Source organism: Erithacus rubecula (genome assembly GCF_903797595.1).
Source record: "Erithacus rubecula genome assembly, chromosome: 10".
In the NCBI taxonomy this organism is placed as follows: Eukaryota; Metazoa; Chordata; class Aves; order Passeriformes; family Muscicapidae; genus Erithacus; species Erithacus rubecula.
Genome location: NC_136662.1, coordinates 27,676,425 through 27,792,057, shown reverse-complemented (window position 1 = coordinate 27,792,057; position 115,633 = coordinate 27,676,425). Strand labels below are relative to the sequence as shown.

The window sequence follows — 115,633 nt, the reverse complement described above, 5'->3', positions numbered from 1 at the left end:
CGGGTTCCTTCTCCAGAGCACTTAGAGCTCCCACCAGCTCTCTTTCTCTTTTTCCTTGCCTTTTTTTTTTTTTTTTTTTAAAAAAAAAGAGTGCACTGAGGGTCTGATCCTTCCTCCCACCCGCTCACTCTGGCAGGCGTGGGAGCAGGTTTGATGCGAGGTGCCCGTGGAGGTTTAGGGAGCCTGGAGTGGAAACACTGAGGATGGGGATGCTGGGCTCAGATGTGATGCTCCTGCTCTCTGGATAATGCTGATGTAGTTGCTGGTCCCCAGTGCCTGGGATAGAGCAGAATGGGAGCCCAGTGCCAAGGCCCTTGTGCTGGATGCACACTGCAAACATGAGGTGGTGCAGGGCTGAGAGAGCTCCCAGTCATCCCAGTATGAGCCAGATTGAATTCAGCTCATTCCCCCAGCCCTGGGCTGCAGAGCACACAAAACCAAAAGCATTACAAGCACCTGGTGGTAAAAAAAAAAAATCATGCAGAGCACTTTCATGGGCTGCGTGTGTGGGTCTGCCCCAGGTCCCAGGCTGGGACAGCAAACACACAATAACAGGCTGTGACCAGCAATGCCAAGCAGGGAAAAAATATCCCTGCATAATTATCACATCCATCCTGCTCGTCAGCCTGGAGGCCTGTCATTGTCCCTGAGCAGAGGGCAGAGGCTACCACACACCCCAAGCCTTGGCCAGCCTGAAAGCAACATCTGAAGGGATCCCTGTGAGCTAAGCTATGATTACTTTGGGGTTTTTCCCACAACAAAAGGAGAAGAAGACAGTTAAGAGCTGGTCCATTTGTAGATGTGTATTTTACTGTGGGAGACACATGCCTTTGGAGGAGGAACAGGCTGGGATGTGTGTGGCTCCCGAGGGTGAGTGACATAGGGAGCCAGTGGCACAGCTCACAGCACACCTCAACCTGGCACATGTCACCCCTGCTTTGGGCAGAGCTGCTCCTCTGCTTGATAAATGTCCCCTCCTGGCCCCGAGATCCTCCAGACTACCCACTGCATCTCTTCTCATCCTGCTGCTCTCCTTTTCTTTGTCTCCCTCATCACATTTTGGGAGATTTGGTCCCTGCACCAATGTCCCAGGGGGAGAACCCTCCTCTCCATCATTGCCTCCCACCATCCCCCTGCCAGGGCACAGGAGGGACCAAGAGGGACTCACTCCTGACTGAGCCTCTGCCAAGCATCCCTGTAGGGCACCACCAATCCCTGTCACAGCCAAGCAGCCCCATGCCTTGCCTGCATATGGAGCCTGGAGCTGCGTGGGTGGCAGCTGCTTGCCAAAGCCATTTCTTGGCAGAACACGAGGTTAACAGCTAAGAACTCTTTCTCTGGCCTCCAAGATGACAAAGTCCTCGCTGTGAGAACCCAAGCTGTGCTGCCAGTTTTGGGCAGGCAGCACTCTGGTGCAATGCTTTGGTCTCCATGCTTTACTCCACCTTCTTTTCCATGCTGCTACCACCTCTTGTATCTACTCTGTGTCCTGCACCCAAAGGTTCTTTTCCTGCCCTGGTGGCTCCCCAAATTCCACAGGCCTGGTGCAGAAAGCAAACCCCAGAGCACAGAGCTCTGCACTGGGCAGAGTCACCCTCCTGCCCTGCCTGGAGCACAGCAGCACTGGTGTGGGGCTCAGGCTCATCAGGCAGTGATAAGGCAGTGTGTGCCTGGGATTTCCATAAGGAATATTGATTTTTTACATGTATTGCCACACATATCACAGCACCTGGCTCGCCTTCACCCCTGCAGTGGGAGAGGGAGGAGGGGAGACAACCACTGAGTGCTGTCCCTCTCCTCTGCTTTAGCAGAGTCACAAAAAACCCTGCTCCTTCTTCCCCCTGTGTGTCCCCTCTTGGCAAGGCACAGCAAATGCACATCCTGCTCAGCATTTTTGGGAACAAATACCTGCTGTAGCATCCAGGACCCCAGAATGTGGCTGCAAGAGCTGTGCCACTCATTCCTGATTTCCATGAGATGGAAATGGAGTCACAGGCAACATAAACTTAAATTCAGTACTGGCTATGGAAGAAGTTAAACAAAGAACTGAGGTCTCTGCCCTGGCATTAGCCAGGCCCCCCTCCCATACATCACCTCCAAGGAGTTTGGCTCTGTTGCACATTTTCCCTCCATTTGTTAAAGCAGCAGGGCCATTTGTTTGTATATAATAAAGGGAGTCTGGGAGAAAAAATGTGTAATTAGCACATCCATCATATAGGTTTTCTTAGATATCAATAAAACATCGATCCCCTCCTTCCATAAATTCCTGCTCCGTGCTGAATACAAATCAGTAGGAATGCACAACCCCTCTCAGACCTGCATAAATCTGCCTTCTCCTGGCATATCATTAAACCTCTTAAACACTGGTGGAAAAGCTCCTCTGGCAGGTGCTGAGCACTGATCCCCAAGTGTGCCTGAAGCCCTGCTGGGCTGACATCAGCACCAGTGTGGTTGCAACACAGAAACTGGCCAGAGGTTCAAAGGTTGCAGCTGGAGCTGTGCAAATAGTGAATCTCTCAGTAGAGAGAGGTATCTCAGCACTAAGTCTTTTTGGTTTGGGGCAGCCAAATGAAATGTTGTGTGTATTCTGTATCTTAAATGGAAATGAAAACGAGAAATTTTGGTTTGGTTGACCTAGAGTGTTTTGTGTGAAGCAAACACAAAAATCTTTCTTTTTGTTTCATTTTATTCAGCCTCCTGTTTCTTCTATCCTATTTCCCATGTGGTTTTTTTTTGTTTTTTGTTTTTTTGGGATTTTTTTTTTTTTTTTTTTTTTTTTTTTTTTTAGCAGGAAAGTCTGTCTGTTTGACACAGAGAAAAGGAGGTTCAGGAGAGACCTTATAGCTCTCCACAACTCCCCAAGAGGAGGTTGTGGCCAGGTGGAGAACAGTCTCTGCTCCCAGGTTGCAAGAGACAGGATGAGAGGAAATGGCCTCAAGCTCTACTAGGAGAGGTTTAGTTTAGATATTAGGAAAAATTTCTTCAAGAAAAAGGTTGGAAACGCTGGAATAGGCTGCCCAGGGAGATGGTGGGCTCACCACACAACAACCACAGCAAAGCCCTTAGCTGTGAAACAAACCCCACAGTGTTATTCCCTGAAAAGAACAAAAGAGAAAGTCATTTTCTATGTGGTTTTTCACAAGGATAATGATAAAATTTAGCTCAATTTGGGTGTTTCAGTTCCTCAGAAACTGTGTGGAGAAGACAGAGCTGAGTTGTTCAGCAGGAAAGCCCAGGCAGGGCTCCCTGCATCCCTCTGGTGCCCAGCTCTCAAATTCCCTGGCATCTCAGTGGCCACTGTGGCTGCTGGCACTGCAGTGCTGACCTGCCTGGAGCACTCCAAACACCCCACAGGCAGGAGATCTACTCTGTGGTGTTGGAAAGAAGTGCCCAGCAGTGATCCTGCACCCCACCTATGGCCCTTGGGCTCATCCAGGGCCACTAGGAGGGTTTCTCCCCAGTGAGTGTTTGGACCTGTTGTTCATCCCTGAAGATAATGGGATAATCCCCTGTCCTGCCCATGGAGATGAACACCAGCTGTGAGATCTTCTTACACCCTGCATCCCTTACCAAACCCTCCTTACTGGGGGTCACCCCTCATCCTACATTCTTCCCTGGAACCCTCCTGAGCACTGCATGTGGGTGAGCAGGTCCCCTGGAGCAGGGATGCAGCTCTGGAAAAGCTGCTTCTGATGCTGGCTCCACTCTCCCCCAGAGTGCAGAGATGGAAGGGAGTGCCTGTAATTGCAGCTGTCAGGAGTAACAATCACAGTGCTGCTGTTATAAATGGCTCCAGCCTGACTTTTACTTACAGATTTCCCTCACGTGATGCCACGAGTCTTGCAGAGACGTGATAGATAAAATCTGCACCACAGAAAAGCAATTGCACCTTCCAGCTCTGTGGAGGGGGATTTATTACTAGTTTTGGCTGTAAAATAGAGCAGGCATGGCTTGGGCTGAGGGTCAGCATGTCCTGGTGGGGCAGGCTGGGGTTGTTCAGAGGCAGGGGACACCCAGTGTCCCCTCCATGTCACCCTGCAGGGGCTGAGCCCAGGAGCAGAGCTCCTGTCCATTCAGTGGTCCCTGTTAGCAAGGGAAGGGTTTTAGGCTCATTCCTGCCAGGCTTGTGAAAACCATGATGATATCTGGAGACAGAGAGGATCTGCAGCACATGGGGTGCACACTCAGCCTGGTGCATAAGTGAATGACTTGGAGATATGTGATTCCTTCTCCAGGCCAAATGAGACACTCCAGGGAGGAACAGCCAACCTAATGCTGTCTTAGGAGAGGGGAGCACAATGTCTGGCACCTACAACCCACTGGGGACATCAGCAGGAGCTGATACCCTAGGGATGCTCATGACTCAGGGCTCAAGCTAGGCAGGGTCAAGCCAGGTTTGGCAGGAGCAGCTGTTCTTTTCCTAAAACCACTGGATTATTAAGGTTGGAAAGACCTCTAATACCATTGAGTCCAGACATTTACTCAGGACTGCCTTGTTCTCCACTGAACATGTCCCTAAGCATCACATCCACACTTTTTTGAACACTTCCATGGACCTTGATTCTGTTACTGCCCTGGGAAGCCTGTTCCAGTGCTTGACCACTGTTTCAGTGAAGAAATTTTTCCTAATATGAAGTCTAAACCTCCTCTGGAGCAACCTGAGGCCATTTCCTCCAGTCCTGTCACATGGGAGAAGAGATTTAACCCCACCTGGCTATAACCTCTGACCACAGCCCTTGCAAATAGGAAGCCTGTGGCCTTTTGTGCACATTGATAAGGTCCAGAGGTTGTTAAAAACCCACAGAGCTATGTCAGGATTTCCAAAAACTCCTAGGAAGTCCAGCCAGCTTCAGAGGTCTCTGCCATAGCTATTACCACACACCTAAAGCTCTTTGGCACTCAGCTTTTTTGTTGCCACATGCTGGATATGGGACACAAATTTAGAGAACTGCAGTGACACGTCCTCCAGCTCAGTTATACCAGCTCAGGGTGTCACACACATGGGCTGTTCTTCCACTCAGGTGGCATGACCCCATTCATTGTCTGTGTGACAGGGATGGCACAGGAAAGAGGAAAGAGCACAGCTTTTAAATTGTGCTTGTGGCAGCTTGGTGCCTGCAGCATCAGTGCACTGAGAAGTGCCAGTATCTCGTTTCCAGCACAGCCTGCTGTGACTCTGGCATTGGCTGTGTGACCCAGCAGCAGCAGCAGCTCCATGGATGCTGTTTCTTGTCCCAGGTCACCTCCCTTCCTGCTGTTTGGTGGGTGCTGCCCTGTTTCCTTCACTCCCCTCCAGTGGTATATTCCCCTGGGAAGGGGCCAGCAGTGAGGATGGTGATGGGGAGGCAGGGGTGTGCTTAACAAGGCAAGTGAGGTTGGGGTAAACAGGCCAGGAACAGTCCCAAGGCCACCTGGCACTTTACCAGCCCCTGTCCCCTGGAAAACATCCCAAAGGGATAATGGTCTGTGCTGCCCCAGAGCAATCCTATGGACGTGGTGAGGGGCAGTGGGGTCAAGCTCACTTCAGCTTCAAGAGGGGATTTAGCAGTGGTGCTGGATCCTGGGGCTGGATCAGGGAGGTTGGAAGCACTTCCCAGGCTCTCCTGGAAGCAGCTCAGGCAGCTCTGGGGCTTGGAGAAAGCAGCTTTTATTTCTTCTCTGATTTTAGACCTTTTCAGGGTCTTCAGTTTTCTTAACCACTGGTCAGCTGCTGTCTTCTCACACAAAGCAAGCGTGCATAAATTAAACCAGGCACATATATGTGGATTGGAAACCATCCAGGAGCAATCACTTACACACCAGGGAAGGGCGTGAAACCCCCCATCTGCTCCCAGGCTGAGGCAGCACAGCGAGTCCCCAGCCGTCCCCAGCCCAGCCAGCACTGGCACAGCTCCCAGGGCTCATCCCTCCCTGGCACTGGGGCATGCTGCACTCCTGGAAGCCACATGGTAGGGGCACTGAACCACCTGGGCAGGTGGGTTATTTCAGATTCCATGGCTGGGTTTCCAGGCAGGATGCTGCTGTGACCTCAGCAAAGTGGAGGGGACGTGTGTGAGCCTGGAGGAGCTGCTGCCTGCTCGTGGCTGAGTCAGCCCAGGAAAGGTCACCCAGTGCAGAGGCAGCTCTGCTCCCAGCACAGGGCACACTCCTGGAAAAATGGAGCTGCTTCTTTCCCCGTGTGTCTGCATCCCTGAGTGTCTCAGCAGCAACCAAACCTACAGTCAGGGCAATGTCACTGTCTGACATTGGGACTTTTAACATCAGGCGTATAGACACTGGGTGAGAGATGTATGGAAAATATCCTGCCCTGAGAAATGCATTGTGCTCAGCTCAGCAGGCATGGTTACTGCTCACAGACCCACATCTGCATGAGCTGCCCCATCCCTGTTGGGAATTTCGAGTCCTAAATCCCCCTCTGTGGTGGACTCAAGTCCAGCAGATCAAATTCAGGCAGTGGGTAAATTGACCCTGCTGCATCCAAGGCAGAGAGAGACACAGCCCCTCCTGGCAGGTCTCATCCTGAAACAGGGATGGAAGCATCATCTTACCCACCTTGGAAAATCTGCAGGAGCTGCCAGGGCAGTGTGTGGATGAGGATGGATGGATGGATGGATGGATGGATGGATGGATGGATGGATGGATGGATGGATGGATGGATGGATGGATACCAACATCACTGTCACTGGAATCAGATCAATCCACTGCTTTATTATGTCCTGGAAGCCACTGCTCCTCCTGGGTTAAAAGAACTTTCTGTGAGCAGCTAACCTGGCTGTATAAACACCCTGACATCTCCCAGTGGATTGGGCTGCTCCCAGTCTGACCTTGTGCACTGCCTCTTCCCTGGGGTCTGGGACCCCCCAGCTCCTGATGCTCATCATCACACCCTCATCCCCTGCCAGCAGGGAGACGAAATATGAGAAAAATCAATAGCTCCAGCCCAGGCTGCCAGAGGATTTGTGCATTTTTGCACTGGGCAATCTGATGAATCGACCCCATTCCTCAAGACTGCCATTGATGGAGCTGCTAATGGCAGGGCTCAGGGCCAGGGAGTGCTGGGGGTGTCCAAGCCCAGGGCTGATGCTCCATTGATCCTGGGAGTCAGGGCAGCATCTTTCTGTGTGATTTACTCCATCCCCTCATTGTTCCACATCAAGATTGCTCCCAGCTTGCTTTTACTTCTGTATTTATTTATTCCCTGTCTTCCTTTCCAAGCAGTAGCAGTGAAGCCTCTGGGTCGTCCCTCTGGAGTGGGAATCACCACATGGGCAGGGTAGGGCAGGGCAGTGAAGGATGCAAAGAGCAGCCTTTGCCCCTCCTCATGCCCCTACTGCCTCTGCACCAAAGTTGGGATGTGCTGCTGCTCCCTAAACCCTGAAATTGGGCCTTATTTCTTCTTAGTAGAGAGTTGATTTATCTCCCAGATCCTGCTGAGGTTAAATGACAAGGGAATTTGGTAAATCACATCAAGGCCCCTGCCCCATGGTCTAGGCTCAGCAAATCCTGCTCTGCCCATGGGGCCAGGGAAGGTTGTGCTCCTAAAGCATTTCTCCACATGACAAACTGAGCCCCTAAATATTCAGGCATCTTAAAATCCTTTTGCACGGGGAGGAGGTGGGAGGAAGTCCATGGGTTTCCTGCATTGTCTCCTGCGATGGAAAACCTTCCTCTTTTAGAATTTATGAATGCCAGTAAAGCAAATTTTCCCTCTAAAAGACTCTTTTTTCTAAAGCCTTTTTTGAAGACTCCTTTTCCCCAGCGATGCAGGAGCTTTAAAAGTATAATTATATACTTTAAAAAAATCCCACCATGCTATTTATAAATTATTCTATATGCTCCCAACAAAGCAAGTGCCAGACTGCACTGGCGGAAAGCCCACTCTGGCTTCTCCTTACTTGGTTTCAAAATGCAAATAACATTGCTTCTATGATTTTTTTTTCCCACACTACAACAGCACAGGGGAAATCACAATGCAATTCTTTCCTGGAAAAAAGAGAGAGAGATGAGGAAAATGTGGCAAGCTGGTGCAAGGGAGGTATGGGGAGTGAAATCCAGAGTTAAGGCACAGAGACTGGGATCCAAATCTGAGCTGTGGAGTCTGAGATCCAGACCCAAGGCTAGGATATTTTGGGATAAGCATCCCTCCTCAGTGTTGCCTGGATTTCCCCTGCCAGGCCTCCACCCAGCCTTGTGCAGAAGGCAGTAGAGGCAGGCAATGGTGGTGGCCTTTTCTCTTTAAGGCTTCTCATTTAAGGCTTCTCCTTGCCCTCTCTCCCTTCCTGCATTCCTCCCCCAAGCCAGGATATGCAGAGCTGAGAGTTTTGAAACCTTTAGAGGAGTTGGAAAGCCCCAAGTCCCAGCAGAGCAGTGAAACACAAGGATGCTGAGTGTGGTCCCAAAGGGTGTCTGATAACGGGAGGCAGGAATTTGCCAATCAGATATTTGAATGGAGCTGTTTCTACATGGGGCAATGGTGAGCAAAGAACCGAGTCTCTGCTCTGCTTCTCCTGTTACCATCTGTCTTCGTTTAATGATAAAAAATTAGCATTTATTGATACAAAATAAATAAAGAGGTGTGGGGGGGTCACCGGTTACTTTCCATCACGAAATTTGCCAGCTGTCGTATCAGAAGACATTAATTCATTATATATCCCAGTACGCTTTCCAGGCAATGCCTCTCACAAATAACAAAGAGAATATTTATTTCTTAATCTCCTTTCCTGCCCCCCGCCGACAGCATTCAGAGGGTCGGGGCTGTACCATCCCAGCTCCCGTCGGATCGCAGCGGGAGCAGGGAACAGGCTCGGCTCCCGGGCGATGCTATCGGGACAGTCACGCCTGCCAAGGTGAGGCTTTGCAAAGCCTGAGAAATGTAAGTCAGGCTGTGGCACCACGGCGGGCTCGTGGCGGGGTCACCCCGAGAGCCAGGTTTCACACGAAGGGCGCTGGAGCTCCGCTCGATAAAGGGTTCGCTGCAAACATAATTAAGAGATGGTATCAGCGGGCGCCGCTGCGGCTGCCAGGCGAGTCCCAGCCCTCGCAAATCACGGATCCCCGGGCTGCCACTGGACCCCCGTAAATCTCCGCAGCAAACGAGCTCTGCGGGTGTCAGGGGCAGCGGAGCTGCAGCAGCTGGGGATGGGATTGGCTCTGAGAGGACGGGGGGAAGCTGAAAACTGCTTCCCGGAGCTGTGCCGAATGTTGGGAGGCTTGAAGGAAACTAAAATTAATCCCAAATGAGGCAAATCCCCAAACCTAAGGAACTGGGGAAGGGCAGGGTTAGGGCCACGGAGAATCCTTGGGATAACCAATGGTTGCAGCCCCATTCTGAGTGGCTCCAGTTTGGTCTCTCAGGCCATACTCAGAGGGTACCAAACCCCCAGCCCCAGGGATGTCTATGCCCTGTGCAGGTGGGTTTCTCCAAGAGCTGCCCTGAAGTGCCAGCTCCCCCTGTCACAGCTTGGATGTGCACGGCATTGATGGGCAGCACAAGGAAAAAGGCGGTGGAGATCGTGTAACTTTTGGAAATTTCCCCTTTCCCCACCTCCCCCTTTCTTTTCCCCCCATTCTTTCCCTTTTCTCCTCGTCTTTTGTGGCCTGTCAGCCCAGCTTCCCTCCTCCATCAATCCTTACTCTTTTCCTTTCCTGCACTTTCTTCCATTCTTTCCCCTATCTTCACCCCTGTTCTCTGTCTTTCCTCTCCTTGAAACCTCCCTATCCTGCCACTTCTTTTCCACTCTCCCTGCTACAGATCTTCCCTTCCTGCCCTCTTCCCATTTCACCTAATCTCCACCCCATTCCCCTTCCATCACGTCTCATCCACATCTCATCATATGCTGATTTTATCGCATCCTACTCCTTTCCCAATCCCATTCCCTTTTACTGTCCATCCCTTTCAAATTCCTTCTTCATCCCATCCCATCCCATCCCATCCCATCCCATCCCATCCCATCCCATCCCATCCCATCCCATCCCATCCCATCCCATCCCATCCCATCCCATCCCATCCCATCCCATCCCATCCCATCCCATCCCATCCCATCCTTTCCTCATCCCCTTCCCATCTCTTCTCCATCCCGTTCCTGTGTCATCCCCATCCCCATCCCATTCCCGTGTCATTCCCACACTCATTTTCATCCCATTCCCATCCCATTCCCGTCTCTCCCCCGACACTCCCGGGTCTGTCCCGCTCATCCCGGGGGTCGCGGGTGTCGCTCGCACGCCCCGAACCCGACCCAAACCCGCGCGAGCCGCGGCGCCCCCTGGCGGCGGGCGCGGGAACGGCGCCTCCCCGCGGGGCGGTTCCGGGGCGGTTCCGGGGCGGTTCCGGGGTGGTGCCGGGGCGGTTCCGGGGCGGTTCCGGGGCGGTGCTGGGGCGGTGCTGGGGCGGTGCCGGGGCGGTGCCGGGGCGGTGCCGGGTGCAGGCCCCGCCCCGGGGCGGCGGTGCGGCGGTGCCGGGGGCGGGCGGGCCCGGGGCGGCGCCGGGCGCTGGCCCCGCCCCGCGGCGGTGGGCGGGCGGCGGCGCCGGGGACGCGCGGTGCCGGTGCCGGTTGGCTGCGGGCGGTGACGGCGGGAGGCGGTGGCGAACATGGCGGCGGCGGCGGCCGAGGAGGCGGCGGCAGCGGCGGGGCGGCGCTGAGGAGGCCCGAGGCGGGCCGAGGAGTGGCGGGGCGGGCGGGCGGGGGCCCATGTGCGGTGGCGGCGGACCCCCCCCCCCCCCCACTACCGACGGCCGTTCGCAGCCAGGCGCCGCCGAGGCGGCTCTGCGGGCGCGGAGCGAGCGCGGCCCCGGCCCGCCCGCGGCGGCGGCGGCAGGATGAAGTTCGCCGAGCACCTCGCGGCGCACATCACTCCCGAGTGGCGGAAGCAGTACATCCAGTATGAGGTACGGCCGCGGGCAGCGCTGCGGGCAGCCCCGGCCCCCCGCGCCTCCCGGTGCCCGCCGTGCCGCGGGGCGCTGCTGTTGGAGGGCAGCGTGTGCGTGTGTGTGGTGTGTGTCAGCCGGGCACCGCTCGGCTGTCCGGTTCATTAACTGATGAGTTAATTACCGCCCCTAGCCTCTTGCCGGCGGACAGAGGTCGGGGCACACGCGCGGTGCGGCGCTCGGCCCTGGGCGCCCCCGGCCCGGTTCGGCACCAGCGCCGGTTCCCGGTTCCGAGCGGTGACTTTGAGCGGCTCCCGGCCTCCCAAGGGCGATCCCTTGGCGCTGGGCAGCTCCCGTCGCCCTGCCGGGTCCGGCGGTGCCGCTCTGGGCTGCCGCGATCCCCCAAACAGAGCAGCACACCCCCATCAACTCCCCTTTTATCATCATTTTAACTACGGCTCTGCATCTCGCTGTTTCACACTCCAGTCGGGGCATTTATGAGCACTGTTTGCACCAAGTTCTGCTGCATTAATCGTGAATTATCTGCAGAACACAGCCTTTTCGGGCTTTATCGCGCCAGCCTGCTAAAGGTCACGCCGATTGCTTCGTTTCAGATGTACCACACCGGTTCTGGGCTCGGGTTGAACTGCACGGAGCTGGAGGTGGTTATTTGTTGTAAAACCATTTCCTATTTCAGCGTCAGCAGTAAAAGTGGCAGGTGCCAGCGATGTCTTTTCCACAAGTAATAATTAAATCTAGACAACGGAAAGCTGATTATAGGACAGCCGTGATCAGCAAAACTTCTTGACTAATTGACTCACTTAAAACCGTGCAACATTTGTTATTGTTTGAGGGCCTGTATTTTCTCCCTAGGACTATAATAGCAATTTATTTATACTATCTCTATTAATCTACCTGCATTTGCAAGGAAAACCACATTTATCTTAGCTTGCTTTGTTGTAATGTCGAGCTTTAAAAGTTTATATCTGCCCTTTTCACTCTTCCTTTGTTTTCCTTTACCTGACTGCAGAAGAACGGATGTTTAAATAAAAACTGCAGTCGGGTTTGGCTTTGCAACAATATTGTGATCTCCTTGAATTATGTGAAGAGCTGGATGGCCAAATAATGCCATCAGTCTTTGATGAGGAGGAAAACCATTGTCTTGATAAAATAAAGAGCCAGCTTAGTTCTGCATCATGTCTCCCATGGGTTATCCCTGTGAGAGTTGTCTTCTGTTCCTGGAAACAGAAAACTTGGATATCTTCCTAAGAGCAGCTTTGGAGGTGGGTCGGAGGGGAAGGCAAGGGGGAAATAAAAGGGTGAAAGATCTGGCTGCATGCTGAGCAAACAGCTGTGGAGAGAGGGTAAGGAGACCCAGTGAACTACGACACCTTGATTAATGTGTGAAGAGCTCTGCTGCTTGTTGGCCACTGTTTTCATTATGGGAGGTTAATTTTCAGCTGTTTTAACTAGGGCACTATTATTATGTCATCCTCCCTTCCTCCATCCTAGTTTAAAATGTAGATTTCAGTAAAAACTTCCTTCAAGTTGTTACTCTTTCTAATCACAAGTAATCTCCTCCTTGCACAGACAGCTTAATGTGGAGCGAATGAAAACACAAACCTCACCCTCCCTTTCAGCAATAACTTTCAAACTCTTTGTTTGCCTTGTTGCAGCTGGCTGGATGTGACTCAACCTCCTGCTCATGCATATTACAGTGATGGAATAGCCTGGCATTTATTATTCAGTAACTGGTGGTCGTGTGGGTGCAGTGCATAAAAGCCCAGCACTACCTCCTGTTTACTTGATTATACCTGAGGCAAAAGCACCCAGCCCTCTTTTGTCCAGAAAAAAATTCCCAGCTGTTGATTAGCAAATGGGAGATTAAATTTTGTCCGTGTTACTTGTGTGCAGTGGTGCTTACAGAAGGTGTCACAGTAACATTTTAAAACATTATGTGTATATTTTATAGTGTCACAATGTTTCTTTAGCTCACAGTTTATATATTTTCCTACTTAATTAAAGCAGGAACCACCCTGTCAGAGTGAGAGATCTTCTTGGGTAGGTTTTTAACTCTGGAAAGGTTCTGCCTGTTTTCAGGATGTCACATTCAAGATCACAGAGTTCTGGAATGGTTTGGGTTGGAAGGGACCTGAAAACCCATCTTGTCCCATCCCTTGCCATGGGCAGGGACACCTTCCACTATCCCAGATTGTTCCAAGCTCTGTCCAACCTGGCCTTGGACACTGCCAGGGATGGGACAGCCACAGCTTCTCTGGGCACCCTGTGCCAGAGCTTCCCCATCCTCACAGGGAAGATTTTTTTGCCCAATATCTGATCTAACCCTGCTCTCTTTCAGTTTGAAGCATGAAAAGCTTCAAACCATGAAAGCATTAAAAGACTATGCAGAAATTGCTTTCTCTAAGTCCTTCAGTATTGTAAAGCTTATGTGCCCTCATCTTAATTTTCTACTCTGGTATTTGTAGTTATTTTCATTGGAGAGCAGGTGATTCCAGAAGTGTGGCAGGACCCAGGTAACCTGGGAGATCCTTGGATGGGATTTGGAGCATGCCTGTGGGAGCTTTGCCTGTCAGACCAGGTGTAATCTGTTGGTGATAACATCAGAAAGAGGAATGGGATTGTTGTGTTTTCAATATCTAAAAATTTAGTTTCACTTTCAGGTGTTCTTTAATGATTGACAGTCCTCAAAACTTCTTACCATTAACATGCTCTTTCCCTTCAAAAATAATTAGTTTAAGTATTCTAAGTGTGCTTGCAGGAAGTATGGAAGTTGCCCAGGCTTAGGGCTGGTAGTCAAGGTGAGAGCTTTAGGGAGAGAAAAATCCATTAATTTTATTTAAACAGGCAAAAGTAAGATATATTTTGATAGGTGTGACTTAGATTCTTACTTTATTTCAGCAAAAGCTCTGCAGTGACCATTACTGTATGTCTGCTTTTTGAGAAGGAGCACTTGGCTTACAGAAAAGGGGGAAAATGGCAATGAATGCTATTCTGTTTCATTTAGCTTTTCCCAAAGACATGTACCATGGCTGAGCCAACAATAACGTTGTTGGAGCTTTACACAAACTTTGATTGACTTGATTTGGCTTTCCATTCCAAATTTCCCTTCTAGAGATTGCATGAAATGATGTGGATGTGCCTCACCCTGGCAGCAGCAGTGACAGGGTTTGCTCACCTTATTTTAGTGTATTTTCATCTGTAAAATGAGTCACATTTTCCTAGTCTGTGAAACTACAGCAGCTGTGGTATGCACTGCTTCAGTGCACATTTTGCCTTAAAAGTTTTTGGCCTTTCATTTACCCTTCAGTTCCTTTAGAAAAAGATGAAAACAGGAAAACAAGAAAAACATGAAAACAAACACAATCCCAACTTTTTGTGTCAGATGACTGAATTCTCATTTCCACATAGTCAAAGTCAGGTAACTCTTGCAAGCTGATTTTTTTTTTTTTTGTTTTTGCTGAGAGTGTGCTCTGCTATGTGTAATGCTCATTTTTGATGCAGTGAAATATTGGGGTAGTTATAGTTAGTCCCTGTGTTTATCCACAACTCTCCTGAGTTCCTTTTGCTCTTGTGTCTCTCTCTGGATTGCTTTCAGGAGGAGAGCATTGTTCTGTGCTCAGACTTCCAAATGCAAGTGTGTGTGTGCACGTCCAGCTGATGGAACTGTACATCTCACTCGTACAGTTGCCAGATGGCTGTTTGGTTTGCAGTTAATCTGGCCTGAATTTGTTTCTCTGCAGAAGTCTGATGGTATTTTTATAGAAAAAGCACATAATACCTTTGAAATAGCAGCAGCTGGAGAGGGAGGAGGAGCAGAACAGTTATTACAGGTGCAAAGTTCATGGGAGAGATTCTCTCCATTCCCTTTGAGGCAGACCCCAGGTTTTTAAGTCCTTTTGCTGTTGCAGAAGAGAGACAGGTTGCTGAATTTTAGGCATCATTTCTCCCAGACACCACCTGCAGCAGGAAGTAGGTGGGGGGAGAGGAAACTCAGAGCTGAGGTTGCCTGCTTGCCTTCAGAGTCTCTCTTGCAGAAACAGGCTTTCAGTTTTTTGGGAAGTGGCCAATTCTGCTCGTCAAACCCAGCTTCATGATAGGCAGTTCACACCCAGGCTTGCCACCTCCTGACACAAATCTGTTGTGCTATTTCACTATTTGTCCTCCGGGCTGTTAGTGGAGGAGCTTAGAGGAGCTTAAGTGGTTTGAAAGACTCCTTTAAAACTGGGCTTTTTTGAGTGTTTTAAGGTCTTTGTCCTTGATTTTGTTCACTGTTGAGGTCTGATGGTTGCATTTTCAAGTGCTTTCTTTTTGCCTTTTTTATTGTTCTCTCATATGTATGCACACAAGTTTACCGATGGTGCAAGGTGTAGCACTCGCAGAATCTGAAGCAAGGAAAAAACCCATTTTGTTTAGTTTGAGGGCAGAAAGAGTAATTCCTAAGTGTTTCACATTGACAGTGATGGATAACTTTTGTAAACGATCGGCTCTAAAATTCTGTAATCTACAGGACTAAACAGTTTAGGTGTGAAGGAGCAGCGAGTCTTTCACTTTCAGGTTATTGGTTTACTTATATAGGTCAGGAAAGCAGTAACAAAATCTGCTGCCCTGCAGCTGCCAGATTGTACTGTGTCAGTTTGCATGGGGAGAGGTCTGTGGGATGGCTGACACCTTCAGCTTTCAAGATTGTTTAGTGCAGGACTGTCAGTGTTGTCCTTTTTAATTTGTTTTTTTAAAAAAATGATTGATAAAACCAGAGATAGTAATTACACTGGGTTTACCTCTGGGTTAAGAGTTACTACAGTGACTTTCAATGTGCTGTCTCTTCTGATTTGTTTATCCTGTGTCACGTTGTGGTTCATGGAAAAAGTTACAGGTAGGTGAGGATGATGACTGGGGTGGAAAAGGAGGAAGACTTTTTGACTGCCTGCTGTGCAGAGGCAGATCATGTGCTGCTGACCTGTGAGTCATGGGGGGAAGGGACTGAAGTGGCCAGTGTTCCTGAGGAATTTTAGCAAAGCTCCAAGGGTAGAGGAGAGCTGTGCTGCTGGCATGAGGATCATCCAGCAGTGGCTCAGTTGGGAAAACAATTATGCAAGTGACCTTTGTTGGGACCTCTGTGGACTCAGGAGCCAGACCTTTGAGAGATGCCAGAGCTGCCGGTGTAAGCAGCCACCTTGGGTATCTTGTGGTAAACAGACTTGTCCTTTAGACCTTGTATTTACCCAACAGGATGGTAAGCACTGTTACAACAGCTCCCAGCTGCTGAGCTGGTGGTTTTTACCTCCAGGGTGTTTTGGGGATTTGTTATTTAGGCTGGGAAGTTTTATCCTGGGGCACTATGACACACACTTCTGCTTCTACTATCTTTCAGGATTATAGAAGTATGGGATATGTTGAGAATCAGGCAGTATAGATAGGAGCTAAGAAGATCTGAATGACTTTTTTGGTGTTTGATTTCTGTGGGCTCAAAAGTGAGGGAATGAGATCAGTTTTTTTGTGGTGGTGGAGGAGGGTGCTCATGTTGAGTATGGGCATTAAGATGTGAGGTGTGTATAAGCAAATGGGTCCTTCCCTGTGGCTTCTAATTCCAAGATTATGGGTTAGGTTATTAAAATCCTAGAATATTTTGGGTTGGAAGGGACATTTAAGATCAACTGTTCCAGCTCCCTGCCATGGGCAGGAACACTTTCCACTAAACCAGGTTGTTCCAAGCTCTGTCCAGCCTGGCCTTGAACACTTCCAGGGATGGGACAGCCACAGCTTCTCTGGGAAACCTGTGCCAGGGCCCTACCACTCTCACAGGGAAGATTTTTTTTCCCTAATATTTTATTCAAACCTGCTCTCTGTCAGTTTGAATCCATTCCCTCTTGTCATTCCTGCCCATTGTCCATAGTCCCTCCCCAGCTCTCCTGGAGCCCCTTTGGGCACTGGAAGGGGCTCTAAGGGCTCCCTGGAGCCTTTTCTTCTGCAGCTGAACACCCCAGCCCTCTCACCTTGTGTCCATAGCAGAGGTGCTCCAACCCTCTGATCATCATTGTGACCCTCCCCTGAACTCCCCTCATTCCTTTAGATCTGAATTCAGTTTATGTAGATCTGAGTGAGCAGATCTTTAACAATACCAGCACCTTAACAACTGCCTGGAAGGAGCCATTCCAGAAAGGAGCTGCAAGGCAGCTCATGGTGCCTCCAGGACCTGAAACCTGATTAATTAATTAATTCTGGCTGGTGGTAATGTTGCCCTTCAGTTCCCACCTCTAGAGAAGGCTGTCACCCTTGGTTCTCAAATCTCCTTCAACATGTTGTCTTCAGCTTTTAGAATGTATATGTGGTTTTGTGCTCCTGTAACTTCTATTATATATCAGTGATGAGAAATCCCTGAGGCTGCTTTTCCTCCATTTGCCTTGACAAACTCCTCTGTGTCACGCAACACTTCAGGTTTTGTTATTTCTTCATTTTTTTAATGTAAAGGCTTTAGCATCCTACCAGCTGGGAAACGTTTTTCCAGAGGAAGATGTTGAAATGTGCAGTTGGAATAAATTTTATAGATTAGTAAGATAACAGGCTTTAGACAAAGCAGTCTGTAAACATGAACCTGTTTCACTTGTGAACAGAAATATGTGTGATAGCCTTGACATCACGTACCACAGCTTTCTGTGCCAGCCTGCAGGAATAAAGGGCTTTAATTGCTTTTGTTTTCAAACAGGTGTATCAAAACATTGTAATTTTTTTTTCTCTTTTAATACTAACTGTATTCCATGTTCTCTGCCTCTCCTTTGCAGGCTTTGAAAGAGATGCTATATGCAGCTGTGGACCAGGCCCCTTCTATAGAAGGTAAGCAAATTGTAACCCAGTTGTGTTTTTCTTGGCACTGGCTGCTGGACACGTAGTCCTGCTACTTTTCTGTCCTCAGTCCTCCTAAATTGGTAAACTTAATATCCTGATGGGCAAAGGCCTGGCCTTTGACAGCCTGCATGCTATTTTTGATTGTTAGAACTCTTTGTCCTCTTTCATTGGGACAATAAATGTCTTTGTACAGTTTGAGACAGCAACAGCTGGATTCCTCTTGCTTATAAGGACATTCAGTGGTGGAAGTGTTTTCTTCATTGCTTGAGAATAGAGCTTTGTTTCCCTGTGAGAGCCAGCCACTCTGGGAGATAGCTGTGCTGGAGAGACACTGGTTCCTGGTTTGTTACTGGTGATTTGGGCTGGAAGAGTCTCATCGTTTTGTTCTGTGTCCTCCCTGAATGCTGTGCTGCCTCTCCTATGAGGACATGAGTATATCTCCTTGTTTGCATGTGTTTATTGTCTCTGACTACTCTAGATTATTCTAGTAAGGTGTTTGGTTTTAAGCTCACTGCATTTTAAATAGTTTGTTTAATTAAGTGATGATGTGTGACAAATTTCTTAATGAAGCCTTTTACTTTCTGTATTTTTCTCCTTTTGTTGTCCTTAAGGTACTGAAGAGTTTTTGCCCCTGTGTTGCTTCACTCCTTACTTTCTTGCCCTTCATGTGAATTTCCAACTGCTTTATAACCTTACCTTTATTATTTTCACTTTGATTGCACACTTAATGTTACCAATGGCTCTGGGCTTTTTGTGTAATTGTAGAGCAAGAGAGCAAGTGCTGCTCCTGGTGTAGTCAGTTGTCTAACATCAGTAGTGTTGGCCACTCTTCATGTTAGCTCATTAATTACTTTCATTTTGTTGATTAGAACTGGGAAATGAGGTAGTTAATATAATGTGGGATTTTAAAAAAAACTTCACCTGCTCTTCAATTACAATTTTAAAACCAGAGCTGCTGTGGGATGGGGCAGTCTGTCCTTAAACTCTTCAGAGGTGCATTCCAAGCTGAAAACTTTGTGGAAGCAGTGCTCAGGCAGGTGTAATTTTTAGATTTAATGTGACACTTAGTAGCTCACTCAACTCATCCTGCTAATTTTGTTTAAAAAAATCCCACTTTTCTTTAAAGTACAGTATTCCTAGAACTAGGTTGCTAAAAGTTATGGTCCTAGAATCCAAAATGGGTTATCTTTGGAAAACTCAACAAACATTGGCAAAGAGGAAAATCTTGCTGTATTACTTTAAAGTAGCAGAATTGCATAAAACCCACCCACAAATTTTTCTCCCTAACAACATAAGACTAGGAGGAAGTGAATTTTTCTGTGTAGGCCAAACTGACTATAACAACTTTTAAAGACAACTTACTAATGTTATTGAAAACCCAGCAATATTTTTATGGAAGACTGGAGCAATTATATGACTTTTTTTTTTTTTTTTTTTTTAATTTTTATTCCCTCTCTTCTGTCCATTGGTTTATTACTTAGTGTGAGCAAATGGTGTCTGTGCTAATGAAATTTTGTAGTCTGATGTTGGAATGTGACTTCCTGGGCTTGGCTAGGGTTATTTAGGATTTCAAGGTGGGCTTGAGTTGCTTATTGTAAAGTGTTACAATTCAGCATTTTGATTTCTTTATTTTCAGTGCTTGTTTTACAGTGGTATTCTGTAATGTGCTGTGATGTTTGCATGTAAACATATTTGGCAAAGCAAGAGGAGATGAAGAATAAAATGATATTATATTTATGCTCTTTTAAACACTGTTAGAATTTTAACTTGTGCTTCTGCCTCCTTCGATGCTTTAAAAACCTCTACAAAAGGAAAGCAATGACTTAAGTCAGTTTCCATCAGTAGAAAAATGTTTGTTCATTTTTGGAGGGGTTGGGTCTTTTCCTCTGTACTGTAGAGAATATAATCCAAACTGTTTTAAACCACTCCTATTTAAATCTGTCTGCCTGAGCTGCCCTTAAGTGGAGAGTAGTTACACTAATTCCTTGACCTTTAGTGCTGGAAATGAATCAACACCTTTTTCCCATCACTGTTGCTTACATCCTTCTCCTTTTTAAGCCCTTCTGCCTTTGTTTGTAGAGGAGATGGAGCAGGTTCCTTGCATTTTGGGAGGGAATGTAATAGCTGTGTCAGGGGCTGCCTGTTGGCCTGCATGTTCCCAGTTTAATATGGATTTTGCAATGGATACTTCTGTGTTATTTTAAGTTAGCACAGAAACTCCAGGGCTGTGCTATTGAAACCCAGGCTCCCAGTATGAGCCTGATGTAATCTCAGTTTAGACTGGTCTAACTAAAATCCATTTGTTAATTGATCTCGTTGATCACAGACACGCTGCAGAGCTCCAGAGCTGGCTTTGATTTACCTTGCATGAATTGTAAGCTAATCTTTGGATAATATATTGGATTGTGAAGACAAGAGAGTTTTGTACAGCAAAGCTGAGGCTGTTCCTGGTTATTATTCTGCTCGGCTGGATGTGTGATCTGGCACTTGTGAATGAATTTCTTAGATTTCTGCTGCAGGCTGCTTACTATGTCAGTAAAATTTGTGTATCGACAGAAACTGCTTCCTTTTGCTTAGTAGAATGCTGAAAGCACTTTGGAAATTCTTTAAAACAATGAAAAAAAGTGGTACCCATGCACTACCCTAGACAAGGCAGGTAATAGGTGAGCCATCCATCATGAATAGCTTTCTTTGGGTTTGTATTTAGGCATTTTCTGTTTGTGGGTTGGGCAAACAAACCTAATTTCAGAATTACTCTTAATTTCTCTAAGGGTAGTTGCTTGTGCTGCTTTAGTGGACAAAGTGCTGCTGGAAGAGGATCTTGGCTCTAAATTGCTCAGTTTATTCTGTGGCTGTATGGTGACCCTTCTCACTGTGCTACGTTAAATCACACCTATGTCTATGCTGTTTCCTGTTTTCAGGTAATAAACTGTGATTTCAACAAAAACCTTGTAGAGGTGGATAAGCAAAACCTCTCAGGGCTGTGTGGTAGGAGGAGGTTGTTTATAGCTGTCCCCTCACACAATTTCAGGGTGCTGTGGCTCTCTGTGTTTTGTAAAGAGTAACTCCAGATCGTGGCATGTCTTTTCTGGCAGTTCCTAGCTGTACACATAGATTTCTTTAATCTGTTCAAAGATCCATTTTTTTTTTCATCCATCTGTCTCCTTTGTAATGACAGTTTTTATATGCCAGTGTTATTCCTCCAGATGCTCCTCATCTTTTTACAAGGCAATCCCCTGATGAAACCTGCACCATCCTTCCACCTGAGCAACATCTGTACTAAATTAGTGTTCATTCTGTTAATTCAGTCCTGTGCACATCACTGGAAAAGGTATCAAATGATGCTGGATTCCCAGCTGCATGGTGAGATTGCTTGGCTTTCTGGAGAGTTCTTTGGAGCATGTTTGCTTTGTGAGCTGTTGCATTCTGCTCCCTGTTAGTGGAACAGGAGGATGAGTGGATGCTGCTCCCACTGTATCAATCACAGCTCCTGAGTCCCTGTGGCACTGAATGCAAGTGTGCCAGGCCAGGCACCCTTTTTGACCCTAAGATACCTATAGCAAGAATCTGTGATGATTTAGAGGTGAAACCTGAGTGTAGCTCTGATTTCCTCTGAGGCAAAAGCATGAAATTGTGACCTCACTGGGAGCATGCTGGTTTGGTGTTCTTTTTTTTTTTTTTTTGTTGTTGATTCCTTGTCCTCCCACTGCTTCCTGTTCCATTTGCCACCTAAGTAAAACAGGTTACTGGACCACTCTTGCTCCTGATTATTCCACTTGGTGAGCAGCTGTGTCGGCATCTCCCCAAGCTCCTTACTTTGCTCCTCTCCCTGGCTGCAGCGGGCACCAAAGTGCAGCTGTAAATTATTTATCCCCATTATCTGCTTGAATGGACAAGGGCCACTCTAAATATTATTTCCTAGAATATTTGCCTTTCAGATATTTAAATTTATCTTCCCTTTAATACTTGTGTAAACAAATATCGTTGTTGTAATATCAGATGTACAAGATATCCTGTTGTATCCTCTTATTATGGAGATTATTTAACCCCAATCCCAAATTCCAGTGGCACCTTTCAAACAAGGATCACACTGGTTCTGTGGGGTTGGAATGGTGTATTGGTAAGGAGCAGCACTGGCAGCATGTCCCATGTTACTCCACCATTGTTTTTACTTTCATTTGTAAAGCACTTGCCTTGCTAACTGACAGCTACAGATCTTTAGTTTGGATTTATTTGTGTTACCTGAATAAACAAAGTAGTATTCTTTAGATGGATAAATAATCTTGGTGAATAAGTAGGGTGTGGGACATCACATTCTTTTTCTTTCCAGGGGAAGTTATGAGCCTGGCAGTTTTTGTTATATGCAGACATGCTTTGTAGGGTTGATCAAAGGCTTATGATTTGTCTGTATATATGCAGATGTCTTCTTTTTATTTCAAAATAAACATTTATTTCCAATTGCTCAAGCTTTCTTTGTAGTGGCTTGAGGTTTTGTTTACATGGGAATGCTTAAGGCTTAAAAGAGTCCTCAGCAGAAGTGCTGCACATCAGAAGCTGCCACAGAGATTAATGCTTTGTCTTTATTTCAGCATGTTGTCACACACCCATGAGGACATGGGGGTTGGTGTCCTACACCTCACATGCAGGTCTTTGATTCTGTCTAGGCTGTAATTCAGTCTGTAGGTCTCTGAATTATAGTTAGTATGTAAACTAACAAAAAAATATAATGCCATGACAATCCTCTTCTCAGTTGGAGACCTGATGGCAGGTATTGGATTAGCTGTAGAAAAACAGGTTATTGGGCTTGTGGAAAATGTTAGCTCCCAGACTGTGCAAGTGGTGGACAGGAGGAGAACTTGGCAGCATACCAGCATTGAGAGAAGGAGATGATGTCTGGTTTCTCTTCCCCTGGAGCAATAAAATTTGAAAGGTAAACAGTGCATATGGTTGGAGTAGGGTCCAGGGAGAACAGCTGGATGCTCACTAAAATATTTGGAGCACAGATGCCTGTGTGAAAATGTGGAGTACCGTGTGTTCATGTAGAAGTCATTTTGCTGTCAGCATTGGTTCAGTGCTCACAGCAAGTCAGCACAGAGATGCTTTGTACCAAGCCCTGCCACTTTCTGTGCCTTAGAGCACACTGCTGGTAGTGACTCCTTCTGAGGTGATTGGCACCAGGAGGCTGAGCTGTGCTTAGCCAGTAGTGAGTGTAACGTGGATGTGGAGTAAAGGTTGGGCACAGAGCTGGAGTCACAGAATGGAATCAGAGTGGTTTGGGTTGGAAGGGACCTCTTGCCATGGGCAGAGATGCCTTCCACCATCCCAGGTTGCTCCAAGCTGTGCCCAGCCTGGCCTTGAACGCTTTTAGGAATGGGGTAGCCACAGCTTTTGTGGGCAATCTGTGCCAGAGCCTTACCCCCCTCACTGTGAAAAAAAACATCTTCCTTATTTGTAATCTAAACTGACCCTCTTTCAGATTAAAACCATTACACCCTGTCCTAACACAACAGTCTCTGCTAGAAAGCCTGTCCCCAGGCTGAGTAGTGATTGAGTGATTAAAGTGACTTGTTGATTGTGGAGACAACCAGCCAATACAGAGTTTGATGTCATGACTATCCTGCAGACTACAGGTTCTCAATTTTGATCTGAGAGTATGTTCAGGGCATGCTGGTGTGCTCAGGGTCCTGTCCTGCTGGCAGATGCTGTGAACTCTTTCACTTCTTATAAACCACTTGTTTCAGAAAGTCTTCTGGAGCCAGTGGGAGCCTTGCTGGGGCTCTCAGGGTGGTATGGGACCAAGAAGATCATGGGAGGGATAGGTGCTTTAGCAGGTTGATCACCATTTCTTTATGAAGGAAGCTTGTGATTGCAGTCAGTGGATGTGCTGGACTTCCTCATCCTTTCCATTTACCCCATGGCCAACTCATGGCTGATTCTCTGCTTCATCTGTGTGAGCAAGCCTGGAAACTTGTGTTGCTGCTGAGCAAGCCTTCTGCCTTTTCCTCTGCTTGGTGCTGTGTTCTGTGCAACTCCAGCAGCAGCTGAGATGGCTCTGGCACATTTATGCTGCATGAAGAACACGAGTCCTGAGTGCACCAAAGAGCAGCTCAAGGCTTAGGAGCAGGCATTAATTGAACCATAGAAGGTTCTGAGTTGGAAGGGATCCACAAGGACTGTGGAGTCCCAGCTCATCCCCAGGAGTCACACCATGTGCCTGAGAGCACTGCCCAAATGCTCCTTGAGCTTAGGGCTCTGAGCATTTCTCTAGCCACCCTCTGGATGAACACCCCATACCTAATATCCAACCTAAACCTTCCCTGGCACAGCTTCAGGCCATTCCCTCCCTGTCACTGGGCACCAGAGGGCAGAGATCAGTGCCTGCCCTTCTCCTTCCTCTTATGAGGAAGTTGTAGATTGTGCTGAGTCTCCTTTTCTCCAGGCTGAGCAAACCCAGTGACCTCAGCGTCTCCTCATAAGGTTTCCCCTCTAAACCCTTCACCCTTTTGCTCTGTAATTTTGTCCTGTGCCTTTTTTTTGTTTTTTTGGTATTGAGTACTAAGAGGTGTTAAAGCCAGGATAATCCAAGAGCTGGGTGTGGTGCAGGAGGTAGTGGTAGAAGCTGGACCTGGCAGTCCAGGCTGGACCTGGAGACAGGTTTCTCTGACAGGTTTGTAAACCTGCTGCAGAACAGGTGTAGATGATTCCTTAATGATGTGCACAGGGTAACAGCAACAACAGAAAGGCTCAGCTGTGCCTTTTTTTTTTTTCCCCCCTCTTCCTTCTTGTATTTGCTTCCCCATATATTAAGATGCCAGACAGTGGTTAGAGGAATTAACAGTGCTTGTAATTTAGCTGGAATATGCCAGGTTTCATGTTAATGGTCAGAACTCAAGGGTTGGAAAGTAGATTTGCAATGCTGGAAGATTGACAGCCAGCACTCCTGAGACAGCAGTGATATATCAGGCAGCAGAGTGGCTGTACACATGAAGAGCACTGCACATGTTTATGCAAGAGGCCAGTATTTATTGCTTTGTTTCAAAAAAAGGCTTCACTAGGCACCTTAACAGCAAGATTTAGTGTGTGTGTGTATATATGAGGCAGCCTCTGGCTTTCTAGTCATTCCTTTGGTGCTGTGTTTGATATAGGTGACTTGAATTATTAGACAATTAAGATTTTTGGATGGGACTGTAGCTACTCAGTGAATAATGCAACATGAATTAAGTTTGATTGGTTTCTTTCTGTTTAAAAATGCATGCTGTGGGCAAGGGAATGAGCAGAATGTCCCTGGAAGGAGGTTTCATTCTTCTCCATCATAGCTGCTCGTGAAATGCTTCAGAAAGATGGCCAACATGCCATGGAGTGGTGACATCTCTGTGTGATGTGGTGGAGGACCAAAGGCTGTCCCTCTTCCCAGAGTGATCCTTTGTGTTCTCTAAATCTGCTGTTAAGGCCATTCCATGAACAGACCATTGCACAATCAGTCTCTCAACATGAGAAGGTCTGTCTCTTTGATTAAGTAATTTTACAATTAGCAACAATGTGGCAAAGAGTCACTGGTGACGTGTCCTTCCTGATTTCTGAAGTAAAAATGAAAGCTAGTAATGTGTTTTAGCACTATCTGTAGCCTTACAGCTTGACATCCAGCAGATAGTGGATTCATTTTAAAATGTAACTGTGCTTTTTGTAAATACATAGTCTTTAGTTACAGCTCAAAACTGTAAAACTGCAGCATCTTGGTTTTACAAAGCCACTATTAAAAAAATTACTTCAACATTTCTATATTATTCTATTTATTACATGGCTATATAGTTAAGATATTTTAGATTGTTTTATGCTGCCTTTGTTGAGTGTGGTAACCTTTTTTCCCTGAATTAGTACAGCCTAATTGTGAAAGCCTGATCCTACAGTTCAGTTTTTTTGGGAACTGAGAAGGGCAAACCCTGGAGAGGTATAAAGCATATTTTACTAACCTCTGGTATGACAAGAGTACATAAAATTCCTTAGTTGTAAGGCAGCAGCACCATGAGTCAGAGTTGTCTATGTTTAACTAAAAATCACAAAGAAAACTGCACGAAAATATATAAATTTACTTTTTAAAGTGGTTTTTCTCTGTCCAGGGTGGTGACTAGGATGACAGAGGGCACAGACATCACTGGAATGGTGCAAAGCCTTTCTGGGCACTGACTCCTCAAATTGTGCACTCAGCAGCTCCACTTCCCCCCTGCAAGGGGGAAGCCTTGTTTATCTCCTAGGAGATGGAAAACCAATTTCTGCTTCTTGATGAGAAGCTGGCAGGCTATTTGACTAAACAAGAGAGGCAAGGTGGTGTGGTCGAGAAGAGGGGAATATAAATACCAATATAAATGCAATTTATTTTGCATGTGCTATATAGCCCCAGGCACACATTTTAGAGGGGGAGTGAAGAATTTTCTGCATGCTGAAATGCCAGCTCTAAATAGAAAAAGAGGCAAATTTGACATCCAGACTGTGTTTATAACCTTGGTTTTATTTTTACTGTAATTGCTTTTGCATGCTTTTATAAATGTTCCTGATGTCTTTGTGGGGCAAAGTGCAGAGGAGCTGCAAAGATCAGCGTGGGTGAGCAGATAACTTGGGATCTGTCTTGTCCCACAGTTGCAGACTTGTTCTGACATGTGGCCAAGGCTGCTATTCTGGAACCTCCTTGCTGGGATCCCATCCAGTGCCAGCCTCTCTGCTTGTCAGGGGTCAGCTATAGGGGAAAAATGGGCACTGCTGGTCTTAAACCCCATTTTGAAATTTTAATTCTCTTCTGTTCCAGCTGATTGATCATTTGTATGAGTTTGTTATTAATTTCTTTGTTTTGAATGCTGTGTGCCAGGGCATCAGCAGCATGTACAGTGTGGTTGCTGAGAGTGAACCCAGGTCCTTTATGGGCTCAGCTGTAGGAGTGAGTCACAGGTGAGGCAGTAAAATGGGGTAATAATGAGCAGAATTGGCTGATGGACCTATAAAGTGAATTCTATAAACACCTTCATGGAATTTGGCTTGTACTTTAGTGTTTTGGTGTGACTTTGTCTTCCTTAATCTGAAGTAGCAATCAGAAAGCAAGGAGAGAAATAATCTGAGAACCTGATATGGCATTCCATGTTATTTCATGGTCCTTGAGCTCTGCAGCTGTCCAAGGCAAAGGTTCACTTTCTCCCCTGGCCAGCACAGGAGAACATTTCTCCATTACAAGCCTTGGTTGAGGCTGCACCTTGGCTTGGCTCTGCCTGCACCTTGGTGAACAAATACCTTTTGCCTGTCTGTGGTCAAACTGGATTAAATTGTACTCTATAGAGATTGCATTTTGGATGCTGGAGGTGATGATCTTGACAGTCACTTATGGTGTGGATTTAATTAATATGACACCAATAAGACTTGTTTATTAAACTTCATGTTTCAAATGATAAGCCAGTAAAATATAGACTGTGAATGAAATTTTGAGCAGTTGGAGGCAGAGAGGATAGGGACAGGATGCTGAGCTTGAAGGGCTTGCCACACCTGATCAACCCCATCTGCTGTCCTGATCCTGCTGAAAAGTGACTGCTGGTTCTGGTCAGCACTTCAGACACTGCAAAAATACCCCATGCATCAGGTGTGAGTTTTAGCAATATATCAGCAACAGGGAGCCTGCCACAGCTTTATTGCTGTTGTCTTCAGCAGATGTCCTTTTAGTGGTGAGGCCTTGGGAAGGGAGGGAGTAAGGAGGGTTCAGTCTTGCAGCCTGGCTCACATTTCTGTGGGCATGAGCTGGTGCCTTTGGCTCTGGTGTTATCTGCACCCATGTCTTCTTGGAGGGGAAGATCAGTTTGCTACTGGTGGTGTTAAATTGGATTTTGAACTCAAGCCTCAAAGTCCTGACAAAAGAGCTTTCAAATCTTCCCCTCCCATTCTAGAGATCCAAATGCAGCTCAGCTAGAATTGGTCTGTACCAGTTTCCCTTTCAGTTTCTTCTGCTTTCGGGCAGCTCCTCCAGGTTGAGTTCCAGGTGTTGTTCTCAGTGGATTGAGCAGAGTTTATGTGGTGGTAGCACTTGAGATGGAGCAGATGCTCTTCCAGCTCAGGAGGAATCCAGCAGTGGAAGGAGCCTGATCTGGGCTTGGACTTGCCTAAGCATAAATTAATGAATTAGTCATCAGGCAGAGAATTCACTTCCCTGAGGACATGGAGAGAGGGAGGCTGGTACAGCCCAGCTGTCAGTCAGGAATTGCTGATGCAGGAGCTCTTCACCAGCTGAGAAGGTTCCTCCACTGTTGGGAATACAATATATGGAGGCTCAGGTGCCAAATCCTTTAGTTTGGTGTTTCAGTAGTAACAGCAGTCCTTCCTGGTGGGTCTGTGGCCTCTTTACCTAACCTACAGGGATTTGTTAACTGGCTGCTTTGAAACCAAAGGCAGCAAACCTTAATTCTGCTATCTGCTCTGCTGTCTTCTACATGTGAGGCAATTTTATTGAATCCTTTTTATGTGGTCAGCAGAGCATGCCAGAGGGTTTTGCCATCCCCATCTGTTTTGGGAGTGATTTCATGGTTATACTGAGGTATATAAGTCACAGTGGGGTGAGTTTGGGAGGAAATGTTTCTGCTCTCTCACCCTCTTACCACCCTGGCCACGATTCTCATTTTGTTTTGGTTTGGTTTATTTTTCTTCCCTTGTTTTGCATTCAGCAGTAGCATGTGGCTCATGGTGGCTGGTCTCATGTGTGATAATTATTTTCTGAGATGTTTGGAAGCTTTATTGAGTAAGGAAGGGGAACTACAGCTTTGTGTGCTGTTCTGTACATAATTAGCTCAACATCTATTTGAGATTTTCGCTTACATGCACTGTTTCTGTCTTTAGAGTGGTTAAAAAAGGCTTCTGTCATTACTCTTTTTCTGAATTTTCCCAGCATAACTCCCAGCTATGCTGATCCTTTGGGGAGTTGCTGTTATGGCTCTTGGCCAAACTCTCAATTTTTCTGTTACCTTTGCTGGACGAGCACCACGTGCAGCAGCAGATAAATGAGTGATTCTCTGGTGTAGCAAGGGGGAAGTGGCATAAGAATTTCAAGATAATGGTTGTTACTGTGGGCTTTCAAATTTGGTGGGGTTTTTTTGGTTTTTTTTGTTTTTTTTTTTTTTTTAATAGTGAATAGTACCTTCCAAAGTTTTTCTTAATTTTCTGGTACCCAAAGGGCTTTATTTTTGTTAAAAAACAAACGTGAACTGTGTTGGAAGTGCAATGTTAAAATATTGCAGGGGGATTTGTTGCATGCACTGCAGGAAGATGAGATTTCTGTGAAACTTCTTACTTGCACTCTTTTCTCTGAATATTTTGCAGTTACTTCAGCCAAGATCATGTTGGCGTTTGAAAACTGTCTTCTTGTGAGAACATAGTCTAGAGAATGAAGTGTTCAGGTTCTGTTGCTGTAATGTTGCTTTATCATCACTTTATACTAATTGTAGGAAATCCACTTGAAATAACCTAAATCTAAATTAAAAGGGGGAAGAAATTTAGGCATAGTGCTAAATTCACAACTTCCTTAAGTTCTTTTGCAAATGTCTATCAGACCTTAAAGTCCTCGTGTGATTTTGCTGTTGCAAGATTTTTAAATGGAGGAAGTAAACCCCAACCTCTCTGAATATTGTTCGAGGTCAGTACAGGTTTCATCTTTCAGGAGTTCATTGTAACTGTAATCCAAAGAGGTGCTAATATTTTAATTTTTTTTTGTTTGTTTGTTTGTTTTTGGTCAGGTGAAAATAGTTAGCTGTAATAGAATGGATAAAACTAACACTGTGAGTTCTCTTCTCATCCTTGTCTTTATCCAGTTCATAGGCTAGGCTAAGGCAATACTTGGGCTGCTTGGGAACTGGTGTTTTGTCATTCTGCATTTTTCAATCTTAAGTTTATTTACAAAAATTAGCAAAAATAAGGAAGTGCTTCATGTGCAATGCTTAGTTGCTTGAGTGACCATACATAAATATGGTCAGAATTGACAACTTCTCTTTTTGAGGGGCTGGATACAGATTTGGGTTGAGTCATCATTCAGTTTTTAATCTTTCAAGACTGACATTGTTGATATTTTTCAATACTGAGTCCTATTTCTGGATGTTCAGTTTGACTCCAGTTCTGCTGTGTTGAAAGGAGCACAGCTGCTCCTGGATTGTGCAGCACTAATTCTTTCTGCTTTGCATAACATTGCCATGAGCTTCCTTGGAAAGTTGATTTATCTAGATCTTCAGTTTCCCCTATTGGAAGGTATGAACCAAATGCTCAAATAGCTATTTGAAATCCAAACAGAGCAGGGAGTGTGCCATCTGAGAACCAGCTCTGCCTTATCAGTGCTGTCTTGCACACAACACTTGGGGAAACTTTTTGTTGGTGGGTAGAAAAGCTCCCAGTTGGGTTGCAAAGCCTGTGGCTGTTTCTGAAGAGAGGAAAAAAGGAGGCAGAATCTGCCCAACGACCTTCAATTCATCTTCAGTGCGTGGGAGAAAAACTATCTGCTGGGATCCTGACAAGAAATGGCCCATTTAATAAGCGTTGTGCAGATCTATTTATTTACAAATATTCTCTGTCTGTAATTAAGGAAGGCAGCTCTGCTCTGTGCTGCCTGGTGCTCACTTGCAGGCTGGGAGCTGCACGGGATGAGTGGCTGCATCCGTCTGTTCTAAACAAGCTGATCAAAATCTGAATTAAAACTTGCATGGATACTCTTGCATCTCTCTTATAGAGCAGCATGTTTATCTCAGAGTGGAGAAGAACAGGAAACTAGCAATATGTCATGGATTACACTCACCTTTTGAGGTCTAGATGAGAAGTCAGGATTTTTTTACCTCCATACATTTCTGCTTTTTTAATTCACCAGATATTGGCATTTATTTAGGTAGCCATTTTCAAAGACAGTCCTTTTGTTTTCACTTTAATACTGCATTTTATTCATCCAAAATGCACCTTTATGCAAAGTAAGTACTTGATATGAGGCCATATAATCATCTTAATGTAAAAAGAAATAGCTTGTAGAACAAATAAATTTTTTCATGTTCTGCCCTTAAGCATATAAAATTAGTTCCAAAAAACCTAGTTTTCATAGGTTGAATTGAAGTTTATGCAAGTTTTACAGTTTCAGTGACTCATTAAGTAATAAAATAAATGAACAGCACAAACTTTGGTCTAGTGTGTTTTGGAATTCTGTCTGTGGAAATGCCACTGTCCCTATCCAGAGCCAGTGGAAGAACTAAACCAGCTGCTCTGAGCTTTGTGCACAGTGAGGTTCTTGTCTCTTCTCTTTCATTGTTGTTTTATTTCAGGTTAGAAACCAGTAAAAAGTCAGAGTTCCCTGTTAAATCAAGAGTAGAAATATGTCAATGTGTCTACTACAGTCTGTTTCCACTTCCTGCTCCTGTCAAATTGGTTATATTCACAAAGTACAAGTAGCACTTGTGATACAGGATCATTTTTAAAGGCAGATTTTGTGTAATAGCTTTTCCTTGTCATTTTATTTTTATTACAGCTTTTTTCTTACTGCATAGTGAGGAATTTCACGTCTGGAATAGGATTTGGTGTCTGATTCTTTGACAAGCTCATTTTGAGTCTGGCTGTGTCTTATTTTTATCGATTACAGTATTTCTTTTCTGTTTTTTTTGTTTTGTTTTTTTTTTTTTTTTTCTGTTTTTTTTTCTGTACCTAATTTAGCAGTTGGTAATGGAAGACATTTGAGTATTTTATAAAATTTCAGTGTTTGAACTTGGATTATGTGCTGCTCTTGGGGGAGTGGAGGAGGAAGAGGAAGAAGCAGAAAACTGTGGTTTGCTTTCTGGGCAAGGAGTGAATTCCTTGGAAATCCAAGATTGATGGTCCTGAGCTCTTTCACTGCTTGTGTTCACTAAATCTTGTAAAATTGTTGGAACTGTGACTCATTTTGTTGCAGAGGAGAGTAAGATAACATGAGTAAACTCAGAGCTTTTGCTGCTCTCCACTACATTGTTGATATAGGACAATTTTTTCTTGATATTGTTAAAACAGGCCTGATAACTACCTTAAATGTATCTCAGCTTGTTTATCTCCTATGGAAAACTCTCAGTTCTGGGGATAAGGTCTGTCCTGCCTTGCCTCTGAAGTTAAATTAGCTGGTTTGATGTATGGGCTGTTTCTTGTAACATTTTTTGTGGAATTTTATGGAAGTGTTGTTCAAAGTGTGGGAATGACCCTGTGGGATTATCAAGGCATCATCCTTTTCCCATTGCCTGTAAATGATGGCCACTGAAAGAGTCCACAGACATTCTCCTAGAAGCCATGGACAATGCAGAGCAAGGCTGCAAAAAGTGGCTTGTGATGTTTGTCATTATTGAGAAGCACAAAGAGATTTGGTGGTGGGTCCTGAGCAACTTGGAGCTTGTTCCCAAATTACCTTTGCTTCAAAATCACCTTCTTTGGCATTCATTCAGTTAAGCCACTGAACAAATGTGTGTTTTCTGTTTTCTACAAGCTTCACTCTCCTGAGCTTTCCACTTTGTGTCTTTTCCCTTGAAATTATCCTTTCCTTGTAGTGATTGGACTAATTTAGTTTTGTGGGCGTCTTAACCAGCTGTTCCAGCTGTGAACAGGACCTCTTCAATAACAGCCAGGTTGCACCTCATCCCATGATCCACTGCTCTGGCTGGTTCTGGTGTCAAAATTTACTTACAATGAACTTCATTTTAATTTTCCCTAACAGCTGGTGCTGGCAGAGAGCAAGGATCTGGTGTTCTGATTAGAGAGAGCAGGAGGGAGTTTGTCCTCTGCTGCTTTATGCCCCTCACCAGAGGTGTGAGTCCTGTAGGTTTTGCACCTCTGCTCTGCCATGGCTTTCATGGAATTTCAGATATTGTGCTGTGCATTAGCATTTTAATTTTTTATATTTAACGTGTTTAACGTTCCACTTTGCATCTTTAAAGTGTTTCCTGTTGCAGGAGAAGTGGTGTTCATTTGATTTAGAATCAGTGTTTAGCTTTAATCATCAGTGTGGCATTAAGAACTTTATCAGAGTGGAAGCCTGAGGATTTAAAAAGAAAATCTGTGACTTCTCTCTGTTCTTGCTGTTTGTTGTATGGAAGTGTGTTGGAATGTTCCCTGGTGATGATGGTACTTCATTTGAATAACATGGGAAGTGTAGTATAATGAGTAAATTAATCCTGTGGAAGGAACTTTAATAATCTAGATTTTTTTCTGCATTACTTCCTCACACCTAGTTGGAAATTCATGAAACCTGGTTGAGTTTTCAAGACCCTTAAGGACCTGCAATGTTAAAATCATTCATTAACTGTTCTAATTATGTGACTTCTAAGGCATGCCTGTGTGCTTCAGGGCAAGTTGATATAATGACAAATACATGATACCTGCATTAAATTGCAGAAACATGGAATCATTAAGGTTGGAAAAGCCCTCTGAGATCCAACTGTGAATCATGTTCACCACTAAACCATGTCCCCAGGTGCCACATCCACATATTTTGGACACTTCAGTGATGGTGATTCCAGCACTTCCTTGGGCAGCCTGGTCCAAAGCCTGACCACCCTTTCAGTGAAGATGTTTTTTGTAATATTCAGTCTAAATCTCCTCAGGCTGAACCTTTTTCTCCTGTCCTGTCACTTGTTACTTGGGAGAAGAGGCTGACTGAGAAGAGAAATGAAGGCTTCTCCTTAAATTCATCTTGACAGATGATGTGGCTGTTAAAAATGTTAGAAAAAAACCCCAAAACCCCACAAAATGTAGGTCAGATGGTGATACATGGGCAGTATACATGGATATTTTTATTTGTCAGATACTTTCTTGAAAAGCTTAAAGACTTGGAACAGGATTTTCTCCCAAGTGTTAATGGGGGATTGTATTTGTTGGTGTTCTGTTAAAATCAACAGAAACCATTTTTAAGAATTTTTTTTTTTCTTACACCTACAAAGGCAAAAATCTTTTCCCAGTCAAGCAAACAGATCTATATTGTCCTGTGATAGATGTAGGCTGATATGGGTGGCATTTGAAATTCAAACTGCAGGCAGCTTCTGACATCTGTTGCAGGTGGCTTCTCTGAGGTGGATGTGTAGATAAGGCTGCCGTGTAAGCATCTTCCAACATTGAATGTCAAAAAGGTGAGCTGAAATGAATTAATTTTATTAACAGAGGTAAGTTTGAGCAGTGATAAAAGGAGGTGGTAATTTGTAAAAGTGTTTTTAAAGAGGAGTCAGCCTGTGTCTTTACATTCAGGAGGGATGGAACATCAGTGGCTGGAAACAAGAATAACAAAAGTTTAAGTTTTTTGAGGTAGAAGAGAAGCAGTTCATCTAACCAAAGCCATAATGTTAGGAGCAGCTTCTTGGGAGAAGTTGTATCTGCTGCTTTGTCTTTAGTCAAAGGAGTTTGGCTGCTTGTGGATTTTCACTGAGCAGTGCACTAAATTCTCTTAGACTTGGCTGGTAATTGGCTTCACCTGTGCTTTGTCACTGAGTGCTGAAAGAAAAGCACACTGGCACCACCGAGTTTGTTTAGATTTGCCCAAATGGAGTTTTAGTGTCTTTTATAAATTAATTGTAGTATCAAGCATGTCTCTTGTTGGAAGGTTGCCTTTTGTGTCTGAGTGAGGGAGGAGAAGTTATCTTGTTGATACAGTTGTAAACTGAAAATAAACCAAAAATTGAACCTGAAAGTAATTTTCTGTTGCTGTGTCTGGAAGTGATCATTTGGAGCCTGGAATGCTCCAGAGGGAGTTTGGGGTTCTGGAGCCAGCCATGTGTTGTGGTGGCTCAGTAACCACAGGACACTTGAACAATACTGAGAGGGATGTGGAAGACAGCACACATTCTCCAGCTGTAGGCAAGAGCTGGTTTTCTTGCATTTCCTTTAGAGAAACAATCAGGCTTGTTAAGGTGATTAATTAATGCAGTTTTCAGCCATTAATCTTTCCAAAGACCAATATATGTAGCCCGCAGTAAAATCCATTAACATGCTGTGACCCTGTGCTAATTGTTAAACTCCTGCTCTGTGAACAGCTCAGTGCTGAGGCTAAGAATGGCTCCCTCACCTATGAAAATATATAATTATTGATAAAACTTGTAATAATGCTGGCTCTCTTGCTATTTGGTTGTTGGCTGACTTCAGTATATCATTAATGCTATTAAAGTTATTAAATAGGAGGGAGGGAGACATGATATAGAAAGGGGAAAATATTGGTGAATCATCATCTGGTATAACCTTGGCCTCGTGTTCAGGTTGATCCATATGAGCACTGATTTAAAGCTTGTTTATTTAAACTATTTGACAGTTCACTGTTTTTGGAAAATAAAGATGAGGGAAAAACCAGCACAGATGAACCACGGGTTTCATGTGACTGTGATTTGAGTGACTCCAGTACAGTGGAAATAAGTGCCCAGCTGGAGTTGCTAACTGAAGGCAGACTTTCAAATCCTAGGCAAAATGTCAGTGAGAGGTACAGACAAACTCTGCAGAACCTCTTTTCCACAACTCTTTTACAGGAGTAATGTGAACACCTACTTAAAGTAAAAATATAAAGGGCTTAAGATGATAGACAGTGCTTGAACTTTATGGAGAACAATACTGAAAGTTAAGATTATTGCAGTGACCAAAATATTAATATAAGGCAATGCTGATCTCCAAAATGATGGATAAGATCCTGTGCATTTTGGTTAGAGAAGTATGTGATTATTGTCATGTTCCTAATTGTATCAGAAGTGGTTGTTTACATCTTGTAAATTGATGTTTCTAGTTTAAATCTGCAGGGTATTCTTGATGCTGTTCAGTTGATTGTAGGAACTAATCAGGGGAGAAAGATTTCTGGCAACATTTACTCTCAATCTCAGTATGTTTTCATTTGAGTCAATTGAGAGTATGACATTGACCTTATCTTATAAAAAAATCTACATGAACTCCAGATTCAGCTAAAAAAAAAACAAAGCAAGCAACAAACCAAACAAAAAACCCCACCAAACACAAACCTAACTGTTATAACATGTCAGGTTTCGACAAAAGGATTTTTAGATTAACTTTTAAAAATCATTTACTATGGGAAGACTTTGATTTATAGGAAGTGCTATTTAGGGTGTGCAGTAGTGGTGAATTCTCATTAGGTAATGGCAAAGCTCTGAGTTACTTCAAGACTCAGTAATTCTCTCCTCGAAGTGCTGCTGGTGTGTCAGTACTGTAAATGCTTGGACATCCACTGAGATCTGCTCTTGCTGTGGCAGCAAGCCTGATGCTGCTTTAAATCCTCCGTTTGAAACTCTCTGATGTTCCTGGGATGCTTTTGGTCTCTCAACTTCCAGGAAACTTTTCAAAACTTCCTTACAGAGCTCCAGCTTCAATGGATATTAAATAACATTTGTCCAATGCAAACCATCTGTTATCTGTTTCAGCAGCCTTCAGATAGCAGCATTCAAAGAAAGGAAAATGCTTCCCTCAGTCCTGTGGTTTTTTGCTTTACTGTCTTCAAACAAGTTAATTTTGTGATGTTCATCCATTTGCCCAAGTTTCTTATCTCTGCAATCCAGGCTTGAGAATTCACTTGCAGATCTGGTGTTTTGGGATGTGGAGGGGATAGGTTTGAGGGCTAGAAGTGCTGTTTGCTCAATTATTGGTTATTTTTGCATTTCTTCTGTTAATCTTTGTTACTACTATAAAACTGCTTAAAACTATGCATTTTAACGGACTGAATTGTGAGCAACTGAGTTTTGTGCTGTCACAAATGCTGGCATTCTTATGTCACTTGAACCCAGCTGAAGAGTGGTTGTGGTTTTGTGACATAAACTATGAGCAAGTCAAATGGTTCAGTTCTTTGGTCCTCTGCAGCTATAGCTCAGCTCATTCAGTCCCAGATTCACCCTGTGCTGGTCTTTCTCCACCCTAGAATGTGTGTACACAAGAGAATATTCCTAGGAGAATAAATTCCTATTTATACCCCCAGAACACGCTACTCATTTGTAGGAGAGAACTGCATGTTCATTATATATAATCAATAATATAAATATCATTAATTCCAGGGTTCTCTCTCCTCAAATCACTGGTTTCCCATGGCTTTTAGGCAGGCTGATTATAAACTGGGCCTGGTGGAAAGGAAGCTGATCTCTCCAGGGTTCCACCAACTTCATAGGGGTGAGATTTTTCTCATCACCACACTTATAGCCAGAATGAGTCTTTTGGAACTCACCTTATCATTGAGAAGGGAAAGTCAGGTATTTTAAGATGCTCTTAGATTGACATGTAATGAAGTTTCTGTTAGTGCTATGGTCAGTTTTTTGGCAAAAGCCCTCCAAGGTACTTGTGTTGTACTTTTGCAAACAAGTTGAACTCCTTGCTTGTCATGTAATGTGGGAGGAAGGAAGAAAGTGGAGTGGATGGCAGCCTGAAAGGTTTTGTGTGGCATTAAAAAAAATGGTTTGGCATCCATAAAAATGTTATTTGAGGAATGCATAGACTCTTTCCCAGCCCAGAAAAATGTGGATTTTTTTCTGTACTCTGCACAATTCCAACTGAAGGGACTTTGTTCATGCTTCAAAAACATTACTGGGCAACAGAGCCCAGTAATCTCTAACTTTCTGAAAGTTTGGACCATGGGAGAAGTCTCTGTGATAAAACAGTGAAACTGTTAATTTTCTACTAGCAATTGGGTCATCTTTCACTGAAAGATGAGTTTAAAATAACCCAAAACCTTGCACAAAGAGGAATATTTGGTAATAGGTCTGGTGCAGGCAGACCCACAGGCTTTTCATCACATGAGAGTTTGGGACTTATTATTTAGTGCAGTCCCAAACACAAGGAACTTTAAATCTAAATTTGATTCCTACATAGGAATTAGACATCTTTAGAAGCTGGAATGTATTCTCACAACAACTTTCATCTTATTTTAGATGAACATCTCCTGAGGTCACTCCTCTTTCTGTTTTGAAGCTCACACTGCCACAACATCATAATTAAATGGGATACTTTTTCTGACTTAAACATGTATTGTTTGATGGGGTTTTTTTTGGGACATCAGAAACTGGAATATCTTAAATTAGAATGGTGAGAGAAAAACAGATTGCTATACATTGAAAAATAGAAGGAATCGAGCCAGTATTTATTTTGCATTTATAGCTGGTGATTTATTTCAGGTCCAAGGCAGTGAGCAATCAGCTGTTTTATCTATCTGTAGTCAAGTTAAGGAAAGCTGCTGATATGATCTACAGTTAATCTTTGTGCTTATCTGAGACTTAAGAGCTGCTGAAATAATGAGAACATATCCTCTCTGCTATAACATTTGAAGTGATGGGTTTTTAGCATCCATACAATATTGCACAAGGTAGTGAAATCTCATAAATCTTTTTAAACAAAACCTCTCTGCTTGGTTGATCATTTGGATTGGGTGGGTAATGCAAGATAGCTTGAAATGTATTTCTGTCAAAAAGGATTATTTGAAAATTGGTCCTTTCTAGCCTGCAGTGTCTGAATAATTCTGGTGCTTCAGGTATCTTCTCTGGTAATCAGCAAAGCACATTCTTCAGTAACTTCTAGAAAATGAAGAAACAATTGTGCCAAATACTGTTGAAGTACAAGAGAAGCCTTTGCCTTAGCTATCCTACTTGGAGAGAAAATTGTTATTTAGGTAGGAAATACTGATGTTAACTGGAGTGAAAGAAAGGGAAGAGGGTAAAACCTATGCTATGGTACCTCTGCTGCAATTTTTGAGATTATTTGATAGCACTAAGACACCATTATCTGAAAAGAACAGATAAGAATTTCTTTGTTCAGACATCATAAAAAGCTTTGGATTGTTCTGCTGGAGGTTCAGCACTTGGCATTTCTCAGGTGCTAATAGGTAAGGATCTGAAATCTGTTTTGGAGCCTTGGTGTCTTATTTTAGTATCCTGGCTTGGTCACCACCCCTGCTATCTGATAGCCTTAATCCATCATGGAAACCTACCTGACTCATGGCTTTCAGCTATGCTGTCCTGTCATGAATGATTATTTCCACTTCCCTGTGCCTTTGCATGTGCTGCCTGTCCTGAGCTCGAGTCACTCTGGGTGTCCTGTTAGCAAAACCGAGTGGCTGCCTGGGCTGATGACACCAAATTGTTGATGTACTTGACCTTCAGCTGTTGCTGTCTCAGTGGGGTTTGGGTGGCCTTCGTGTGCAGCTGTCACACAATGGAATGTGTGTGAATCTGGCCCATGTAGCCATTCTCCTCCAGCCTCTAAATATTGATAGAATTACTACAGATCTCCTTAAAGAAAACAAACAAACAACAAACCCCGTTTTGGGAGTCAGCTGTTTCCTGAGCTCTGGAGCTGAGATTTTTTTTCCTCTCCCCCTTTTCTCAAGTGGTGATTTTGGTGTCAGACCAGTACAAGCTCACACCCAAGTTTGTTTTTTTTTTTTTCACAAGTGCCTGTAAGGCAGAAACATGTCTGAACAGGCTTCCAGGGAGTTTCATTCTCTCCTGTCTACCCACTTCCTTGTCTTGTTTGAGGAAGGTGCTGATAAAACTTTGGGGCAAGGGGTGAGAGAAGTATCACTGGATGTGCAGAAATAGGCTGAAATGGTCACACATTCTGAGCTTAAACCCAGTCTCATTCAGACCCTTGAACAGCTGATTTGTTCAATATCCACATGCTGCCTTATCTTCACATTTGTCTGCCTTCCTGTTACCTGGCTTGCTAATTGCTGCCCTGATTGATTTCTAGCAGCACAGATAGCTGGAGCAGCTTCATTAGCAAGGAAATGGGTTGTTAAAATTGAGACTTGCTGAAGGGTTAAGCACTGGCACATGGTCACCACCTATAGATTCCTACATTTCCCTAAGGAGATGTCACTGTGTTGTAACTTCCTGACAATTGCTCAGTTAGGTTTAGCTTTGTCAAAAAGAGACCTCAATTGGAGAAATCTGCCCAGTGAGGATTTTTTCAGGAAGATCACATTTTAGTTTTTTACATAGCAGATGATTCTGTAACTTATTTTTGCAAGCATTTCTTTTTCAGGTCTAACACAAGTAATGTAATAAACAACTTTAAGTGTAATGAAGTGGAGCTTGGATTATTCTGCAAAGTTTATTGTCCTGTAGTAGTTAAGAAGAGGTCTCTGAAGTAGAGAATCAAGACATTTTGTTGGAAGGATTATCTGAAGTTTTCCTTTTCCCCCATTTATTTCCTCTTCAGGGTCTTCTTTATTCTTTATTTTTCTTGTCCCAACCTTACAAATGCCCTCACAGAATAAAAGCACCTGTGTTTTACAAGGGCAAGTCTTTCTTTCAAGAGCTGACACAGATGAGTGAGCCTCACCCAGATTTGTCTCCTGCTTTCATGGGCTTTCCTGATGGGTCACTGCAGCCTGACCTCACTTATGCTGGCCACTCGTGCTTTTAAAAACACCAAACAGAGAATCTGAGGCAGTGGAGCATTCTCCAGGGAGCTGGTGTGACTTGGAGGATGAAATGGGATTTGGGTACAAGGTTGTGACTTTCTTTAGAAACCACATCTAGGCATAAAATAGTGCTAGCAGTCAGGATTTTAAAACAATTCACTCAGGAGAGGAGTAAGGAACAAATAGCTTGTAAAGACTTTGCTTGAGCAGATTAGTCAAACATTTTATAGACATTTCTCCCCATTTTAAGCACTGGATGTTATTTCTGCCTTGACTCCTTTAAGCAGTAACTCCCCAAGCCAGACCTGTATCTGATACAAGTTGTGAATCTGTCTCAGATGATAGTGAGAAAACATTCCTACCTAATCAGATGTGGATTTTCAAGGTAATGGCCCTGAGCCATACAGTGGAAGGTCAGTGAATGCAACATGCACTAAAGCAACAAAGTGAGGTTCATATGATGGGCATCCATGATGAAAACTCAGAATTTTCTTATTAAATTGTGGTTTTGTATATAGTATAGTACAATGTAGAATTATTAGGGTGACAGTGCAGCATATTAAGAAAACTTAAAGCTTTTTTTCCCCAATTTTGCTGAAATTTGACAGCATTTCTGAACTGATGCCGTGAGACCAGATGCTGTCAGAAAGTTGCTGATGTGGAGCAACTCTCCTGGTATAGTGAAGTTTTTGTTGTTACTGCCTGAGGACATCTGACTGGTGCTGCAAAACACTCTATATGGTATTTTGTAATTGTTACCCCTTAGAAGATGATGACCTTCTAGACTCATGTCAAGATATATGCACCCACTTCTGTTTTTTAGTTAAGATCCTCTAGGAACCAGGTTACCATGAATTATAATAATAAATGCAATATTCCAACCAAGAACTGTTTGTTGGTCAGTATTTAACTGTCTTGTCTTTATATTCTCCTTATAATGTTAGAGGATTTTTCTTAAATACTTGTCAAAGAAAAGAGAAAAGAAGGTAATTTTCCTTTTGCTTACAATGACGTAGTGTGAGCTGAGCTACTTTAGGATGTCTGTGTGCATCTTTCTGAGAACCAGCTGGTAAAATTCCAGGGTGAGTGAATGAATAGAGAGCAGAGATCATTGCTGGTGTATTTATTGCAAAGTTGTTTCCCTGGACTGATGTGGTGTTTAACTTCTGAACATCTCTGGCCCTGTAATGTCATCTTGTCTCTGGTGCCAGCTTCAAAACTGTAACTGCCCAGTTTGTCCACCTAAGCCTCCCAGCTAGTAATTTGCCTTCTCTTAATTGATGGAACTGAGTAAAAGTTCTCTATATTTGACTCCTATTTACTTTAATTATAGTAACTTTTGTCAGAAATAAAACACCACTGTGCTTTCTACGTTATAAAGCTCATCACAAGGAGCTTTGTGTTTTTCCACGGATTGAAGTTGTTCTCCCTATCAGCTGTGAAGCTGAATGGAGACTGCACCTGTGTTCATGCTGGAACCAGGAATCAAGGTGCTGCCTTGAGACTTGGCAGCACAATGTGCTTTTCAGCCACAAAAACCTGCATACAGCAAGTGTGAAAGCTGCTGGTGAGTTTTGGTTATGAACCACAATCACCTGGAGCCCAGATCTGGGTACTTTAAGCAAGCAGTGCTGTTCTTCAAGTTTACCTGCTCTGTGCTTATCTTCTTTGTGCCTTGAGCCCTTGGTGTTTCTTTAGGGCATTTTTAACCATCAGGTGTTGTAGAGGCATTGTGGGCATGGATAAAAACATTTGTGGAAATGTAAAAAATACATTGGTAGAGAATGAGAATTGCTGCCTTAATTTCTGTTGTTTAAGGTTTCTTTGCTCACAGCTGCAATGATTTAGTTGCTGTACTGGTACTTAACATGGTAGATTCAGTAATGGATGCCATTTGCAGCTTTGTTTTGGGGTGTTTTTTATCATCTTAGTGCCTTTGGTCTGAAAAAAATGCTGGCACAGCCAGCCAGGGATGTACTGCTTCTCCAGAATACCATTACCCTGAGTTATTTTTTCATGTAGTAACTGGAGGGATAATATTCCCAAGTTCCACATGCAAAGTAGGAGCATATGTAGCAGGTATAAGCATGCCTTTTATGATGTGAAGAGCTCCAGGCAGGCTGTTTGTCTTGTAGCCCTCAGCTCCCACACAACTATTACTGAGACTGGCTTTGGCTAGTTGTGTAATTTTGTAATGCTGTTGTGGCTGCCTGGCTCACCTCCATAACCAAAATGAAGGTAAATTACAGCACTCAGCACAGAAATGGATCAGAAGTTAACAATGCTTGTGTTTATAATGCAGTTGGAAATTGATATTTGAGATGTCCTGGTAATGGTGTGTCTTATTGTTCTAGCTTGTTGGTGCCTATCCTGTGATCTAGGGATTCAGGAATACCTGAGGCAGTCTTTGGTATTGTGCTGGAAGAAAACTGAGGCAGGAGGCTTTGAAAATTGAAAATATTTAGTCATTGAGTGTTAGGAAGAAATTCTTCCCTGTGAGGATGGTGAGGCCCTGGCACAGGCTGCCCAGAGAAGCTGTGGCTGCCCCATCCCTGGAAGTGTCCATGGCCAAGTTCCTTGCAAGAGCACCCTGGTCTAGTGGAGGGTGTCCTTGCCCATGGAACAAGATGATCTTTAAGGTCTTTCCAATCCAAACCATTCTTCTGGGATTCCACTGGAGATGGGTTGTGGCTGTAGTGGGAATGCTGATGGTTGTTTTGCACATTGTTACAGTGGTCATGGGTACATCTCCTTGGGGAGACAGCAGTTTTTATAAAGTTTTATAATTTTTGTCCTCTGTTGTGAGTTAGAAATGGCTTGTCCTTGAAGGACATCCTGACTCTATGGCTATGGAAAAGATTTCCCTAAAAGCTTTTAGATCTTTACTTTAGCAACAAGAGAATATAGCTGCTGAAAGGAACTCCCTAAGTTTGAGTTTATTTAATCTGTGAGACTGGAGGGATGAAGATGGAATGACCAAGGGATTTGTCTGTAGTGAGGCCCTGGCAGCAGATTTTTGCTGTCTTTTGTGGGCAGATGAGGGGCACAGTTTTAGGTATGAATGGAAAAGCCATGTCTCACTTCTTGTTCTGCTTCCCCATGACTGCTGAATCCAGTGCTGCTCAGCCCTGAGTCACTGGGCCTTATTCATGGTGGAATTTACTGAATTTACAGCCAGCAGAGCTGTTATTTACATCATCTCAGTGTCCTTGGGCTCTATGGAGCCATGTGCTGGTGGGGACTGGAAGGATGTAGGTGTACACCCTACAGAGTATGCAGTGTTTCAAAACTCTGTGTTTATTTTTTATTATTATGTTCCCTTTGCAAATTGTGCCTGACACACAGGTTTGAGTAGGCAGTGAGGAGGTGACTTGAAGGATCTTTACGTGATTTTTGTCAAGGCTGAGATACTAATATCTTGACAAAGAAAGACTTTTTACTCTCAAAACTGGGCTTCCACGGGGCAGGGAAGAGAGTCCTCAAAATTCCCTAGTCTTTTTTTCTTTTGAAATCACCTTTGGGAGTATAATGATGGACTTCCATTATTTGAGTATGTCCCCAGAAACCCATGATGGAGTGATTGGAGATGGGATCTAACAAAGATACTATCTGATTTATCCTGAGAAAAAGTATGTGTTTTCCCACTTGCTTTAGGACTTCCTTGATTTAGATAAGAGCTTCTTCCAGCTGCTCCTATCTCTGCTCTGGCTGATGTAATTTAAACCAGAAATGAGTATCCACACTTGTGTCCAGAACTTCAGGCTTTGCTTGTTCAAGATGCATCAGATCTTCTGTGTATCATCAGTGCACGTGGGCAGTAAAACAAGTGGTGAGTTCAGTGTTTATGGGAAGCATCCCACACGTTTGGCTGTAGCTCCTGGACAAATGAATCCTCACACTCTACTTGGACAGGTTTTCTGGGGTGGAGGGGAGAATGCTCTGGGAAACATGGCATGTTTCTATGTCTGTTGTGGAGAGCTCCTGAAACATCCTACTGGTGATTGATGGAACAGCTTCAGGTAGCCTGAACTCGACACAGGGAATCTTTAGTTAAAACTGCCAGCTCTCCTCCTGACCTGGAAAAGTGACATTCTCAGAAAAACGTGTTACATATAACAGTAAAATGTCCATGGCCAGGATATCCCATCACTGCTGATACAGCTGTTACCCAAACCTCATGTAGAAGCAGATGTGAAATCAATACCTATGTGATGCCTCCTAGTTATGTGCAAACAAAGCTTATTTTTGGATCACATTCTTTTAGCTCCAGAACACCGGAAGGGGCTGGGAATGGGGAATTCCCAATGGAGTGAGTAACTTTCACTGGGAAAAGAAACAGGAAATACCTTAAGAAACCAGTCTGCCTAATGCTAGCAAGCATCACCATTAGTTGTTATTTCAGGGTGATTGTGTTTTCTAAATATTTGTCAAGAAATCCCCCAGTCAGAATGGGAGAGATTTTGTGGAAGCCACCTTCAGGAATAGGGAAATGCCTTTCTAAGAACTATTGGAAAACAGTGAAAGAACATATCCTTCTGTTTGGCTGTGTTCCTAGAAAATGCAGGCTTTGTTGGTGAAGATACAGCAGGGATGACCCTAGCAGTGGGTTTAAATATGTTTAAAGATTTAACCCATTGCATTCTTTGGAAGGAAGTGTGTGTTCATGTCTGTGAGGATGCAGTCTATGTCCTTGGTGTATAAACTCTCTGATACCTTCAGAGGGCAGAAGGGTAGCCAAGGATAAACCCAAATAACAGGAAAACTTGGATTTGTCAGAAAACATACCCTTTTTTTTAGTAAAAGTGTAAGATACCTGGCATAAGGATTTGAGACCATGAGACTTGCATTCCAATGTGCTTTTTGGGTGTGCTCACTGAGGGCTGGCTGAAAGCTGGAGTAGGAGGTGTTTAAAAGAAATAAAATGGATCTAATACTTCTGTTGTTTTACTGTCACTTCATACTTCTAATGTTTTTTGGTTTGGAAGATAGGAACTTTGACTTTTTTAAAATCTTTCTCCCAGCTGGGAGGTAGGAAGCCAGATCACATTTGATGGCTGCTCAGGGCCACAGAGCTTCCCATTTGTTTTATTAGTGGTTGTAGAAGAGAGTTACTGCATCTAACTACTCCAGGAACCAAAAGCAATTAATGCTGTAAAGTGAAGAGGATTCCACCCTGACTTCAGATGTTGTAAAATTTCACAGTTGATAACCCAAGAGAGGGAATGAGAGAAGTAAGTTCTGTTGTGTTAGACTGAACCCTGTGTCCTTGGGAGGGGAAGGGCATCTGAAGGCAGGAGCATCTCTGCTCTGGGGACAGGCTGGGGAGCTGGGGATCTTCAGCTGGAGAAGAGAAACACTGGGGAGACCTTAGAGCCCCTTCCAGTGCCTAAAGGGGCTCCAGGAGAGCTGGAGAGGGACTTTGGAAAAGGACTGTAATACCAGGGGAATGGCTTCAAACTGACACATGCCAGGGTTAGATTGGATATTGGGAAGAAATTCTTCTCTGTGAGGGTGCTGAGGCCCTGGCAGAGGTGTCCCTGCCCATGGCAGGGGTTGACACCCCATGGTTTTTAGGGTCCCTTCCAACACAAACTGTTCTAGGACTCTTTGGTTTTCTGATTCTCATAATTCCAAGAACTGGTCATGATACTGGAGATAGTTTTATTAAAGGAATTAGGCAGAGGTTTGAGTAGTCTTGTCCTTTGCTGCCACAAATGCCTTTCAGAGGGTCTTTCCACATGAATACTTGCAGGAAAACAATCTGCTAGGACAGCAGTCTTGTAAGAATTGACATAGGAGCAAAAATCTCTTAACCATTAAGAAGTGTGCTAAGTGTTTGGATTTCCTGTTTTGCAGCAAAGCATTGACTTAGTGTCTTGGCTTTGTCCCTTCAGTTTTGTTTTTGCAAGTAAAATGTGAAACCATTCCCTGTACTCTTCTTGTTATCAATCCTAAAGAAAGAGGAGGTAGGGAATCTTTTCATGGCAGATGGATTACAGGTACAGGTAGATGGGGAAGATGACGTTTGTGTGGGCTGAAATTGGAGTTTATTTTTCTTTTTGATGTGTCTTTTGTTATAGATCTGCTCTCATCTCCCTGGAAACTGAGGAATTGGAACAGCAGTCACAGAAGTAACAGAGGAGCAGGTTTTAGGAGAAGGAAAAGCTTATTAGGGACTGGAAGAGTTACCTGACTGTATAGCTAGTAAACACCTTAAAAGCAATATACTTTCCTTATATTAACCATGCATTAGATGTAGCAGTTGCTGCTGCATTTTTTTCATCTTTGAGATCATTGTTTTTTTTATATACTTTTTCTTTACTTGAGCTTTACACTGAGCTGACTGCAGACTTCTGCATTGCCTCCCACCCCAAGCCTGCCTCTGTCCTTGAACTCTCCTTCCTTTCTGGAGTCACCAGCAACACCTTTTGGAAAGATCCAGGCTTTTTGCACTTGAGACATGGAGATGTGTTCGGTGGAGTCGCTTAATGTTGTGCTGTGCTGCTTACTTGAATCCTATTTTCTTTAATACTTCTGAATGTTGTTCATTTTATATGCCAGATTAAACTGTTCCAGGAAAGACAAGAATTCCACTTGGAAGTGTAATGGTAGACTTGGGAGGATGCTACAGCTTTGTAATGCCTAAGTGTTTTGTATTGATGCCTAAGTGCTTTGTGCTGAATGTTCAAGGTGTGTGTATGGGGAGTCTGTGAATAATTAACAAAACCTGTATGCTTCATTTTCTTTTGATGGACTGAACAGGAGGACTCAAAGTGGATTCAGCATTCTGTCTTCTCTCTCTGTGTTGATTTATCACTTTGATTATTAATCTTGCTGAGCTGAATTTTATGCAAGTCGTCTCTCGCATCCCCATGAAGGAACAAAATGTTGCTATAATAGTTACCCAACTGTGGAAATTAAGATCAAGAAACTATAGCAACTCTCTTGCATATTATTTTCACAGTTTTGGCTGATGTTTTATCGAGGACAGCACACTCAAATGATTGATTGAGACCCCTAGAGACTCATAACATGACAAGAATGGGTTCCAAATAAGTCCTTTCTGGTTTTATCTACAGCTGGTCTTATTTTTTTCCTTTGTGTTTCTTGTTGGTCATTGTGTTGTGTGTAGGGCAGTGAAGTGTGTAAATGCACCGTGGTGGGTGAATGTGTGTGTAAATTCACCTGAACTCAGAGTGGGAGCTGGCCTTGATGCACAATCCTTTGTACTTGGGAGAGGCACAGCTGGTTGAGGGGTTGGAAAAGTGGAAATGTGGAAGCAAGGCTGCTGCAAAAAGATGGTGTTTTTTAATCAGTTGTGTGTAGTTGTGGTGTTGCTGTTCTTCCCCACCGCTTCAAGAGGTTTGGACAAAGCTGGGAAAGGTGCAAAGCAGGACAGGAGGGATGAATGAGGAATGGCTTTGGTGTGATCATGTTCATTAGCACTATTCAGCCTTGAATAAGAGAACTGAGAGAGGCCTGGGTGATTAAAAAGATGAGAGGTTTGCTCTTTCTTCTGAAACAAGAACTAGGGGACATCAAATGGAGCAGCTGCCAGATGCAGAGCAAAAGGAGTAACTAATGCTGTTGCAGGTGTAGAGGATGATAGGAAGATCTGAGAGATCAAAAAGGGATTCAGCAAATTCTATTGGACACAAATATATTTAAGCTCTGAAGGCAAACTCTGGAAGTCCCTTGACCATAAATAACTGCTTTTGGAGAGTTTATTTAGAGGAAGCTTCATTTATACAGTTTCTTTGTCATCACATCTTTCTCAAGTCAAAGCATAACAGCTGTAAGAAGTCTTTATTAATTATTGTGAGGTGACTTGCAGCAATCTTTAAGCATTTAGTCTGATGTTTTGGTTGCTTCATCAGTGCTCCTTTTGCTGTATGAGAGAATGTAGGAACTGTAAAATTCACTTGGTACTAGAGTGTCCTGGCAAGGCAAATCTCTGAAGGTGTCCCTTTTTGCACATTTTCTTTCACACCTCAAAAAGGGGTTTAACTACATCTGTTTGCATAAAACAGGAAAAATAATTGTGTAGGCAGATGTCTGTTAGAGCTACTGGAAGTTATTAATGAAAAGGGTGGGACTGTTACGCCCCCTCTGCTTGCTGTAAATTAAAGAGGGATATGGTGGGGCAGATGTCAGTCCCTGTGTCTGGGAATGGTACATGAATTTTACCCTGTCTTTTGGCAAGGCAGCCAAGTGCTGTAAAGGCATGGGATCTATCTGCAGGCATGGTGAGGTTTACTCTGGGCTGGTTTGTGGCTTGCATTTAGTGTGTCTTCTGCAGTCAGAAACAAGAAATGACATCTTTAAAAAAGTTAAATACTGTAAAACCTCTGTCACTTGATATGGCAATCTTTCCTGTCCATGGACAAAGGAAATTCAGCAGTCATTGTGAGCCATTCCCTCAAATAAATCACAGTATTTTAGGAGTTGTTTAATAAGTGCTATTGGAAGTTCTTTCTTTGTGAACAGTGGTGAGTTACCATATTATTATATAACATTCTGGTAATGAGACATTGTCCTTCACTTGATGTAGCACTGTTATCCCCACGGGCTCTCCAGCTCCTTCCATCCCCAGAGCAGGTCTCACTAGCCAGTTATTCCTCTTGGTGAGATGCTGAACATCCAAGGGCTGCTGATAGTCTTTGTCTGCTCTGATTACACAAAAGCTCTCTCTTAATGTGTTGGGCATAATGCAGGTAAGATGGGATGCCTGGCTTTAAATATTCAAGTTTGTCCTGAACAGCCTGGTGATTGTTTTAATGCTGTAAGCCTGGGTGCTGCTGGCTTGTCTAATCAGCCCCTTGTTCAGAGGCTGACTGCAATCAGGGGTGGGGTGCTGGCTTTGGGGAGAGCCTGATAGAAATGAGGTGGTTGCAATTGAGCAGTGCTGGCACAGGGAGATGAATGCATGCTCACGTCCCTGCCTGGCCCTTGGCAGCTGTTTGCCAGGTGGGAGGGAGGCTGAGGATGGTCCCCAGGGCTGCACTGCACCTGCACATCCATGGGGACTGGCATGTTGGCTTGCTGTTTAAAAGCTCATTAAAGTTGCATCTCCCATTCCTAGCTCCCTCCTTGCCCCCTCTGGCTAGCTGTCCAGGCTTTTGTGAGCAAACTAGAATTGATCATAGCAATTAGCTAAGCCCAGGGGACATTTTGAAATGTTAATGTATATGGTTTTTCCTTGCTATTAGATAGCTCTTTGCTACTGCCAATGATTTGTGCTTGCTGTCTTTGATGCATTTGCTCTGCTTCCCTTTAAGAGTTCTCAGTAGACTGGTATTTAGGTAACATGGTACCCCCAAGATGTTTGTTTAGCTTTAAATTTTCAACTCACTATTAAGCTGGTGATATTTCCAGCAGCTGTTAAAATTCTGCTTGTGTTCTTCCCCCTGAATTGTATGCTGTTACACAAAAGATGCAGAGCAAGTGACATTTAGTTCATCTAAAAGATGAATGGCACAAGTAAAGACCTTCAGAAATAACCCAAGATCCAAGCTGCTACAGGCTTTCAGAGGAGCTGGGTTGTTGGAGCTGTTTCTTGATTGTAACTTCCTTACCTTGAAACGAATCCAGTAAAAAAGAAAAACGTGTAAATGTTTGGTTAAGAGGTGATGGGGAACTATGTCTGATCTTAAAGCTGTGGCTGTTATGTGTGTCCTAACAAGCATGTAGCTTGCCTCTTCTTGGAAAATATTTGTCTGTTTCCTACAGAAGCAGCATTCAGTGTCCTTTTCTGACTAATTTCCTCCTTTTTTGGCTTAAGTTCAGCATTAGCTTCGGTTCTGAAGAAGTGGAAACTCAACAGAAAGTTGTGGCTTGCCAATTGAGAATCTCAACTGATGTGGTGGTTTTGTAGTATTGACTCCATGTAGCAGTTTTAATCAAAATAAACACAGCTCACCCTGGGAACTGGATGCTTGCCTTGGAAAATAAGATTGAAGAAATCGAAGCTTTAGTATTTTAGTCTTTAGGATGTAATTGCAAACACTTAAACAGCAATGTCATTATGTATTAAAACACTTGTCTCTCCTTAGTATCAGAAGTAAGCCCATCTTCTTTTAGGCTAAAATTTTTCCTTTAAGATAATTCATTATTAAAGCTCTTACCCATTTCTGGGCTGGTAGAAGACCCCATGTGCTGCATATTTAAGGATGTGGGAACATCTTCTACCAATACCCTTCTTAAACTATTTTAGTTTGTTTTAGAAAAATGCCACACTAGCTTGGTATATTTCCCAGTTCACACCATTCTGGTGTTCTGTTAGTTTGCTGAATTATTATATGTGTTTGTAATGTGAGTTTGTGGACATTCAGGGTTGAATAGTTTTTACCTTGATAGCTAGGCCCAGTTTTGCATTCTATACTTTTATAACAAAATGTGAAGTAAGATGTTTCTGATAACTCTCAGTATAGAATTAATTCTGGAACAACCTCTGTACCCAGTTATTTAATGGGCTCTATCTTTTTGATGTGAGAGTAGGTTTTGTAACTGGTGAACTTGTCTCTTACCACTTAGGTGATGGCTTAGGTAGGTGGCTTGTATAACTTAAATTTTCAAGGCTCTCCCAGTATTGTACTCTCTCCTCAATATTAAGGAGAATTCTTGGGTGCTAGCACTAATTGGAGATTAGGAAGTTATCCAGAGCATCTGTGGCTGCCCCTGAATCCCTGGAAGTGTCCAAGGTCAGGCTGGATGGGGCTTGGAGCAGCCTGGGATAGCAGAAATGGCAGGGGGGTGGAATGAGATGATCTTTAAGGTCCCTCCCAACCCAAATCACTCTGATTTTATGATTAAATGAACAGCAATGCTTAGTAAAACCATTGCAGGTTTGAGTCAAAGGCAGGTGAGGAGGTGGTGGTGACGACCTTTACATTCCTAGGAGGACCCTAGCAGCCTGAATTTGGTGTTTGTGTTTGAGGTGCAGTCTTTGATATGAATATCACTTCCTGTCTTGTCAACAGCATTAGGACTATAAAAAGTACTCTGGAAAACTCAGAAGCATGCTCCATAAATATATTTAATTAAACCCATAGTTTCCAGTATGCCTCAAACACATATATTGTTCCAGCTCATGGCATAGTGATAATAAGATGACAGCTTTAAAATGTGCTGCTTTGGCTAAGCCCTCTCCTTCCCATTTTCTTTTGTGGTTTTTAGAGGCTATTGATGTTACAGCCTTCATATGGCACATGAATTCTTTGGCAGAGTTTCCTCTGCTTGCAGTCCAGACCTTTACTGCTGCTCTTCTCACACATTAAAATGTTGGGGGGTTTATATTCTGGTTTTGTAGCCTTGTTGTGCCTTGTTAACCACAAGGGATAAGTAGTTCTTGCTTTAGGAATTCATAAGAAATGCAGTTCTTGCATTTCTACTTGCCTGGTCATGTTTTTTTTTTTCTCCTTCAGCAATCTCTGAGGATGTCCTCACCATGAGAGAGGCCCTCTACTCAACTCTGCTTCTTTCCTTCTACCTCACCTTTCTGTAAAGTGCAATTTTATGCAATTTTTTTTCCCTAATAAGTAAAGACCTCATGGGTTGAAGATATAAAAATTAACTTCAGAAATGCCTTGGTTTTCTGAGTAGAAATGTTGAACATTTTTTCAGTGGTAGGGTGCAGATGGTGGCCAGGAGATGCAAGTACCTGTCTTTTGTTACATATTGAATTGTCATTCTGCTCTTTGGTTGTGATTTTGTATGCACTGGATGATTTGGGTGCATTTCCTTCTGCCACCAAGAGCCTCCAGCTCTCAGGATTGGTGCCTTTGCTATCTGCAGTCTGGAAATGCCACCAGGGGGTAACAAATGCATTGAAATGCTCAACATATGGATTGCTTTGGGAATGGGAAATGTCAAGGAACTTGCAGGAGACTAATCAGATTTGGGACCAATGAATGTGAAGTTGATTTATAGGTTTTTAATCAAACATGTTGCTACTCAGACTTGCTTTTTCCAAAAGTAAAAGTGAGGTCAGAGACTTGATTTCCTTCTTTTTCTGGCTTTCACCCATGACTCTGTAGCTTGGAAAAGTTTCTTTTTTGCCCTCAGTGGTGGTGTGGAGTTGGCAGCAGCTCCAGGTGCCACCCATACTGCTGGAACAGTGCTGACACCCAGCTTCAAAGGACAGCTTTGGAATCCTGCCAGGTAGGCAGGTGGCTTTGTCTGCTTCCAAAATGTGGATTCACCTGCTGCTCTCAATTGTAGATGGAAGTGGAGGGGTTTTTTGGAGACACCCCTCACTTTTGGGTAGCCCCAAGCTAAAGAGAGAGAGATACTGCTCATATCCTCCTCTGTCCATGGGATTTGATCCAGCATTTCAATTCATAAATCAGATTATTCCTGTCACCCTCATCTTCTAATGGAAAAACAACTTGGAGAAGGAAGTTTCAGACTGGGATGGTATGATGTGCTGAGGTGGATCAGAGCTCTCTCTGCAGCAGTGGGTTCATATTCACCCAAGCATTCACTCTGAGCTGTGTGCTGCAGCCCTGGGCAGAGACAGGGCTCTAATTTTGGGGTTTGGACTTAGCCAGGACTGCCACACACACTGTCTTAAGAAGTACTATAAATGCTGCTCTAAGGATAATACTGTATTTCATTATTTTTCTCTAGGTAATTATTTCAACATATACATTATTTCTGCAAATTAAAAGAATTAGACTGTGACTCTGCACAGCCTTGCAAGGAGGTTGGTGAAGCCAGTCCTGTTCCATGCACACTCATCTCAGCACCATGTGTGTTATTTCAGTGTCATGGCAAAGCTTTTCTATCCTGGAGATCCATGGGCAGTGGGAATTCAGCCAGTCAGGAGCAGGGGCTAGTTCTCTGCCCTCAGCTCTGGCTAGCACTGGCTTTTTTCTTCATGATGTAGATAAACATTCTTTATCATTAAACTGATTGTCACTTAAAGCCTTCATCTTAGATTTCTGAGCTACAAGTTTTGATCCTAAATGAACAGATTTTTCATCCCCTGCAGTATTCCTGTATTTGAGTAAAGTGCTTTTGAAGTAAAGGAAAGGCAGTTTAACTTTGAGAAAAACAACATATTGTTCATGACTACAGCCATGCTCCAGATCTTTTTCTGGATAAGCAGAATGGCATTTGGAAGGTGGTTTCCTGCTTTGCTTCCTGCAGGTTCTACAGGATACAAAGAATCTACTGTGGAGGGCAGATTGGGGGAAAAGAGAAGCATATTTTGATTTAAGTATCTTTGAGACCTCTCCAATGATACCTTTTCTTCTTACTCTGGGGGTCTTTGGTCCAAGATAATGCTCAAAGCAAGGCAAGCAACATGAAGTAGGTGAGGGCTCCTGTAACAGAGCCTTGGTTATCTCCAAGGATGGAGATGCCACCACCTATGTGGACCTTCACTCAGTTCTGGGCTCTCATCACAGTGAAAACATCTTCTCTAGCTGGATTTCCTCAGTTGCACTGTCCATTGCCTCATGTCCTCCTGCTGTGCACCTCCAGGAGGAGTCTGGCTTCCACATTCTGATTATAAAGTGGCAGTAAGGCTTTGTCATTGATCTTCATAAACTGATAAATAATAATAAATAATAAATAATTTGAATAAACCTGGTCTTCTTAGGCTGCCTCAGCTTGGCTATATTGGATGTTTTTCTAAGAGATGCAGATGATCTAGAGGTCTCTGGGCCTTTCAGCTGCTTTCTTGCTTTTTGAGATGAAAAATTCACTGGAAAAGTACCAATTTGTGAAAGACTGCTGGGACTTCCCTTTCTTGTTTCACATTACAAATCCCAACAGCTTTCCTCTGCAGACATTAGCTACCTTGTCTTGTTTCATTTCTAAAAATGTCCAACTCAAGAGGAGCTCATTGACCTCCCAGACAGGTGGTTTGTATCCAAAGTAGTTGAGTATTGCCACTGCATTCAGTCTGTTCAGACAGATTTTAAAGATTTACAATATTTCTTTTAGACATTTATGATTTTGAATGGATATTTGTGTGCCTTTCAGAAATCACAGTAAGTAAAGGTGTTGAACACCCAAAATATCTTTTCTAGTTTCTCCTGGCAGATGCATCATATTTATTTATTTATTTATTTATTTAGGAGCAAGGCAACCCTTCTCCCATTCAGAGCTCAGCCTTGCAAATAGTTGGGCTGAAATAACACAGGCAGATACTGGACTGGAAGGAGTAGGACTGGGGCAAAGACCTCAGGCACAGAGAAAAGAAGGTCAAAAATGTGGTTTTAACTGCTTCTTTGCAATGGTTGTGTTCTCAGAACTAACCTAGAGCTCCTTGCTAGTTCTGTTGTTAATTATATTTGCCTACACTTTTTATAGCACAAGTTTATTTGCAAATGATGTGTGGGAATTCTAATATTTGCTCATGGTATGTTTGAGAGCTGAGAGCACTTAATTTTTATTTTTTTTTAAGCTAGATCTTAATTTCTTTGAGCACCTCACCTTAAATAATATAGTTTTAGGAAAACAAAAACAACTGCCAGAGCCAATATTGTTAAATTTCATAACTGAATCAACTGGATGCTAGTTCTTCATAATTTTTCCATTTATGATGCTGCCATGGTAAAGACCTACTCTAGCATAAATTCCTTCCTAAACAAGCTTTTCTGTCCCTCTGTCCATTTTATTCTCCATTGCTTAATATTCAAGAAACTGCTCCAGCTTCCTAGGGGGTCCTGGTTTTGCTTCAGACTGCCTTGCAGCATTCTTTTTCTTGTTGCAAAAGCATCATAATTGGTTAATCCTGCCCTTACATTCCTGTAGTCTAATGTCTTGGTTTTTTACTGTTTAATGTGCTTAATAATGTCAACTTAGCCTTGAACTTATTAAAAGATTGTGTTGCTTTGTTTTTAACCTTTTCTCCCTTCACTGTGATGTCAGTATTTGTTCAGTATCCATGATGCTGTTTCACAGCACTGCCACCCTCTCATCTCTTCTCTTCCTTTGAGGATTGGTCTAAAGCATTTTCAGTTTTTTATTTAAAAAAAATGTTTTATGTCTGTGTGTGCATGTGTCTGTCTTTATTCTAAGGGGGGATTTATTCTATGTGGTCTCTTACTCCTCATAAGTTGTCTTGATTGAGGTACCAAAAGGATGTTGAAGGGTATTGAGAAGATTATTTGGCTTATTTTGAAATAAAACCATTTAACTGAAGAAATGCCTGTTTCCTCTGGGACCCTTGCTCTTGCATTTGTAATTTAGGAGTACAAGTGTCAAAGATAGAGACAGCTGGCTTAAGTACTTACCTAGGAACATGGATAACAAGACTGTTGTAGAGTTTTCCTTATGTTTTCTGGCAGGAAATATTCTGCATGTTCTTGCTGTAGATAAACCAGGCTTTTTAGTCATATGTGTAGATTTGGTTTGTCAGTTTGGATGGCTGAACTAAATTGCAGTATCAGCAGTCTGCTTTCTTCCCAGGTTTGAGAAGGCATGGGATAAATGCTCCTTATAGCAGAGGAGACTGTCACTTCCATTTTTGAGGTGCCCTGTATTCTGTGATACACAGCAAAACATCATCAGGATGTCACAGGGGATTTTCACCTTTCCAGCCCTTTTCCAACCCCCATTTTTTCTCCTGTCGCTGCTTTGTTTCCAGCTCGTGGTGGGAGCCAACAGCTTCTCTTCCAGCTTTCTGCAGGCAGCTTGAAATCTGAAATTCAAAGTGAAGAGGGGTCTCTGGAGTTAGTACAGAATGTTGCTTCTTTTCTCATCCCTGTAGGTTGAAATTTCTGCCATGAAGTGTTTTGCAGAATAAACAAGTAGTACCGGCCTCATCTGCTGTCGTTGGTTTTTGTAAAGCTTTGTTGGAACCACTCCTTGAAGAAAGAACAATTCTGCAATTAGTAGGATTTTGCTTGGTGTTAAAGGTTGAAAATCTTGCTGGCAAGGAAACTGGGCCTGTGCCAGAACATGCTTTTAAATATCTGTATTCTGATCCTGTTTCCAAAGGCAATAGTAAGAAAGCCCAACCCCTTTATTTGGCTGCTGGGGAAAAAACGCTATGCTGGAAGCAATCCATCTTATCAGCTTCTGCCCTTTTTCTTTGAAGAGGAGCTCTTTCTCCTTTGCCTTTCTGAGAGCCTCCTACAAGCAGAGTGAGGTTTCTTGCCTATTGTGTCCCTCCCTGAGCTGCCTCATTAGTGCTGGGCTGGGGTGGCCTTTCCACAGGGGTGACATGTCATCTGCAGCTCCCTCCTGGCACAGGAGAGTGTTCCCTGCTCCTGCCTGCTCTCCATCCCCTGCTGTTCAGTGTCCAGAGCCTCCTCATCCACAGGGATGGGGCATCTGCCATCATCTCCAGCACAGAAACCATGTCCCTGGATGTCTTTTGCCAGCCCTGACTGACCAGTGATCTTATGTGTGATCATCAGGTTGGGACCTGTGTGACAAGAAGGACATTGAGGGGCTGGAGGACAGGGAAGGGAATGGAGCTGGGGAAGGGTCTGGAGCACATGGCTGATGAGAAGTGGCTGGAGAGGCTCAGCCTGGAGAAAATGAGGCTTGGGGAAGATCTTTTTGCTCTCTACAACCACCTGAAGTTTGTAGACAGATTGGGGAAAGCCTCTTCTCCCAGGTAATAAGGGACAGGATGAGAGGAAACTACATCAAGTCGATGTTTTGTTTGGATATTAGGGAAAAGACTGCTAGAAGGATTGTCAAATATTGGAAGAGACTGCCCAGAGAAGTGAAGAATCACTAACTCTAGAGGGATTTAAAAGATAGGTAGATAGATGTCACATCTGGGGACATGGTTTAGTAGTGGCCTTGGCACTGCTGGGCTAATAACTGGGCTCAGTGATTTTGCAGGGCTTTTCAACCCTAAAGAATTCCATGATTCCATGATAAAGAGCTGTGTGAATTCACTGCTTCCCCAGTAGATGTTGATAGTGCACGTGAGCATGTCCAGCCATCTCCAGTTCCTCAGAAACAGATGGGCATAAAATGGCATCATGGGACTGGAATTTTATTAGTTATCATTGTTCTTGTGCTTTGGAAAATTAATTTAATTTGAGATAACTAATGAAAAAGTCGTAGGGGAGCGTTTCCCGCGGCGGCTTTGCTGCGACTGTGTCTCTGCCATTTGCTGGGCACGTTGCTCTTAATATATCCATTAAAGTGACTCCTCTTGGATGGAGTGAGCTGCTGGCTGCTGTCTGCTGCTGTCACTTCCTGACGTGGAACATGAACCTGTGAGCCATTATGCCACTAATAACCAAAAAAGGTCTCTTTGAGTGCTTTTTCCTGGTGTGCAACTACTGTTTCTGCAGGCTTGGAGGATGGAAGGGAGGGATGAGCCAGGTGGATTGTGCTTGCAGGATGTATTTTTCCCTGCTCTGTAGGACAAATGTGGGAATATGCAGCTTGTGCATGTTTCTTTTCAGGCAGCAATCCTTGCCATGTTTTAGAAATGGACTCTTGCATTACCATATTGATGTCTTTCAAAGAAAGCTGCCAGAGAAAACTGATCAAAGCAGAGCAAAGACAAAACACAAGCTCAGAGCATTTGAGTTTACTGACCTCATTACCTTGTCTCCAGCACTTTAAATTAAGCTGTTCAGATGACAAAATTCCATCTTCATGAAACTGAGAATTGGCTTTGACAGCACACTGAAATTGTAGTGTCTGCTACCTCTGGCCCTCGCTGCATAATTCATAATATCTTCTTTACCTAAGCCTTAATTAAACCTCCAGATAAGTTGGGTTTTAGTGCTATTTGCAAATTCTGACCAGAAGAGCCTTACTTTCGTGCCAATGTCACCGTTTCCCACGGATTTTTGAGCAGGGAGCAAATGGATCAGCTTGTGTCCTTTCATGTCTCTATTTGCCATATGATTTTTTTCATTGTTACCAAGGCAACCCTTCTACCCACCCCCCCCCCCCCATCAGGCGAGCGCTCAATACAATGTAAGTTATTGTCTGGAGCAATTATTAGGCTATTATTAAAGCCCTATTGAGATATGTCAGTATCCTGTAGGAATTTTAAACAAGTGGGAGCAGAGACAATAGCGAGCATTGGAGGCTGCGAACGCGTCGTGCTGCTGGTAGCACAGGGAGGGTGCCTGCAGCCCTCCTAACAACATCTCATAAAAACCAGGAGCAGTCTCCCCAAACTGACAGAAGTCAGGATGTGCCAGTGTGGATTAAGATGGAAAGGGAAGAGAGGGGAATGTGCTGCTCCTCGCGTGGCTGCCGTGCGCGCTGAGCATCCTCGCGTGAGTTCAGCGCAGCCCACGGGGACGTGCTGTAGCACTGAGTGTGGTGTTGTGATGGAGATGATAGTAAAGTGTCCTCATCCCACATGGAGGGAGGAGTGCTCTTTGTTAGAAAGTCTTCTGCATTCATTTTCCCTGTTTGTGTGGCCTGGTTTTAAAAGGGAATTATTCATCATCAGTGGCAAGATGTGTAGGAGGTGGGCAGCGAGCGGGTAAAATAAGAGAGGAAAGTGGCTCTTGACATGATATGTTTATTTATTTATAGATTACAGCATGGTGCTTCTTTTCCAAAGGAAGGCTTTTCCAGTTTCCCAGCAGTGGGAATTGAGGAGATCCAGGGGCAGAGCTTGCCTTGCAGTCTCCTCTTGCCTCTGGGGTTGTGTCCATGAAGCCACCACTGCTCATGCGGCCATAACAGCCCAGCCTTTTCCATCCCACCCCATATCCTGGGACTGCATTTTCTGTCGCCTTTGTCTTGCTGATGCAGTCCTTCTGTTGAGCAATAGCAGAACTGACAGGGTTTTATAGTGCCATATCGATTTCTTCCAGGAATTTCCTTCCAAGAAGCCACAGTGTTGTCATGGGTCAAAGATGTCACCAGACTGATTTGGCGTTTCATTTGTGACAGTTGTCAGAAGAGGCTGTGGCTTGCCCAGAACATCTTTGTGCAAATGTTAAGAGCAATTGTGAGTGCAGATGGAGAACCCATTAATGAGCTGCATATGCAAAGCAAGAAGAAAAAAAAAAAAAAAACCAGGAGAGTTTGCAAGACCATTTTTTCTGGCTGTTGGAAATTGAGACTCATTCTGGTTTTAACTCCTGTAAATAAAAGATCCACCTCCACAACTTCTCCAAGGTGTCCCAAGGTCTCTCCATCCTCCACTTAGCACAGAAGTGGAGGGGGTTTGCCTCATCCCTCTGCAAGACAGTGTGTCACAAGAAATATTTGGGATGTGCTTGTATGTCTCTTGTTTGATGTTCCTCTCTAGGACACAGCATTGCAAGGTTGTAATGCTCAGTCTGATGTAGAGCACGTTTCTTGGCTCTCATTCATGGTTTTACTGTGGTTTAGTTCTCACATAGATTTTGTGTCCATGGATGGCAGCAGTGAGGGGTTCTCAGGCAGAACAGAGCTCCTGGATCCATCTGCTGCTGGCCTGTGGCAGCTGTCTGTCAGGTGAAGCCAGCAGTGGCTTCTGTTTTCCAGCTCCTCCATCATTTCAGTGCCTGCTCTGCTCTGCTGGCAGTTTTCCTGACCTCTGGTGAAATAAGGGATGGGAGCTGTCTGAGCTCTGTGCTTACACAGGTTTGTGGGTAGCAGCACAAAGGGATGCAAACACTCCCACCACAGCTGCTCAGAGCTTTTTGTGTTTCAGCAGCGTTGGAGGCAGCTCACCCCAGCTCATTAATGAGCACTGCAGTGAGGCACAAGTTGGTTCATTAAGACTTTGTTAAAGACTTGTTAAAGGAAGTCAGGTTTCATTGCTGGTGGCACTGGAATATCTATCAGCATATGTCTTTTGACAGCATTTCCATTTCAGGGCTCTGAAAATGATGTAACTATTTTACTGTAATAAAATAATTGCAAATTTTAGAGAGGAATCTAGGGCAGTAGGCTATGGTTCATAAAAACACTTGCTTTGGCAAACATTTTACCACTCAAAATAAAAAGCAATTATTTAAAATTATAAAGTCTCTTCTGCACAATTTTGCAGACCTTATTTTAAGTACTGGCAGCGTTCCTGAATGTGTCTGAGCACACCATCACCTCTGTGATGAATACGGTTTAATTCTTGTTAGATTTGCCTACTCGAAACTTTGTTGTGAATATTTTAAACACAGGCTGTTGCTATTGAGGCTTTGCTGCTAGTTGTAGAGGTGGCATGTATTTATACTACATTTGCAGGGAAAGAGTTTATTTTTCATCTTTTAGTGCTAATGAAGCTGCTAATGAGGAGAGATGCATAGTTCATCAGTATCCAAAGAACAATTCACAGGTCATTTCTTAAGTAGTATTAAACAACTTGCTAATAAGGGCATGCTAGGTGAATGTGCTGGTGGGTCTTCAATGGCAAACAGCAGAAGCAAACCCATAATGATAAAATTCTTTGCTATTAGCTGCAAAAACGCTTTCATGTAAAATGTCACTTGCTATAAATTCCCTAAATTTGCTCTTTTACAATAAGCAAAAATGATACCCATTAGTTCCCAGCCGCTCACTCAGCTCAGTCTTTTCAAGCTTGTTGTTAAGAAGCAAGATTGATTTAATGTGCAGTGACTCTTGTGTGGAGGCTGCCTGTGTGCCATTGTGCTCTGTGCCTTGTGGGTGTCCCAGTGTCCCTCCAAACAATCCCCTGTAAGTGATAGCTGGGTCTGTGCTCTGGGGCTGAGAGAGGGAAACCTGCTTTATTCCCAATAAATGAATAAACTCTGTGTCTCAGAGTCTACCACAGACACAACAGCAGATCCTTGTCCCAGGACACTCCTTTGGTGTTAAATGGAGTTATCCTTCAGCTGAATATGAGATGACAACAGCAGAGGAAGTTCTCACCTGGAGAGCAAAGATGAGGCAAAGCTTTTGGTGGAGCACCTATCAGTATGGTTCAGGGCTTTTTTTTTTATTTGAGGAAGACTTGTTGGGATCCTTCTGGCAACCCCATCTTGTATTTCTGCTGAATCCTGACTGTTTTGTCATCTGCATGCTACCTGCCATGTGGCACATTTCATATACTTGCTTGGCAAAGGAGAGGAAAATACATCCATGTTCTGCTTTAAAAATAGTGCCGCCGTCTGTAAGACCACTTGTGTTGTGTGGGGGGATTGCCGTGCTAACACTGTCTTTGGAGGCAGATTGATAGCTACAGAATTGCAGTTTTGGGCTCTGTGTGTGTGAATCAAGTGATAAAACAGCCAGGAAACCTGAAAATTAATTCATATGTTCTGTGTTAAGTTTGCTGGGTGCTGGGGTTTTAATCTTTTGGACTACTTTTGGGTTAAAAATTACCATTATTTCAGAGGAAGGGCAAGAAGCTTCATGAGAAGCTAAGTTTACTCCAGTGGGTCAAAAGAGGTGGCTGAGACCTTGTTTGGCAGGAGTAAGGCTGTATTTCTAATCCAGGGTAATGGAGACCAAACCAGAAGCAAATAACTCTTGTTGGCAGCAGGACCAAGTGCAGCATCAGCAGCTTCCCTCCAGAGAGCCACAGAGGGCAGGCACACAAACAGCATTACTATCATGTGTACATTTCTCTGTATGTTGGAAACCAAGGTGTTTAGTGTTGGCAAAGGGCAGGTTTTCCAGTTTGAGATGTTTCTTTGAGCTTGGTTGTGAGCTTTGTCCTTCAGGAAGCTCTATGGGCATTTTGGTTGTGTCTCTGGCTTACATTTCCACTTCATTCATTCCATCCTGTCCCTCCTAACCCATCCCTGTGTTCTTTTCATGACTGTAATGAATTAATGATTTTATGTAAATGTGGTGTTTGATGGACTGAGGAGGTGTGCCTTGGGACTTGTTTAAGCTATCACATAGGAAATGCATCATCTGCTCCATGTTTTCTGCAATTGCACTTGGTTTGATTTTTTCCTTTATTGCTTTTTCTTCTCTAATTCTTTTCCCTCTCACAACAGTTCTTTAAGCATGTTTAGACCTTTTGCCTGAATTTAAGGATTTAATGCTGTTTTCCATCCCTGTGCCCCACCCCCTTATTTTCCACCCTAAATATAAAGGGGAAAAGGCAACCATCCCTGCATTACATACCTGATTGCTATTCAGCTCCCAGGGGAGAGGCACTGAGAGCTAAATGTAAGGGCTGGAGGTCCAGGCTCTCTGGTTAGATTCACTGAATGTCACTAATTAGAGCAGAGTAGCCACTTAGTTATTTATTCATGTTTCAGAACAGTTGGTGAATCAATTGAGTGAATGAACTGGGGCAGCTTCAGTTCTTCTTGTGTTGAATTTGCTGAAGGACCAACCCCCAAACCTTATATGCTTAACCACCAAATCTATTGATTGATCTAGGCCTTGCTGGTCCTATAGATTGATAGGGATGTAACAAAAATTCATTTCTGTGTGACTTTTAGATGGTGCTTTTTCTACTCCCCTCTCTTCTGCTGAAAAGGAGCTGATTCCAGCTTACCAGAAAAAAAAAATGGTGAGAAGAAAATAATGTTGCCTTTGTTAAGGCCATCCTCACCATACTTGTGGATTCATTTGCCTAAAGCTGAAATTAAAATCCTTGCAGGACTTGAAATCAGGACATCAACCACTTGTGCTGGTGCACGAACAAACCAGCACAGAATAACCTTGCAGCGCATGGTGGATTTTTTTAGACAGTGCAGATGGATTTCCCCCATAAACACCTTGAAGTGTTGCCTTTCACCAAAATCCTGTCTGAATTTAGCTCCTAATTGCTAATAGCTCATTTAGGTGGTGGGAGCAGGCTGGTGACAGCCCCCTGGTCCCCTCTGGCTGGGAGATTTGCATTCCATCTGCTCTGGCTGTTGATTAGCAGCATGCCGGCTACATGAGCAGTGCTTCTGGATGCTGTTGTGATAAAATTCCTCTGTGAGGACACAGCCACAGAGCTCAGAGCATGGTCAGGGCATGGAGGATAAATACCCATGTTGGGGCTTGCTGCTCTGGGGAGTTTGGCTGGAATGCTCATGGCTGGCTCCAGGTTTCCTGGAGTACAGCAGAAGCTTTGGTGGACAAGACTCCGAGTTCCTCCCTGCAGCTGCAGTTTGGAGTGCTTGTCTCTCCCATTCTAGTTGGGTCACCCATGCTCAAACAAGGATCAGCCTTTAATTGTACAGGTTTTGCAAAGAAGGAGGTTGCAGTTCAAAGTGGGCAGTGTGTTGTTAACTCTGCCTGGCAAAGTTGCTGTGTACAGCACACAGGTTTCTTTGGGAAGGTGTCCACAGATGGTTAGTTCAAGTTAATTGAAAGTGCTGTTGTTCTCTTCCTTTGCACAGCTGATACTGCAAGTGGGACTTTAAATTTAGGCTTTTTGCCACTGTCACAAATAGGGGTTAAATAGAAATAAATGTGGTGGCTCTGTAACACATCCTTTGAGATGTAAATAAGAAGTGACTTAGGAAGTTGGGCCATTGAGATTTTTACCCTCAGCATACTTCGAGTTCGTGTTTGGATGCAAAACCTTTCTGTTGGCAGTTACTGCTGCAGTTTGTGTATTCCCTTCCCACCAGGTTTTGTTTGGGAAGTAATAGAAATTACTGAATGGTTCCTTTTGCCTTTTTATTTAGCAAGTGCCAGCAGTGCTGTGCATTGAGCCTGGGGGAAATGTGGGGGGAAATCACATGCCTCTCAATCTTTCTTCTCATTTGAGGTGTAAAAATCCTTTTCAGAAGGATTCATTCCAGTTCCAGTCTGGCAGGGATGCTCCAAGAGGAGATACCCAGCCCATGTGGTTTCTGGCTAGGGATTTGTGCTGTGCAAAATGAAAGAGATTTAACTTGGAAAACAGACAAACAAACAAGTGCAGTCCTGGTCTCTGCTGCATTTTAATCTTAAACTAAAATTACCCATGGAACACAGTAGTTCTGTTGAGTTGAAGTGGGCATTAGAAGGGCATTTGAACTGGAAGTTACTCCTTCCATGTAGTTAAATCATAGCAAAGTGGCATCTGAGGAATGCTGCATTCACTTGAATTGGGTTTAAACAAACCCTTTAAAAGCAGGGTTGAGAAGAAGGGAAGGCAAGGGATGCTACCTGAGCATGTTTAGAAGAAAACAACTCCAAACTTGTGGGGACCTGCACTGGAGAGCTTCTGCTTATCTTGAATTTACCACAGTGTCTCCAGGCATGCTTCAATCTATGTGTTTTAATTAATCCAGCAGGGTAGGGCTCAGCTGGGTGGCTGTGCACTGCATGAGCAAGGAGGAATATAACCTTGGGTAGGCTTTGTAGTGTTGTGGAGAGGATCCTACAACATCTGTTGCTGTAATAATGTAAGAATTAAAGCAGAAGAATGACTGCCCTGAGTGGAGAAGCAGCTACTTTAATGTTAATTTGCTGGCATTGTAGCTAGAATTGTACAATTTAAAAAGAAAAATATTGGTTTAAATTGTGTAAAATGTTTAGGAAGGTGCTGTTGTAAACATTTATGAGAACTGGCAATCTGTTCTGTTCCTGAACGTGGTCTGACTGTAAGGCCCCTCTGGTAAAATCTTGCACAGAGCCACTCTTGAGCCCTGTGTCATTGCTCTGAGATACCTCAAAAATGTATTTTCTTCATCTGATAAATGCTTGGTTATTATCTTCTTGCCAACTGTTTGCCTTTACTAGGTAGTAAAATAAAAGAGGGAAAATGAATTTGAGTACTGTTGGCTCCCTGGGGGGAAATTAAACCATTGAGAGCACGTTTGAAGTAGGTTTGTCTTTGTACCATGTGCTTGCTGTGCTCCATACAGGGAGCCTGTTGTTGTTTCTGCATCATTTGTTTTGTCTTTCTGGTTGTTCTTAATATTAATTGAAGTCTTTCCCAAGACAGTTCTGTTAATCTTCCTTTTGTCATTTCCCTCCTCCTCCTGCCCTCAATGTCTCCAATGAACATGCTCTCCTGTGTCTGAAAAGAGCTCTAAAAGTAGCATTGTTATTTTTTTTTTAATGGGGATGTTCCATTTATTCACCTGTTTGGGTTTTTTTTTTCCCCCACCAGTGCTAGTGTTTCTAATTGCTTGCTTAGCATCTGAATTTTATATGTGCTGTAATTATTATAAGGATGCAAACAGTTTCCTGGAGTGATGGGTATGTGTCTCTTATCAGCTCCAATTATGCAGAATGTTTTCAATTAGCTGTAATTCCCTTCCCTGCCTCCCCTGAAACACAGGGAGCTGAGCAGGGTCTCTCCAGGGACACGGGTGTGCTTTGCTGGAGCAGCCTTTCCCTGCCACATCTCCTCCTGTCCTGGCAGCCTTAGGATGGGGAAGCACACTCTACTCCTCCTTTTGTGTTTCATAAGTTAAAATACTCTCAACCACACCATTTCCCTGAAAGTTTTCAGAGTCTGGGAGGAGGAGATGCTCCATCTTTAGAATCCCACAATTTTGCCATCGGCAGTAGAAATGCCCTGAACTGTGAAACTTTTCCTTGAGCTTGTCTCTTGCTGTGCAGGTAGTAAAGTGCTTTTTACAGTTCTGGTACCTACCAAAGGGGCATGGCTAAATGTGGAAGGGCAGTTTCTGTGGCATCTTTGCACAGAACATCTGCCAAGAGCTGACCAAAATGTTCCTGTAAGCCTTGAGGTGGTTCTGGCTCTGAGGTCAGCACCCCCCTGTGTGGTGGAGATGTCCCTGCCAATGGCAAAGGGGGTGGAATGAGATGGTCTTTAAGGTCCTTTCCAACCCAAACCATTCCAGGATGATGATGTACAGTGACAGAGGAAGCAAGGAGAAAGCAGAGGAGTTTCCTGACAGAAAGAGTTGGATGGAGGCTTTTTTGAAAAATAATTGTGGATGTGGATGGTGTTTGTTTGGGTAATGCAGAGGAGAGGTCCATGCCTTCTGCCTAGTATGGAGAAGATTCCTGTGTTCAAAATAGAGTTAACTCTGGCTTTCAGTGAATCACTTAATTGTCTGGAGAAGGATGAAGTAATTGTGTTTAAATAGCTTCATCTCTCAAAAGAAATATTTTGATGCCCTCTAAACTCTTCCTCTGTAGTTTGAGTATACTTTTCTTCCTATTCTGCCTCAAAGTGACCTTGCTGCTTGTTTTAGGCATTATTTTGACCCCTAATTCATTACTCCCTGCCTGACAGAATCCAGCAGGGAACTGAGGAGGTTGAGACTCACCTTTCCCAGCACATAGTCATGTGTTTGCTGGGTGCAAGGACTCAAAGAAGTGCTTGAGTCCAGAGCAGGGTTTTGTAAAACCTAATTTGGTGCCTCTACTTCTGTGTTACTCATCAGTCAGGAAGGGTGGGTCCAGTGTGGGGGTCCAACTTCTTCCCAAGAAAAGCAAGTTGGGCTTGGTTCTACAGCATGCACACAGGGCTTGGACAGGGCATGGCTTTATTACTGAAATTTGGCATTTCTTAAAGCTCTCAGAGTGTGTATCCTGCTGGTGGCCACCTGCAAATCTTGATGAAGAGCAGAGCTGCTTAGAATTCCCAGTCTCAGTGTGGATAGGTGTGGCCAGGATGCAGTGCAGGTGATCTGCTTGTCAGGCTGCATTTGCAGGGATGGCTTTATCACTGGGAAAATGCTGATAGGATCTGGGCCTCTTGTTTTGGCATAAATTAACACTTTTCTTGTTTCATTTGCTTGTGCACAACCTGATTTTTGCCAGCAATTTAAAAAGAAAAATCAAATGTACGTATACTCTGCAGAGTGTATTTGGTGGAAGGAGAGAGGGAAAGAAAGTGGGGGAGAAAGCATGGAAAGAACAGGACTAAAACTGTTTATTTCAAGATGATTCTGCCCTGCATTTATCTTGTTCATCAGTTATGTGGGTGACAGTTCAAGTCTGTCATCAGACCCATCAGAAGATACACCTGAAGGGATATCTGTGGAGAGGACAGTGCTATCTGGTCCAAGAGTACTTTGATCAAGGCATTGCCCATTTCAAAGGTCCAGCTTGCATAACAAAATGTTGCTGCAATCACTTTTGTAATGCCATGTCACAGCAGATTCTCAGGTTACTTTGTTTTCCAATTTATTTCTTCTTTTGAGCATTTTCCATTTTTATACCACAACAAGTATTTGATGGGGCTCTGAGTCTAGTTGAAGGTATCCATGTTCCTTGCAGAGGGTTGGGCTTAGGTGGCCTTTAAAGGTCCCCTCCAACCCAAATAATTCTGTGATTTTTATTTCTATGTAAAATAACTGAAAGCAGACAGCAATATCTCAGAGTCTGAACATCAGTTATGCTGGAGTGCACAGAACCAGCCAGTTTGCATCCAGGATAATAGAGTCTTTTCCCCATGAAGGTGTGATGAGAGAGGTGGAGAAGGCAGGGCTGGAGGCACAGGTGGTGCTGGAGCCTTGGCAGAGGGAAGGTGCTGCTGAGAGAGAGACCAAAGCTTGGATGTGTTCAATCTGTTGTAATTCAATAACCCAGACATTTCCTGTGCTCATATCAAGGGTTATGGGCATGTGAGTCCCACTGCAGTGAGCTGTGCTGGCTTCTCCTCGTCAGCTGAGCTGTGGGGTAGTGCCTTGAGTCATCTCCCATCACAGGAGCCCAAGCAGCTGATGGGATATTCCAGTTAATAACTAACAGGCTGCTGCTGCCAGAGGAGGAATCTCACTCTCACCACCTCCTCCCTGTGTGCAAGGAATTCTTTCAGAGGGCTAAACCACAGGAAACGACTTTATTGATCAGTTTGGTTTTTAATGCCATGCAGTTTTAATGCTGGCTAGTTCTTTAAATACCAGGTTAACTTCCTGAGCTGATTCACTGAGGTCTTGGATAAGCAGCAGCCCCAGAGCAAGGAAAAGGGCATCATGTGTGTGTGGAAGAGAGGGCATAAAGGACAGCCAAAATTACTGCTAAAATTCCCCATAACTCCTTCTCCATGTGGTTTTCCTAGGAAAAACTTAATACATACAAGACTTAAAAGTGCAGTGTATTAACATTCCTTTAAATGACTGTGATCTCAATTTTGTTTTAATTCTTCTCTTCTTTTTGGTTTTGTCAGATGCTCTGACAGTTTTTGTGCAGTTTTAATGAGAAGGTAATTGTTGCTGCTCAGTAAAATTCTGGAAGTAAAACTATGAAAGCTGGAGGCTCAATAAAAGGAGCATAAACAGTCATTTTAGTATGAAGCTTTATTTCCTGGCAGATAAGTTTTTGCCTTGATTAAAATATTCACAATATCAAGCTAATCTTTCTTGGTAAATAAGAATGCACATTAAAGAAGATTAGAAAGTTTCCTTTTATATATCTTTCCATGCCACCTTCCACATCTATTAGGAAGATGGGGCAGAGAAGGAATATTTGTGTGTCTTAGGGTGATGGATCTCTGCTGTATTTGAATTTACTTGGATTTCCTCTTGCTCTGCTGCATTTCCAGTCCCCATTATCTCCATGAGGTTCCAAGGTCTTCCCTTCCACATCCCCAGTGTTCTATCACTGCTTTGGGGGTTGACCCACAACTTGGGGTGATTTTGCCTTACCTTTCCTGGAGCCTACATTTATATTTGTTGAATTGCTGCTTGGCTGGAAGTTTGGAAGAGTTGTCCTGATAATCAGCAGAGGGTTTGCTGAATCCACTGAGTTTTGCAAGGCTGGAGGGGAGATATGGGGAAGGTGACTAGATAGAAAAACCTGAGTTTGAACTCAGAGTACCTGATTTGATATCAACAATTCTGGTCTTGGTTTTCCATGCTGCCATGTGCTTTTCTTTTAAATTTGTTGTCTTGGTTTAAGGGCCAAACTGGGCAGCCTAGGGAAATGTCCTTATTTCCATCCATGTGCTTTAGCAGAAGGAAGGTTTTTCAGGCAGGTTTGTAGCTGCATAAAACACAGCTGTGCTTATTTACTTGAGGTCCATTCAGTGGATCTTAAAAACATGAACAAATACTGCTAAGTTTTTAATTTGGTGGACCTGTCATTCATGAAAAGGGAAAAAATATCTCCTTGGATGCAACATTGCTCAGATTAAAGGCTGATTAAGAGGGAATGGGTGGCAGTGCTGAACATGTAGAGGTGCAGGGGCCCTTTCAGATCTGGTCTGTAAGAGTCTGAATATCTCTGCTTTCCTTAACTCTGGTGCGGGGTTTTTGCACAACCATAATTGCTGCTGTCTTGTCTTGTCCTACTGAAGCCCAGGACTGGAGGCAGCAGGTGAGCAGCTGGAGGAAGGTGCAGGTGTGTTATGTAAGCTGGGAATGTCCCAGTGTGATCCTGGTAATCCCACAAAGCTGCAGGATCTCTGTTTGCATTGCTGGCTGCTTGTCACAGCCCAGCAGACGTGGCCTGGACAGGTTCTAGTATGTACCAGCTGGGTAACTCAACCCTGGTTTCTCCATTCTTTGTCTTGGAGTAAAGGTCAACCTGAAATTTGACTCTTGGTTCCTGTTGACTGTCTTTCCTTCTCCCTGGGGTGTGTAGCAGTATTTCTGCTCTAGCTTACTGGGAAACATCTGCAAAAATACATGTAAATCTTCACTTTCTTTCTGAAAAAGAGAGGAATTTCAGGGTAGTTGTTAGCCAGGGAAAGTGGTTTTTGAGTACTGACCCTGTGTGATGTCTCCTGGCATCCAGGTCTGTCATCCTGTATTATCAGTATTTTTATGGCAGGTTTTGAAATACTGCTGGGCATTTGTGCTGCTTTTCTTTAGTTTTGGTTTGTTTTTTTTTCCTATCACAAGTTTCTGCCAGCTACCCTTCAAATCTGAGCTACCACATAGCCTGTTTTATAATTCTCCTGGGAGTAGTGACTCTCTTAATGTACAGAAGTGAAGCATTAGTGACTCTCCTGGAAAAGCTGACAAAGACTAGCAGTGCCTTGCTTGCTTGCAGAAGGACTGATTATGAGTGCTGGATGCTTGTTTGAAGAAAAGCACCTGTAGAACAGCTGTGCCCTGTGAAATGCAAAACCTGACATTGCAGCTGTCTTCTCACACATGGTTTACTTTTTTGCCTGGTTTTTCTGCACCTGAAGTTCATACCAGGACGCTGTCATTGCTTTAGAATCTGTGTTTACAGAGTCACAAACAGAAATAATTTATAGTAGACACTTGGTTGGATGTCTAGCTTGTAGGCATGTTGTGGAGGTTGCTTTTTCTTTCCAGCTAAACAAACCATCTGTAAGAAGCTGGCTGGTTTCCTTATAAGATTTCACTGATAAAAAACTAAAAACTAAGGAAGCAGGATTTTTATCAATTTGAAAATTGTCATTTCTAAAGGTATTTTGAAATAGATTTTGTTCACTCTGGGTTAATTGGTAAAAACAACAAAATGGTGAAGCAAAACCTGAGAGAACGTGTGTTGGTGACTAGCAGCAGTTCTTGTCCCCTCCTTCCCCTGCTCACATATAAACCCTGCATGTGCAGGCAATGCCAGCCTTATCTGCTACCTGAGTGGCCATTTTTTATTGCTAGATTTAAGGCAAAAATTTAATAACCAGATCACATTTGGGCTAAAGGGAGAGCTGACCAGCTCATCTGTGATGGCTCAAAAAAGCTTTGAATTTTCTTGTCATTATTTTTAATATCAATTAGTTCATGAAGTTTCTTCCCTGAAGATTTTACAGTATTTTAGTTCGAGGTCTGCTTTGGGTGGATGGAATACATTCCAGAAGAGATGCACACCATTACATGTGCAGTTTGCAGCTGTACTTGAAAAGCACATAAAAGTCAGTACAAGCAAACTTTTATTTGCCCCAAATTGGATATAAAGATTCATGGTAAGTAATTAATATTTACTGAAAGTTTCAGTGAATGATCCAATTTGCAGCTGACCCAAGTGTTGTGAGAAAGGGAGTTGCCTTGTGGAAAAACCTTTCCTTTGGAAAAATACCCCAATAAACACCAGGATGAGGCATCAGGGGTGTAAAGATAATAATCTCTGTCCTTGCATTGAGACTTCACTGTCTGATTTTTTTTTTTTTTTTTTTTTTTACCTGCAGAATTTCACTGTGCTGTGTCAAAAGGTTGGGGAAATGAGAATCTTGGTGCTGCAGATCTGTCAAGGGTGTGAGAGAATTGTGATGGTTGAGTAGACAGACAAAGCTGATGGGATTTTGGAGACAGATACGTGTTTTCATTATAGTGACCCACTTTTTAGCCTTTTGAGTAGCAATAAAAGTGATTTTTTCTTTTTTTCTCTAGAGTGCCACTGGGCCTAGAAGTATAAGCAGTTACTGTTCTTATAGAAACAAGAAAACTATCTTTTAAATCTTGTTAATTTTTCATAACACAGTTCTGTTGTTGTAGTCCTAGTTGAGTGCTGGTTTCAGGGTGTGGAAAAATTTAAAAAATTAGTATATTCAAAGTGGTGCTGATGTTAAACTTGTAATCACCTGTTCAGTATTATTTGATGTGTTTACTGCCAACGTTGAGCTTTTTTATTTTTTTCTTCCACTGACTAGATTTCAGATCCCTCCTCATAAATTGCTTCCTCTGTAGCTAAAGTGTTGAAATAACATTACTCAGATAAAGCTGTTTTGTGGCAAACAGAAGGTGATTCAGAGAACTACACCTGTGCTGATCTCATAATAAAGCTAATTAATCTTTTTGAATTAAATGCCCTTTAAAATTCAACATGATAAAGTGTAGAGGTCTTATTGAGAATGATTATTTTTAAAGGGCACTGCTCTAACAAAGAGAACTTTTAGTGATGTGTTCTTGCCAGGGAGTGAGTGAGCAGAGCAGCCTGGGATGCTGATCATTTGTTTATATGCAACAGCTGCAGAAAATGAGAAATTAAATGAAGAGTTGAGAGGAGCACTGAGAAATGGATGCTTGGGACAGCTTAGGAATGTAATTTGGATGTTAATTTTTCAACTTCTGGTTCTATTTTAGGTGTGCCAACATCTGAGCTGTCTGCAAACCTGAAAATGAGGCAGGGGAGGGAGTACATCTAGATTGCTGCTGGTTTGGGCTTGGCAAGTAAAAGCAAGAGATTTGCAGGCTTCCTGTGTTTTGTTGTTTGGTTTTTTTTTATTCAGGACAGGGATGGATAGGAGGATGAGATCTGGAAGGTGCAGTATTGATCAGCCAGCCTGCTTGGCAGCCTCATTCATGGAGCTGAGGGTAAATGGAGAATTGAGGCTATAGAAAAAGAACAAAAGGAAGGTTAGGCCAGCCCTCCTTGGCAGCAATAGCTGGATGCCTTTTAGAAACAGCCCCTGTTGTCATGGAGCTCCTGAACCCAAGGCCAGGGTCTGGCACTGTGATTTTTCTCATGGCAAAACAGCCTTGTCCTGTCCTAGCCTTGGGGGGGGAAAAAAATAAATAAATACAGCCAGTAGCCTTGGCAGCACTTCATTATTGCAGCTCAGTGACTGAACAGAGTGGAACCACGACCAAAGGGAAACCTTTTCTTCACACAGATTCCTGGGTTTCATTTATTTATTTATTTTAAACCCCTCATCTACCCTGGTCTGCAAAATATCTTTTATAAGGTGGCATTTGACATTTGGAGAAGGATTTTAAGCAATTCATGTAGAACTTGCTTTCCTCTGAGTCAGCAATGTTTTGAGGTTGAGATAGAGACCTGAATTCCTAATCTCAAGGGTTTTGGAAGGGCTTCCAGTAGGAGTTGATTTGTGTTCAAAACCCATTTTCCTCTTGTAAATTTAGATTATGATCACACCATTCAACACAGTTATTTGTCATTTCTTGAACTGGTCAATAATTTACAAAACAAGATATTCATTGTGTTATTTGGCACTGATTATATTAGTTTAACCCTATGTTGCTTTACTGAGCTTTTTGGTCTCTTAGAAGGTGATATTTTGCTTGCACAGGAATACTTATATTTGACTTTATGGACAAAAAGTATATTCCATGTTTTAAGAGATTTTAGTTCCAGTGCCTGAAATTTAAAAATATGCTTGTTCTTACTGTTATTTTGTGAATGTATTGGAACATAAAAAGAAGCAATGGTGGAAGAAATGTGGTGTTTCCACAGGAGGAAAGCAGTGAGCCTGTGTGCTTTTATTTCTGTATTATTATCTTTAAGTACAGGAAATGACAGTTACCCCATCTCAGAAAGCACCTCAAGATAAACTTTTCTGCTAGACATGGGTAAAGTCTTTGTGGTGGAGAATTTGCCTTTCAGGTCAATCTCTGATTTGGTACCTCCTGATTAATATTATTTGCAAATTTTCAGGCATCTAGTTGTTTTGGTTTGAAGGACAGGTGTCTGCCAATAAAGGCAGAAGCTTTTTTTTGAAATGGAGAATGTAAACTCCTTCCCTCTAAATTATTATAATTTTGAAATTAAGGGGCTCTCAGGCAAAGATACAGGAATTAGGAATAATAGTTCTTTACTAGGAATGTTAAAATAGAAATGCAGTGGCAGATGTGGTTCAGCTGGAGCAGTGCTCCTGGAGAAGGTGCAGTTTCCTCTGAAGGTGCAGGGATGATGTGGAAAGGTCTGGCTTTCCTCTGGAATCCAGTGGGAAGAAGGTCCCTTGGTGTCCAAAATCTCAGTTTTTCTCTGGGTAGGAAAGGCTTGGCTGCTCCCCCTGGCTGGAGCATCTGCCAGTGGGATGATGGAATTTTATCAGTCATACAGTGAGATTTAATGACCTATCAGCAAATAATATCTTCCTAGAAAAAAAAAAAAAAAAAGAGTTGTAAAAAAAATAAAGATAATTGCCTTACTTAGTTTTAAAAATAGCTCATTAGCAAATAATATGTGCAACAGAAATAAAAATCACTGCCCCACCTGGCTTCAACAGATGGTAATAGAATACACATTTCTGTTCACATTTTGTATTGCAACCCAAAACACTAGTGAATAAAATCTCAGCATTTGGAGCATTTCATAGTAATTCTGTTGCTTCACCTTCCTCCCCTGTTTGTGCTCTTCGTGCTCTGCTGTCAGGTTGAGGATTTGACAGTCTTGGAGGCAAGTTCAGATCAGCCTTACTGGAGAGCCCCAGGCTGGTGTGACTGTGCTGTTGGGAGTGCCCAGCCCTGAAGTGAGTTATTTTCTGTCCCTGAAATGTCCCTGAGCAGAGCTCAGGCTGCCCAGGAGGAGGATCCATGTGGGAGTGTGTTCTTTGCCCTTTCCATACCATCCTTTAAAAATGGTAGTGATGTGTGTGGTGCTTAATATTAGAACCAAATCAAAACAAAAACAAAAAAAACCCCAGAAAAATCTGAATGTTGAAATTGTGTATTTCAATATTCTCTTGAGGTTGATTTTATCTAGAAATTAGTGCCAGAAGAAAAAGATTTCTTAGTTATGACAGTCCATATGTGTATCTGATAGTGAATGAAACTTTCATGTTGTCAGTCATCTTCTCAATTTAATTATGTGTATTTCAACATCTGTTTGAGTCTGGTAGAACCAGCATCCGTGGAAGTGTTCAAAATACATGTTGGATGTGTCACTTGGAGACATGGTTTAGTGGTGGGCTTGACAGTGGTTGGATTCACTCATCTTAATCCAACCTGAAGCAATTCTGTGGTTCTGTGGTGTATTTTTCAACGTTGTTGAGACCATAATAAATTCCTAATTTTCCTGTTTGTGTTAACACTAACCCTTGCAATCTGTGAGAGTGCATGAAGATTCAGGGGCTGTAACTATGGGAGGGGATGAAGAGTGTGCTTTGCTTCAGTATTAGGAACATTTGGTTTTTGACAGTACTGAAATTGGTAATTATAGCCTGTCTTGATTTTTTTTTTTTTTTACTCATTAAACTAATTTCTTAATTACTAGAAAATGCATTCTGTCTCTGAGATTCTGCACTGTATTTTTTATAACAAGGTGACTGAATTGCTGCTTTAACTCCCAAGTTTTGACTTTAATTATGGGATGGTATGTAATTCTTGCAAAAGAATTAAAACTATTTCAGAGCAGTGGGGGGGAGGAGAATTGGATTTATTCTGAAGAACTATTTCCATGGCCACTTGTAAAATTGTTCCTGTGTTCTTTTATTACAGCTTCTTTGTTTTTCTATTTTGTTTTGTAGACACAGATGAGGACACGGTGAAAAGATGTTTTGCCACGTTTGAAGAGAAATTCTTCCAAACATGTGAGAAAGAACTTGCCAAAATCAACATTTTCTATTCAGGTAAGGTGCTTATTTTGTGTGTATTTGTGGAAAATTCAACAAGAGAAAAAGGGCCTGGAGGTCCCAAACTTTCAGGATAACCACAGTGGTGATGCAGGTCTACCATCAGGTAATTAGAGGGTGGGTTTGCTTAGAAAAGTGCTCTGGTTTAATCACAGCTCTGGAGCTAAACCCTGGTATTTGGCTGGAGGGAGAATTAATGGCAGAGTTCATTTCTTCAAAATTTCAAGGTATCCTGCTAAACTTTATGGAGATATTGTTAGAACTAAAGGACACAGAATTTCAGCTTATCTGTGCCAGTCTCCTGACTGTGTTTTAGGTGTGCTGAGCATCCCAGCTGGTGTTTGCTGAGCTTCTGCAGGAAAAGCTCTCCTGAGCTTGCCTGTGTGTGGTAGCTTGATCATCTTGGTGGGTGCAACAAGTTTTTAAACACTGAACTCTCACTGAAACCCCTGCAGCTTTCTGGGCTACAAAAGCCAGCAGCAATTGTCATGGACTGCATATTTTGAGTGAAAATGCTGTGATGGTGCAGTGGGGATTTCTAGGTGTCATGTATCAACTGCTGGTTTTTGTTGTTTCATCTGAGAAAGTTGCCTTCCTATCCTGTGTTTTGAAAGCTACTTTAGAATGGATTAATTGGAAATTCTCCCTGTAAAATTACTACAAAAGGCTTGGTGTGCTCTGGCTCCTCCTGCCTTTACACTTCTGATGATTTTCAGCCTCTTTTGGTGAGGTTTAAAGTGGTGTTTCAACTAGAAGAGCATTTAATTGTAGATACAGCAATGCATTGGCTTCTATACTTCCTCTTAACATGCTGATTTATTAACTTAGTGCTATAAACAGGATTTGCAGCACAATATGGTAGCCTTTTCTAGTTCTGATTTTAATCTGGTAACAAAGGCACAGTTGAATTGTGCAAAATATTTTCATAACCATTAGGTGATGACATTATTGCTGGCTCTTTTACTGCCAGCCAGGATCTGGGTTGTGAACTTGAGGATAGCTGAAAGCATGGCAGATGCAGTGGCTGAACACTGCAGCCTCCCTCTGCTCAGCTTCCATCTAGGGAAGTAAATCTCCTTTGGGCTGGCTGTGCCTGCTCTCCCAGCTCCCTGGAGCCAAGTGAGTGTCAGGACAAGAGGCAGTTTTTTAGGTAAAATAGATGGTTTTTATTAGGTCAGCTGGGTTTTACACTTTAAAGGCATTTTTCTGCACACAGTTTATACATACCTAACTCAGCACTGCTCTGTGTTGTTTCCCTGGGAGATTGTGTGCTTCTCTCCCAGATCTGAGGCTTTTATGCTCAGAAATTTCCTTTCTGAGCTGTATCAGATCCTGTGCATTGTGAGCTAGACTCTGTGCAGGAAGTTCTGTCAATTTAGATGCACAATGCAGATTATAATTTTCCCTAATGAGGACCTGCTGCCACACGTGCACCCACATATATGCACCCATTCCAGCATTGTTAAAATGGCATTAATAACATAGTGTAGGGTTAGGTTTTTTTCTGCAGCTAGCTGTCATTTCAAAAAGTTCCAGGAGAGAATACATGTAATTTGAAATTCTCCTGTGATAAGATTAAAATAAGTCTTTTATTTGTAGAAGAGCGACGTGACTTTCATAGAATGGAAACCTGTTATTAGGGTTATTAGCATTGAGCTACAGCAAGAAATGTTCCATCAGTGGTTCCTACCCTTGATTGTGTCAGAAATTTGTCACATTGGACCCTATTGTAACTCAAGGCATGTGTTGGCTTAGATTATGACCTGGCACATCCTATTTATTAAAGGTTTATTACACAGCTTATTGTACCCCTGTCTTTACTACAGTAAATATTGTTCATTTTTAAGAAAATCAACTTTTCTGTTGATGAGGAAATGAGGCAGAGATCATCTTTTTCTAGGCTGAAGGCTCAGTGAGCATGACCCAGGATTGCCTCAGCAAAAACAACATCCTCCTGGGATGGCTGATGCTGAACCCCAGTTCCTCCACAGAGCACTCAGAGCTGCAAAACCCTTTCTTTACCCTTCCCTGTGTGCTGCCTTCAAACATTGCCTTAATTCCCCAGCCCATTATCCCAGCTCAGTGGAAAGGAAAACTGCCATTAACTAAATCAGATCTGATAAACAATTTCCATATTTTTTGACTGTGCTCAAGAAGATCTATCCCCAGCTGAAAAAAAAAAAAAAAAGGACTGCAGTAAAATCTTCAGATGGTTCCAGCCTATTCAAGAGCTAAAGTTTTGTCTGTGGCCAGTTTTGGTTTGTGTTTGGGATTTTCTAGATGACAGGTTTGTTATATTTTAAATCACCATCATCAGGATTTGGCTAAACAAATTTCCGTGGTTAATTTAGGAATGGTTTTGTTATTTGTAGGAAACCCTCATTTTAAATTGGAAAGCAAAATATTGAACACAGTATGTACAAGTAGGGAAAGGAAGGAATGCTAAAAGGGGCTGCCTGAAATGTGTAGCTGGCAGGAGATTCAGGCTGTTGATCACCACCTCTCTGGCTTTGGTCACACCCATGCCCATGTAAACTGGAATTTGGGGAGAAATTTTGCTGCTTCTTTAGTGCAATAGTCTTGTTTTCCCATCATCCTCATGTGTGAACTTTGATTTTTCTTGGAAAATGAAGTCAGAAACCATATTGGAACTGAGTAATTGGGGTGATAACTCTTTAGTCTCTTTAGTCAGGATCTAACAGCATTTTTTGGGCAAAGCTGCTGCTTTATGGCAAGCACTTGTGTTGAAGTCTGCTGTTATTGGTTTTGGATTTCTCATTAGACTTTGCCATGAAATTACACTTGAGCTGAGGGCTCTGTGGGCATCAGGTCATGCAAAATGCTGCAATACAAGAGTGGTTCCAGTTTCTAAGCTTTTTTTAAACTCTCATGAGTGACATATTTTTTAAAGTCACTTTTCAGACTGTTAAATTAGTAGTGGATAGTGCTAAATTAGTGATAGTGGTTTATGACTTTTCACTGGTTTTGGAGTATGCTGCAAACTCAGAAATTAATTTCTATCCTTTGCTGTTTCCCTGGGCAATTCCCTAAGAGGTTTTCAGAACAGCAGCAAAACACATTTTGTTTTATTTTGTTTTGTTTTGCTTCTGCATTGAGTCTTGATGGTAAAAAAAAAAATCATCCTTTAATAAGATGCAGTGATTTGTGGATGGGATAACTGCAGTCAGTGCAGGAGAGAGAAGGTGGTGACAGGATGGCTGTTTCTCAGGAGTGGCATTTTTTATGGATAGCTGTAGTCATAAATATTTCAAGGCATCATATTTTCTTTAAATATTGTGTTATTGGGCTGATGGATGTTAGGATTTTTCTGGACAAAGGGATAGTGGAACAGTGCTGTCAATTGAAAATGTAAGTTTAAACTCTTCCATATCTACTGATTTGATTTAAAAGAAATCTCAGTGTATCACAGATGGTTTAATAGATGTTTTCAATATAGAGAGTGAACTTGTGAGCTTTATTTATATGAAGGCTTTTGATTTGAACAAATATCTGTTCCTTCTCCCCAAGGGAGTTCTCAAAGTGGGGAGGGATGATTGTTTTTGCAGTCTGATCTTGTGGTAAATATTCTCACTGTGATAAAAATTCTCATTGTGGGCTGCATTGCCTCTGTTTGGTGGAGTCTGTGCAGTGGAAGTTGTCAGAGAGGAGTTGCCCTTTCCTGCATTTCAAATCTTCTTCCTTTAATAAAGTTTATAAGCAAGAAATTTAGTTTCAGGCTCCTCTGTACTTGATTTCCTTTACTGATCCCCATTTTCTGTTTGGAAATGCATTCTTCTTCTGGCAAATACCTTATGCACTGTTAATTTATTTATAGAGAACTTTTGCTCTTAAAATTAAGCAGAATTGAGTGAGACAAAGGAAAAGGAAATCTTACATCTGAGTGGGCAGCAATTGAGAATTATCATTGAATTGTTATGCAAGATACTAATGATGAGAATTATGTTGGCATCCAGGAGGCTGCTGGGGCAGAGCTTTGCATAGCAAAGGGACCTTGTGGCTCTGTGGTTTCTGGTGTCCTGCAGGGTGGAGGTGGCTCCAGCACTGTGAACCTGGTCAGCATCTTCCTGGCCAACACCAACACCCATGGTCTGTGACCCTGCTTATCAACAGAGATGCCAAGGCTGTGCCTGAAGCCTAGCAGGGAAAAAAAAGCCTGGAAGGAACCAGTTGTACAGAACAAAGAGAACAATAACAGTCTCAGCTATGCTGGTTTTAGCTTTAAAAGATTGTTATTTAGCCAAAAATACTATTTTCTGAGAGCACATAAAGCAGCATGTTTAAAGGAATACCTTCTTCATACTTGAGGTGTGAGAGAGAGACTTGTTCTGAAAACACATTAAAATGACATTTAAGTGCAGGCTGGTGACCTCTTTAACCAGTAAATAACTAGGCAATGCTTCCAAAGTGAGGAAAAGAGGGATAAATGATTGCAGTGGATCATGTACAGCAGCCAGCAGTGTTGTAATTCCTGATCAAAGCAGAGCTGTGTTTGTCTGTCGCTGGGAGCTTGGCAGAGGGGCTGTGCTGCTCTCTGAGTAACAAAATTCAGTGTCACATTTGAAGTGTGGGGTTTGTCTTCTTTGATTTCCCTACTGTCACATGAAAAGATAGTAAACATGTAGTCAGTAGTGGGTGCACAGATCTGAAAAACGCTTTGCTTACTCACTGTCATGTTTCATAATACTGTCTAACGGGATTTTTCTCTAATGCTTCTGGTGCACTTGATTTATTTGGGAAAGAGGAGCTGCTTTTCTGTGCTCAGAGTAGATGTGTGGTCAGGGCTTTGGTATTTGGATGAGACCCTATCTGCCTGCCTGCTGTCTCCAGCCAGTGTCCTTGTGCTGGTTTGCAGTCTCCAGGTACAGGCTGGGCTTCTTCCATCCCTAGCAGGTATTTGTGTGCTGCTGGACTGAACATCCTCTAGAAATCAATGCTGGGATGGAAGTTGAGAGGTCTCAGTTCCTGGCTACTGCCACTTTAGTCTGTGCTGAAGGGACAGCCCCTTGATTTTGCCCTTGATTTTGAGAACTTGTGTGATGTTGTAGGTTTAATGAGGAAAGCTTCCTCCTCTACTCTGCCCACATCTGGAGTTCTGCACCCAGGTCTAGGGCTTACAGCACAAGAAGTACAGGGACCCATCAGAGTGGGTCCAGAGGACTGGAGCACCTCTGCTCAGATCCAGGCTGGGAGAGCTGGGAGTGAGAACTGGAGAAGAGAAGGCTCCAAGGAGACCTTACAGCCCCTTCCTGTGCCTGAAGGGTCCAGGAGAGCTGGAGAGGGACTTTGGGCAAGGACTTGGAGGGACAGGGCAAGGGGGAATGGCTTGACAGTGACAAAGGGCAGATTTGAATAATACATGAAGAAGAAATTCTTCCCTGTGAGGGTGCTGAGACCCTGGCACAGGTTTTGCAGCCTAGAGAAGCCATGGGTGACAATCCCTGGGAGTGTCCAAGGCCAGGTTGGACAAGGAACAAGTGAGAGGTGTCCCTGCCAATGGTAGGGAGTTGAAATGAGATGGCCTTTAATTCAAACCGGTCTGTGATTCCATCCTGTGACAAGAGAAATGTGCAGAGCTGTGGAGTTGAATGCTCCATGGGGGAAGGCCATGCAGTACAGTGCAGTTTGCCCATAGGCTCGTTACCTGAGGAACAGGTGCAGTGTTTTTAGGGCTGGGTTGATGCCTACAGTGGCCCCCTGGAATGGAGGCTAGGCAGTGTTAAAGGAATACAGTAGGGATTTATTAAAAGGCTTCAAGCGATTCACCTTGGGCAGTACAAGAGTCTGGCCATGGTTACACCCAAGATGGACTCCAAGTTTTCACACTTTTCTAAGTTTTGATCTATTCACATATTTAGGTTAATTATTGACCTGGTGTGAAGGACAGGTGTCTGCCAATAAAGGCAGAAGCTTCTCTTTGAAATGGAGAATGTAAACCCCCTCCCTCCAAATTATAATAAAATTTTGAAATTAAGGGGCTCTCGAGCAAAGATATGGGAATTAGTAATAACAGTTCTTTACTAGGAATATTAAAATAGAAATGCAGTATTACAAAGAACAATCCCAAACTCTGTCAGAGTCAGAATCCAAGCTGACACCCGTCAGTCAGTCAGGGTGGTGGCAGCAGTCCCATTCAATGGTGGCTGCATCCTCCTGCAGGGGCAGATGTGGTTCAGCTGGAGCAGTGCTCCTGGAGAAGGTGCAGTTTTCCTTTGAAGGTGCAGGGATGATGTGGAAAGGTCTGGCTTTCCTCTGGAATCCAGTGTTAAGAAGGTCCCTTGGTGTCCAAAATCTCAGTTTTTCTCTGGGTAGGAAAGGCTTGGCTGCTCCCCCTGGCTGGAGCATCTCCCAGTGGGATGATGGAATTTTATCAGACATGCAGTGGGACTGAATGGGCCAGCAGCAGATGATATCTGCCTGGAGGGAGGATGGGCTGTGGGAAAGATAAAGATGATTGCCCCAGCTGGTTTAAAGCTGGCCCATTAGCAGATAATATGTGCCAGGAGATCAGGGGCACTGCCCCACCCAGCTCAACAGATGGGGACAGAATACACATTGCTGGCCACATCCTGTATTGCAACCCAAGACAATTATCCAATTACAGCTTCAGGTTATGAAGTCCCATCCTCCCAGGTTACTCACCTCAATTCCCAGTATAAAAAGTATAAAGTTGTTTACACTTTTGTGGCACGAGGCTGCAGCGGTGTCCTCAGTTCTGGGGATGGAAAAGGATTGTTTTGTGTGACTGAGCGGTGAAGAGAACTTGTAACACTTTATATGAAGTTCAGAGTCACGCACTAAGGCGGTACAGAACGTGCCAAGTGTAAAAGCTAGATGAAGGCGTTGGGGTGGCCGTGTGTGACCCTGCCGGGTGACTGTCCTGTCCGTGCCCGCAGAGAAGCTGGCGGAGGCGCAGCGCCGGTTCACCACCCTGCGCACGGAGCTGCAGTCCACGCTGGACGCGCAGAAGGAGGCCAGCGGCGCCTCCACGCTGCAGCGCCGCCGAAAGCCCGTCTTCCACCTGTCCCACGAGGAGCGTGTCCAGCACAGGAACATCAGAGACCTGAAACTGGCCTTCAGTGAGCTCTACCTCAGCCTCATCCTGCTGCAGAACTACCAGGTACCCGCACGGGCCCAGCTGCAAACCCCTCCCTGCTTTGTGTGTTTGTGCGCTCCTGGGTTGGAGGGCAGGTGTCTGCCAATAAAGGCAGGAGCTTCTATTTGAAATGGAGAATGTAAACCCCCTCTCTCCAAATTATTATAAGTTTGAAATTAAGGGGCTCTCAGGCAAAGATATGGGAATTAGGAATAACAGTTCTTTACTAGGAAAATTAAAATAGAAATGCAGTATTACAAAGAACAATCCCCAAACCCTGCCAGAGTCAGAATCCAAGCTGACACCCGTCAGTCAGTCAGGGTGGTGGCAGCAGTCCCATTCAATGGTGGCTGCATCCTCCTGCAGGGGCAGATGTGGTTCAGCTGGAGCAGTGCTCCTGGAGAAGGTGCAGTTTCCTCTGAAGGTGCAGGGATGATGTGGAAAGGTCTGGCTTTCCTCTGGAATCCAGTGTTAAGAAGGTCCCTTGGTGTCCAAAATCTCATTTTTTCTCTGGGTAGGAAAGGCTTGGCTGCTCCCCCTGGCTGGAGCATCTGCCAGTGGGATGATGGAATTTTATCAGTCATGCAGTGGGACTGAATGGGCCAGCAGCAGATGATATCTGCCTGGAGGGAGGATGGGCTGTGGAAAGATAAAGATGATTGCCCCAGCTGGTTTAAAGCTGGCCCATTAGCAGATAATATGTGCCAGGAGATCAGGGGCACTGCCACACCCAGCTCAACAGATGGGGTCAGAACACACATTGCTGGCCACATCCTGTATTGCAACCCAAGACAGGTGTCCTCGAGTGGCCTCACTCAGTTTTTCACCTGTTTCTTCCTTTTTCTGGGGGCCCCTAAACACTTGTAAAGAAAAGGCAGGTAGCAGTGTATACCTGGTTGTTTTCAATTGAGGTAGGAGTGCTAAGCTGGCCTGCAGAAGGACTTGTCCTTCTTCTCTTTCTGGGCTGGCTGACCCCAGCACCTTTGTCCAGGCAGGACCTCTTTCTTCTGTAGTGTGTTGTTCTATGCAGGGCAGGCTGGGGAAGAAGCTCTTTTATCTAATATTTGTCCTGAAATTTGAAATCCCACTGTACTGTTTCCTCTTGGCGTTACCCCGGTAGTGGCTGTGACCTTGGTATATCAGAATTTCTTGCAAAAACATCAATTTAAAAAATATATCTTTTGATTTCTGCGGGATACAGGCTCATTTGCCTTGAGGTATGAAAACAAATTTTTAGTTGTACTTGGATTTTTGGCCTCATAAATATTGCAGATGCTGATCTTGTTCCAAAAATCTTGAAATCAAAATCTGAAAGTGTTAATATATTTTTGGCTGGGCTATGTCTTCTGCAGTTAAATGCTCTGAAATGCTTTATAGTGTTTTACTGTGAGGGGGTCTTAGCTTGTTAAATAAGAATATAGGAGCTTAAATTGACTACATCTGTATTTAGGTCTTTGACAAATCTTTACTGCAGAATTTTACTAATCAAAATTCAGAGTCAGAATAACTTAAATACCTGCTGTATGGACAGAACTTATTCTCCCAAAATTCTGACTACTTGTACCTCTCCCACACTGATACTATCTTTGAGCATGTGTTTGGAAACTGAGCTTCTTAATGAAGCTCTTTAACTATTAGTGGTAGTTCCTAGTTCAAATTGCTGGGAAAGGTGGATTATGTGCATCTTTTTAGGAATGGAGTGAAGCAGCATTACCTGCTGTGATTTCTTCACTTACATTTATTTTCTTTTTTTTTAAAGAAGACAGCTGTACTTTTAATTACAAAAAAATCAATTCTGAGGCCTGATGAATTTAAATAGGGGCTGATGTGGGTCATTCCTTTGGGAAATCTTTTCCTACTATTCCTCTGTGAGGAAAGGCAGATTGTGCACTGGTATTTTTGCTTTTTGCTACCAGGAGTCCATTCCCACTGTAAGTCTACTAAATATTGATCTAAACCCCATCTGGTTTTGATAGCTTTCACACTTTTCAGAGGCAGCAGAGCTTATTTCTACAACATAACTCCAGAGAGAGAATGAGAAAAATTTCTTCAAATTGGTTTTGAAGTTGAGTACCAAGGAATATAAACACAAAAACAGACATAAAACTAAATCCCAGAGTACTACTATTGTTAATCACTCTTGAGCTTAGAATATAACAATGAGGAATATTCAAGCTCTTGCAGTTTTGGAAAGAAGGAAAAACAATAACAAGATGTGCCTGAGCCCTTCATGTAGGAGATAGAGTGAAATCAACAGCAGCATTATAAATATCAAACTGGCTTTGATGAACTGCTGATGCCTTGAGTTAAGTTACTGAGGAAAGAAAATCCACCTGAAGCAAATTCCTCTGTCTCTAAGGGCTGAACAAATGCATTCATTCCTGAGTTACACAAACCAAACATCAAATGAAACTATAAGCAGTCTCCAGGGCAGATCTTACATATTTAACTTATCAATGATTAAACTTCTGATAAAATTAATTTATTGTTACCAGCAGTGTATTATTCTAGAGAATCTGTTTATTTGAAATGCTGTGTTTTAGGACAATCAAATGCTGGGAAATGAAGCATATAATATTTAGTTATTTATTCTGTATATAATAGAATGCATTTATTGGGTGAATAATTGAGGCTGAGCCAGTTTTATTAAATTACCTTGCTGGTGCATTTCCTGACATATATGAGCAAATATTTTTGAGTCCACTGTTTGATTTTACTTGATGTTCCATTATATTATTGCCTAAGTTTGTTGTTTGTGGAGGGTTTTGGGTTTTTTTATTTCCACTAAATGCAGCAGAAATGGAGGTCAGGCTTGGAGAAGGCCCCTTGCCAAATAAAAGCAGAAAGAATAGCAAAATATCAGACTGTATAAGTGATGTTTGTCCTGTTCCACAGTCCCATCATTGTGTGTTCATTGTCAGAAGCATCACTGTGACCATCAGTGCTTTTACCATGTACTTGGAGGTTGCAGAATTTCTGCAGTCAGAGGATGAAATGCCACTGGATAGGTTTTAGGGTGTCTGGTATAAACATATCCCTACCAGCCAGGGCCCTAAGATTTAGACTGGGATTGTACCCGTGACAGATGGAGGGATGTTATTTCAAGCCACAGAAAGATCCCTGACCAAAATCATCCTTTTGTTGCAGTTTTAAATGAGAATTTCTGCTCTCCTTGGGGTGGAATTCTGGCTATTCCAATAGAATGTAATTAAAGTCTCTTGTCTGCAATAAGGCAGGTCATTAAAGCTTTGGCTTCCTGCTCCTGTCTCCCCAGCCTCATTTCCCACCTGGATGGGAGGGTCTGGCATTAAATCACTTGAAGCATAATTACATTGAAAATAATTCCAGTGACTAGTTGGTGCCTCTCCCCAGGGTATTGGATTTTGCTGTTTTCTCTGGTTTTCTTTACAAGCTGTTTCTAAGCTTTTTTCAGAAATGAGTCTTACCATGGTCTCTCTGTGTTTCTGCTGCTTGAATGAAACACTGAGTTTTTTAGGTGGCACTTCCTGCACAGTGAAATGCAGGATTGCAAATACATCATACCACAGCAATTGCTGCTGTGTGATGAGCTTTGCCTGTCTTGGGTACTGTGGACAGGTGTTGAATCAGGGATCATCTATAACTTGGAAATCAACAGTTGATTCCTGTTTGAAGCATTGTGTGCTTGTCTCTACAGACTGGAGAGTTACAGCTCCCACAGCTGCCAGCCTAAGCTGGTTTTGCAGTCATTGTGCAACATAGTCTGTGAAAAAAACAGTGCTGTTTGTGGGGATGCACTTGTCTGGATTTAATCTGCAGCACTGACAACTTTCATACAAAGATTTCTCTTCTATAATGAATTTAACTGGAGAACTTGATTTGAAACCAGTGTTAAGTTTAAAGAAGTCAGTAGCTCAGATTCTTCAGGAGGGAAAACCCCTTAAGGGTTATTTGTCTTCCAGGTAGCATCAGATCACTTATTGCATAAAGGAGGAAGGTTTTTTCAGGAAATAAAAAGGTTTAGGTAGGTTTTATGCCCTTGAGTCACACTTTTTTTTTTTTGTTAGGGTTATATATTCCTTATAGTAAAGTAAGAACTCAGAAGCTTCCTGACAATAAATACAATAATTTTGATTCTTACTAACTATTCCATTCTCACTAGCACTGGAGAGAGAACCATTCCTCTTTCCTGGGAGATGGCTGGGGTTTAAAAGCCAGCATGTTTTTCCCCTTGTGTGCAGAACCTGAACTTCACTGGCTTCCGTAAGATCCTGAAGAAGCATGACAAGAACCTGGAGACGGCGCGGGGGGCGGAGTGGAGGGTGGCCGAGGTGGAGGTGGCTCCCTTCTACACCTGCAAGAAGATCAACCAGCTTATCTCTGAAACTGAGGTGAATCTCCTCTTCTTGCTAGCAGGAAAAAAAAATGGGATTTTGGTCACTGCTGGTTTCTGGAAGCGTTTGAGCCCAGCTTGATGGAGCTCTGAGCAAACCTGTTCTAGTGGAAAGTGTCCCTGCCCATGGCAGGGGTTTGTTACAAGATCTTTAGGTTCCTTCCAAGCCAAAGTGTTCTATGACACTGTAATTTCCATCGTGTTTTGCCCTTACTGTAGCTTGTATTTGCCACCAAGATGGCTACTTATTGATTTTGAAATGCCACTGAATTCTGGCACTGCTTACATAAATACAGACATGTTCTCTTCAGCTGGTACCTTTTCCCTTGGCAAAGCCTAGTGCAGCCTTAACTTCTGCCATGAAGTGCAGCATGGTGAGCTTTTCATGTCCCTGTATTAAAAGAGCAGTGGGCCAGGGCTCAGCTGTTACATGGAAACCAACCTTTAGTTTTTGTTATACCACATGCTCATCATTCAGATGGACTTGTGTGTGTCTTTGTGTCCTTAGGAAGTGGTGACCAACGAGTTGGAAGATGGAGACAGACAGAAGGCGATGAAACGTTTGCGTGTTCCGCCCTTAGGAGCAGCTCAGGTGAGAGATGAGGGCTGTGCAGCAGAGCTGCTCCTCACACTTGTCAGGGTGCCAAATCAGATTCAACATCTGAACAAAACAGTGGAAATAATTGATGTGAGCATGCATGGGGCAGGGCCAGATAATCTGCTTTAGTTCCGGAAGGTTTGGAAATAGGTTACTGCTCCTAATGCATGCAGACAAGGTAATGAAGGGAGGAGATAAATGGGAAAAGGAAATTTGTGCTAATAAAAGCATATGCTTAGTGCTTGTGTGGTCTGGAATATTTTTCAGGGGGCATTGAGATGCCCAAGCTCTGTTTCAAGATGGCAAGAATATTACACAGTATTTTGAGTTTTAAAAAACCTCACTTCAAGAGCGAGGGTGCAATCAGAATCAGGGATCAGGAGCGTATGTTTCTGATTTTAAGTTTGCTCTGCAAACTAATCTGACTGTGCTGATAACCTGTTTACCTCACCATAATTCTGCCATGGCTTTGTTCACAGCCTGTACCAGCCTGGACTACATTCAGGGTTGGATTGTTCTGTGGGTTGTTCATTGCACTGAATGTCACTGTCATACTTTCAGGTAGGTGTCCTGCCATGCCTTGGTTTGGGGGTATTCTCCTCACTTGGGGAGTGCATGTTCTGGGTTAAATCAGAGCCATATCACACTGGTGGGAACTACTAGTCCTGCTCAGCAGCAGGTTGGGGTTTTTCTCATGTTGTATATGTGAATTCTGAACACAAAAATCCTTTTCCTCTGGTTTCCTCCTTACTTTTGGAGGGATATTCTGAGGGTGCAACATCTATCTGTTAAAACAGATTTTTGTTATCATTCTGGGAATATGCAGCCTGTGCCCATGTTGACACAGGTGCTTGTAGAACATGAGTTTTACATGGTATTGACTCCCTAAAGAAAATACCACCAGACACAGAGCCATGTGACCAATGCCACTCAGGATGGAAATCAGGAATTCACGTGGACATTCCTAGGATTTCAATGCCTGGAATCTGCTAATGGAATTAATTGACTTTTTCTTATTGGCAGATGTTGGCAAGATTGTTTAACAGCTACAATTAATGGGTGGATCTCTCAGGCCCTGGCTTTATTCTGCTTTGTGCCTTCTGAGTTTGGCCCCTGATTAGAGTAAGGGCCCCGTTAGTGCTGCAGATCCAGACACAGAGCTTAATCACAAGCAGCTTTACTAATTGTGTGTGTGATTTCTGGAGTGTTGTAACTTGCTTAAGCAGTACAAAGGAAAAGGTTTAACAAATCAACTTAGGAGCTCTTGCATTAGGGAAAGCCCATGTCTGTGTTTTTATGACTTAAAAGAGTTTTTAATCGGATGTTTCTGTAATTGGATCCAGCTATCTCTTGGGATAAAATGCCTCTGTTTGAGGAGCTGTTTGCAGTGCTTCCCATTTGGTCTTTCCCTGGTAGAGGCATGAAGTTGACCCATCTGACAAGAGGGCTTGTTTAATGTAGAAACTGTTCTTTATTCATCATTTCTGTTACTTAAACATTTGATCTCTGTGTGAGATGCAAATATGATTGAAGCCAGTTGTGTTTGCTTTCCCTCTCGGTGCTAAGAATGAAAGAGTGATGCAGTTGTGAGAAGGAATTCATAAAAATGATTACATCTCTAAAGCAGGTGTTACTAACCCAGTGTGGGTAATAGGTGTGTTGTATCAGCAAGCATGATCTGATATCTAAACATTACTGTAGATATTGGGCAAAAATCTGGATTCCAAGTGCAAAGTGGGTGTTTTTAATTGGCTCATACTTTGCTAAACTCTCAGCTGCTTTTGCCAAATTGTTTCTGTGATTTCATCAGCTAAGATAGGATTTCAGTGTTCTATGTGGAGATTTTGTAAAACAGTGTCAGAACATGGTTTCTGTCAGTAACCCAGTGCTGTACTGCCAGATTTGAAAACTACAGCAGCAGCATTTTACAGACATGAGTTCATCATCACTTGGGGTGTGTTAAAGGCTGCAGAGCTACAGGTGGATCCAGGGGGTTGTCACCCCAAAAAGGACAAATTCTGTTTCTGTATGGGCTTCCCTAGGTGCCAAGCTAGTGTGTAAGTGAGGTTGGAATTTAACAGAAATGTGCATTTGCTTTGTTAACCAGAAACCTGCCAGATTTCATGGAAAATCTCATACTCTTACTGTGGTCCTGCTCTTGTTTGAGATTTAGGCTGCCATTAGACTTGTCACCAGGGATATTTTCATTTCTTAGTCAGTATTTTAGGGGCTACTCTGCCCTGTTTGGAGTTTTGACCAGATGACCCATTGTGGTTCCTTCCAGCTTTATCCATTTTGTAATTTCCCTTGGTTTTCAGGTAAAAATGTGAAAATATTTTGTTTACAATTCCACATTTAAGACTACTTCTTTCAGCTTTTTTGGGGGTGTGTCATTTCTGTCCAAAAGCTGACTCTATTTTGCCTGAATCCAAGAGTCTTAAGTTTTAAATTTCAAGCAGCAGTTCTGGAGTATTACTTCTTCCACAGCTTTTTCTCTGTAAGTTACGTAGCATAAAGTGTAGATGCTGGACACATTAAATTCCCTGTGGATTTGCTTTCTCTATGAAAAAGTTTGAAACACTTGGGGCTGTAATTTAGCCAGGTGTGTGAGAATAAATTCTCAGCCTCAGTTCTGTAAAGTGCACATTCTTTGTTTTGCCCCTCTTAGAAAGCATGTGTGTGAGAAACTCAATGAAACTGAAACTGATGACTGAATAACTGAATTTTATTTATGCTTTTCTCATCAAACCTGTGCCTGGTGACCAGAGAACACAGTTCTTTGCCCAGAGGTTTATGCTGGAGAAGGCTGCTGCTGTATGAGGATCTTCATAATTTGAAATGAAGCACATTTGTTTCCAAACCCCTGAAAAGGAAGCAACAGGCTTTCCAGCACTGCTGCCTTGTGCTGGGATTTCTGTTTGGGTGGGGCTGGGTGTTATACTGCTGGCCATGAATATGTATTGCATTGCCATTGTACTGAGTTCACTGATTAGGAGGGTTTAACATTGTTTTAAATGCTGTAAATGGTTCCTCTTGGTTTTGTGGGGCGCTGAAGTGTTTGTGTACCTGTCTGTTGGGATTTCATCTCTATTAAACCAGAATATTTAAGTGCCTCTAGTCAGATTTATGCTGGTGCTGTCCCTTGTGCCTGTAGTGTGAGGCAGGGATGCTGCTAATGATTCGATTACAGCAGCTGAAAGGGAAATTTTCCCTAAATCCTCTAGGCCAGGCACAAAGCCCTCCACTTGCTGGAGCATGCAGTTGTGTATGTGTTCCCCTGTTTTCTCAGTACAGCCAAACATCTGAGAACCAGGATAAAGCCTTGCTTTGTGGGACAACCTTTGTTACCCCTAAAATCCTTCCTTTTTTTTTTTTTTTTTTGTCTTTGCCAGGTGTGGCTTTTATAGATGGACCAAATGTGTGGCCACTGGTGAGAATCTATCGAGGTGGCTTTCTCCTGATAGAATTCCTCTTTCTCCTGGGTATCAACACATATGGCTGGAGACAGGCTGGAGTCAACCACGTCCTCATCTTTGAACTCAATCCCCGCAGCAACTTGTCCCATCAACATCTCTTTGAGGTGAGCAGGAGGGATTTGAGAGTGGCTGAGCCATGCTGGGGATCAGCAGGATAAATCCTGCACTGTTTCCTGGCAAGGACTCCTAATACAATTAGAAGAGGAAGTTGCTCAAGTCTGATTAGATTACAGGATTGAGCAGTGCTCTCCCTTTTCTTCTAATGAGAACACATTGCAGGTTTCAGGCTGTGTTTTCATTAGGTATCTGTGTGTTTTGGTTTTTTTTCCCCTGCAGATTGCTGGTTTCCTGGGTGTTTTGTGGTGCCTGAGCCTGCTGGCATGTATATATGGTAAATTCACCTACATCCCCATGCAGGTGAACCCACTCATCTTGTATGGCTTCATGTTGCTTTTTCTCATCAACCCTACCAAAACCTTGTATTACAAGTCCCGTTTTTGGCTGCTCAAACTATTGGTAAGTGTCAAAGCTGGTTGAAATAAAATATTATTTTTTTTTTAATTCTGTGGCTGAGCAGTAGCTGTGAAGTGTATACAGGTGTCACTAACCCTCAGGAAAAAGGGATGCTGAGGGATGCTGGTACCATGGAGATTTATAGAGCAGGCCTGATCAGATGTTGACTGCAGATAGTTTTTGAGGATGGATTTGCAGAAGCATATTCTGGTTCCTGTACCATTGACTTGTTAACCTTCCTATAGACAGCTGCTTACAAACTTTTGCATGTGTGGAAACCCTTGGATGTCTTTGCTTGTTTATTCCTTAACCTAGTGAAGCAGATTGATTAGATGTCCAGTGCTCTAAGGCAAGGCTGCATGGATTCTCCTCAGCTCAAACTGGGATAGTGCCAACATTGAGAGGGTTAACTGATGGAGAGAGCATTTGAAAATGTTACTACCTATAAAATTATGTTCATGGGTGGGGTTTTTTCTATTTGTGCTCTTAAACCAACTCTTTGTTTGAGTCTGAGCTCTTTATTTTCCTGTAAGATAAGTCTGGTAAATTCAATGTAAATATGTGTGCTGCTTCAGTGTTCCAGTTATAGGTGGGAGCTCTTAAAGAACAGTTTTCAGACTTGCAGAGTGACTCATGAGTTTGTTCCCAAATGACTGTTTATATGCTCTTCCCCACCCTGTGCACCCTTTTAAATTGGCTTTAATCAAGCTGATTCTCCTGATACCAAATTTTGCTGGCACTGCTCTGAGAGCTTTGGGCAGAAGAGGGTTTGGCTGGCTGGTTTTCTTCATAGAATCATTTTAATGCCAATTAAAACAATTAACTTTATCTGGAACACAGCAGAGATGAGGCACAGCATCATTGAGGACGTGTGTGCAGGTGCACACACAGTGAATTATCCTCTGTGTGCTCACCTCTGTTATTTGATTTGCTGGCTTGCTGCTATCCCAGCTTCTTCCTTTGTGCCTTCCAGCACTCAGCCATCCCTCACAGAGGTACCTTTAGTCCCAAGCCTCATTAGTCTGACTGCTGTCCCCTGGTGTGAGGGGAAGCACTGGATGTGCTTTAACCACATGAGCAATATCTGTGCTAATTTACCTTAATATCTTGCCAGGGTGAGATTCTCGGTCTCCACAGAGGCTGTTTGCAGCTCCTGCCCTGTCCCAGTGATCTCCAGACTATGCTGCAGTCTGAGATAGAGTTGTGGGATCATGGAATGGCCTGAGTTGGAAGGGATCTTAAAGGTCATTGAGTTCCAACCCCTCTGCCACAGGCAGGGATGTTTTCCATGATCCCAGGTTGTTCTGAGCCCTGTCCAGCCTGGCCTTAGGCACTCCCAGGGATGGAGCAGCCACAGCTTCTCTGGGTAACCTGGTCCAGGGCCTCACCACCCTCAAAGGGAAGGATTTTTTCCTAATATCTGGTCTAAACCTAAGCCATTCCCCCTTGTCCTATCACTAAATGCCCTTGTAAACACTTCCCAACAAACCTTAAAACTGTGCTGTTCACACAAAATTATGTTTGGTGAGCATTTTTCTTCCCATGCTTCATATATTTTATTTCCAGCCAAAACAAAATCTGACAATATCAGGTGTAGCAGAGCATTTCTGGCACTTTCAATTTTTCTGGAACCAAATCAGGGGCGTGCTTGAGTGTGCATTTCCTCATGGATCTATGAGGCTTCTTGCCTCCACCTGTGATCAACATCAACTGCTTGTTGGGGGTGGGATCTCTTGTGCTAATCCCTGAGGGATGGAGATTGGCATCAGAATTGATCTTCCTCTGAATGCAAAGTTATTTAGCGTGTAGTAAAGTCTAATTCCCCTACCAGGCTCTTCTTTCTTGCCTGTGTGCTTAGGTGAGCATTCTTTGTGCCTTTGCTGGCAGGTGAGAAGCCCCTGAGTGCCCCTGTGTGGGCTGGGGGAGCAGCTTGCTGGGAGGAATTGGATCTGAGCTCAGGGAATGTCCCTGTGCCCACGCTGTCTGCAGGAGATGAATGGCCACACCAGAGCAGGGAGCCTGGACTGAGAGGTGAAAAGCTAGCAAGTGTTCAGCTCAGATGTCTGGCATCTCAGCACAAATTAAAAGTGCAGGGATCAGCACCAGGAAGTCTCTGCTCAGGCTGTGGAATAGCTGACAGAGAATTGCAACTGGTTATTGAAACTGAGGTGCAGCTCCAGCTTCTGGTGTTTTAGGATTTTATCCTTATGTGGAGGATGTTGCAGACACTTCTCAGCTGTGGTACCTTCACTGCCAGCACCCCTGGAATTGGGGCTGCTGCTCCAGCTGTGCCTGGGCAGCAGGCAGGAGCCACAGTGGCAGCTCAGCTTCTGAAGGAAGGCTGGCTCAGATGCCAGTGCCAGATATGTCCTGGATCTATCTGTTGACTCCTCCTGAGCTGTAACCTGTAGGTGGAAAACTTCTACTCTGTTTAAAGTTTTATGCTGTCACCTGGCAGTGCTGAAGTGCCTCTCTCTAAATTAAATAACAAGAATATTACTATTTCTTCTTTTCTGTTTTGTTTTGTTTTTTTAGGGAGGTCTGTCTGTAAAGCTACTTTCACATTTCATTTGCTTAGCTAGTCTTTGTTCATGGACAAAACAATGTCTACAATGAAACAGATCAAGGTTGTATCAGGGAGTGTTGGGAGAAGAGAGGAAAGAGGTTTTGCAAGGGAAGGCTGGTGTGTGGTTTTGACCTCTGCAGAAGCTGTTCTGCAGCTGGGCATCTTTGAAGACAGTCCTCCCTAAAGGCTGCCCTTGTTTGACCCTTGGGAATAGGTGCCATCCAACATGAGCATGGAGCATTCTGGGTCAAGATCCATATCTGCTTCGTGCCACTAACTCTTCATCCCCTATTTGGCTTTGCAATTTTAGGAGCAGAGCCTTTAAATCTGTATTACAGGCTGATAGGGATGTGTCAGTCCTTTCCTGGGTTTCTGGAGCTGTGCACCCTTCAGGTTAATGAGGAGAGCAGTAGAAAAGATCAGTGTTAGCCTGTGCTTTCATTAATTTAAAGGTTCATAAATCCTGGAATGACCGGATGGGCTGGTGCTGTCTCAGTGAGAAATTGGCCATTAGTAACCATAACTAACTGGGTAGGGAGGGGGGTAATCAAAGGTAATGGAGCAGAAAACTGCTGCTCAGGCTTAGAGGGAAAGTGGACTGGGATTGAGGGGGAGTCCAACTGACAGTCAATAGGATTTCCTCTGCCCTTCTTTAACCCTTTCCCTGCTGGAGGCATTGGCAGACCCAGTAACAGCCTCACTGTCACAGCTTCTAACACCAAGGAACAACTCATGAGTTAAGTAAACCAAGGCATGACCAGACTAATGGCTGTGCTGAGGGTCTAAATCCAGCTGGCATTAAGTGTGAGGGGGAAGGTAAGTGTGGAAGATATCTGTAGACATGATGTAAGTATCTGAAAGAAAGTGCTGATCAAAGTGAGGGGCAAGAGAGAAATGGAGCTGTGTAGAGCTCTTAAATGGAGACTGGAACTTTCTGGGAAAGATCTTGGTTGTAGGAGACTGGGCTGCTCTGCCAGTAAAAAACAAAATGCTGGGAGGGCACAGGAATAGATGCATACAAAAGCAGGGAAGCAGGAACATTCTTTGTACTGCAAGTGAGGAGACAGTTATCCTTTTTTGGAGCAAAATGTCAGCAATAAATCTTCAAGTGTTTCTGTTATTTCCATATTTGCTCAGTTCTGTGATGTGCTGCCACTGCATTTGGATGCCTTTGACACAGCCATGAATTATTCCTGCTTTGTTTTTCCCTGACAGTTTCGAGTATTCACTGCTCCCTTCCACAAGGTGGGCTTTGCAGATTTCTGGCTGGCTGATCAGCTCAACAGCCTGGTGGTGATACTTATGGATTTGGAATACATGATCTGCTTCTACAGCTTTGAGGTTCAGTGGGAGGACAATGCTGGACTTCTGGCAGATACAGGTAGAGTAATCTGATGAGCCCTGGGAATGTGGTCAAAATGACCTGAAAAGCACTGAGCCAGGCTACTTCCTAATTGTCTGTTTTAAAGAGGATTATTAATAGTACAGGAAACTGAAATAATTGGCATTTCTTGTAAACGTGGCATTAGAGAGATTCTCCTCTTTCTTACTTCCATCCAGAGAAATGGAATTTCACATCAGAGTTCATTTCCTAATCCAGTCATTTGGCCTGATGTGTATATCCATCAAAAAATTTAGACACAGCGCTCCTGATTGGAAAGAGAAATCCACTTTGCTGGCATTGTTGGTTTATTTCATAGTAGTTTAACCATGTAGTTTGCCTTTAGCCTTTTCCTGTTGCTCATCATGAGAATCCTGAGCTTGTTAAACACAGCTTTCTGTGCTGTAGCCTGCTTCTTATGGGCTTCATCACAGCACTCTGAAGGAAAAGGATGGAGAAGCTCCTTGGTGCCACCTCTTACTCCATTTGAGCTGATGCTGCTCTGCCAGGGCTGTCCATGCTCTGTCTTCTTTTCTAGCCAGAAGGAACAAAGAGCTGGAATGTGAATTTTGGCCTTCCCAGTGGCAAAGCAGTACCTGTCTCCTCATGGATGAGGCTGCTGACTTTCCATTTTAAGCAGTGACTGCTGGCAAATTGTATTGTCTGATGGTTTTGACACTTGCTGAGAGAATTTGCTGTATGCTTCAATAAGCATCAGTGTTCACTTTGTTCTTCCAATCTGTCTGATCTTTCCCTTCCTTTTAAAAGACAGCGTTGTGAGCAGCTAAATATTTACTTATTAAAAATAAAATTCAAATACATAAAGCAACTGTGTGCATAACAATTTGTCCTCTTCCAATATGAGCAGTGGAATGATAGCACGGTGTTTTGGGGTAAATATCAGCTAATAATGTGTCTCCCTTAGTGTGAATAAGAAACAAATGAATGTTAGGCTGCAGGGTGTTTGGTTTGGATGTGCTGAGTGAGACAGCAGAAGAATATAGAGTTCTTGGGGAGTTCCAGGAAAAACTGAGGGTTTCCTGGTCATTGCCTTAATAAAAAGAAGGCTTTCAAACATGGAGGAAAGAACACAATGGCATTGTGGTGTGGTTACTTCTCATCCCAGTTTTTGAAGCCAGACTTGAAGCAAAGCCTTGGCTTTGCTTTTTAAAAAAGAGAGCGAAAAACGCCAAACCTAGTTCCATACTGAAATATGTTTTTCCCTGTTGCAATGCACAAGGAAAACAAGTCAAAGACATCTTGGGCAAAGCAGCCTTTCAGAGCTGTCCTGCAGAGTTTCTGAGTGCTCTCCCATTTATGCACAAAAATCCAGTGTTGAAAACCTTTGGTAATTCCATCCTTAATTTGATTATTCACAGTACCGCCAACAGCACTGAGCACATTTAAAAATAGATGATTTCTAATCTTGCATCTTAGTTATACTGGCAGGACTGAGGGAATTAGGTGGTGATCTGTCTGGATGTGTTACTGATGCTGTGTCACCTGAACACCTCCAAGGTGGAATATTGAGCTTCAGGATACTTTGGGCTTCTTGCTGTTTGAGTGCCTCAGTACTGGAACCGCTGCACTAAAACAATATTGCAGACAGGAAGACAACAACAGTTCTTAAACTAACAGCTTCAACTCGTGTTTTTCTTGCAGATAATCAGATTTGTAACAGCTACTCCTACGGAGTGAGAGCAGTTGTCCAGTGCATCCCTGCTTGGTTGCGATTCATCCAGTGCCTGCGCCGTTACCGCGATAACAAACGGGCCTTTCATCTGGTTAACGCTGGAAAATATTCCACCACCTTCTTCGTGGTGACATTTGCAGCCCTCTACAGCACTCACAAAGGTATTGGTGGTTTTGGAGAATCCTCTGCAGCTCCTGGCATTTGTTGTTTTTTTTTACACAAGAGAAGCTCAATCTGGCATCATGTTGAAGTGTGAGCTTCTTGTGTTTTGGCAGCTGGAAATATCTCTGGGGAGAGGCAGGGGCCTGACCAGCTTGTAAAGATTGTTTCAAGATCTTATTTTAAGTGGTTTTCACATCCTTGGTCTGCTTAGGATTGCACTTAGGGAGCAGGGGAGGGAATTTTTAGGATTCTCTTTTGAAAGCTGGAATGCCTGTCAGGTTTTACTGTGAAGGGAAGTGAATGGGAGGGAGATTGATGAGGAAGGGGACAGCTCAGCAAATACTTCTCCCTTAACATTAATGAATATTTAACCTGGATCATCTAAATAATCGGTCCATCATTCCTTTATGTCAAGGAATGTGCACAGTGCCAGGAAAAAAATGCTCTCTCTGATTTTTCTGTGTGATTCTATCCATGTTTTTTCTGCAGCTGGTAAGGAGTTGTTTCCAATCCATTTAACTGCAGATTGAGCTCTGATCCCTGAAGTTCCTCATCTCCCTGGAAACGACAATTACTCGATTTTACTCTTGTTCTGAAGGAAAAAGCTTTTAGTTTCTGCACTTCAGGCAGTCGCCCTGCCTTTCATTGTTCTGAAGCCCTAAAAGCTCTATTCTTTCATTGGAGAATATCTCCCTTCTATATATCCAGGAATTAGCAACCACACACAGTCGTGAGCAATTACTTAGCCTGGAATATTCCTGTGGTGAGGCAGGGAGAAGTGTTGAAGGCATGATTCTAGTTAACATGCTGGGTTTTTTGGAGGGGTGGCAGGGTTGTTAGAGACCTTCCCATGGCCAAGAAATGTCTGTTTTGACATAGCTGAGCCCGGAGTCACACTGATGATGTTTGTCAGGCCTTGCATGTTAGTGGCAGGGAGGGGCAGTGGCCCAGGCTGGCTGGAGGCTGGGAGCTGAGCTCTGTGTCCAGGGCTGCTGGTGTGGGAGCATCTCTGGGAGCACCCCCTGTGCATCTCCTCCCTGCTGCCATATCCCTGAAGCTTGTTGCTGTTTAATTTGTTTGCTCAGTGACATTCTGCAGCCCTGCAGTCCAGTTAGTCACCAGAGGCTGGGATGAGGCACAGATTGCCTGGCTCCAGAGGCACTGCTTACATCTTTTGTAGCTGCTCTGGGGAGGCTGACTAATGCTGCTGCCTCCCTCAGGGGGGACACATTGCCAGAGTCTTCAGTTGGGGCAGGGTTGGAGCCAGGAGGAAAGCCAGCCTCTGTCAAAATGTCCTTTTGAAGAGTTTGACCTCTTTCCACTGCCCTTGAAGTTTTTCATCCACGCCAGCGTTGCTACCCCGGCTCTGGTCACTGCCACACATAACTGGTGTCCCCTTTCTCAGTCTGGCACAGAATGGGCTGTAATGAGGTGTTTATGAGCATTGTTCCAGTTGCTGTGAGATGTTCCTGACTCCCAGTTTTTGTCTGTCCAGTTTTGTTAATGGCATGTAGTTGTTTGTGACATTTAAAAAAAATTTTGGAAGCCTTTGGAAATTACACGTTAGCACAGATTGTAAATGTCACTGTGCTGGGCTTTTCAGAGGGGCTTCCTAAAGCCCTGGACATGTCCCCTCAGGCCTGTAGGTCTGTTCCCATCCTGCCCTAAGCACACTTTCCAGTGTGCTGTACCTGTTAAGAAGCCAATTTTATCCAAGTGCTTTACATAGATTGCCAGTTTGTTTGGAGCTTGGAATCAGATGGTCTATCATCAAGCTGTTAGGATGCTACTGTTGAAAATAGATGTGCTGCTCGCCCACACCTTCTCTGTGTCTGCCCAAGGATAGCAAACAGCCCTCTCTTACCTGCTAAACATCTGCTGGGAACAGCTGTGTGTTCTGAAGAAAGCACTGCCCAAAACAGGTGTCAGATTGGTGAAGATCCTTTCTCCTCAGACCTGCTTTAAATTCCCGTGACAAACCTGTTTATTTCTGTGGTATCAAGAGTTTTATTTTAGCTGCCTTCCATTCCTGTCCTTGCAAGCCTATGATTTACCTTCTGGGGTGGCAGCTTCTGGCTGCCAGGAGAAGAGGGCAATCCCTGGCCTTTCCTTGGGAGGTTGGATGAGGGACACCAGTGGCTGTTCTCCACTTGGGAGCCTGGGGACATCACAGCCCTCTGAGAAGTCTCATCTTCCTCCCTTCATTTGAGCACTGGATAATGTGTAGCTGCTCTGTTGGTTTTAGCTGGTGCCTGCCAGTGGTGTGAAGATGGACTGTGTGGCTGGGGGGGTTTGCTGGTGTGGAAAGCAGCTAATTCATACACACTGCACTGGCAGCACTCTGTGTTTTCCTGTGAATGCTGCTGGAAAACAACTCCAACTAAACAAGTGTACAAATGCCACCTTATTATGTTTAAGTGATGTTTCTGTTCTAGTTTTGCATAGTATTCCCTACTCCAAACCCCCCCAGTAGCACCATGTACTGTGGGCTCTTGGCAAATATCCTTTTTTCCCCAAAGTATCCCTGTTTAATAATTCATATTGCTCAGGCAGTACATAATTCCAATTCTTTCTTCCCTCAGAGAAGTAATTTCTTGCTTTCCTTCCCTTGGATTTAGATGCAGGGTGCAATTTTCTCTGCTAATTGCAGTTTGGATGTCAGAGTGCTAAGACAGCAAAGTGAATTCTGTTAGATTTTTGCTCCAAAACTTGCAATGCTGTTGTTCTGGGACCAGACCAGCTTTACAGGGGTAACTCCAACCTGTCACCTTGCTATTCAGGTATCACTGGGGTTAGTGAAGCAAATGGGAGAGGAGTTATCCCAGAACAGAATACTGGCACAAGTAGATGAGTGCAGACACAGCCGCGTCTCAGGGATGGCAGCAACAACACGAGGACAACTGTTGCTGAGTTCCCAGAGGAGGAATTCTCAGTATTTTTATCTCTCCCAAAGGAATGGGAAGCAAAGGCCATGTTCTGTAAATATAGTGCTGTGGGGTGTGTTTGCTCAGGCAAATGAGGCATGGCTGTAACTCAAAGCTACCTGGCAGCCGGGTCCCTGCCCGCTCTGTCCCTTCCTTCCCACCCCTGCTTTGCACTAAGGAGCTCAGTGCTGGCATTAAGTTCCCTGCCAGTGCTGAGTAGCTTTTCCCAGAGGCAGCCAACAGAGTATAGCATTGCCTTATTTAATCCCTAGGGAAACCTGCATGCTGCTGGGGAAGCAGATGATTAAGCCCCAGCCTGCGGCGGAATATTCACCCCGAGCGCGGCGTTGTTTTCACACGCAACTGCTTCTGCTGTGTTTTCACTCTGCCAAAAGCAAGATGTGCTTTGCTTGATGAGAGCACCACTAAAGCAGCTCCCACTTCAGTCCAGTGTATCACAGCATTTGTAGAATCATAGGGTGGTTTGGCTTGGAAGGGAGCTTTAAAGATCATGGAGTACTTTACACTATCCCAGATTGCTCCAAGCCCTGTCCAGCCTGGCCCTGAGCACTTCCAGGGCTGTGTTCCAATGCTTCTCTGGGCAACCTGTTCCAGGGTCCCACTACCCTCACAGGGAAGAATTTATTCATAACATCCAATCTAACCCTGCCCTCTGTCAGTGTGTAGCTGTTTTTCTTTGTCCTGTCACTCTGGAGCCTTGTCCGAAGTTTTTCTCCAGCTCTCTTTGGGTCCCTTTAGGCACTGGAAGGGGCTCTAAGGTTTCACCAGAGCCATCTGGTCACCACTCCAGGCTGAACACCCACAGCAGGGGTGCTTCATCCCCCTGAGCATCTTCATGGCCTCCTTGGGACTCACTCCAACGGGTCCACATCTTCCTTACAGCAGGGGGATCCCAGAGAGGAAAATCCCTTCTTGTCTAAATTGTGCTTGCATTAAAAAAGGCACAGTGACATCTCTGGAATAGCCAGCTTTGGTTTCACTCCTCACTCAGACCTGACTCAGGCTGTGTAGAATAGAGTTGTTATATTTAGATGTTCTTGTGTTGTACTACTCAAGGGGTGCTGGTCACTTATGAAGCTTTAGTCATGATTTATGCTCCAACTTCATTCCTTTTAAAATGACACATTGTGGTTTTGTTGCTGACAGTTTTCTCTCACCTTGATGCAGCTTACTCACATGGTGTCATTGGGAATACCAAAATATAGATTTGACTTCTGTGCTTGAAGAACTGAGCTTCTTGAGTGCCTCTCTTTCATATTTTCTTGGTTTTTGGGATTTGCTGTTTCGGTGTGACTATTTCTTTTTACCTTGCTATTGGCTGTGTGGGATTTTGTCCTGTAACTGAAAGGCAGGATGGTTTATGGACATTGTCAGTTTGGTTAACACACCTTATTCAATGAAATCTTTGTGGTCTGAGTAGTATCCTGCTATTTATTAACCTCTGAATTATTCCAGAGTTAATCCATGTGGTCTGGAAACTTGAGTAAGCATCTCCTTTTCCATCCTGCTCCTATGGTTTTTCCAGGTATTCCAAATGAGCATGCTGAACAGTTGTCATTGGCTTGGGGTGCCCTGGAGATCCCTAGGTTGGTCTAAGATAATGGAACTGCCATGCACTTTCTCATTAAACAGCCCAGGAAATTGGCAGTAATTAAAAATACGGAAGTTAACTAAATAGGGCTGTCTCTGAAGAGCAGGAGTGCTTCTGACTGTGCTCTCCCCATCACTTCAGAAACAGGCTGCTCTGCAGTAATGTCTAATTTATGCTTTTTAAAGGCAGCCCTAAGAGAAAAGGGCCAGGGAATAGAGATGTGGAGTGTCAAGGCAAGAGCCATCCTGTGATTAATGGCTTTTGCAGGAAGGTGTTGGAGCATCCCTTATTAATAGAGAGGTTCAGCCAGGTGTACCAGAGGAAGATGAATGGGGAATGTGCTGCTTTTGGAAAATGCAGTGGAAGATTCCCAGGTCTCATATTTGCTGCCCACTGCTCAGTGTGGCCAAAGCAGTGACACCACATCAGGCTGGAACAGACCACAGGTTCTCCCATGGTCTGCTCCCATGCAGGCTGGGCACAGGCTGGGGTGACATCCTGCTGTGCCCTGGGGGCTGCAGGGGGTACCTGGCTGCACCTGAGCTCTGTGGGCAGTGGGTTGTGTCACTGTCATTCCTGTGTCAGAAGCTGCAGGCAGCAGCCCCCGTGGAGTGAGGCTGCTGGTAGGTGGGACAGGAAAGCATTGTGATCCTGCATGCTGACAGCAGGAGACAGTGAGGTGATGTGAGACTGGGACTATAATGACATCAGTGCAACAGTGTATAGTCCCCCAACTGAGATAGGTAATTTCATTCTTAGGGGCTGGGGCAGGGCAGATGAAGTGAACATGTGAAATTTTTGTAAGCACAAAACTTAAAAAAAATAAATCACAAAAGAATGAAGCGGGTAGTATTTGTGAGATCCTGTTCCCTCACTTCTGTGTTGGTACAACACCTCCCATCTCTCCCCCTCTTCCTCAGTGCTGAAAGAGCTGTCAGCATTTGATTTAGGTGTCACAAGAGCCTTACAGAGTGCTTGGATTGACCTCTTGAAGTAAAACAAACTTTGTAATGGGATTAACTGGCTTCTTTCTTAATACTTGCCATTTTCACATGCCTTCCCTTAGCACAGCACACTGGCAACTCCAGCAGGATGATTATTGGGAGCCAAAACATGCAGTCTGTCACATTGCTGTGAGCTAGGATGAGTTTTTGTCTGAAACCCTGTCATCCCGTGCCCAGGAGGCCTCCAGTAATGAGTTGTGTTCATTAGGCAGTCTTTCTGATCCTTTCCATCAGAGCAGCAGTGGTGTCATTAGTGAGGAATTGGGGAGGCATTGCCCTGGGCAAACATTGCTCCTGCTGCCCTCTGACCTCCTCACAGCTTTGAGGTGGGGCTCTGTGGTACCCTGGTTTCTCCTGGGTTCCTGATTGCTGACACCCATCCTGGGGATGGAGGAGCCAGGAGGAGTGAGGACATCCCAGGATGGAGCAGCCTGCCAGGGCAGAGGTGCTGGGAAGGGAGTGGGGAAGGGGAGCAGAGACAGAGCCCCTGCTCGGTGGGGAGCCTGGGAATGGGAATTCAGAGAGATTTCAGCAACTCCCTGCTCACAAATGAGGCATGAAACCCCACTGGGGAGTCTTGCTGTGCTTCGTGGGTCTGCAGATGTCGAGTGGGACAGGGGTGGTGACCTCAGCACCCCACAGCTCCCTGATCCCTGGTTTGCTTTCTCAGCTGAGAGGAGATGGGGATTAATTGCTGGGGTTTGGGAAGTGGACCAAGAGTACTGTTGTGTCACTTATTATGCCTTTGTGTTAAAGGTGGCTGGGGAAATGGGAATACTAATGAAGGAGGTGTAAGTAAAAAGGGTGACCTACTGATACTTGATTTCACAGGCACTTAAGGGGGGGGAAGCCTGACCTTTCTTTAATGGAACATCTTAAGAAAAGCAAGTGGCTGCATTACAAGCAATAGTCCTGTCAGATACACACAGGTCTGGAGTCTGCGGTGGTGCAAAAATATAGGAGATGTAATCAATTTTTCTCTTTTGCTTTTGAAAGAAGTAAATTTTGAAAGGATCTGCTTTTGGATGTCAAAGCACTATAGAGGTAGCAGATTACATTGTGTCCCCATCTCCAGACTGTCCATCAAAGGCCCTCATTACCATGCTATTCATTTCTGATTGTGAATCCTGATATTCTTATTAGTGAGACTTCTGGCAAATGCTTTTTGGAAACCCCATCCTTCTCAAGGTAGCAATTAAATTTCCTTAAGAACACTTCTCAAAAGTACCAGAAAAGAACCAGCTCAAATCTCAGCCACAGCTGATATGCTTCCTCCTGTTTGCAGTTAAATCACACTTGTCAGTTTGAGAGGTACAAAACAGGAGTTTGCTGCCCTGTCTTGAAATTAGACACAAACCAATGCAAACCTGCAGAGGGTTTTTAATCCAAACACAATTTGGGGATTTCCCTACTGTACAAATGTAGACTTTTGGCTAGAAGAAGATATGAGCTGTTGCCTCTTGACAGTTCTTTGCTGCTGCTTTGCTTAAATTGTGCCCGGAGGCGATTGCAGAGGTTTGCACAATCCAAGGGAAGGCTCTTACAGAAGAGTCGGTGTTCAGCAGAGCCCATCAGCACACGATGGTGAGTCCTGCCTCTGTGGGTTATTTTTGCCTTTTAACTGCATTAAGTCCCCTGTCATGTCCTGGCTGTGCCATTGATCAGTGCTAAACAGCAGGACGTGCTGGCTGGGCAGAAAGGCAGCACTACCCGCTCATTAAGATATCTAATTACTGAGGGGAAAGGTAATGCTGTGCTTCCAGCACTGAGGTGTTAGACAAATGCTTGGGGATGTCACTCTGATGGCAGTTCTTATGTAGATAAGTCACTTCTGGCTGTCACCCTGCTCTGTGGTGTGCTGGGATGGAGTTAATGGGCACACACCATCCCTAGGCTTGCACACTAAATACATTTGTGCTTTGCTTCTGCTTAAATCTGACTGAGGCTGCATTTGGCAAGCCTGGACTGAGAGTTGGTTGGCAGGGTAGTCAGTGTTCTGTGTAGCAGGGCTTACCTGGCTGTGTTCCCTGATAACCTCCTGCTTCCTTTTATCAGAGCACTCCCCATCAGCACAGCCCACGGTGGGTGACACACCAGGAATGCTTATCAAGGGCCATTGTGCTCTTATCCAGCCCTTCAATAATACATGGCATTGATTTCTGCTGTGTTGAATACTATATAGTGTTTACATTGCCTGGAATAATTCAGCAGGGTAAACAGATAGTATTCTTTGGAGGTAAAGTCAATATTAACAGCTTTTGGGAGAGCACTTGCTGTCTCTCTTTGATGGAAAGCAGCCTTTTCTCTTGCCTGTGCTTGGAGGGGGTGTAATTTCTGCAGAGCAGTGTTCCCTCAGAATGCCAGTCAGATACTGTGGCCCCTGGGGCTGGTTTGGGGATCCAGGATATTGCCTATCAGCAGTTTTTGCAGGCAGTAAATTCTGCTGCTGCAAGTGCCTTTGGCTGTTTTCTAGGACTGTGGCTATTCACAGCTTCAGTTCAAAGGTGGAAGCCATCCATTATTTATCTAGTTGACCTTCTGGAGCAATTTGAGGTGTATTTGTGCAGAGGATCTGCTGGAATTGCATGTTATAGGGTAAACTGAGGATGCTAATGGAAATTCTGTGGTGAAGGCTGCAAACTGCTTCCCACAGGCTTTGTGGCAAGTGGAGACAGCTGGGCATTGTGGACTCAGCCTCTGGCATAACTGCACACCTCCAAGCTGCAGACATGGCAATGAGAGCACTGCAATCAGCCCATCCTCAGGCTTGGAGCTGCACCTGCAGCTTCAGAGGTTTTTTTTTGCTGGTGCTGTTTTGTCCTGCACGTGCTGCTCTGAATAGCAGCAGCTCAGGAAGTTGTTTGTGCTGGTGCCCTTTGGAGCATGGAGTAGGAAGGTCCTTTGTGCCTCTCGTGGGGGGAAGGATGTCACTGGTGCCATGGGGTATTGAAAACTTGCTCTTTTTTTCCTTCCTGGAGAGGTTGAGATCTGTCAGGTGTCCAGAGTGCTGCTCTCATCCAGAGACTCTCTCCCTCTCTCATGGTCTTTGGTGTTTCCTAGCACCTCATTAAACAAAGAAAAACCACATAGGATGAAACAGTTCCTGCTTAAATAGACCCTGACATCATCATAAATATGCAGAGCTCTGTATTGCTCCTGGAAAACCAGCAGGCCAGGAGCTGATGGAGCCTCTGGGCAGAATATGAATGCCTTGATTTTCTCTCCCCCTGAGCAGCAGTGAAGAGGGCTGCTAGGACCAGCCAGGAGAGACCCAGCTATAATTGCTTGCCTGGAGCAGTAACATATTTCTGCACACCAGCTGAATACCAATGAGGACAGAAGGAAGGAAGGTATCAAACAGAACTGCAGGCAGGAGGAAAAGGAGGATAAGTGATTAAAGGGAGGACTTGGAGGCCAAGATTGAAGACAATAGGCTAGTTATGATTAGGGCATTTTACCAGGGAGTGATTTGGGGTTTTAATGATTTTTTTCAGGAGCTGAATGTATTGCAGAGCTGGTTGGTGAGAAAGGGAGCAGGAGCAAGGGGCCAGCAGTGTGACCCCAGGTGCCACTGAAAAAGGCTACTGCAAAGACAGAGGCAGGGAGAGGAGAACTGAGCCCAGGATAACTTAACTGAAAGCAGGGACATCCTTTTGAGATTGGCAGGATTAAATTTCTGACTTGATGAGCCTTTTCCTTCCCATTTCTCCTTTCTGTAATTGCTCACAAGAACCTGTGCCACGTGCTCTGGGATGACCCTGCTTGAGCAGAAAGGTTGGACCAAGTGACACACTGTCCCTTCCAACCTGAGCCATTCTGGGATTTAGGTTTAAGCAGCGAGAAATCATCTTTCTCTATAATTGCCAACTTAGGATAGAGTTTTGTTCTCCCCTTGTGTGCTTGGAGATGATAATCAGGGGGCAGACTGGCCCCTCCATGAGCACAGCACTCTAGAGGAGGTGCCCTTTGCCCAAAGCAATGATTGCCTGCTCCTGCAGGACACGGCTCAGACTGCTGGCTGCACTGCCTTCTCAATGGCTGCTCCACAAAAGTGGAATAATACTCAGTTTATTTGAATTCTGTCCTTAAGGGAAAAAAAACACCAAAAAGGAACCTAACCCAAAGCAGCATGATGTAACTTTCAAGCCTAAGGTGAGAGAAAGCACTGCAGCCTCACAGGGTGTTTTGGAGCATTTTAGGTGCTTTGAAAGCACATACAACCCATGGATTGCCTCTGAATTATCCTTTAGGGTCTGATAGTGGGAACTAAACATGGAGATCTAATGAGCTAAAAATAATGCTGGAAAGAACAGGCTTAGTGTCTCATGAGTCACCGAATGTCAGCATCTGCCTTTTCTTCCTGAAATAATGTTGTGGAGGCTTTGGAGGAGCTGAGGTGGGGGGAATGAAACCTGGCAGTGCAGCCCTCATTGCTAAGCTCCAAAATCCTCACCTGTGTCCCTTTCTGTGGGCAGCTGCATGTTAAAAATAGCCAGGGAGAGGCTGTTTCCAGGCAGCAGCAGCAGCAGCGTTTGAGGTACCTGGGCATCCGTGAGTGCTGCTGCCAGGTGATGTCACAGCTCTGCAGGGACCAGGAGTGTGATGCTGGACCCGTGTCTTGGCCATGCAGAGCATGTGGGGTGTGCTCAGAGGCTTCCAGCCCTGCCCCAGGGCGAGGCAGCTGCTCAGAGCTGGGAGCTGCAGCCATCCCCTGCCCTCTCCCTGCACGGGCGGTGCAGAACAGGCTTTGCTGCATAAGTGGCGTTCAGAGGTTTGCCTTAGGGGGGTGTTTTGAGAGGGAAGGAGTGTGTGGGTTTGACCTATATCCTGCACATCATGTCCAGGAAGCCTGAAAGGCATAATGGGAGGAATGGACTCTCATTTTCACCTCCATTAATTTTATCGGATTGCCGCGTTACATTTAGTTCCTAATTGCTGGAAATACAGAGGGAAAAATTGCCCTGTTGCTCCCTGACTGATCAGCTACAGGGATTCTTTTGAGTTGTTTTAAAGCCACATTTATAGAAAAAGGTGCTGTCATGTAATATGGTGTTGGGCTTGGGCTGAAAACATCTTTTTTGTACTGGAAATGTTATTTGCTTTGTTAGAGAAAATCAGTGAATGAGCAATTGCTGAGGCTGCACAGAAAGGAGAGATTCCTGCTAGCAGCCAAGTGCAAAATGTCTCAGCCTTCCAAAGCATCATCGTGTGTTTTATTTGCATGAATTTTTTGAGCCAGCTTTTCAAAAGCAAACAGAAATACCAGCTCTGATCGTTTTTCCCCAGCCAGCTGATGTAGGGGATTGTAACTGAATTGAGAGAAGTGTAACCTTTCAGGGGGGAGTGGGAAACAATTCAGTTGGAAAAACGTATCCCCAGGTGAGCAGATGGTGGGCCCAGAGTCTCCTGCTTCAGAAGAGGAGCTCTGTAGGGGTATTTATAACTCCATACACAGCCTTCTTTAGGATTTGTATGTTTTAATGTACTGCTGCCTTTTCACTTGCCACCACAAGCTCTGAAATGGCTGGTGGTAATTCCTGTACTGCCCCTGCTCTTCAGGCTCTTGGTGCACTAATTCACAGTTGTTGATGTTCATACAAATGCAAATATTTTCTTACCCAACCCTCCAAGCTGAGCTCTCAGTGCTGTATTCTTTGTACAAGCACATGTCCTTTGTGAAATGTGGCCCTCAGCTTCCACCTGCTGTTCAGAGACAGAACGACAGCCCTGCCAGAAGTCCAAGGAAATAAAAATCATGGAATATGCTGAGTTGGAGCCCACAAGGATCCTGGAGTCCAGCTCCTGGCCCTGCACAAGACCATCCCCAAGAATCCCACCATGTGCCTCAGGGTGTTCCCCCAATGCTTCCTAAACTCTGCCAGGCTTGGGACTGTGACCACTTCCCTGGAGCCTGTTCCAAATACTAATGTAAACATCAATCCCAAGCGCTGAAAATTGCATGAGATTAAAGTGGAATTCAAATAACAATATAAAGCAGGTCCTGCTAAGGCTTTGGGTTTGGCTCAGATTAGTACCTGATGTGTTTTCCCAGAACTTGGAGAGAACAGGTGGTTTCCACTGCTCAAATGAGGCAGTTTGTAGCTGTTGTAAGAAGGGATGTGCTCTCATTTCTCCTGATGTATGTTGTTCTTCTCTTTTCCAGCTAAAAACCACAGTGACACCCAAGTGTTCTTCTACCTGTGGATTATCTTCTATTTCATCAGCTCTTGCTATACCCTCATTTGGGACCTGAAGATGGACTGGGGTCTCTTTGACAAAAATGCTGGTGAAAATACCTTTCTCCGAGAAGGAATTGTCTACCCACAGAAAGTGCGTATGCAGCCTGCTCTTCCCTTAGGACAGGCTTGTAGCATTGTAACCATTGCTGAGTTTAGGGCATTTTGCAGTTGGCATGGGGAGCATTTCAATGTTACAGCCTGGGATTGTCCAGCAGTAGAGCTGATTTCATTCCAAGTGATCATTTCTGTTCATTTTGCTTGAGTTTGAGCAGCAGATTCTGTAGCTTCCCAAAGACCTGATGAGGTGTTTTTTGGTGCAGAAGGTGTTTGTTGAGCTGTTTCATTCTTGTTGCCCCTCAGGCATACTACTACTGTGCCATTGTAGAAGACGTCATCCTGCGTTTTGTGTGGACCATCCAGATCTCCCTCACTTCCATGGAAATCTTTCCCTACGCTGGGGACATCATCTCTACTGTATTTGCCCCACTTGAGGTGTTCCGGTAAGGCTGCTGGGCTGAGCAGCTCATTTCTCTTGGATTTGTTTTCACATTTTGTTCTGTAACATGGGGGGGAAGCAGCTGGATCCTCAGAGGTGGAATATGCTGGTTTTTATTTCAAGGAGATCAGTATTAACAGGAATATTTAATCCAAACAGAGTGGGGGGCTCTGCCACAGTGTGGAGCTGAGTCCTTCACACTGAGTTTGCAATTCTTTCTGAACCATGACATAATCTTGAGGGGTTAGTTTTACCAAATTTCTCCTTGAAATTTCCAACTGAAACTTCACTCTATCCTCAAGTGGATTTCTGGTTTTCAAACCTCTGCATCTTTTCTAGAAGTTAATTTCTATTCTGCATCATCAGTTTGGATTCTGCAAGTTTCCAGGACCTTTAAACACCTTTAGTGTAGCTGGAAACCCACTCCCACAGCTTCCTGGGAAGAACTTGAAGCTGACCCTCACTCACATAGGTCCTGGGGATGGCCTTTGGCTTGTAATGCTTGGTACCTCCATGCTGTCCATATTAGGGCTGTCAGCATTAGGATAGGGAATGTTGTTCTGCAGAGGAAAAGTGTTGCAGCAGGTGCAGTTGTTAGTTACTGGATGTTTCTCCAGGTGCACATCCCATGCTTTGCCAAATGCCTGTACAAGGGGAGCTCAGTTGGTAATTCCCCCTGTCCTGGTTTGGAGGGCAGGTGTCTGCCAATAAAGGCAGGAGCTTCTCTTTGAAATGGAGAATGGAAACCCCCTCCCTCCAAATTATTATAATTTTGAAATTAAGAGGCTCTCAGGCAAAGATATGGGAATTAGGAATAACAGTTCTTTACTAGGAAAATTACAATAGAAATGCAGTATTACAAAGAACAATCCCAAACCCTGCCAGAGTCAGAATCCAAGCTGACACCCGTCAGTCAGTCAGGGTGGTGGCAGCAGTCCCATTCAATGGTGGCTGCATCCTCCTGCAGGGGCAGATGTGGTTCAGCTGGAGCAGTGCTCCTGGAGAAGGTGCAGTTTCCTTTGAAGGTGCAGGGATGATGTGGAAAGGTCTGGCTTTCCTCTGGAATCCAGTGTTAAGAAGGTCCCTTGGTGTCCAAAATCTCATTTTTTCTCTGGGTAGGAAAGGCTTGGCTGCTCCCCCTGTCTGGAGCATCTCCCAGTGGGATGATGGAATTTTATCAGTCATGCAGTGGGACTGAATGGGCCAGCAGCAGATGATATCTGCCTGGAGGGAGGATGGGCTGTGGAAAGATAAAGATGATTGTCCCAGCTGGTTTAAAGCTGGCCCATTAGCAGATAATATGTGCCAGGAGATCAGGGTCACTGCCCCACTGACAGAATACACATCCTGCATTGTGACCAACCCAAGGCACCCCTTTCCCTCTCCACGCAGGCGGTTTGTGTGGAACTTCTTCCGCCTGGAGAACGAGCACCTGAACAACTGTGGCGAGTTCCGCGCCGTCAGGGACATCTCGGTGGCGCCGCTCAACGCCGACGACCTGACGCTGCTGGACCAGATGATGGACCAGGAGGACGGCGTGCGCAACCGCCGCAAGAACAAGCAGTGGAAGCGCAGCCTGAGCGTGTCCCTGCGCAGACCCCGCCTCGCCTCGCAGTGCGTTCAGAGACCCTGCCCTGCCGCTGCTGGGGAGACTGGGATGGGAGACTGGGATGGGAAACTGGGATGGGAAACTGGGATGGGATCCATCACACAAATATTCCAGTTTTCAAGGCAGGACAGGTCCAGTTAGTAGCCGAGCGTGCCTCTCTCTGCTAGGGAATTAATCCATTAACATCGCTACTTTCTGCATGTTGGGGTTCTGAAACCATCAGAAAAGGGAGTTCCCTTTTTATAAGGCTCCCCTCCTGCAGAAATAGTCTGCCAGAGGTTGTAAATGCAACCTGAGGAGAGGTTGCCCTCAACCAGACATTTTGGGGACTTGTGAAAAAGAGGGAGAAGGGACTCTATATACCTCATAGTGACAGAAGGGGCAATGGTTTTAAACTGACAAAGGACAGGGTTGGGCTAGATATTGAGAAGAAATTCTCTGTGAACGTGATGAGACCCTGGCAGAGGTTGCCCAGAGAAGCTGTGGCTGTCCCATCCCTGGAAGTGTTGAAGGCCAGGCTGGATTTGGCTCTGAGCAGTGTAGTCTAGTGAGTGGCATCCCTGCCTGTGGCAGGAGAGTTGGAATCAGATGATCTTTAAAGTCCCTTCCAACCCAAACCACTCTATGATTCTGTATGATCCCAGTTGTTCTTTGGTTAAGGTTCATACATAAGATCTCAGACTCCTTCCTCTCTCAAATCCAAACACATACATGTTTTTTCTTCCCACCCATCATTCTTGCACCCCAAACGTTTCCTCACCCTGCACCCCAGCCCCTGAGCCTGCCCACTGTGTGTTTTTCCTGCAGTGCCTGTGTTGCTGCAGTGTCCTGTGTCCCTCCTGCCCTGCCCTTTGGCCAGGGAACACGCCCAGGCTCCTCAGGGATGCTGAGCACAGCTGGTCAGGAGTGTTGTGCAATCCCTGCAGCACTGCCTGGGAGGGGTGGGAGGAGGAGGAGGGTGTGCTCTGCCTCAGGGCTGTGCTTGGCTCTTAGGGACCAGTACCAGCAGCCTTTGGGCGGCTGCTAGAGACTGGAAAATGTTATGCAAAGGGAACACGGGTGGAATTCCCTCCAGCCATGCCCATTTCCCCCTAGACATGCAGTCAGTGCAGATGTGCCAGGCATATCCCTAAAGAACTCCTGTACTCCCTGCAGCCCAGCAGGAGGTGGGGCAGGAACATTCCTCTGGATCCTGCAAGGGTTTGGTGGAGTTCTGGGCGGGTGCTCCACAGCCAGCACTGCTGTGTGCTCAGCCATGTCACAGCCTGGCTGTAGGGGGCACAGGGGACACTGGCCACGGGCAGAGCGTGCCCAGCACAGTGTGGAGTGGGCAGTGCCACAGAAGAAGGATGCTGAGGGACAGCTGGGGCATCTTTACAAGGCTCTGCTATTCCCAGGGAGAGTGGGAGGGGGTGAAACTGTTCCAGTAGGTTGTTTATTTTCCCTCTGCATAAGAAAGGCTTTTTTTTTTTTTATCCCTTTTTTTTTCATTCCTCCAAGTGCACTGTGGGTTTGTCAGCGTGTCATTCCAGGAATTCCTTCTCCCCAGTGAGTGTTTTGTGTTCTGTTTTTTTGCAGGTCCAAGGCTTCTGACACAAAGGTATTGATAGAGGACCTAGCAAACGAAGTGAACACATGAGATGGCCACGTTCTCTTATTCCGCATCCTTTGTTTTCTCCTTCTGTTTCCCTCTTCCCCAAGTAACCCGAGCTCTGGTACAGATCCAGCTGAAAACAGGAGAAAACACTGAACATGTTTTCTGAGCTCTTCCAGACCAGATCCTATGGACTCCAACAAGCTCACTGTGTTTTGTTTCTTTTCTTCTGGGTTAATTTTAATGTTCTATTTTAAACAAACAAACAAACAAAAAATAAAATATTTTACTTTGTTTTGCCAATAAAGAGGACAGTTCAGGAAAGAAGGATTGTTTACAGTCTCAACAAGGACATACAAACCTTATCTGGATAACAAAGCATCATAGGGACTCCCTCATGGGACAGTGCTGAGAGCACACTCAGTTTCTGCTTGGCCCGGTTTTGACTGGTTGAAACCGGACTTTTTAAATCTGATTTTGGTGGTTTTTTTGGTTTTTTTTTCAGTTGTTTGTTTTTTTCCTTCATATCCAGCGCTGAGGCACTGGCTGCACTTGCAGGGAAAGTGCACTTAGAGCAGTATCTTCATTCATGAAGCTACTTTTTAATTTGATGTAACTTTTCTTATAATTTTTTGGAAATATGATGTATCTGTTGCATATAGTTTTCACATTATTTATGAAACTTAACAACCATATGAGAGTGATTTTGAGTCCTGTGCAATGAAGGTTGTAATGGTAAAATGAAGTGGGGAATGTAGATCTCCAACTCCAGGGTTGTGGGGTGATGTCCCTGCAAATACCCCTCTCGTGAGACAACTTGCACCTGTGTGTACCTTTCCTCTCTTTTACTCCTTTTTAATTTTATTTTAAGCCAAAGTTTCTCTTTCTGATATTTTTTTTAGTTGCTGCTACTGCTTCTGGGCATGTCTCTCGTGCCAGTTCAAAGCCAACTTCTCCATGTGTAAAAGTAGTGCAGATGATGCTGAGGAAAGGAGAGTTGGTTCCCACCAACAGCACAAAACACTGGGTGAACAAAGGCTTTGGAACTTCATTCTCCAGATTGAAAAGTACTTTTCCAAGCCTTGGGTGTGTCATGAGGGCATCTCAGTCTGAGCAGGGAGCTTTTCAGGAGTTCTCCAGCAGCCCAGCAAGTGGGACAAGGCAGGAGGTGACAGCTCTCATGGGACAGAGGTTCATCAGGCTGGGGCTCAGGAGTAGTGGTGTGTTACAGGGAGCATGGAAGGAGCTGTGGTGTGCCCATCTGATGGGGAAGGTGAGATGGAGAGCAGCTCTGGTGTAGCAAAAAGCCTCTGTTGGGCACTGTCCTGGTGATCTGCCCCTTGGCTCATCTCACTCTCCCAGTTGGGGAAGTGGGGTACTTGAGCAGACTTGGGTAATGGACAGCTGAGCAAATTATGTTGGAAGAGGGATGTGAATTCTGTGGCCTCCTGGGAGGGAGCCATGGAGGCCTCAGAGTCCTGTCATCCTTCAGCTTGTTCTCTCTGGTCTGCAAGGGAATGGTGGCACTGCTGAAGGTGGAGCCTCACTGGCTGGTGACACTTTGGGCAGTGGAATTGCAGGAATCTCTCCTCAGTGGCTGTTTGGTGGTGGTTCCCCTTGATCAGCACAGTGTCTGCCATGGCTGCTGTGTTGCATTTCCTCAGTTTGCCTGCTGTGCCCCCTGCTCAGAGGAACTGAAGAAGGAAACTTGATACTCTTCATTTAATTGGAAATAGATTAAACCCCGTTGTGGTGCTGCTCCTCTCATCTCCCTCTGTGTGGGGCTGCTCTGGTGGGAGCAGAGCCAGATGAGCTGGGGCTGTCCTGTCCATCTCCCCTGGATTCCTGTCTTTGCCTCCCTTAGGTCAGTTCATTCTTAAAATGGAGCATCCCATTCACATGGAAGTGGAGTCTGGGATATAAAGCCCCTTAAAATGTTTCAGGTTCCTAATCCATGTGTTGGTATTTCCAGCAGTGGGGACTGGAGACATCCCTGCCTGGGGAGGTTTGGGGAGGGCAGCTGCACTGGGAGGGAGGAAATCCAAAATTATTTGGATTCATTCAAATCAAGTAACACCACTAAAGGTGTTACCTTTAGCAAGTGGGTTTTTTATACAAAGAATCTGAGCTTTACTGGTAATTATCTTCCTTTCAGAGTGAAATTAAAAATACAGAGAGGTGGTGAGCAATTTGGTTTAATGGAGGGTGTCCCTGCCCTTGGCAAGGGGTTGGAACTCTGTGGTCCTTAAGGTCACTCCAAGCCAAACCATTCCATGGTTCTGTGATTTGGAAGTGATGCAGTCCCCTGGAGAACCCTGCCTTCCTCAGCTGGGCTGGGGAGGGCAGGGCAGGGCTGGGTGGCCTGTATCCATCTGTCCATCCCACTGCTGCACCATCCAACCCTCTGCTTCCCAGCCTGGTGGGAAGGGTTGGGTTGGAAGTGATTAAATTCTTACCCAAATCCTTGTGGGAAGCAGGAATTCAGTGTGTCCATCTGCTCTGCTCTTTCTCTTTTTCTGTCTTCACTGGAGGGAGAAGGGAAAAAAAAGGAGGTGGCATGCTGTGACGAGCTAACATTATCTCCTAAAATATAACATTGTCCATTTTGGCAGTGAGGGTGCTGTCTCAGGGGAAAGCAGCCTGAATTCCCAGAAGTGTGGCTTTTAAAGGCTCCTAGCTCCCAGCCCTGGCTCTGCCTGTTCCCTCCCTCCCAGAGATTTCTGAGAAATCAGGCGTGCAGATTCCTCCTGGGAGCGAGCACTAAAGCCAGGATGGCTCCACATCTACGAGAACATCTGGCCAATAAAGGGAGACCTAATGAACCAGAACAGATGGTGAGAGAAAATAGCCCCGTGGCTCCTTGGGAGCAGCAGGAGCAAGGGGAGTGGGGACATTCCCGAGGTGACTGCCTTTCCTGAGCTGGGTGGGTGCTTGAAAACACTCCTGCAGGGAGAGCAGTGCCAAAGGAGCTGAGGGGTTTATCCAGGGCTTCAGCTGTTGGGATGCAGCTGGATGGGAAGTGGAAGCTGAGGAAGGTCTTCAGACTCTAGCTTGTGATTCAGTGGAGGTTGAGTTGTACAGCTCTGAGGATGGAGTGGAGCTGCTTTGGGCTGGTGAAACCCATGAGGATGGTGCAGTCTAAGGAGAGGAGATGCCACACTGTGGCATTGGTGACTTTTAGAGATTCTCTTTGAACTTGCTTCTCCATGCTGATTCCCTCCTCCTTTCCATCCTGCTG

The 115,633-nt window shown here is 44.1% G+C and overlaps 1 protein-coding gene across 1 annotated transcript; it reads left to right on the top strand.

The window, feature by feature from the left end:
• Positions 1–10,561: 10,561 nt before the first annotated feature.
• Positions 10,562–113,052, top strand: XPR1 (xenotropic and polytropic retrovirus receptor 1). Its single transcript, XM_079313875.1, has 15 exons — positions 10,562–10,885; positions 17,665–17,716; positions 74,938–75,039; positions 81,957–82,180; positions 86,377–86,526; positions 87,037–87,120; positions 87,606–87,687; positions 90,519–90,706; positions 90,939–91,118; positions 94,897–95,062; positions 96,725–96,916; positions 108,621–108,787; positions 109,057–109,196; positions 110,585–110,806; positions 112,380–113,052. The coding sequence occupies exons 1-15, from the start codon at positions 10,817–10,819 to the stop codon at positions 112,438–112,440; spliced, it is 2,079 nt and encodes a 692-aa protein (XP_079170001.1). The 5' UTR covers positions 10,562–10,816; the 3' UTR covers positions 112,441–113,052.
• Positions 113,053–115,633: the final 2,581 nt, after the last annotated feature.

Excerpts from the sequence above, each read along its gene's own strand:
- XPR1 (XM_079313875.1), top strand. The coding sequence starts at position 10,817 with ATGAAGTTCGCCGAGCACCTCGCGGCGCACATCACTCCCGAGTGGCGG. Across the intron at positions 17,717-74,937 it reads CCAGGCCCCTTCTATAGAAG|ACACAGATGAGGACACGGTG; the intron begins GTAAGCAAATTG and ends TTTGTTTTGTAG. Across the intron at positions 95,063-96,724 it reads TGGACTTCTGGCAGATACAG|ATAATCAGATTTGTAACAGC; the intron begins GTAGAGTAATCT and ends TTTTTCTTGCAG.